At 41.3% G+C, this 143,262-nt stretch overlaps 2 protein-coding genes and 2 long non-coding RNA genes across 6 annotated transcripts; all 4 read right to left on the bottom strand.

Moving 5' to 3' along the window:
* Positions 1 to 6,306: 6,306 nt before the first annotated feature.
* LOC110970253 (uncharacterized) lies at positions 6,307 to 23,963 on the bottom strand. The gene is made up of 5 exons (XM_022220508.2): positions 23,676 to 23,963; positions 20,613 to 21,613; positions 18,584 to 18,739; positions 16,984 to 17,082; positions 6,307 to 7,570 (listed from the first exon to the last, which is right to left on the bottom strand). Exons 1-5 carry the CDS (start codon positions 23,938 to 23,940, stop codon positions 7,271 to 7,273), a joined length of 1,821 nt encoding a protein of 606 aa, XP_022076200.2. The 5' UTR covers positions 23,941 to 23,963; the 3' UTR covers positions 6,307 to 7,270.
* A 29,980-nt stretch (positions 23,964 to 53,943) lies between these two features.
* LOC110968626 (junctophilin-1-like) lies at positions 53,944 to 121,370 on the bottom strand. The gene is made up of 7 exons (XM_051953359.1): positions 120,784 to 121,370; positions 94,070 to 94,829; positions 83,608 to 83,726; positions 79,423 to 79,701; positions 59,757 to 60,184; positions 56,682 to 56,778; positions 53,944 to 55,083 (listed from the first exon to the last, which is right to left on the bottom strand). Exons 1-6 carry the CDS (start codon positions 121,160 to 121,162, stop codon positions 56,698 to 56,700), a joined length of 2,046 nt encoding a protein of 681 aa, XP_051809319.1. The 5' UTR covers positions 121,163 to 121,370; the 3' UTR covers positions 53,944 to 55,083; positions 56,682 to 56,697.
* An 11,400-nt stretch (positions 121,371 to 132,770) lies between these two features.
* LOC127535427 (uncharacterized) lies at positions 132,771 to 135,587 on the bottom strand. Its single transcript, XR_007944276.1, has 3 exons — positions 135,065 to 135,587; positions 134,695 to 134,850; positions 132,771 to 134,056 (listed from the first exon to the last, which is right to left on the bottom strand). It is a non-coding gene; the product is annotated as an uncharacterized LOC127535427 (long non-coding RNA).
* Positions 135,588 to 137,942: 2,355 nt separating this feature from the next.
* On the bottom strand, positions 137,943 to 141,933 carry LOC127535433 (uncharacterized). Of its 3 annotated transcripts, none has more exons than XR_007944287.1 (3): positions 141,841 to 141,933; positions 138,258 to 138,344; positions 137,943 to 138,095 (listed from the first exon to the last, which is right to left on the bottom strand). It is a non-coding gene; the product is annotated as an uncharacterized LOC127535433 (long non-coding RNA). The 3 variants fall into 3 exon arrangements; XR_007944286.1 differs by lacking the exon at positions 141,841 to 141,933 and adding an exon at positions 140,932 to 141,024; XR_007944285.1 differs by lacking the exon at positions 141,841 to 141,933 and adding an exon at positions 139,750 to 139,842.
* Positions 141,934 to 143,262: the final 1,329 nt, after the last annotated feature.

Raw genomic sequence — 143,262 nt, 5'->3', positions numbered from 1 at the left:
CACACATCAGAAACATCCAGCTCTGGGACCAGAGACACAGGGGGAAACAGAGTGAATGCAATGCAATATAGTAAATACATACATAATCAGAGAAAGGCCCAGTGCATCAGGACAGGTCCCCCAGCAGCCTAGGCATGAAGCAACATAACTTTTTTTCCACAACCGACTAACCAGGAGCTGCTGTCAACAACTCTACACTATATTAACAAACGTTTTCAGCTGACAGATTCCCTACGTCGTCTGACTTGTATGCTGTTCACAGTATCAAAGTCAGAAAAAGAGGAGGAGGTCTTTTAGGCAACCTCTCTCATTGAGCAGTGTATCACAAAGTGTATCTATTGTTTGCTGTACACCAAAAATACAAAGGTGGTCTTTTCACCAAATGCTCTTCCTTGTTTCTCCAAACATGCAGTTGTGAACATACACTATATTGCCAAAAGTATTCGTTCACCCATCCAAATAATCAGAATCCGGTGTTCCAATCAATTCCATGGCCAAAGGTGTACAAAATCAAGCACCTTGGCATGCAGACTGCTTTCACAAACATTTGTGAAAGAATGGGTTGCTCTCAGGAGCTCAGTGAATTCCAGCGTGGAACTGTGATAGGATGTCACCTGTGCAACAAATCCAGTTGTGACATTTCCTCGCTCCTAAATATTCCACAATATTCCATAATACAGCTGTTGAGCTGTATTATAAGAAAGTGGAAGTGTGCGGGAACGACAGCAAAAAGTGGCAGGCCACGTAAACTGATGGAGCGGGGTCAGCGGATGCTGAGGGGCATAGTGCGAAGAGGTCGCCAACTTTCTGCAAAGTCAATCGCTACAGATCTTCAAACTTCATGTGGCCTTCAGATTAGTTCAAGAACAGTGCGCAGAGAGCTTCATGGAATGTGTTTCCATGGTCGAGCAGCTGCATCCAAGACATACATCACCAAGTGCAATGCAAAGCGTTGGATGCAGTGGTGTAAAGCACACCGCCACTGGACTCTAGAGCAGTGGAGACGTATTCTCTGGAGTGACGAATCGCGCTTCTCCTCCTGGCAATCTGATGGACGAGTCTGGGGTTGGCAGTTGCCAGGAGAACGATACTGCATTGTGCCAAGTGTAGAGTTTGGTGGAGGGGGGATTATGGTGTGGGGTTGTTTTTCAGGAGCTGGGCTTGGCCCCTTAGTTCCAGTGAAAGGAATTTTTGGACAATTTTGGACAATTCCATGCTCCCAACTTTGTGGGAACAGTTTGGAGCTGGCCCCTTCCTCTTCCAACTTGACTGTGCACCAGTGCACAAACCAAGGTCCATAAAGACATGGATGACAGAGTCTGGTGTGGATGAACTTGACTGGCCTGCACAGCGTCCTGACCTCAACCCCATAGAACACCTTTGGGATGCATTAGAGTGGAGACTGAGAGCCAGGCCTTCTTGTCCAACATCAGTTGGACCTCACAAATGCGCTTCTGGAAGAATGGTCAAAAACTCCCATAAACACACTCCTAAACCTTGTGGACAGCTTTCCCAGAAGAGTTGAAGCTGTTATAGCTGCAAAGGATGGACCGACGTCATACTGAACCCTATGGATTAGGAATGGGATGTCACTTCCGTTCATATGAGTGTCAAGGCAGGTGAGTGAATACTTTTGGCAATATAGTGTATACACCGCTTAATCCTCATTAGGGTCGCAGGGGGCTGGAGCCTATCCCAGCTGACTCAGGCGAAGGCAGTGAACACCCTGGACAGGTCGCCAGTCTGTCGCAGGGCTGCATAGACAGACAAACAATCCCACTCGCATTCACACCTACGGGCAATTCAGAATAATCAATTAACCTCAGCACATTGTTTGGCTGTGGAAGGAAGCCGGAGTACCCGGAGAAAACCCATGTATGCACAGGGAGAACATGCACACTCCATGCAGAAAGATCCTGGGAAAGCCAGGACACGAACTGGGGATCTTCTCACTGCAAGGTCAAAGTGCTAATCACTACTCCACTGTACAGCCCATTGAAACATGTTTCGGTCACAAAAGGTAATCATGCAAATTGGTTATTTCATATATTTAACAGATATCTTCTGAAAATATGACATGTGCTGGGTCAAAAATATGTGTATAACAATGCTACAGATGCAAAGCTGTCAGGTGAGTAGTTAGCATGAAAGCTTTTCTCATGGGTCAAGTAATGTCTCTCCACATTGTGCTGCTTTGCCCTTGCAATAGTGACCCCACAAATGAGACACACACATTGTACTTTCACTGTTGTAAAAAAGAACTCTTCCTTCCAATTATCCTGAACATAATGTTTTCTCATTGGCTTTCTGTTTTACATACTGTGGAAGCTATTCAGTAATTTGTTATTTTGTATATAACGTTTATTTTTTATGTTAATTTGTTTAGAATACTTTATTTAGTATGAGTTATATTTGTTATATTGAGTTATAGTTATATACTCTTATTTTGAAGGTCATTGGTGATTTGGGCACACAGGTGAAGCTATTTAATGAATAGGCACTCACTCAGTGAGACAGAACGCACCGGGAGGACACACGGTTTTTTACCTGGAAGTTAGGCAGCAGCAGGCCAAGTTTTAACATCTTTTGTACCATCGTTTTAGCGCTGAAAATAAAACCTGCCTGAAAATGCACTTTTTCTGGCTGGACAATGGACTCAGTACCTGCACGCACTTTAACTTTCTGAGTAAGATTCGCTGCCCAGTGCCCTCAGTGGCTTTTTGATTTTATTGTTGTTGGTAGACATTTAGCCACTACACATACCGAGCAAATTTTCTCACGCCATTGCTATCACTGTTTACGTTCCTCCGCAAGTGCATGCGGACACTGCGTGTGACATCATTCACTCTGTAGTGTCCAGACTACAAACAGAGCACCCTGAGGCCTTCATCTTCATATCATCAATCATGTTTCACTGGACAATACACTGAAGGACTTTTATCAGTTTGTGGACTGCCCCACCAGGCTGAACAGGACAATAGATCTCCTCTATGCTAACTGTGAGGAAGCATACTCAGCCACCCCCCTCCCCCCACTGGGGAAGTCAGACCACAATCTGATCTTTCTCCAGCCCCAGTACACTCTCAGGATCCGGAGCCAACCCACCACCACCCACTCCTTCAGGAAATGGTCTCCTGAGGCAGAGGAGGCTCTGAGAGAGTGTTTTGAGTCCACTGACTGGAGTGTATTGCAGGAGCCACACAGTGAGGACATTGAGGGGGTCACAGACTGTATCACGGACTACCTGAACTTCTGTATTGACACTGTCCTCCCACTCCTGTGTGCTGTTGCCCCAATAATAAACCTTGGATTACAAGCGACATCAAGGACGTCCTCAACAGGAAGAAGAGGGCGTTCAGAGATGGAGACAGGGAGGAGATGAAGCAGGCACAGAGGGAACTTTGCCTCTCGTCTGCGAGAGACAAAGGCATCCTACAGTAGAAAGGTGGAGCAGAAACTCCAACAGAACAGCACAAGAGAGGTCTGGGAGGGGATGAAGACCGTTACAGGCTGCAAAAAGACCTGCAGCACAGCAGAGGGGGACACAGACAGAGCAAACTAATTTAACCAGTTCTTTAACAGGTTTGACTGTGATGCTAATGTGTCTCCTAAATGCCCTGCTCCCCTCTCAACCCCCTCAACACCCATCCCCAGCAGTCAGTGGGGGGTCATGGACAATGCCACAGACCCCGTCACCCCTACCATCACCAGACAGGACGTCAGCAGGGAGCTGAGGCAGCTCAGACCCAGCAAAGCAGTCGGACCGGACAGTGTGTGTCCCAGAATGTTAAAGGCCTGTGCTGCTGAGCTGGGGGAGCCTCTGCAGCACCTCTACAACATGAGCCTGCATCAGGGGAAGGTGTCTAGTTCCAGTTCCCAAGAAACCAGACACGAGCCAACCAGAGGACTTCAGATCGGTGGCCCTGACGTCACATGTCATGAAGACCCTGGAGTGGCTCCTGCTTCACCACCTCAGGCCCCAGGTCAAACACGCCCAGGACCCACTCCAGTTTGCCTACCAGGAAAAGGTGGGGGTGGAGGACGCCATCTTGTACCTGCTGCACAAGGCTCACTCCCACCTGGAGAGGGGGAGTGGCGCTGTGAGGATGACGTTTTTCGACTTCAGCAGCGCCTTCAACACTATCCAGCCCATCCTTCTGAGAAAGAAGCTGTGCAGCATGGGAGTGGACACACACCTGGTTTCCTGAATTGAGGACTACCTCACTGGCAGACTGCAGTTCGTCAGACTGGGTAGCTGCACATCAGACACTCTGGTCAGCAGCAAGGGGGCACCACAGGGCACTGTTCTCTCCCCTGTTCTGTTCACACTGTACACATGTGACTTCCAGTATGAGTCTGAGCTCTGCCACATACAGAAGTACTCACACGATACGGTGATTGTTGGATGTGTGGAGGGTGGACAGGAGGGGAAATACAGGAGCCTGGTGGAGGACTTTGTGGGATGGTGCAGCTCAAACCACCTGCAACTGAACACCTCCAAAACCAAGGCGATGGTGGTGGATTTCAGGAGCAATAGACCCCATCCCCAGCCTATTTCCATCGGGGGCAAGGATGTGGAGGTGGTCAGCACCTATAAGTACCTGGGACTGCAGCTGGACAATAAACTGGACTGGTCAGTCAACACAGACAGCATCTACAGGAAAGTACAGTCGTCTGTACTTTCTGAGGAGACTGGGGTTCTTTAACATTTGCAAGAAACTGCTGTCAATGTTCTACCAGTCTGTCGTGTCCAGTGTTCTCTTTTATGCTGTAGTTTGTTGGGGAGGGAGCATTAAAAAGAAGGATGCTGCACGACTGTACAGACTGGTGAGGAAAACTGGCTCTGTGGTGGCACACAGCTGGACTCTCTGGTCTCAGTAGTAGAGAGAAGGACCCCGGAGAAGATTCTCTCCATCCTGGACAACACACAGCATCCTCTTCACAGGACTGTGATCAGGCAGAGGAGTGTGATCAGCTCCAGGCTGCTTTCTCCAACCTGCTCCACCAACAGACTCAGAAACTCTTTTGTCCCCTGGGCCAGCAAACTGTACAACTCATCACTGAGTGGCCAGGGGGGCTACAGTCACAGTCATAGCCACATTAGGACCTATGTGAATATTATTGTAGAATGTTCATGCACCTTAGGTGGTTCGGTATAACTTTTATGTCAAGCCACTTTTAATCAGTACATTCACTTTAATTTTATACTTCTGTGCCTTGGAATGTGTAAGTGCTGTATATTGAATTTTAATTTCAGTTTTATATACTAACCTCGACTGTCAATGTTACTAACCTGCTTTTTGTTATTTTATGTAGTTGTATGTAAGGCTGCTGAACACTTAAATTTCCCTCAAGATTAATAAAGTATCTATCTATCTATCTATCTATCTATCTATCTATCTATCTATCTATCTTTTCTGTCATGTTTTGGGGGTAAAAAACACATATAGCTTCCCAATGTGTCTGTGCCCGCTTCAACAAAGAGTGAACTGGTGGTTTGACATGCACAGTGTACTTTGACTTCAGACAAGGTCAAAGTTCACTGCACAGAAGACAATTTTTTTTTATTTGTATTGAATATTGTCATTTAAAATCTGCATTAATGTAAGGATTTTTGATTCAAAAAGAACAGCAACTACATATTTTTTAGAAGGAATTCCATGGTGACTAGTGCTATTTTTAGAACATGTGTCGCAGACAACTCACATGGTTCCTGCAGGCATGGGCACCATGTTGGCCAACCTCTGCTTTAGCTACTTCATAATGCGAGACAGGTTCTATTTTATTAATGTTTAGATTAAACAAGCCTGGCAGTAATCACATGCAAGTGTGGCTGGTGAGAAAACTGAATCAAATGGGCAAATGAATTTGGTGATTTAGTAGATTGGTAGCTAAGGGGGGCAATTACTCTTTCACATCATAATTGTCTAGCCAAGGTGGGGGTGAACGGCACTTTTAATTCAATAAATGGAACTCTCTTTTCCTTGTTTAAAAAAAGGGGGGGGGGGGGGTATATTTGTCTGATCATCATCTTATGATCAGAAACTGTGAAGTGTGACAAATGTGCAAAAATTTAAGCTATCTACAGGGGGGCAAAAATTGGTTAAAACACCCGAATCCAGAGTGGGCTTTTGAATAGTGGTTTGATTATAGCAACCTTAAAAGCCTGCAGCAAGTACACAACTTGCAGTCAATATTTTTTTGTTTGGATTGTTCTGAGTTCAGTGATGTACCATGATCTCCTACAAAGTAATTAGGGTTCATACAACAGAAAATCAGACAGTAATTATTGAACAGTGAAAATAATAAACTTCTTCAAAACTGTTTTTAATCCATTCTGACAGTAATGAACTTTGTGTCTAGTAACACCTAAACTAAAATGTCAATTTACAAAATGTAAAAAAGCAGTCTCTTTAAAACATGAACATTTCTTTTAGTTTTTTTTTTTTGCACTCAGAAGATAATCATACATTATTTTAGCTACATGTAAATCTAAACTTTCATGTGAACTTGTTTCATTTGGAAAGAAAACACATCTTACTTAGAAACTATACATCACACTAAGCTTTACAGACCTGAGAGAATCCCGGTAAAATAAGCTTGTTTAGTACTTTTTTGAAGCATCCAAAACTGGGCAGACAAAAGCTTTTCTATCCCATTTTAGTTTTAGGATTTACCATCCACTCAGCACAACTGGCAAGTCTTAAAGCTGATACTGCACAGTCTCACCGAGACTTTACTAGGACCATCTCACATAATGTGACATGGAGGTGAGTGGAAAATTACAGGTATTTACTTTACTCACTTCCTTAGTACTGAGATAGAATTTCAACAAAAGGAAGGAAATACACCACCATGTTTTAACCATGTTCAAACTCTCATCTATGAACACAAACTAAAAACATTCAGTACAATCATGTATGATGGAAGCAAATTACTACCAATATAACGAATGCAGCTGTCTACACCTTAGGCAGGATAGCTTGCGTTTTACTTGTTACATATCCAGTAACTTGAACCGGAGTCCTATTTTTTGCTTTAAGTTTCTCTTCTGGCTTTTTATGCATGTAATTACTGCGACAGTGTATTAGGCTGTCAACGTGGCTAAAATTCAGGTATGCCTGAATGCCACTGGAACTGTTGCTGCTGCTCTTATGTGCTACTCACACTAGGCGTTGCATGTTGATACAGTGCTACATTTTCTAAATATAACATGAACCAAATAGACCCGTGGGTACATATAACTGCACCAGCAGCTCAAAGTGATTGTTTAGGTGAGGAGTCTGTTTTTCAGGTTGATATACTTTGAAGTTGGTTTTGGCTGCAGGGTATCAAGTCCTACAAGTAATCTTTGAAAAACCTCAAAGGTTTTAGCAAGCTTGGGCGGATAATCCAGATTCAGGGCGTAGGTCAGGCCAAGGAGCAGGCAGCAGGCTTCAGGCATGTTATCCAGACCCATCAGCACTGGAATTCCATCAATGATGATGCCGACTGCATGTGGCTGGTGACAGATGTAGATCCTCATACTCTCTGTTTGAAGGTCCTCAAGCACTTTATTCTCTGCTGTTTTCTAAAACACATGAAAAAATTGAAAAGGTCAAAGATTTTCATGCAATCCAGTTAAGATGATGTGTAATCACTCAATCTTACTGGAGCGAAACTTTAGAAAACTACATCAAATGTAATGAGAATGTATAGCAAAAATATTGAAGCTCAGATTGTTACACATGCACATTTGTTTTAGGGAAAGCATTAATTATTAATGGAGAGACTGTATTGGCTATTAGAGATGTGCAGACCACCCTTGAATAACATTTGTATCTGTATTTGTTAAGGCAGTAATATTTTTTGTAATTGAAAATACAGAGAGAAGCATACAGTTCTGTAGAGTAGTTTCACCAAAATGGTCGCATGTGTGACCTTTTTTTGGAGAGTGTATTAGTTAAAATTTCAAGTGGTCGTATTGAGGCGAGTTCAAGATGATCATTAAGCTGCATTAGTGTTGCTGTACCCGTAGGCAGCAACCGTGGTAACCACAGTGGCGGAGAGTAGTTATTTTAGAACTTCAGTGTACTGCAGTATCTACACTTAAAAATGTGGTCTTTTAATGAAATGCAGAGCACACCTGTAAATGTTATTTAAGGTCTAAGTTCATGTAATACATAATTTCATGGGTTATAATTTAACGAGCTAAATAAGGTAATAAATGATTTCTGGAATTGCACAATAAGTTTAAAACACTTACACTGACACTGACTTATGTTCAGATAAAGGATGATTTTGAGGCAGAATTTTACGTTAAATCTAATCTGACAAGGAGCCAGAGATCCCTGATTGCTCAGTTACGAACTGGAATTCTACCTCCGGCTTTAGAGACCGGAAGGTTCTCGCAAATGCCTGAGGATGAGAGACTCTGTGGACTATGTAAATTGGGAGAAGTTGAGAGTGAATCTAATTTTTGTTGTATTGTTCTTGTAATGAGGACCTCAGAAATGTGTTGTTCAGTGAAGTATTTGTTAAAAAGCCTGATTTGTTCTGGTTTAGTGACGATGACAAGATGAAATATTTGTGGACAGATAATGTTTATAACCTGGCTGCATTTTTTGTAAAGCCTGGAAGAGGCGGCAGACTTTTTTATTTAAATAATGAAATTCTAAAATGTGTTTATTGTGCCTACTGTTTGGCAACTGGCTTAGTGTTTATTTTGGTGTCTTATAAGCCCATGTTAGGGCTGGGCATACTGAATGTATGTAAGACACAATAATAAAAAATTCATTTATTCATTCATTCACAAGGGCAACAGGCTATGGAAGGAAAATGATAGTTAAACTACTATGTATAATTACAAATGTGTAAAAGAGCATGTTTAAAGTGAACCAGATTTCAAATACAAAATTGCACTGAACAATAGTTTAGTGTAAATACGCAGAACATACATACAAAGTTATTGACACATTATATACATGACAAAGGTTGACAAAGGTGTAATGGAACAGAGAGCAGCATTTCAAAAATTACATATTTACAAGTCTTTGATAAAGGGTTTCTGCAGTATATACAGTAGTTCAGGGTTGGGAATCAGACAAAGTTGTTTCTGATTGATTTAAATGTTCATCATATTGATAGCCAGTTGGAAAAACTGTTCTCGTCTCTGGCTGTTTTGTAGCTTGGAAAATCCAAACTGAATCTCCATGTAATCTCCTATCTCCATGTTAGGAGATACAGGAGAATCAGTTTGGCATTGGGCGAATTGAATCACGTTTCCCTCCTGGGAACGTTTGGTATGACCAATCATAGCACGGGAGGTGGGAGTTAATGCTGCGTCATTTTCAGCGCCTGGATTACCCATAAAACACCTGCGCACCTCCCGTAACCAAACACAAACATTAACAAAGTTATTCCTAACACCGCTATTCGTTCGGAAGGAGTCTTTTGTTGCGTAGCCTTTTCAAAAATAAGTGTTGTACTTGAGAGTACCCCATGTATTCGCAGATTTTTGTGACAAAAACGGCAGTAATCATTCACCATGACGCTTTCTCGGCTGCATGCCACTGTTGTTTGGACTACATGGACTTCAAGGTCGATTGGTTTGTGCGTCACATCCGTGTTACGCTGATTGGTTCTTTCTCGTTCAAGCTGCATTCGTTAGCCCCTCCTTTTTGAAACTGTCTCCTATCATCACAATGCCAAGACTACCTTTATTTGTATTTATATTAATACATAAATAAAGTCAGTCTGGATTTTCCAGGCAAGCTGTTTTGGGATTCAGTGTTACGAAGCCCCTACCAGAGCGGAGGAGTTGGAACAGATTATGTCCACTATATGATAAGTCTGCAATAATGTTACCTGCCCCTTTTCTCAGTCTGGACATGTCTGAAACCTGGATAAAAGGCAGGTTGGCCCCAATGTTTTTTGTGTTTCATTCCTGAGTGTCTATCATCATCTGTCCTTGTCCATTTTGATGGTCGAGCCAGACCAGACAGTAACTGAACTCCAGAGAGCAGACTGAGTTATCACAGTGTAGAACGGGATCAACAGCTCCTGGAGCAGGTTGAACTTCCTGAGCTGTCACAGACAGTACTTCCTCTGCTCGGCCTTTTTGTTAATTGTGTCTATGTTGAGTGTCCACTTCACATCCTGGAAGACTGTGGATCCCAGAAACCTGACGGTATCCACTGTGGACGCAGTGCTGTTGATTATGGTGAGGGGGCATAGTGTAGGTGGACTCTTCCTGAAATCTGCTGTCATTTCCACATTCTGATTGTATTCATATCTAACTTGTAAGGACACCAGGAGGCCAGCTGTTCAATGTCTTGTCTGAATGCAGACTCATCACTATCCCATACGAGGCCGATGACTGTTGTGGCATTTGCAAACTTGAGTAGTTGAACAGATGGATCCCTGAGCTGAAGTCAGTAGTATAGAGGGAAAAAGCAGAGCAGAGCAGACACATCCCTGTGGAATGCCAGTGCTTATTGTCTAGGTATGAGTATGATCATCCACAGCCTCACCTGTTGCTGCCACACTGTCAGAAATGTGATCCACTGACAGGTGGGGGCTGAAACCGTGAGGTGGGTGAGTTCTGTGTGCTGGTGCAGGGTCAGGTGGTAATGAGTGGAGTTGTGTCATGTGATTTGAGGGGAAACTGGGTGTGTGGGAGGATGGTCTCTTGTAGTTGGTGAGGCCCTGCAGGCCTCACCAACCCCATATTGACACAGAGTCAATATGGGGTTGGTGAGGCTGAAAGCTTTCTTTTTTCTTTTCCCCCAAAGTCCTTACAAATAATCATGTAGGATGTGACTGTGTCTGTAAGTTCGAACCGGGGATTACTATGAACATGATTCATGCATTTGTTTTTAAGTCAGAAATATAAAACTGAAATTAGCTGCCTCAAAGGGCATTTTTCTAATTGCATCCACCATTCACACCTTCTTCTTCTTCTGTGCAGAGGTGAGAGGAGCCAAACATTGCTCTCTTTTACATTTGTTACTCAAATGTTTGTGACTGTTTAAGTGCACGGAGCAATACAACAGTATCAGTGTCTCCCTGGATTGTTTACTAATGTTTATTCACAAAAGAAAAACAAACAAATAGAAACTGCAGCTGTATTACGAAGTGAGGTTAGTGAGTTGGGCTTAAAGTCAGAGTTTTCAGTTTTGCTCTTTTAACCTGCTAGATCACCACGGTAACTAATGCTGCTTATCTAACCTGGTCCAGGGCAGATTATGTTCAGAGCTTTAGATATAACTCGGCTGTAAGAAGCACCTCCCTTGAAACAAAGCATTTCCTGATGATTCTTCACGAGCCATACTTACACTGATTTTATTAACAGATACAGATTCTCAGCCGACAAGATATGTTTTATCTGCAAACCTGTTGAGCTGGACATTACTGAATGAAGCTGTGCAGTTACAGTATTGTATATTGTACGCAGGGCCGGAGTGGGATTCATTTTCAGCCCTGGAGTTTCATGTCTCACACTGGCCCACTTTAGATCATGACATATTATTGTTAAAATCATGTAATTATAACCTTTCATGTTAAGTCTACAATAGCACACTTTTCTGTACAACCTTGTAATTCAGCATATTTTTCTAAAATAGTTCCAATTCAGTGGAAGTAACAGTTGCTTCACAATGTGGATTTATTTCAACGTAAGTGCACATCTCAAACATTATTATTGACAGCACATACTTTTCGACAATATCAGAATCAATATTCTGTTCAAATAAGTGTTCACAGGGGGGCGCTCGTGAGCTTAACCGTGTAGGACGTGTCTCGTGGTAGCTCCTTTGGGGTTAACTAAATTTACCTTCTTTATTCCTCAAAACCCATTATACTGCAGTATCATAGTGCTTGTACTTGCATTTACAAGGTTCGTTATGTCGACATCCCGAACCAAGACCGACTCTGTCAAACCAGCTCGCCAAAAGCCCCGTCAATTGCCGGAGCCTGAATCACCTGAGATGATGGATGCTAATGGAGCGATGCTACAGAGCATTTAGGTGATGATGGAGGAGATGAGGACGGACATTGTCACAAAATTTGAGGCTATCATCTCAGAAACAGTGAAACGGGAGATTAGATCTCTGGAAACATCTGGTGTGAGGCTTTACGTAAGGTGCATAAATCCTCTATTTGTGCCAAACACTGTTTTATTCAATGTAAAATTTTACACCGTGCTCACTATACAAAGAACGTATGGCAAAGCTGTTTAAGAATGTGTCACCATCTTGTGATCGTTGCCATCATACCCCTGCTAATTATTTTCATATGTTCTGGCAATGCCCACTTCTTTCTAAATTTTGGCAAGAAATCTTCTCCACGTTATCTATATAGGTGTACTGATTCCACCATGTCCGTTCATAGCTATTTTTGGAGTTCCATTGCCCCCATTCAGCCTCTCCTCCTCACAGTAAGACACCTTGGCCTTTGCTACTCTTCTTGCCTGGAGGCTAATTCTATTAAGATGGAAATCTATTCCACCTCCCACACACATGTGGGGGCTCAGGGATGTCTTACACTTTGTAAAACTTGAAAAAATTAGGTTGCCGATTAATGGACAATCAGAAAAGTTTAGTAAGATCTGGAATCCATTTTTTGTCCTATTAACAGCACACAATTTACATTTATACCAGATTGAGCTGTTGATTGGAGTGATTTCTATAACTTGATTCATTAAGGTCACACCACAGAATATGCTAAGAAGAATTTTATTTTTTGTACTTAGGATTATTTTGTTTAACTCTTTATGTGCACTTGGGCTATGTATGCCTGGCTTGTCCCACGTCCTTTTTATGGTTTATTTGTTTTGTTTTGTGTAGGGGAAAGGTACCAAAGGGAAGGGTGGAATGGGGTTATTTTTGATTTATTTCATCATAATGTATTTAATTGTTCTATTTGCACAATAATGTTGTATTTCCTTTGTTAAAACAATAAAAAGAAGTTTAAAAAAACAAAAAAAACCAAATAAGTGTTCACAGATATCCAGACCTTAAAAAATGAATTAAAAGAATAAAATTTAAAAAATCAAAGTGTTGCAGTTTCTAATAACATTATCATCTCTTTTTGCTCTGCAAGGAAACAGTTCCATCACAACTTAGATTTCACAAATATGAGAACATCAGTTAAAGGGCAAATCTCCAACACTACTCTTTACAACATCACAATGCATGTATTTACATCCTGTGACTGAAGGTGAGCAAAGTAATCAAAACTATGAACCGACTCATCTTCATCTGTCTCATCCCTAACTTGTGGTTCAGGGTTCTGCTCCTGTGATCAGTCCCTGAGAAAACTCTGCTCTCCTTTCACACTTCCTCTAGTTTCCCTAGACTCGCCTGCACCTGTATCACAATAAAAAAAAGAATCTGTACAGACATTTTGAATCAACCAATTAAGGTATTTTTAATGGCAAAATATGCAGGCTTATTTCATATTACTTTCACTCTATTCACGCTCATTTGTGGGCTTCCTGTATTTACTATCTTAGTTTTAATGATTAAAAAATAAAACGGGTCTCTGCTATTTTGTGGGCATAGAAAGTAATTATACTGGAACTAATGCTTGCTTGTTCACACACTCTGTTACAACAGCTCACCTGTTCTTTCCACACTGACAGGAGTAATCTTCTCATCACTACTGGCTCGTGGCTCTGCTTCTGACACTAAATCACTTTTTAAAAATACTCATACTTCTAAACACAAATCTCCTCTTTTTACAAAGCCTTCTGATCAGTTCAGGTCAGTTCCATAGTGCTGAATCATCTAGCATCTCAAGGCACTTCTCCTATAGAGCAGGTCTACACCATACTCTTCATTATATTCACTCGAATAATCACTCAATGAACCACTCTGGACTTGTGGGCTCATGGCAGCTGCTTAGTGCTGGATTTCTTCAGACTCTGAGGGGCTACAAGACAAAGTTACCCAGATATGCGACGTCGCATCATACTATTATTTAAATTGTATAATGTTATGTGATGTGCCACAATGCCACACAATTCATTGACTTGATAATTAACTTGAAGGGTGGTTTGAAGGCAAAGTTAAATATCTTGTCGTACCGTTTCATCGTCCTCATTTGACGTTTCAAACCGGGAGCTCATTTTAGTGAAAAAGTCTACAATTTCAGCACATTTGACTGCATGTGTTTCCAGAGCTTTCCTCTTTTTAATTCTTGCTTTCTTCGTGCCAGCCTTGCTCATTCTATTTTCCATCTTTTAAACACCTCTGACTGTGTGGACGGACGTGTTATGTCAGGGTGCACCTGCACACACACAAAAAAAAAAGAGCTGCCAGTGGAGGCGGCCCAGGGGCCGCTGCAGTACTATACATGATCAGACCAGTGCCATGACTGAACACCCGCCCTAAAAAACAAAACAAACAAAAAGTGAAGGCCGGCCCTCGTGGCCCAAACATCAGACCGGCCCACCAAGAATTGTCCCGGTCCTCCTGATTAGCCACTCCGGGCCTGATTGTATGCATTGCATTGCCACAGAAACCAAACATGTATTCAGTTAGTGATGCCGACATCACATAAACACGATTTTATGTTTGGTCCAGATTTGCTGTCGAGTCCATTTACATTGCTGGTACTGCAGTTGATAGTTTATTAGTATTTATTACAGAGAATACTCAGTCAGTAATATTAGTTTCACTTTAATTTGGCCAAAAAAAGATGATATCCTGCACTATGGAACAGTGTCAGACCTAAATGCACTTCAATACAATATGTTTAAATAAATTAGGTTTGAAGTTTAACTTTATTGCGCAGCTGTCAGTTAGAAATAAGTGGCTTTATTGATCGGTAAAATAAATATATTAACAGATGTTTTCTACCAGCATTTCCATCTTGCATCATTTGCAGCAGTAGCACTTTTTATTGTCATAATTGTTTTAAAACTCTACATAGCTCTCCATTACAACAACGTCTTGACTCAAGCAGTGGAATACCATTGATACATTTAGTGCAGCATAAGAGTCACATGACGCGTTAAATGCCCACTTTTATGTGAACATGCACAGAGATTGAAGGATAAAGCCTGAGTTAACAAAGAAAGTTGGAAACAACCATAATCTCTGATTTGGGATTTAGTTTTTGTTGAGCTGACTAACACAAAAAAAGCCTGGCTATGTCAAGCCAGCTTCATACAGTGCCTATCATAAGTATTCACCCCCTTTGATGTTTTACCCTTTTATTGCTTTCATAAATCAATCATGGTCAATAAAATTTAACTTTCTTAACAAAAAAAAATATTGGAAAAAACTCTTTAATGTCAAAGTGAAAACAGATTTCTATAAAGTAATGTTAATGAAAGAAAATTATATAAATGAAAATAATTGCATAATTATTCACCCCCTTTTTAATTTAATGGTCTAATTCAATAGAGGTCCATCAAATTGTTGTCAATAGTCTCACAATTAGTGAAATGAAGATCACCTGAGTGGTGTGGGTGTGTTTCAAGTGATTGAGTTGTAAAACACCTGTGTCTGAAGGGTCCAGAGAGTGGTTGATCAGTATTCCTGGCTACCATTACACCATGAAGACAGAAGAACACTCTAAGCAACTCAGGGAAAGGGTTATTGAGAAGTACAATTCAGGGGATGGTTACAAAAAAATTTCCAAGGCACTGAACATGCCCCGGAGTTCAGTGAAATCAATTATCAAGAAATGGAAGGAATATGGCACTTGTGTGAATCTCCCTAGATCAGGCCGCCCTCGTAAACTGAGTGACTGTGCAAGTAGGAGACTAGTGAGAGAAGCCACCAAGACCCCTACAACTACTCTGAAGGAGTTACAAGCTTCAGCTGCTGAGATGGGAGAGACTGTGCATGGAGCAACTGCTGCCTGGGTTCTTCACCGGTCAAAGCTTTATGGGAGAGGGGCAATGAGAAAGCCACTGTTGAAGAAAAGTCATATTAGATCTCGACTAGAGTTTGCCAAAAAGCACGTGGAAGACTCCATGGTCAAGTGGAAGAAGATTCTTTGGTCTGATGAGACCAAAATTGAGCTTTTTGGCCATCAGACAAGACGTCATGTTTGGCGGAAACCAAACACTGCACATCACCAAAAACACACCATCTCCACTGTGAAGCATGGTGGTGGCAGCATCATGCTGTGGGGATATTTCTCAGCAACTGGACGTGGAAGGCTTGTAAAGACAGAGGGCAGAATGAATGCTGCAAAATACACTGAAATCCTGGGGGACAATCTTTTTCAGTCTGCAAGAGAACATTTATTTTCCAGCAAGACAATGATCCAAAACATACTGCAAAAGCTACACAGGAATGGTTAAAAAAGAACCAGGTAAATGTTCTGAAGTGGCCGAGTCAAAGCCCAGACCTCAATCCTATAGAGAATTTGTGGCTGGACTTGAAAAGGGCTGTTCATGCCCGATACCCGCGCAACCTGACAGAGCTTGAGCAGTTTTGCAAAGAAGAATGGAGCAAAATTGCAGTGGGCAGATGTGCAAGACTGATTGAGACCTATCCATACAGACTCACTGGTGTGATTGCAGCCAAAGGTGCATCTACTAAATACTGACTTGAAGGGGGTGAATAATTATGCAAACAATTATTTTTATTTATATAATTTTCTTTCATTAACATTACTTTATAGAAATCTGTTTTCACTTTGACATTAAAGAGTTTTTTCCAACATTTTTTTGTTAAGAAAGCAAAATTTTATTGACCATGATTGATTTATGAAAGCAATAAAAGGGTAAAACATCAAAGGGGGTGAATACTTATGATAGGCACTGTAGTACAGCCCCCTGGTGTGTGCATGTTTTACAGCAAACCACTGAAGTGCTCCACTTTGCCCTCACAGGTAAGTTGTAAATTATTTTTATTATCATTATAGCACTACTAATTGTGTGCCTACAAACATGCTTTTGTGAATATCTGAACTGATCTGAAATACTAGATCAGAATCAAAGCATGAAGATTTTCTTTCTCACCCATATCCAGTAAAAATACTTACATAGTAGTCGGAGATGAGATCCTGCACACTCTCCCCCATGTACTCGATGAGACATCTCAGAGTCACATCCCTCTTCTTCACAACTGAGGCATGGGGGTCCTATAATTGGATCAAAAATTAAAACTCAAGCAATTTTATTTCTCTTGTGTCATTTCTTAAAGCTTGTGTCCAGAGTTTCCGTTTGTTTTCAATTTATGTATCATTTTTTAACAAAGCTTAAATGTGTTAGTCTAGTTCGATACTATAATATAATGTTAGTATGACGCGATATGAACATTTATTCATGAGCTCCACCTTCCTCTCATAGACCCCCATGTTATTCCAAAAAGCGCCGGTTGCTGCCGACCAATCAAGTTCGAGCTTCAGCTTTGTCATGCTGTCAATCAACGGTTACGCGCACAGCAAGCAAGCCCATGCAGAGGTGGGCGAGCTACGCACTACGCAACCGCGCGCACATTTGTTTTGCTTGTGGAGGAGAGAGCATCAGGGCTCAGCAACTTCCAGAAAAGTTACCAATCCCACGGCTTGTCAGGCCAAGAGACTGCAGGACGTTTTTTGGCTCGGGGTGCTCGCGTCGCTCCCCGACCACGGCCTCCATAGCCCGCCTGGCGGCTTCGTTTAGATGCCCGACCTCTGGAGGAAGATGTTGGGGCGTCTGGGACATACTCTTCGTCAGAGGAGTCATGCAATTCTGAACTCTAGATAGAAATAAATAAACAATGTAACACATATACACGCGTAAATGCAGTTTGATAAACAACGTCATCGAGAGGGATACACGAGTGTAATCACATATTGAAACTTTACTCGTTCGTCCTAGCAGATTCATGTTATTTTGGTATTAGGACAAGTTAGACTCAATACAGAATTCTAACACAATTCCTTTATTATTTACTAAATGTACTAAATGTAGAAGAGTGGAAAACAGCAAAACAGGCAAGATGCTGCAGCACTCCGGGCACTCCTGTCAGGTACTGCGCGCGTGCACAAATAAAGGGGCGAAATCAGAGGGAGGGTGGGACCAACAGTGTTTTGGGAGACGCTGCGATTCAAACTCCGGACACGATCTTTAAGGGCGCGTTTCATTTTCTCAGTTCATAATTACCTAAATGACAATTCATGACCAGTAGTATGTCTAAATGCAAGGCACACATGATTACACATAACATTAAAACCACCTGCATCAGAAAGATATTGATTTCAGCTCAGTATTCAATATAAACTCCCCTATGACACTGACTGGCAAATTTGGCATTTTGCCCTTGAATCTCTGAATTTTGATCTTCCACAGACTCTGGACAATCTGGATTAGCAGATTTTTGTAGTGTGGCATGGTGCATTGTTCTGCTGAGAGAGGATAATGCCATGTGGGCCACAGGGGACCCACTTGGTCTCTTAGCAATGTTTATGTAAGTGATATATGCCAAAGTAACATCCACATGAATTTAGGCCCCTAGATTTGCCAGCAGAACAATGCAATGAATCAGTTAGTGTTACCCCGTTTACCTGTCACATGCTTTAATGTTGTGGTTGATATGTGCACACCCTGTTGCTCAAGCTCCAATTTGGCCTCATTCACTTTTTGTGATGTTGACCTCACCTGAATCAGGTCAGTCAGCACATTCTTCATGCGTTGTCCAACAGCTCCCCCTTTGGACCTGAATAATTCCAGGAACTTTGGCATATACCCGTCCAGCTGGGAGATGAATGTGGACTCCAGAGGAATGGTGTTGCACCTTCGGAACTCTTCCTTTATCTGAAAGATAGGATTTTTTTCGTGTATGACACTGAAGACAAACATTTACAGCAAGTAACACAGACATATTCCCACATCATGTAATAAAATACTTGCAGTTTGAGGCTGCTCTTTGGGTTGTAGGCTTTTTCTGAGTTTGAAACATATTGAAGGAAATACTGTCACTCTTAAGTTTTTCCACCACAGGGCACTGCTGTCATTTCTACTTTGCAACCATCCTGCACGCTGTATGTTTTTTGTGTATTCCATTCAAAGAAGGAGAATCTTTTAGAAAGATCATAAACATTTTAACATGCAGGTGTTATTACAAAAAGACAGTTTTGGATATAAAAACTAATCAGAAAACTTGTAAGGAAGTATAACTGGGTCCAAGCAACATCATACAGGTTTTGACTTGGCCCAAGAAAAAGAAGAACATTGCTAAATAGGCCTTTAACAGGTGCTTGAACACTTGTTACATGCTTGGTCAAATATAACTTAAGACTGTGCAAACTGCTAAAATATGATTGAGCCTTGGACAATATGGACTAACTATTGTCAGTCTGCAACAAAAGGCTCTCAATTCTTCATTCTTTCTTTTATTCATTTGGAAATGACAAAATGGTTAGGTAGCTTCTCTGACCTTTAGCTTCTCTGATGAGTTTTTTTATATGGGAGTTGTTACAATAGCTTTTCTTGGGTTGCCAATTAATTTTGTGTCACTAAGCTTACTGGCTAATCATTGCAGCTCTAGAACTAGCTGCTCAGTGATGCTAACATTCTTCATTCTTCCTTTTATTCATTTGGAAATGACAAAATGGTTAGGTAGCTTCTCTGACCTTTTCCACCAGTGCTGCTCAGGATGATATGGGATATTGCTCAGGATGATAAGATAAACTTTACTGATCCCTCAACAGGGAAATTTACATGTTACAGGAGCTAAACAAAAATGAGGAAGGATCAAGACATGAAATACAAAAGGGCTAAAATCAGACTAAATATTGCAATATCCCATATCATCCTGAGAAGCTCTACGCTCGGGCGTGCGCCGCACGTTCGTCCCGTCTGGGCTACCTGGCTGATCCTGCCAGTAGCATATGCTTGCCTCAAAGATTAAGCCATGCAAGTCTCAGTACACACGGCCGGTACAGTGAAACTGCGAATGGCTCATTAAATCAGTTACAACTCTGTAATCTTAATACCTGATGAGAACTGTATATTTTTATTGAAATGTCCAAAAACAAGTGAGTAACCAGACCTTGCTTTTTCCTTTCCAAGAAGTGCCAATTCCAGATTTCTTTCACAAGCATTCTCTGTACAACAAATTTACAACACGCAACCTCTCCCTTTTGTTTTTTGCCACATTGTAGCACTGGGATTATATGGGATATTGCAATATCCCATATAATCCTGAGCAGCACGGGTGGAAAAAGTCAGAGAAGGTACTTAACCATTTTGTCATTTCCAAATGAATAAAAGGAAGAATGAAGAATGTTAGCATCGCTGAGCAGCTAGTTCTAGAGCTGCAATGATTAGCCAGTAAGCTTAGTGACATAAAATTAACTGGCAACCCAAGAAAAGCTATTGTAACAACTCCCACATAAAAAAACTCATGTAACTCTGTTCTTCATTGCCTTTACTCAATATGAGACAATTTATTCAGTGTAAGTTTTGACTGCACTTCATTTTACTCACTCCACTGTACTCACTCCAAGACTTGATTGTCTTATTATATGAAGTCGTGTTTCTGCTATATCTTACAAACCAAAAGATGCTATGCAAAAAAAAAAAAAAAAAAAAGGATTTTATCTCCAAATAAGGATACATGCTACATTGAGTTGTAATACAGGTATTTTCTGGCATGACAGGATGATTGCTCGGTAACTTTATTTACCTGTAATGGCTCAAACAGGGCAGGCCATCTTTCTTTGAACTCTGCAATCTGCACAGATTGGCCTACCACTTCTCTCCTTCTACAGCTGTATGTTCTGGACATCATGTCATTTATCATCTGGCCATTGTCCTGTATCTTGCTCATTGCTATAAGCTCAAGTCTCACATTTTCCAGACTACTGTCTGTTTCACCCACTGGATGTGGGGGGAGGTAGTTCACCTCAGATTTCCTCGGTTTTTTGACATTTTTGGCAGGTTTTCTGTCGCCCTCCTGCTTGTGCTTAAGTGTATTTATAATCAGTTCAGGGTTTCCGTGTGCTTTTAATTTGCTTCTGTAGTTTGCACATTTGTATTTTAAACTTTGCTGCCACCCATAGCATCCATTAAAAGAGCCTGGCTCCCTCAAGCATGGATGCTTCTCTATTAGTGCCTGTGCAACTGCCGCCCTCTGTGGGTCATTGGGATATGCTGTATAGGAAAACATGGTCTCAGCCAGGCGCTCCAAAATGTCTGATTTGATGCTTGGTATTGTTAGGGGAGTTCCATCTTTTAGAAACTTCTCATTGCCTTGCCTCAAAGCCATCTCAGTATTGTAGGAGAAGATTGGAATGGGGAACAGGGCAGGCCACAAGTTTTGCCTCTCAGTGACAGGTGGACTGGGAATCAGATTGTCTTGTGAATCCACTGAGAGCAGATCATCCACAGAGGACACATCAGAGTTGTCTGGGTTGCGCTCATGAGGGACCGTGGTCATTATTATGCCCGGTGGCACATGCACTACTTTCAGCGTGTCTTTATCCTTCAGGTCACTTGTAGATGTTAGTGTGAAGAAGTCATCGAAGTCAACATCTTTGTACTGAAGGCTTATGTCTGTGGTGATGGAAAAAGCTTGTTTAAATACTTTAATGAAGTCCTCCACTGATGAGGGGATGCCATTTTGGAAAGTAATCTTCTTGATATCATGATCAATGATGACTCGAAATCTCATTGCTTGTTGCATATCTGCACATAAAAGAAACACAGAAATGGTCATAAATTCATAGAGTTAAATGCCTGTGGTTTTAAAAGGACAACCAGCAATACTCCTGTCTTTGCTCCAAAATCCAGGATTTCTCACCGTAACCCCAAGCTACATCATCCATTTATAGCCTTTAGAGAACATAAAAACATATCAACACAAGCCCAACAATCAATTGTACACTGACAATGAGTTTTTATAGCTTGTAGTTTGGGTACACTAGACAACGATATAGTATTATTGAACAAAAAGCCTTAAATATCTGATATTTACTACCACCAACAATTAAACTGCACTCTCAAACTCTGAACTGCAGGTAACATCTGACCACAGATTTCAGTGGGATGTAAAACTGAAGGGAACCGCAAACATCAAAAACCTTTTCAGTGCTATCAGGTTGAGTGATATTTGCAGACTGCAACATCTTAATTCAGTGCTAATACTAAAAAAAAATCACATTAATATATGTTGGATTTTACCTTTAAAACAGTGAACTGTGAAATAAAATGAAGGCAATTTAAAAAGCTGTTAACAGATTAGATTTTTTAAAATGTCAAAATGAAAAACACAAAGGAAAAGCTTTATCCTCTGATTTCATCCACTGGTCACTTTCATGCACCAGTCCAGAACATAGCAGAAATCTCTGAGGATACAATCATGTTGTTTCTGAAGTCTCAAATACAGGAGGACTGATTTAATGTCAGGGCAAACTGCTCTCAATTTATCCAGAAGGTCATTTATTTGTAAGTGAGCAGCTGCAAACTTTTTATTGTTAGTAATATAACATTTTTAACTGTTTCTATGTTTTCAATGGACATGAAGACATTCTCTTCAAAAAGTTTAAAAGAAATCAAAACAATCCTTCCTGAAAATAAATAGTTAAAATGTCCTAAAAAGTGTGTTTTCCATCTCTGAAGCTAATTTCAGGAACATCTGTGGCAGTCAATTTTTTACTAAACACAAAATGACATATTGGTATTACAAAATTAAACAGTTCTACACGCAACAAAAATTTGGTCAGAATTGACTTTTTCTTGAAGGTTGCTGATAATGCATGCTGATGTGACAATGTTTTAAAAGAGTTTTAGTCCAGAAGGTATTTGATATACCAAGTTCAAATTATAAAATATTTTATCCCGATTTTATGCTATATGAAATCAGGCAAATCAAGATGGTCAAGCTGACATTGTTGTAAAAATGTCATTTTGTGTTTGTAAAAAGAAAAAAAAATGTCTTGTGATCAAGATAAGGCAGTACAAAGAAAGTAAATAAACTCACTTTCTGTGCAAATTTGAGTTTAATATGATTTCTGTGTAACGAAACAAAATACATGTTCCCTTGGCAACACCATGAATACAATCTGTGACACTATAACTTCACAGATTCATTCAATGTGACTAGTAACGTACAGATCAACATGTTTGCAGATATAAAATATTCCCTCAGCTGAGAATCTGTATCGCTCATAAACAATCTTCAGGAAATTATTTGGTAAACGAGACATGATACTGAAAACTGACTTTCAGCTCAACATTGCTGCTGACCCACTAATGTCACTACGTAATTTAAAATAAAGATCATAATCTTTATTATACAGTCTATCAGTCCAGCCCTCAGCCCGACTCAACTTGTTTGTGTTCAGTGTTGCTTTTTGAAAAGTTCGGATATACTTCCGGTGTCATCCCTATCACAATAAATCAATGATACGAGCGTTAAAGCACACCAGTGACTGTCTCACAAATAAAGCCAAATTCAACCCGGAAAATTTTGTACATTTATCCATGAGGCCACTAATAATGTATGAAAACCACCCCGCTCTTTTTTTTAATTATTCTTACGCTGATACTATGAAAGCATTTACAAGCTCTACCGGCTTTAATCAGGTCTGGCTTGACGTAGCAGTGACTGGCTAGATGAGCTTATTTCCAACGCTACAGAACCACTGTTCAGTTGTTTGGTCACTGGGGCAAGCAGTAGCTTGTGGCATAAGAAAAGAGGGGGATATGACTGTAAAGAGAGCAGCATTCAAGAAAATTTTGAACAAACCTGTTTTTTTGATAAGGAACTCAGACCTCTCATCTTCTATCAGCCTGCGCTGGCGATTAATCTCCTCTTCATAGTTGGAAATTGTTGTTTCCAGCAGGCCGAATATCTCCTCTACAGCCACAGTGAGCCGCTGGTTGATAAACGTTTTCAGCGTTTGGAGTGTGGACATTTTCAGACGGAAAGTTGCACAAGAGGAAACGTGCTTCGTCTCCAACCTCGTTTTTTCGGTAGCTCTCCTCCCGCGCAATGACGTCACGAGTCTCATCCCCCTCAACAAAGCAGAAGCGCCCCCCACCATAGATATGAAGAGTCGATACGACACGCCCCTCAGAGCGGCGTGCCTACGGAGACACAAGCTTGTCCCTTTTCCACTTACGTTCAGCTTTCCTATATTGTTTCTTTAAGATCCGAAAATCTTCATTCAGCCATGGCAGAGAATACGTTTTTTGCTGTTTATATCTTACTGGAGTTATAGAGTCTAGAATACTTGTGCAAAAACTTTTGAAACTGCTGACAAGGTTCTCCACAGCAATTCCATGTTGCTCACTGGTATGGGTGTATGGAGTCACAGGAGTGCCAAATCAAAATATAAATAAATAAATAAATGTGGAAATATAAAGAGAAATAAATAAATAAATAAATAAATAAATGTGAAAATATAAAGAGAAATAAATAAATAAATGTGGAAATATAAAGAGAAATAAATAAATAAATAAAAAGGGAAAATTTGTCTTTGCTTTTACCTTTTCTGTTTTTTCCTTTTATTTATTTATTTATTTGTCTTTATATTTCCACATTTATTTATTTATTTCTCTTTATATTTCAACATTTATTTATTTATTGATTGATTTATTGATTTCCCTTTATATTTCCTTAGTCCACCAATAAAAGGAAAAATGCAAATCAGTTTGCTCTGGGCGGGGATTCTGAACACAGGACTCCTGCCTGACACCAGCTCCCAGCACGGCTGAAGTGAAGCCATGTCACTGTTGAGCTTCGGCTTATTCTGCCACTGATAAGAAAATAAACATTAATTTACTGAATGAGCAGCATCCTTTCAGTGTCTGATGGCAGAATCAGCGGAAGCTCCACGGTGACACGGCTTCACTTCAGCCGTGGTCGGAGTTGGCGTCAGGAAAGAAGCCTGTGTGCAGGTACGACTCCCCACCCTGAATTGAAGCCCCGCCCAGAGCAAACTGATTTGCATTTTTCTATTTCTTGGTGTCAGTGTCGCTACCCGATCCGTTCCGGAAACCCGATTTGTACTGCGCATGTGCGAAAAGTACGTCACTTCCGCTACTCGCCAGCGATTTGCGACAGACAGCTCTCAGCCCCGAGCGATTTGCGACAGCTTCGACTCTTGCTCGACAGCAGCTTTAGCACAAGCAAGTTCACTCTTTTGGACTATCTTTTGGAACACACACACACACACACACATATATACATATATATATTTATATATATATAACGGAAAGTGACATGGATGCTACAGTGTACAAGCAGCTACAAACTTTTCTCCTTAACGGAGTGCTTCCTCCGACAGAAGCAGATCGCCGTAGAGTGAGGAGAATGGCGCCCAGTTTCACTACTAAAGGTTCGTACTACTAGCTTAAAACCCGTTGCGCTTCAGTTGTGCTTCAGTGTCCCGCCCGCGGTACACTTTGAGATCTGCATAAGCAATTTGCTAAATGTCTGAAACTGCAAACGCGATTATACAAACACTATACGCCGATGGAAAGCTTAGATTCTCATGAATCCGCCGGTATAAACCACTTTCAGATGTGATTACCACAGCGGGTAATATAACCACATTTGTCCGACAAACAACGAATATCCATCCATCCGTTCTCTATACCCGGCTTCAACCTACACAGCGCGACTCGCATTTCCGGGTTCATTATTACACACAGATGAAAATATTCCACAAAAAACGGCCATAATCCAACCTTGGACATCCAGACGAAACAAGCCAGTAACATATTTTGTCCAAAACATGTCTTGAAGTCGGTATATAATCCACGAATAGGTCGTTTTCAAGGAACTGCACCTCGCGATGCGCGTCCAATATTCCCTGTATTTCTCGTCATATTTTTATTTACAAATAGAATATTAGCGATTTTTTTTGTACTGAAAATGGCTGGAATTGACTGCAGCTTAAAGGGTTATTCTTGAATCATTAAGTAATTGACAGAAAATTCTATTTTTTGAAATTGGAGCCATTGAATAAACATTTTTTAAATATCATTTTTAAATGTGAGTTTCAATTTGTATCATTTTTGATACACCAGGCATTAATGCTCTACATATCCCTGTTTTAACAAGGAAAATATAAGAAAATCTATAATAACTTGGTAATCCCATACATAAAAAATCTATATGTTTTCCATTATTGTTACTACTACTGTATCTGCTATGTGCAATCAAGTAGTTATGGGGAAAAAATCCACCAATGGAACTGACAGAGCAGAAGCGTAACTTTTCGGTTATTTTGGCTCATTTTGTGGCTCACAATCTTTTATTATGCATTGTGGTAGACTTGAAAATAGCTTCTGTCCTTGTTTGCAAGCTGTATTTCTTATAATGGATACTCAAACTGTTTTCTTTTCCACTGATACTGCTTCATTTTTTTTTTTTTTTAATTTGGCCTTTGCTGACTGCTTTGGTGTTCTGTTCTTTGGTTTTTGTCGTGTCTTCGACTGGGACTTTTACACTCGTCGTCTGGTTCATCATCACTAGTCAGTGTCGTCAGTCCTTGCAGAAAGAGTCCAGTCCTCATCCACACTATCATTACCATCACCATCACTATCATCATCTTTCCTGAGCTGCTCCCTGTCACTTACATTTTCATCAACAATCATCTTCAAAGCATCGTCAACACTTAATATTGTTTGCCACCTAAGAACACACATACACACACTCTAAACTGATTATTATTATTCTCTGAACGGGTCAGTTATTTGCAAAAAGCAGTAAGCAAAGGCTACCACCAAGGGAACAATAGCAGCACCTCACTAGTCATAAAACATCATCAAGTTGCATAATTTTTTTGTCCAAATGTAGTTAATTGTGCCATATTAGTTCATCTTTAAGTTCATCTTAAAAAAAACTCTGCTTGTCTAATCCCTATAAGATATGCGTATTTCATCATACTTCAGTCAGCAACACTCTTACCTTTTTCATTTTCATCCTATAACAGACAACAGACTCTTCTATACTGGCCCCAGCATGCAGTATATGCGCCTGGTCGTCTTGTCAGAGGAGGAGAAGAAGGCTGTGCTAATGGAGTGCCACAACAACCCTGGTACTGGGAATCATAATGGTGCCAGAGGTACCCGAAACAGAGTTGTTGCTGGCTACTACTGGCCAACCATGATTGAGGACACCAATGAATGGGTAAGGCCTTACTTGGGTTAAGCCTTAATCTGAACATTTATTTATAATTATGCATGAGCGCGTTTACTTACACACTAGTTTTGTTTTTATCTGTTTCACTGTTTTTTTCAGTTCACGTCAACCGTCTTTTCATTATCCTCGACATGTTGCTTGAAATATATCTTCATTTGTATTTTAGGTCAGATGTTGTCATCGCTGCCAGATGAATGACCCAATTAAGACAGTAGCGCCAGCCTTACATCCCATCAAGGTACATCTTAAAACCTCATGACTAATTTTAATTGTCATGCTAATAACGAGCTTGTGTGCTGCAGTTGGGGGCGCTAGCTTTAAATTTGTATTTGATAAATTCTCTGATCTGCAGGTTAAAGAACCTTGGGAGGTGCTAGGGATGGATTTAATTGGTCCGCTCCCGGAAACAGGTCGAGGGAACCAGTATATCCTGACCATGACTGACCTGTATACCAAGTGGGTAATTGCAGAACCTCTGAAGTCCAAGACTGCAGCTGAGGTCTCTGCAATCGTGATCTCCAAGTTGTACACGTTTGGCATGGTCAGGAAAATCATAACTGACCAAGGAAAGGAGTTTGTGAACAAGGTAAAGTTTTGCATTTTTTTTAATTTTTCATACATCGATATAAGATGTAATGTATTTAGGCTGAGTCTGTTCATGTCACTGCAGCTCAATGACAGCATTTTCAGCACCCTAAACATTAAACATGCTGTCTCCAGTGCCTACCACCCCCAGACCAATGGACAGGTAAGTATTTGAATATCTGCCCTTGAGCAACGCCGTTGATATCGGTCCTGATTATTTATCTATTTCTAAATACAGTCCAATTAAAAGGATGAAAGGACCAACCAGAACATCAAACGTACTCTAAGAAAGTACGTCAACCAGAACCATGATGACTGGGACGTCCACCTCCCTGCTGTGGTGTACGGCATCAACACTGCAAAGCAGGTTGTTCTTGCTTTCACATTTTATATATGACATTTTGTATTAGTTGTAAGATGCTTCTCAGTGTACCATCTTTTAAGAATGTATTTCAAACTAAGTTTTAAAAACAGTTATTGACAAGAAATTAATTAATGGAGAGTATCTCTGTTATCAGCACTCCACCCGCCACACTCCGTATTTCCTTCTCTTCCACCGGCATCCGCGTCTTCCTGCTGTGATGAATGCCTGTCCCATGAAAGATGACTTTGTGGTTGCCAACCCCGAAGAGGACATTGACACCAGAGTTCAGGAGATGACAGTTCTCAATGAAACGGTATGTACATTTGAAGGGAGGTTTGGTTTGGTTTCTCTAATGGAAGAAGCTGGAGAACCACATTCCCTTTGTCTTGTTTGGCAACATAGTGAATAATTTCGTCTTTCTCTGTCTTTGCTTATCATGTAATTTTTTATTAGGTTCGTCGCAACATTGAGAGGGCTCAGGACACTCAGAAGACCTTTGGAAAGCAGAAACGGAAACACATAAGAGAGTGTTTCATTCAGGCAGGTGATGAGGTTCTTCTGTCCGGAGATCCAAAACGGAGACGCACAGGGGACACGCTACACCAGCACCAAGGACCATACACTGTGGCCAGCATCACACCAAAGGGGATGGCCACTATTGTGAAGGGAGAAAATTTCCAGAGGGTAAACATGTCCAGGCTGAGGAACTACCACTGATCAAAGAGTAAGATGATTAGAAAAAATAAGTATTTAGAATGAAATATCAATTTTATATTAAAAAAGATGGATACAGGTTTGTAAGTCATGCCACATATTTGCATTTTATCAGATCCATCAACAGAGAGGAAGTTTCTCCTGGACCACGCATATGTGAGTTTTGAATGGCAAATTGATCATCTTTATGCCAGTCGTGGAGCAAAGTGGCACAAAGACTTGGACCCTCTTCAGTCCAGTCTGGTAAAGTGTCTTTCTTTGCAGTCATGTTAAACTTTAATAAGACAAAGTTAATGATGGTTTTAGAACTGCTAAGAGATGACAACTTTGTAGTTAACTTTGTAGTTACACTTTTCATCTGTGTCTTCATTTTTTTTTTAACCATCATGTCCATTTTATTTCACAACTAACTCAAGTATAATGACATGAAATGCTCCTTTCATTTAGCTGGAGTATGTCTTGGACCAAAACCGTCCTCCAGGGGAGCTCCTAGTGAAGGAGGGCAATACCTACCTCACTCGGGAGGACTTTTGGAGCCTAGGTTTGGAGCAATGCATGGAATCCACTGTGAGTGTGTCTTGTTGCTTAGTCTAATGCATTGCAAAGAAAACATCTTGTAATGCAGGATTTTGAAAATACCAATTTAAACCATATTCTATTGCTTTTTTCTATTTATTTCAGATCGGGAATGCTTGTCTCAAGATCGTGGGGGAAGCTGCACAAAGACATGTGATCTATATTACCAGTACACCTTTTTCTAACTTTTAGCCATAATAGTGGATGTGTATTGATTATCTTTGACCGTGTTATCTTTAGGGAAAAGATGTTCACATTGCTGACCTCTACGCTGTGGCCACCTGGAAGGATCAACAAGTCAACCTGCTGCGCTGCTTGCCAGTATGTTTCTTTTTTTGTTTTTGCTCCTGTGTATATGTATGTGTACTAATTTCTGCCAATACCTGTAGGATGACTTTAGGTCCAAAGACATCCTGCTGTTTCCAGCTTGGAGTAGGCAGGCGGGTAGACCTGACCACTATCTGCTCTGTGTGAGTGCACTTGATCTTTCTAACCCTGTTTTTTTTTTTTATATATATGATAGAAAATAGCTGAGATTGATGTGATGTGTTTTCATGGATGATGACAACAACTGTCTATTGCAGGCTATATTGGTAGCTGAGAGACAGATACTCTTTCTGGACTCACTTCTCCCTGATGGTTTTGGAGATGATCTCTACCGAATCATGTTTAGGTTGACACTAAAGAAATGAAAAATTGCTCTGGCCTTGTTCAATGGCCAAGTGGGTTCTTTGGCTAGATTGTCTAAAACGAGCCTCGTTCTCAGGCTAAAAGATCAGCAGGAAGCCTCGTTCTCAGGCTAAAAGATCAGCAGGGAGCCTTGTTCTTAGGCTCCTCCTTTTTCTTGCACACATTCGATTTTTGTCTAATGTGTATTATCTACAATGCCAGATCGGTAGCGGCCTTCATTGACCCTGGATCCTGGACAGAAAAAATGGGAAGAGACCTTGAGGTATGCTTTCAATCTAAAATTTTGCAAGCTCATCAAGTACATATAAATGCAAAAAAATTGCAAATTTATGTAAGCTGTCTTCATTAAAGACACCTTTCCTTTTTTAGTTGTTTCCCTATCAGTCCTCGGGAAATTGCTGTGGCATCTTCATGCTGATGGTGAGGATTTTTTTTTGCCCTTGCTTGAATATAATGTCTCAACATGTTAAAGGTTTGTTTTTATTTTACAGTATGCTCTCTGCATCTGCACCTCGTCTCCGCTGACATTCACAGAGGTAAGCTGTTTTAGAATGTACCACCAAAATACCAATGCCAGTGTCCAATTTTTGATTTAGGTTATATTGTATTTGTCTTAAGGGGGAAATGCCAGCAATTCGACTGTGGTGGTGCATTCAGCTGATGGAGAGATTCTGCACAGAAGGGTATGGTTGGTACTAAAGACAAACTAGCCCTACTGGCATCATAGTCACAGTTCCAAGTGAACGTTGCTTACTGTAGTCATCTATATATATAACCCTGTGACTGGACGGTCTGAACAGAGCGGTAGTATACAAGTAGAGTGCATTCACAATGATATTACTTTTTAAAGGCATGGACATAGATTTGCCTTCTGGACAGAAGAAGCATCCCTTCTCCTCCAGGGAACTCTCCAGCCTATCTTCAGGGTTCCGAAGGCAACCTCTTCCAAGCCTTTGCCAAGTCCAATGGAACAGGTGGAAGAGGACAACAATGAGGTAACCATTTGTAGAAATGTAACCACACAATGTTGATGGTGGGACTATTTATCGCTATATAGGTTTGGATGGATGGATGGATGCATGCATGGTGTCCATGGTGTCCATGTAATGTGATGTTCATGTTTTCCTTTAAAGGCTGATGCTGACGTGCTTCTTGTTGGAGGTAATGTTTTTAATTTCCTTTTTCTTTAAACACATAACTGAATTAGTAAGTACAGTCACAGGCAGCTCCATCAGGGCAGAAAGAGGCATTATTGTGTAGTGAGTGAAGTAATTGTTATGAAAGACATTATTCAGTATATTTTGCATTTTCAGTGTGTACATTTCTGCAACTTAATGTACAAATTTTGTATCATCATCGTCGGCTCATCTACATTTTACAGTTGCCAACATGTGTCCTTGTGGACATATTGCAAGAAGTTGTCCTCAATGAAGGTGATGCCGCAATCTGCAGACTGGCTCTGGTGTGCTCCACTTTCAGAGACCTTGTGTCTACTGAATATTTCAGGAGGCAAGCACACTTTAAGTGGCTTCACAGTAAGTACTGCAATTACTTTTTGATGTTGTCACATATTTTTCACTAGCTGCATGTATATGTTTGTTTTTTTTTAAACTTTTTTTTCCTTTCCACAGGTGTTTGCACATGGAGCAGATTCTCTGCAAACTACAGAAAGGAGTACTGGAGAATGTACACCATCGCGATCTGCCAAGAATGTGGAGAACAATATAAAGACATGCCACGAGGTATGCTAACTGTATAATCTTATATTTGTGTCATTACAGATACTGAAAATCTCACTGAAGAAATTAACGCTTAGAGGCCATTCTTCTGTTCTGTTCTGTTCTTTCTACAGGATATGTTGGCAGAGGGAAAAGAGGAGAAGTGCAAGCCTTTTATTCAGAGGAGAGGCACCCAGGCTACTGCAGCCACTTTTGCAGCCAAATGTGCTGAAATCAGTCAGTCAATTAGTTCTGTGCTATTTGTGGTTTACAGAAATTTTTTTTTTTGGATTTTTGGACTTGTGATTGTGTAAACCTGTATAAGGTTTACACTTTATGCAGGTGTTTAATGTGCTGAGAAAAGAATGACGACGTCGTCTCGTTTGTCTTCTGGAAACTTCAACAGTTCATTACTGACGTGTTCTGCAAAACACTTGACCAGCAGAGGGTGTGTCGGCCAGCGGTCGATGACGCTCCATCGCATCTTCGGCCTGTCGACTCTGCTGCTATAGTAACGGTAGATGGCGTTCAGGCTGCTAAATAGCTGAATGGCTGATATCAATCAGTGTTAACATGAGATAAAATAAACATATATTAAAAAGAGGCTGGTAACACACAATCACATACATGACAACACACACAAAAGAAGTCATACCAACCATTAGAAGTATAAAATTAAGCTCATGTCAGTGTGTACGTAACTAGTCGTAGAGACCTATTACAGAAAATCAGTCGTCGCAGCTCCAGTTGTACAAGCCCACCTCAGTGCTGTCCTTCACAATTGATCCCACTTGATCCACACGACAACTGATGTAACAATGCCTTTTCTTTTAGTTACCTTTCACCTGTGTTGCCTGTTTTAATGTATTTTCCATTTTATAAGGGGCTGCTTATCTTGTCATTTTTGCGTTATGTTTCACAGACAATGGAAGAATGTAGAGATGTAGATTCATGTTTTTAACATAGATGTAGATTCATGTATTTAAAAAAATTACTAAAACAAAAGAAATATTAACGTCTCTTTCCACTGACAGGGCCCTCTGGTGCCTGACCAGTGTGTGTGTGTGTGTGTGTGTGTGTGTGTGTGTGTGTGTGTGTGTGTGTGTGTTTTATTTATTTATGGCCCTAAAAAGCGACTCCTTCCCTGCTGCTTGGTTTCTTTCCTCAGTGCCATGGCACCAGCTCCTCGGATTTCAGCATCCATTGTTTATTTCTTTTCATGTTTTGTACATTAATAAATCCCCTTTTATTTTTGCAATCAATCCCATGTCATATCCTGAGAACATTACAACTTTGACCCATAACATTCTGCATGTATTGATGCATAGGTAGATAACACACAGACACTACATAACATGCTTTGGAGGTGTGTGGCTGCCCTTTGTGCACCCTCCCCAGGCCAGGTTTCATTTTCCCTGGCCCGCGGAGGGTGCACCATGAGCGGCCACACACCTCCAGAGCATCCCCCTTGGCACTTTGAAAAGTCAGAGAACCATGATTTTGACCGGGTGGCGGCGCACTCTGTGGCCGGGGAGGGTGCACCATGGGCGGCCACACACCTCCAGAGCATCCCCCCTTGACACTTTGAAAAGTCAGAGAACCATGATTTTGACCGGCTGGCGGCGTACTCTGTGGCCTGGGAGGATGCACCATGAGCGGCCACACACCTCCAGAGCATCCCCCCTTGACACTTTGAAAAGTCAGAGAACTATGATTTTGACCGGGTGGCGCCGCACTCTTGCCGGGAACGGTGGCCCAAAATGTCTTACCACACTGGGCAAGAGCTCTGGCGAATGCCTCGGCATTAGGCCTGATGCCTCCTGCTCGCTAGCCTGTCACATCGCCAACTGGTTACTGAAATTGAACGATAGTTTAAATAAAGTTTCTAAGGTGAAGTAAATGTGCACTTGCGCAGTACGGATCGTGTAGGGGTTTTGTTAAAATAATAAAAAAAAAAAAAATCAAAATGCCGTAAAGTGCATTGAAATAGAGTAGCGGAAGTGACGTACTTTTCGCACATGCGCAGTACAAATCAGGTTTCCGGGACGGATCGGGTAGCGACAGTCAGTCCCATAGATATATACAAACACTAGATGGCTCATGAGCGCTGTCAGCCTATGGGGAGCGACGTCGCCACATGGCGGCCATCTTGGGACAGGGCTGCTCGATCACTCATAACATTAAAGTCAATGGAGCATGGATTTTAAAATCACTGTAGACTGCTCAATTTTCAACCGATTTTACAACAGCTTGGTTTGTTATAAACGTCAGAGATGTACTTCTTTTACTGCTTACATAAGAATAATTAAAACCATTGAATTCATATAATAATGAACACAGATATCATCTTTTTTCAGCATAAATGGATGTAAATGTAATTTTATTATTTAGCATTGCACTTCTTTATTACTATCAGCTTTCTAATGCACAGATAAAAACAAAGCTCAACCAAAATCAATGCACAACAAACAGAGATGTTGTCTTTTCTTTTCATGAACCTAGTGCCTACATTACCCACAATGCATTTCGGCTGCAGGCTAACTAATCCAGGCATAGATGTATACAAACAATAAGTCTAAGGTCTCAATCAAAGTCTCTTAACCAGCAAATAAATGCAACCACAACCACAAAGAATGTAATTTCACCTAAAGATTCGGTTCTCAAAAAACGTTGGTCTCAGGAAAACCTAATAATTGAAAATCAGATTGTGAGTAACACCATCTTCAATGTGAGTAGCCAGGCAGAAAAGACACACAACTATGCCGCATTTTTCAAAACGAAAAGCTGCGATTTCGGAATTGAGCCTGAATCATAACCACGTTAGTAAGGCTTGCAATAAACTAAACCGTTTGTAAATCAATCAAGAATTGAGCGAGTTATGAGTGTTAAAGTGAGGAAATCATCCACCTTACCATTGACTACAGTACAGTGTGCCAGAGCAGTCCCCTGTCCTAAGATGGCCGCCAAGTGACGCCGCCGCCGACTCCGTCTTGAGACATCTAGCGTTTGTATATATCTATGGTCAGTCCATCCTGAAATAACCACCAAGAAATAAAATGCAAATCAGTTTGCTTTCACTTGGTGGACTGAGCTGTCAATCAAATGGCTCTAGGCGGGGCTTCCTGTCCAGGGTGGATAGTCGTTCCTGATCACAGGCATATGAAGAGTAGATACGACATGCCCCTCTGAGCGGCGTGTCTACGGAGACACTAAGCTAGTGGGGGTAAAGTTTCAGTGTTTTCCATTGATGTGTACGGCACGAAAATTAAAACAAGAAGAATGCCGGCTCATTGTGCGGCATACAGTTGCATACTACGTCGGACGATCAAGACAAGGAAACTTGGAATAACTTTCCACAGGTAAGAATAGTTTTGGACTCGTTTTTCATTATTAAATCTTGTTGAGGGTCTATGAGAGCTCACGAGTTAGCCATTAGCAAAACAATAACACGAGCTAACAGCTGGACAACCAAATACCAGACGATTAATAGTAGCTGTAGTATAGCTGTACAAGCAGTAGTAATAATACGAAAAGTACAAGCAGCAGTAGTAGTATAAGTAGCAGTTAGAGTCGTAGACATAGTATCAGCATGTGTAATAGTATTACAAGTTGCAGTAGCAGTGACAGTATCAGCAGCAGTAGTTGGTGTATTACCACTAGTAGTCGCATTACTGTTAATACCACCAATACTATCAATTGTAGTTATAAAGCCTAACTCATATATATTCAGATTAGCATCTATGTTATTCCTCCAAACCAGTGGTGTAGTCTACGTGATACGCAGGTATACGCCATATACTCACTAGAAAAGGTCCCGAATTTCCGTATACCCTCTTAAAAAAGTGCAAAGATACGTATACCCAGGGGTGTAAACACGCAGGTATATGCCTTATACCCACTAGAAAAGGTCCCGAATTTTCATATAACCACTTAAAAATGAGCAAACATATGTATCAGTATGTTTTTTTGATATAACGTTCGCTTTCCCGTTCATAAATTCGTATTCCCTGTGTCAGGAAGCAGTGAAGCTGTGTGGGGCGGGGGAAGGTGTCTGTCTGAGAACAGGGCTCACTAACAGGCAGACCGCGGTCCGGATCCGGACCCAGACTCCGTCTATACAGGTGTAAATTTGACAGGTCGCTTCTATTTTACCGGTGCAGCTTTCCAGTGTTTATCATTGGTCTATCAGCTCAGAAATGTACAGATCAATTATGTACGAGTTCAGGCATCCCACGTGACGCTACTCAGCTTGACGTCGCTACATTGGATCGCAGCTCTGCCTTCAAAAACCAGTTGAGAGGGGAGGGACAGAGAGGAGGACAGTAGTGATGGAAGTTCGGCTCTTTTCCGAGAGCTTTTGACACGTTTCCAAAGAAAAGCCGGCTCTTTCGGCTCCCAAACGGCTTCTAATTTATTATTGTTTGTAGCCTCATATTTAAGCCTAACCAGGCAAATATGAATCATTTGTGTTTTGACAAACTCTTTTTAATTCAGTGTTTTTATGAGAAGCCTTATAATTGATTCATTTTGCGCATTTGTTTTGTTACAAAAACAGGCATTCTTACTTTTGTTTAATATTTCAATAACATTTTTTTGCACAAAAATAAATGAACAAAACTCTGCACATGATGACGAGGAAATATCAGCTCTACCTGATGGCAGGAGGAGGAGATGCTGACGCTATAATGTCTATAAGTATCTAATTGGTAGTTTGAAATAAAGGAGCTGCTGTTGCTGTGTGTGTGTGTGTGTGTGTGTGTGTGTGTGTGTGTGTGTGTGTGTGTGTGTGTGTGTGTGTGTGTGTGTGTGTGTGTGTGTGTGTGTGTGTGTGTGTGCATGCGCACATATATGAGAATCTGACCTGGCTTTGGTTTATGAGGCCGGAGTATAACCACTAGAAAAAACTAGATTACACCACTGCTCCAAACCCATTTTATGATTGGGATTTCAGGCAATTCTTTAGGACTGCTCTCACATAATTGAAATGTTACTAAACAATGTCATACTGATCAATTTAAATAACTTTGGTCTCCAGTATATTGGCTACTTCTGTTCTTTGTCCTTAATTTAGTAGCATGATTTATTTTTAGATATGTTGTTGTGTACAGACTTATTTACTTTTTTGTCTATTGTTCTTACTCCATGTAGGTTTCCCAAAGACTTTCGGCTGAGGAGGAAGTTTACATTGCTGGATTTGTTGTTCGACGAATCCTGAGCAGGCTGTCCTGTGACGTGTGCCATGAAAGCCTAGTGTCTGAGGCTACAAAATCATCATTCAGTGAAAACTACCATCTTCTGACCCTGAAAAACCATGGTGGGTTGGTGGTTCCCTCGGACGGCACTGTTCAGGTGGTGAGAGCTGCTGAGTGGGCTATTCGCCATAGTCCTGGACGCATACCACGGGAGTCTGTAGTCACACACTTTGTCAGAGAAGAGATTGGCACAAAGGATGTGTTTTCACTCGGGGAGCACATTGAAGAAACCCAGTTTGGAATAGAGAACCACCTGTCTCTCTTGATCACTTATGTTGTGTCAGTGTTCTTTAAAATAAGGATGAACCACATAGCTAGACTCACTTCCCTTGATTTACAAGGTCAAAGTACAAGAAAGAAATCGTGCAAAACGGTCCTCTTTCAGGGTTTCTAGCCATGACTTTGTATGAAGGTGAAGTGTTACTTACTCAGGGACACACACAACAGTGTACCTGTGTATTGTAAATGTAAATAAACTGTATTCTGTTCCAGTCTGGCTCTATCTTGTTCTAGTCTATCTCCTTCTTAGATGTATATAACAGCATAGCGAGATAGAAAGAAATAATTAAATAATAACTAAGTTGTTTATTGTAAAAGTTAATAAACTATCCTGTTCTAGTCTCTCATTGTTATATGTATATATCATCCTAAAGAGAGGTATAAAAATAAATAGTTAATATTATTAAGAATTGTGTTTATTGTAAATGTAAATAAACTCTATCCTGTTCTAGTATAGCTCCTTGTTATATGTATATAGTAGCTTTTATATATATATATATATATGTATATATATATATATATATATATATATATATATATATATATATACATATATATATGATAAATTCATCTTAATAAGAAATAGATTATATTTACAATTAAATCTTTTGATCTCAAAACATTTTATATGTATCCAGGCATTTATATTTATATATGTAATGGCTGAACTGAAAAGAGTCCCTGGCCTCTGGACCTAAAAAATATGATAACTAAAATTGCAGGTTACATTTGTAGGAAGCCTTTTTCAGTGTTTTTTTTTTTCAGATCACGTATTTTCTATTAATAGCACCTGTTTTGATGTTGACAATAAAGGAAACCACACGAAAATCGGTTGAGAAATTAGCAAATTATGATATATTTTCAATGTACATGCATTGCTTTGAATGGGAACTTTGCCCCCTCCAAGATGGCCACCACGTAGGCACATTGATTAGCCGGCTGCTACAGTGAGCTGGCGTATCTACTCTTCATATCTATGCCCCCCAGCCCAACGTCTTACAGCAAAATAATGTCGTTCTCCAACTTATCTAATACAAGTAAGCAAGTGAATATTTTAAGCTGAATAAATATAATTGGATCATCTTGGGCTAATTGAGGTAGACACAAAAAGTCCCCACAGAAAATCATTTGATTATTAAGCACATGTTTAAACAAATCCATTTAACTCAAACATTTTGATATTATCCACAGAAAAGCTTACTTTACTGTGTAGTCTATGTTTTTGAGACTACCAATGTTACACTGCAGTTTCCAAGTGAGTCAGGGTACCCACTACTTAAAAACATGAACATGCTGACAAGGTACAAAACGTGATTTTCATCAGAGGCAGTCATTGTTATAGCTGATCTCAGGCGTGAGTAGAGTAGCCAAAAATTGTACTCAAGTACGAATAACGTTACTTCAAAATAATATCACTCAAGTAGAAGTAAAAAGTAGTCATCCAAAAAATTACTCAAGAGCAGGGGTGAAAGTAGTTTTAAATTCTTGCCGGTACTATTGCCAAAACCCTCGTCTCGCTCTAACTTCATGCATTATAAAATAGCAAAGTTAAAACACAAACAAATAAAAACATATTAATATTTTACTGTAGGCCAATGGAATAGGTAGGAATTAATAACACTTGAAAATATGGTAAACTTTTTGCTTTAATTGAAACACTGATAAACATCCAGAATACAAGGCTCAAAGAACAGACATGAGGTCATGAGCAAACACTGAAAATGGAACTAAACATCAAAACACATCACCTAAAATATTTTCCACAGAGGCCCAAAGTAGTTATAGTAGTAGTTCGTTTCTGATTTTCTGTGGTAACCCTTCTTCAGTGTCCTTGTCTTTTCCTTTATTCAAAGAGGCTATTTTCTTCTGCATTATTACTTTGACAAAATATTATTTGACTGTTTTGTAGTGCTTCTCTCCGTTTTTATTTAAAATATGTATCTGTCGATGATAACCGCTGTAAATCCAGTTGAAAGTTTTTCAGCCAATCACAAGAATGTGTGGAATTGCAGGTGGGTCATTCCGTGTGGTTTCACCAGATGGTGGTTGCCGCACCATTTTCAAATTAGTCCTACATTTGTATGCCATTAGACAGTCACAAAGTACTTTCTATGCAAAATTGTAGGCCTGTAGCTCAAATAGTTTCTGAGTTGTGGGGGTCTGAAATTTTCAGAATTTGGGCTATAAAAAGCCTCACCAGCGTTTTTTGCATCTTTAAGTGGTTATTTCTCAGCCTCTAGACATACCAGAGAGCTGTGAGTTGGTAAACAAGGCCTCTGCATGTAGCTAGTGCCCCACAAACATCCCCAGGTGTTTCCCTACACCCTGCAGGCCGTGGGGGCTTGCTAAAAATGCTAAAAATTAAGAGATACCTATTCACTAGTGGGGTTTGGGACCTTAAAAGTACTAGAAATACTGCACAGACGTGTTCCAACACCCCTGGGTTCCATTCTACACAAACTTGTGTGATAACTTAGCAAACTGGAGCTTTCTAGGTACCTCAGTTTGGAAAATATGAGCTCCCAAAGTTGGACGAGATTTTTAATTGGCTATTTTTGGTGGCAAAAATCTCAGTGTGGCCCATTTGCATCCTAGGCCCCCTCCTTCTCGACTCCCTTGTTCCCCATTCATCTACCAGCTGCCAGAGATCCTAATCCATCCAGCGCTGCACTCTGCTTCCCCTCACGGAACTACGATTATTGCCGATCCCCGGCTTGGACTCTGCCCACCCGGACTCATTCACTGGCCCCTCCAATAGAACCTCTGGCTCATCACCCGCCATCTCCACCTTCCCTTCCCACAATAAATCTATCTTTAAACTACATCTTGGCCTCGGTAGTGTGGTTCTCAGCTCGAGTCCTGCCTGGTTGTGTGACACAGACACAGAGTTCTTCACGAAGAAAAGCCAGCCTGGTCTAACTCTCCAGAGCGCTCAACACCTTGTTGATGGCCCTGACAGCAGAGGTTTATGAGTTGAGGACCAAGTTATGTTCAGTCGAAATACTCATTGGTGAGCTTTGCCGGTGGCAGACAGAGCTGTGTTCGGCAGGCGTGTCTGGAGCCTGCGGACAGACACCTGTCACCGGCTTCAGACCTGATTTCGCTTCACTCCAAATCCTGGTCATCTGCTGTCAAAAGTAATAAAATGGTCTCTCTTACCCCTTGTAGATCATTTGACTAAATGACTGTTAAGTTTGTTTGCAGCGAGCCACCGTACTTGTGTATCTGATGTTTGTTGTAGCTCAGCCAATCATCACACACTATGTTATGCGCGGTCCAAGGTTGTCATGTGACCAAGATGTCGTCTCTGGAAGCAATGCTGTAGCTTATGAGTTTAGCTAATAAAGCAGAACGTTTTGCAAGAATGTGTGATCCTTGACTCACACTAAGGAACAAGTTTCAACACCCCTTATGACCCGTTTAGCATAGGTGATAATGATATCCCACTCACCATCTTTTTCTCTCCTCTTGCTGAACTTTCACTGGAGCAGAAACACCCTCCTGTTCCAGAGATCCCTTGGCAACAAATCATTTATCTGTCAGGACTTTATTTTTAACAACAATGTGAACTTTTTTGTTGTCACAGAGTGTTGCTTAAATCTTAATGATTTGGCCATTTTTTATTGAAGCTTCTCCCCCAACTTATTTATTCTTTCATCAGCCTTGAATAACAGGCTGTGGTTAGGGGCTTGAGGTTTTTCACAGAAATGTTTTCACCTGGCTGTTTCTCCACCTTTGAGAACCCGAATATAGACCAATTTGCCTGTTTTATGTGCTGTAATTAAAAAAAACTTACTTCTTGCTTTATTCAGGAATTTTCGGACCTTCTGTCTGTTATTAAGATCACTTACAACAGAATTCTCATTCTTGGTGATTTTAATATCCATGTTTGTTGCCCCTTGTCCACTTCATTTGTTTCAGATTTTGTGAAACTTTTAGGTTCCTTCAATTTGATCTAACATATAAAGCAGCCCAGCCATGACAAGGGACACACAGTTGATCCTGTGATCTCCCACGGTCTCTTTGTGAATGATGTACACTTGTTTGAGTTTTTTTTTCAGATCACAATGCAGTGCTCTTCCAGCTTCCAGTTCTATCTCCTGAATCTAAACCCATAGCTCTGATTCGTTCTCGCCCCCTAAACTCCCTCTCTGCTCCTTACTTTTGTCATGCTTTTATTTACCTAAACACAGTCTCCCATACCAGTGAGCAACATGGAATTGCTGTGGAGAACCTTGTCAGCAGTTTCTAAAGTTCTTGCACAAGTATTCTAGACTCTATAACTCCAGTAAGATATAAACAGCAAAAAACATATTCTCTGCCATGGCTGAATGAAGATGTTCGGATCTTAAAGAAACAATATAGGACAGCTGAACGTAAGTGGAAAAAGGACAAGCTCACTGTGTCTATTGCTTCCCCACAGGAGTTGATGCACGCTTATCAACGTATGGCCAAAGATGCACAGAACACCTATTTTTCATTACTGAACACAGTCATAATTCCAGGATCCTTTTTAAAACTATATTCTGTCTCAGATTTTGTCTTGCCTTGCAGACATCAAGAATTGGATGTCAAAAAATATCCTACAGCTAAACAATTCCAACTCAGAGGTGTTAATAATCATCCCCTCTGGCCCCTTCACAAGCAGCATTAATAACCTCTCCTCTAGTCCGGGTCCACTCGCAGATGATGTTCATGAAGAAGATCTAGGAGTCATTTTTGATTGAGAGTTGTCTTTTGACACTCAGGTGACCAAAGTGTTGCAGTCATGCTTTGCTAAACTGAGACAGTTAACAAGGATCAGGTCCTTCCTTTCCTCAGCAAACCTAAAAAAGGTTATTTGTGTCTTCATCTTCTCCAGACTCGACTATTGTAATGCACTGTATTCTAGTATCAGCAAGTGTAACATCCAAAGGCTGCAGCTAGTACAAAATACTCCTGCCAGTCTTCTAACACACATTAAAAGATGTGACCATATTACTCCAGCTGAGCCTATCTCAGCTGACTCGGGCGAAGGCAGGGGACACCCTGGACAGGTCGCCAGTCTGTCACAGGGCTACATATACAGACACACTATCACACTCACATTCACACCTACGGGCAATTTAGAGTAATCAATTAACCTCAGCATATTTTTGGACTGTGGAAGGAAGCTGGAGTACGTGGAGAAAGCCCACGCATGCACAGGGAGAACATGCAGAAAGATCCCAGGCCCAGGCCGGGATTTGAACCGGGGATCTTCTTGCTGCAAGGCGAAAGTGCTAATCACTATCCACTGTGCAGCCCTATGGCACATTCACATTTTTCTAAACCAATCACAGTTGTCTCGGGCAGGGCTTCAGTCTTCCCTCTAAATAGCAACCGCTAGAACTGTTGTGGTGGAACATTTGCATTCACTGGGACTAGAACTGTGATTAAAATAGATAAGCCACTGCAAAAAAATTAGGAGAGCTGCCTGACTGCATGATCCAAATCCTCTGCCAAACATCCATCCATCCATTATCTACACACGTGGACAAAATTGTTGGTACCCCTCAGTTAAAGAAGGAAAAACCCACAATTCTCACTGAAATCACTTGAAACTCACAAAAGTAACAATAAATAAAAATTTATTGAAAATTAAATAATCAAAAACAGCCATTACTTTTGAATTGTTGATTAACATAATTATTTAAAAAAAACAAACTAATGAAACAGGCCTGGACAAAAATGATGGTACCTCTGTAAAAGATTGAAAACTATTTGACCAGAGTGACATGATTAACTCAGGTGTGTCATTTAATTGACATCACAGGTGTTTCCAAACTCATAATCAGTCAGTCTGCCTATTTAAAGGGAGACAAGTAGTCACCCTGCTGTTTGGTGAAAAGGTGTGTACCACACTGAACATGGACAACAGAAAGCGAAGGAGAGAATTGTCCCAGGACATCCGAAAAAAAAATGATAGACAAACATCTTAAAGGTAAAGGCTATAAGACCATCTCTAAACAGCTTGAAGTTCCTGTGACAACAGTGGCTCATATTATTCAGAAGTTCAAGACCCACGGGACAGTAGCCAACCTCCCTGGATGTGGCCGCAAGAGGAAAATTGATGACAAATTGAAGAGACGGATCGTTGGAATTGTATCCAAAGAGCCCAGAGCAACCTCCAAAGAAATTAAAGGTGAACTCCAAGGCCAAGGTACATCAGTGTCAGATCGCACCATTCGTCGTTGTTTGAGCCAAAGTGGACTTCATGGGAGACGACCAAGGAGGACACCACTGCTGAAAAAAACTCATAAAAAAGCGAGACTGGAATTTGCAAAAATGCATGTTGACAAGCCACAAAGCTTCTGGGAGAATGTCCTTTGGACAGATGAGACCAAACTGGAGCTTTTTGGTAAGGCACATCAACTCTATGTTCATAGACTCAAAAACCAAGCATACGAAGAAAAGAACACTGTCCCTACGGTGAAACATGGAGGAGGCTCAGTAATGTTTTGGGGCTGCTTTGCTGCATCTGGCACAGGGTGTCTTGAAAGTGTGCAAGGTGCGATGAAATCTGAAGACTATCAAGGCATTCTGGAGAGAAATGTGCTGCCTCGTGTCAGAAAGCTTGGTCTCAGTCGCAGGTCATGGGTCTTCCAACAGGACAACCATCCAAAACACACAGCCAAAAACACCCAAGAATGGCTGAGAGAAAAGCGTTGGACTATTCTAAAGTGGCCTTCTATGAGCCCAGATCTGAATCCCATTGAACATATGTGGAAGGAGCTGAAACATGCCATTTGGAGAAGACACCCATCAAACCTGAGACAACTGGAGCTGTTTGCTCATGAGGAGTGGGCCAAAATACCTGTTGACAGCTGCAGAACGCTCATTGACAAATACAGAAATCGTTTAATTGCAGTGATTGCCTCAAAAGGTTGTGCAACAAAATATTAAGTTATGGGTACCATCATTTTTGTCCAGCCCTATTTCATTAGTTTATTTTTTTAAATAATTATGTTAATCAACAATTCAAAAGTGATGGCTGATTTTGATTATTTAATTTTCAATAAATTTTTATTTATTGTTACTTTTGTGAGTTTCAAGTGATTTCAGTGAGAATTGTGGGTTTTTCCTTCTTTAACTGAGGGGTACCAACAAATTTGTCCACGTGTGTATATACCACGTAATCCTCATTAGGGTCATGGGGGGCTACAGTCTATCCCTGCTGACTTAGGGTGAATCCAGGGATGCCCTGGACAGGTCACCTGTCTATCACAGGGCTACACAGAGAGACAAACATTCACATTCACACCTACGGACAATTTAGAATCACCAATTAACCTCAGCATGTTTTTGGACTGTGGGAGGAAGCCGGAGTACCCAATGAAAACCCATGCAGACAGATCCCAGGTCCAGGCCGGGATGTGAACTGGAGATCTTCTGGCTGGAAGACAACAGTGCTAACATCAGCGAAACATTCAGTTTGAATGTAATTTTCAGTGTGGTAGGCATAGGCGTCAGTTTAGGGGGGGACGGTGGGGATGTGTCCCCCCTACTTTTTGTCAGGGGTCATTTTATCTCCAACACATTCAAATTCTTCACATGTAAGCCGTTGTAAATCCAGTTATTTTCAGCAGTATAGAAAATTCTGACGCTCCTGAACGCACCATCCGCACTCAGCCGAGAGTTGCACAGACATGCACCACCTTCGTGAGGTTAAAAAAAAACGTGCAGATGCTAAATTTGCGCCCGTGCCAAGTGGAAGCTCCGACCAGAGGCGTTCAGGGGCAAAATTTCGTCCCAGGAGAATTAGTACTATAGTGGCCCACAGACCCCTTTACTGGCAAATACCGATAGCTCAACAGGTTGAGTCTTTGCCTTTGGTGCGGTGGTTGTGAGTTCCAGCCCAGCATGCGGCATTTTGCCGCCGTTCTTCGACATTTTCTCAAAGTGCTGTGGTCTCCATCCCCTCCACTTTTAAAAACAAACTGACGCCCTTGGTGGTAGGTGACCTACCTGAACCTTGCTGTTATTGTTTCCTGTGATGAACAAAATTATAACACACTGATGTAGGAAGTGGAAGAATGCTGACCAGGGTTAATGGCCATTGGCAGACTTTTACCAGCAACCTACATCTGGTGAGTTAGGCTATTCGAAAATTTTCCCGCTGCAGGATCTGTCTGTCTGTCGAAGAGATGTTTGGGGCGTTAAAATACAGCAGAACCCTAACCCTTTACCTACTAAAATACATTAACCACTAAAGGAACAAAAACACGTATCTCACACAAATTGGAAAACTTGGCAAATGGACAGGCGCAGTCAAACATAAATCATCAAATTTATAACATACTGAAATGTTTTAATTGAATAATATTTAGAAACTGCCATTCATCTCATATTTCCCTCAAATACATTAGCAGTGTGCTCCACTGATTGTCTTTCACAAAAACTTGCTAAATTTGCTATGTCAGCATAAATTGGACTAAACAGTACTCTTAAATGGTCCAGCAATAACGAACAATGAACAATCTTATATAATTCTTCACCAGAATAATGCCATATAATCTTTCTGGGTGGACACCCTACCTTGTGAAATCTTTATTGTTGTGCCGCAGTCTCCAGGCAGGCCAGCAGCTGTCAGCCATCACGACTATTTTGGTCACAGAAGAGCCAAGCCAAGTTTCACACTTTTGAGTAAGAGCATCTCTAAAAGAACACTGTGTGCTGGGGGTTGATCAACTAAAGCAACTGAGAAAGCCCCTCTTTTCTTTCCAGTGATTGTCAAACTGCACTCGATGAGACTAGTGCAGTGAAGACACATTTATTACAGTATAAGAATAGAGATCACGATTTCTTGGTGGTCGTAAATGAGTTATAAAATTTGAAAACAAAGGCAAGAGTAGACAAACATATGATGTAAAATGCTAATTCATATTTTAATTGATCTCCTTTGAAACATATGAGGAAGAACACAAAGAAAAGAAAACTGTTTTGTAAAATAACCAATAGTATATACAGTGTATTCACCTGCAAGAGTCAAATATATAGTTATTTTTAGCAATCGAGTCTATTATTCAGTATGCACTCATGAACAATTTCAGATAAAGTCGATCAAAATGCCTTGAAACCCTTAGATAATAGATAGTGATGTTAAAATCCTACACACAGAGAAAATAGAGTTTTACATTACTGTTTCAGATATCAGTCACAACAGATTGTTCTGTTGGGGCAAAAACATTGATGGTATAGATAGAAATTATAGACATGATACTGTACAAATGATACTCTTTCCATATACAGACAAGGCTTTCATTTGTGACAAATATTATTGTCAACACCTGACAGGCTGAATCCTAACTTCCAACTAACTAGTCTTATGAAATTAATGACCTAACTTTAGTTTCAAATTTAGTGCCAATTATTTTGCCAACAAAACATTCTGATACATCCAAGATTCTCTTACTTTCTTTTCCCCACACCAAAAACAACATATCACAGAAAAATCAGCCCGGTGCTGCTCTAATCCCTCCCCTTCACTACTTCTATGACTGCTTTCCTTTAAAAACAAAAACTTGATTTCTTTTGATGATCAGATCTGAATAAAGCATTATTTCAATATTTTCTCTGCTTTGATCTGAACACACATACTCCAGTACATGAATGAAGCTCATCATCAAATCATCTTGTTTACAAGAAACAATTTTGTGTCTCCCATAAGCCTATGTCAGAAGAAGGTCCAGACATTTCCCCTAATAAGGTAGTATTCCAGCTTAAAATACCACTGCATTACCAAAGCAAATGGGTTTTTGTTGTGTTGGTGTGTTGTTACAATGAGGAGCTGAAGTAATGTATGTTATCAAAGCTATCATACACTCGTGCTGCACATCAGGTGCTCTGAGATAATAGACTGGAGAGTCTCCGATTAGTATTTCGGATTATTAACACCTATAACTAGAGCATACACCTGCTGCATTAAAAAAACACAATGTGGTGCAGTAAAATTCAACTTTGCACACTCCCTGACATATGGTTCTTGAAACTTGGTGATGTAAGAAAATGTTGAGAAACCAATCTAGCTGGTATAAGACACAGTAGCCATTCAAGAATTCATAAGACCGATCTTGCTTTTATCCAGCATATATAGTGTTACATAGTGTTTTAGACTCTTTGACTCTCCATTCCCTCAAAGCTCAGTACTGCCAATACGACCTACATGGTCCGCAAGGTGCAACAGTGCATGTGAAGTTAATTTGAATAATTAGAAATACCATTTCCCCTTTGTGTACAAACAGAAAGTTTCCTTACAATAACACGACTGTGGACACTTAAGTGGTGACCACAGCTTCTGTCCAAGTCTATATCTTATCTACTATCGCTGTAGCTTTATGGACCATTATCCTTTTCAAACATAAAAAAGAGTTGTCTGATGTGAATAACTATCTATAGATAGAGCTATAGGCTATTTACCTGTTTATGGCTTTTAGGAAGATTTATTCTTTGAAAAGTCAGTTCCTGGCGATATGTCACTGTCTGACCAGCATTGACTAAAAAAAGATGTTTATCCAAACTATGAAATCCTGAAACTGTGCAAAAAAGGAAATGCTTTCCAAACTCTGATTTATAACATCTAAGGCAATCCAGATTTGCTTGAAAGCTGCAGTGTACCACATTTTCAGTAATATCAAAATTACCTGTGTATTATGTGTCAGGCGTCATGTGATATCTAAAACCTCATGTAAAATATTCTTTCCTTTATCTAGCTCAGGGGTCTGCAACCTTTAACACTCAAAGAGCCATTTCGACCCGTTTCCCACAGAAAAGAAAACACCAGGAGCCGCAAAATCCTTTTGGCATTTAAAATGAAGACAACACTGCATATATCGTTTTTTACCTCTATGCCCTTGTTAATTTTGACTAATTAATTAATAAAAATATAATGCATTTAAAAAATACCGTATTTAAATGCACCTTTCTCAGTTCCCAAATTTCTGGCACACTGATAACACTGATGAACACTCCAGCCAGGTTGGTAGCGCTAATGAACCTAAAGTCTGTTTTCCAGCCGTGAAGAAGATTCACAGGATGCACTGTCACTGCACATCAAAGTTTGGTGAACAGTGATTGAAGACGAGAACACTGAGTGTGTTGGGCAGAAAGTTTCTTTTAAAAATCTTCCTGATGGCAGCTTGGATAAAAACGTGGTTATCTGGAAATTGTGCAACAAATAGTTTTCTGATCACCGCAGCACTTCAAGCCAGTGTATCCATCCCATAATAGACCACTTTTCGAGATGCTAAAGGTGCTTGAGTTTACAAAAAGCTTTAAAAAATTGAATATAATTGCTATAAATGAACTTTGAGTTTGCAGTAATCTGTAAATGTAGTAAACAGATGAAAAATGCAGATAAATATAAATGAAATATACTTGTTGTTTAACGTATATGTCTGTTCACCAATTCAGTCATCAACCAAAAATTATTTAAATTGAAAAACTTTGCTGATTATTTCAGATATTGTTATTTGATGCCATCAGTCGTGATTATAAAGCCTCTAATTAGGTAGATTAATTTTTTAATCGCGTCCTACCACTAATATTTATCTTACTTGGTTAATGTCATTTTTACTCCTGGACCTCATATGTTATGTAATGTTAGCTGGAAATCAATATTTTGCGAATGTCTATTTAACTTGTAAAATCTATTATGAGTTATCTTAAGCTTATAACTTTTCTCCGGTAAGTCGCTGACCTATTTTCCAAGACGACACTCCTCTCTCTGAGCTGCTGCCTGGATGCTGGACGTGACATCGAGCCGTGCTCTCGCAAGTACCGTCGTATTAACCTGACATATCAAAGAGTAGATACTGAGCAAGACAATTATCCGTAGTTTACCTTAGTACTCACGAGTACCCGACACAATGCAGGACTCTGCTGTGAAAGCGGAGACGTGCAGCGGTGGTGTATTTGCGACAATAAAAAAGAAAGAAATTGCTAGGATGTAGGAATGGTGGCCCGCTGCTGCTGAATGAATGTAGAGCAAACACTGGGATCAACAGGACTCCAAATGAATACACGCAGGTCGGCGAGTGTTGGTGATTGACGGCTTGGATGCATATTTTGACAGACAAAAAATTAAGACGTTTTATTTTGATGTTACAAGATCACCATAATCTTCAAATTTAGAATTACATTTTAAAAACTAACAAAATAAAATAAAAGATATTTTAATTAAATAGCCTGCTGATTATTTATTTTCCAAAGCAACAGGAAGCCGCAACAGAGGGATGAAAGAGCTGCATGCGGCTCCGGAGCAGCGGGTTGCCGACCCCTGATCTAGCTAAAGGGTTCACCCTGCATTGCACAACAATTTATTGTCCTGTTTAAGCTTGGGTGCACCCATATTTAAAATATGTACTCTACATCTTTCTGTGTTTAAACTTTCAACAATCCATGGGTATACCGTTATGAGGTGTAATTCTATGACGTTGTACCATTTGTTTTTGTCAAGCTACTGTTCAAGACTAAATGTCAGTAGAGGGTGTAAACCATTTACATCTGTTTCAAGTGCAGTAAAGATACAGAATATAGTACACTTATTTTAAATATCTATTAATATTTCTTCTAATCTTCAAAAACCCACTTCCCATGCCTTTGATGTTAATGTGTATACCCAAGATTATATTTTATGCTTTACATGGTGAGCTATTTCCTTTAGGTCTAGGATTTCGATAGGTTTTCTGTCATTTAACTCTGTTGTTCCTAAATTGTGACGATGTTACTGCGAGTAATTTGATTCTATCTGCTGAATGTGCTGTAAATCCTAGCAGATAGTGGAAAGCACCAAGCTCCTATGGAATGAAGAAAAGGCATGTCAGTGGTGTCTCTGCTGATGGAGTTTCAGTGGGATCCTATAAATAGGAATGTGGCTTTTTATCATGTTCCTGATCTAAAATGCATTGTAAGTACAATATTACACTCTTGTTGGGGCTGAAGCTGCAAATATTAATAGAAAATTAAAAGGTTCACTGTGACTTTTTTGACAGCTGCAGTTTAGTCCAAACTGTCAGCAAAACTAATGCAACTGCATACATACACTTTGTACAATATTTTACTCTGACATTCAGAGTAAGAAAACTAAACAACACAAAATGTGCATGCTAAACTACACACCAAAATCATGTCACAACAAAGACAAGTTACTTTAAATCCACCAATCAGGATGAAAATATTTAAGACTTTTTTATTTGCCCCAAACATGAGTTCACATATTCAACACACTGATATGTTGGGGATGGTATCATGCATGTTCATGATGATTAATTTCAAAGGGAAAGTACATTTTTATATTTTAAGTGACATTCATACATCTGAATTTTGAATGAAGAAAAACATAATAAATGCTCTTCACAATATAAATCACACATCTGAAAATGCTGAAAAAATTCAGGTATTCAATAAAGTGTATTTCCCCCATAAGATGTGCCAGAGGACAGCTGTTATTATATTTCCTTTGACAAAAATCAAATAATCTAAATTACTACACAATCATATGTTTGGACACACAATATTTAAAAGAAGCAGTTCTTGGCACAGTGAATTAAAAATAGAGAAGATGAATCAATGTCATGACTGCAGTTATCTGAATATAACGCATTAATGCATGTTCCTTCAGTGCTGCTCTCTATGCCTAACTGTACATTGCATGTATTTCAGTCAAACACATGTTAAGGAAATAAATACAAAACAAAACAAAACATCCAATCTGTCACAGGTTCTTGTGCATAAATATTTTCCAAAATCTTTCCGGCAAAAAAGGAAAATACTACGAGCAACACAAAAAAGTTGATCACCCATTACAAAGAGAAATGTCATCATTTTGTCTTAAATATAGAAAATTAAACCAAAATGAATAATAAAGCCATGGTTACACAGAACTGGTGTCATACCCTGTTTATCAACTATTAAAAATTGTCTCCTGTGGAAAACAAAAACAGTGTTTAAAATACATGAAATAGTGGACGAATCATTATTCAGCTTAACTTACAGACAAATTATTGTATTGGTTAAAGCTGCAAAAAGCATGTTTTCACATTAATAAATGAAGGAATGAATGAATGAATATTCTGGATCACAGCTCTGTTCTTAATATGTTGTAAAGGGAAGATACACAAATAATTTATGTTCAAACTTATAGTTTTTGATGAAGAATCCTTGAATGATCGTGTACACATCACAGGCCTTGGTATTAACTGAATTTTTTTGATGCATGGTAACCATTCTGTGTGACAAAGGCTCCAACTTAAACTCTGATGAAATAATGGGAGAAATCATCTGCAACTCAACAGCAACAAGAAAATACAAGCTTATTTTCAACAGCCATAAAAAGTAAAATTACGAACTTAGTGGCTTTAACAAAAGCATAGAATCACAACTGCAAGTAAAAAATATTTTTCTTGGACTGAAATTGTCAGCAGTTGTGCCTTTTTGTTACATATTGCAAAAGAGAGTAGCTATGTAGAATACAGTTGAAAGAAAAATGCGGTCAGCAAGCATTATGTTATCCATAGAACCCATTTTGTATACTAGTACATTTTACAGACACATTCAGTACTCCACATGAAGTTGCTATTTCTGAACGTAGTAAACCATGGTCGTACAGTTTAGGATATTGCTGTTAGCTTTAAGTTGAAAAATGGTATTAAGACCTCATACTGCAGTGTTGAAAGAGCAACTTAACGCTGTCTTTTAGTTCTGTCTCCAATTGTATGTGGTCATCAGGAAGAATTGAGGTAAACTCTTCACAATGCCATGATTTCACTTATATTTTTATGTATCTTGATAAGCAAAATAGTCCAACTCTTTAACAAGTATCGACGTGGCCTGGTACCATTAACTGTCATTTTTAGCTTCGTTCATTTTCTGTTGTGAGCTTCTCCTTGCTTGATGACCTACTGATGCCTTCTTATTTTTATAGACCTACAGAAGCAGCAACAACAGCCACTGCACTACTGATAAGTCTACTGTGTGTATCTACATCTACAGCACTGTAACTGAAATGCCTTCACAGTAGCTACTGTTACTCAGTATTCCTAGATGGAATCCATATCTTTGATGAAAATACAGTAATTGATTTTGCTACACAGCCCTTATTCCAAACACTTCCTCTCAGCCCACGGCTAATGTTTTGCTATAGGGTAGATACAATCACTTCAATAACTGATTATTTAGAATAACAATAATTCAACATAAAATCTTTAAAAAAAAACCTACCTTAATGCCTAATTTAACTATGAAACTGACAGTCTAATAAGTTTTGCAAATCTCTCTCTCTCCACATTCTTGCACCGTGTTATTACATAGCGACTCTGCATGATGAGAGCTAGACCAAAGAAAAGACGAGAAGAGCAAATATAGCAGACAAGCAAAAACCATTAAAGCAAGGTTTTGGCAGATTTTCTTGTGAACTAGCGGGCTAGCTGCTAAAATAACTGCTCTCACATGCTAGCTTTAACAGGCTAGCACTTAGCCACAGCTACCTCTGCTACATTGCAGTTGGTATTGTAGGATTAGCCTAAGCTAAGCTAGCTGTTTCTTATCTACTAGTAGAATCATTTTATAAGAGACATTACACTGTTCTTGTGGAACAGCAATGATATATATTTGTAACAACACTCAAATATGTTTGAGTGTTGTTACAAATTGTAACATTGTAACATTTAAGAAAACCACATATATGTAGGTTTGATTTTAGAATCTTCTTGTTATATAACAGCTATTCTTCAAACTAACAAGGATTATTCTAACACTAAATTATAAAAATAATAATTGATTGTGGCCCTACAATAAAAACCTGCAGCTGAGCTTCTGAATTTTTTGAAACAATGAGCAAAGGGGGATTTGACAGTGAAACAGAACAGGGTTTCTTAGAGAATTAGGGAGTGATCTAAATGTATTAAATCGGGCTTCGATTCATCTGTCAATTAAAAATTCTAATATAAACACTGTAATATACCACTTATTCTTTTCCAACATATTGGTGAACAAGATATGTCTTTAACAGTATAGCAATTTTAAATCAAGCTCAAGTAATGCAGACAGCATGAATATAAATATAGTTCATGTTTCAATTCTAAGTATTAGTTGAGGCAGACAGAAATTACCTTGTCAGTTAATCTTTCATTCATTCATCAAAACAGGAATTAAGTTACAAAATGAAATCTGTCTTACAAACTATTCAATTCAATTCAATTCAATTCAATTTTATTTATATAGGGTCAATTACAATCAAATTGTCTCAAGACACTTTACAGAACCCATATGCCTGACCCCCAGAGCAAGCCCAAAGGCGACAGTGGCAAGGAAAACACCCTTTTAACAGGGAAAAACCTCGAGCAGAACCCGGCTAGATAGCAAGTACCAAAGTTTTCCAAATATAACATCAATTGATTCTCAAACAAAATTTCTGTGGTTATCTAATTTGCACTTGATACAATATATAAAAACAGCCGGTGATGAGACCCAAGGAAACAGTTAAAAACAGATATGAACAGATCAATAAACAGACTGATAGAAATAGAGTCCCTCGCCCAGAACCTGGCACAGGGAGCATCAACTGAGTGCTTCACATTCCTGCTCAGACCCTTCTCACCCACACCACGTCACTCTGTAAAAGGGTAAGGCAGCTGTTGGCTTCTGTCAGACACACACACACACACACACACACACACACACACACACACACACACACACACACACACACACACACACACACACACACACAGAGAGAGAGAGAGAGAGAGAGAGACAGTGCAATGTGCACTGTGATATGCGCAAGCTTGAAATCCGTCCACATACTTTTTCTGAGGATTTTTATGCAAGAGAAAAGTAGCATTAAATTCTGACAAAAGATCCTTCACCATGGACAAAACCTTTCCCTGCTCACTTGAAACAGAAATGGTTTCTTAAAGAACCTATCATAGAGCAAGTAGCAGTGGAAAGGCATCGATTGAAAAAACTAAATTTTGGTGTTACTGACAATTCAGTTAAAGTGCACTACAGTTCACAATGGCTTTCATAAAGGTTTTGAGAAACATATGTTTACCATAATTTAAAAATGTGCTCCATATATTTTACCTCCAAAGTATAAGTAGTCTATCTCATGGTGGTTGTTTGATGAATGCATGGCATCTAACCAATATTAGTTAAACTAAAGTGCAATAGTTAATTTTTTAGAACTAATTACCACTGTGAAGGTGCTCTTTGTTCTTTTGGTGGATCAGTTAAGAAACAAATTAGCTTCAACTCAGCTGGACAAGGCACAAACTTTTTATTGTAGCATTTCAAAACTTCCAGATATACTTAACAGTTCGATGGAAATGGAGCTACAGACAGGCGAGCACACATTGCAGGCATTTATTGGCAGCATAGATGCCAGGCCTCACAATCACTCACATTTATTCAGCTCTCAAGGGCCCCTCTTATTTGTTATTTCTAACCTTGATATAGAATCCATAGCTGGAGTTAGCAGCCCATTTCCAAACAGCTATTGCCTGCTTTAGCTTTCACTGCACTCTGAGTGGAGTCACAAATCATCGCCAGTCCAATCAGGTTGGACTCAGGCACCAAAGACAGTCATTAAGTCCATCCAGGGTTGGTGGTGGTTTCATCTTTCCCTCTCTCTGCCTTATTCCCCCCTCTCGCTGCTCCATGTAATTTTTCTTCTCCTCCTCCTCCTTCACTTGGCTATTTTCAGTCCTCCGTTTTGCCTGTGTCTGCTCTTCTGTCTGGCACCCTTTTTTAAAAGGCCCCTTTGGTGGATTTAGAGTTAGTGGCTCCGGCAACTAATTTGGATGAGTCCACTGCAGGGTCAGAGAAATGGGGGATTAGGGATAGAATGTGCTCCCTTTATGCTGAATAGCATTCAGAGTCTGAGGCCATATTGTAACTATGCAGATATAATAAAGTAACCAACCTTTAAAATAAAATATTTAAATTGACATAAATAATTTGCATTTACACAGATATAGGTGAGAGTTAGGTGACATGACAACTCAAAAAAAATTGTAACCAAAACTTAAAAATTATGTGTTTTTAAAAAATATATATTTCAGAAGCTATTATGAAAAAATATTTTTTCCAACATTTATTGAAGTCAATATTAATGTTAGAGATGAAGTTAAAAGGCCCCCATTCACAACATTCATGATGTAGTATTTTTCCATTGAAGTTGCTGTTAGCGGCTGTCAAGTTTATGGTAACACTAGTGCCTCTGTCTGGTCCTTCACCGTATTTGGGATAGGCACCTGAGATAGTGTTACATTTGCTAAACACATCAGTAAGTCTTTACTCTAAAAATCCCTCATCTTTGCCTTCTCATTAAAAGTGAAACACAACCTGAAGACATGAACATCTGAGATAAACAGCTAGATATTACAATATACTTATCCTTAAAACATGCCAAGTAGTTCTGCAATACAAGAAAACACTTTTTGTCTATGGTGGGCTGTGAGGATAACTGTCTTAGTGAGAAGCTTTGTTGGTCTCTGGTTTGCCCTCCTTGTTTTAATTTGCTGTCGACACTAATAAATTTACAGTTTTCGTTCAGTCAGCAGTTGCTGTCATTTGTACTTTTTGATTTTTGTTTGCTATTAAGCAACCACAAGTCAATCTTGCATCATGGGCTATTCACAATAAAAGCCTTCCAGTAGTTCAGGGGCAAACAGTAAAAAGACCAATTTGTATGATTTACACAATATAATTACTAGTGTAGTTTGTCAGTTAAAAGTATTTACCACTTTCAGAACTGCAAATCATGAGGCTTTCACATATTTCCACCTCCCTGCACTGACAAACTGCTAAATGGAAATAGTTAGAAATAATCAATAAATTAAATTGTTGTTTAAGATTTGACAACTTCTGCACCGTATGCATGTTCATTACAGGAAAAAGCATAGATTGATTCTCTAGTAGAGACATACTCTGCTTTATCCCTTTTAGCTTTAAGTACAACTACTAACTCACATCCAGAGGAAGATAACGAAGCCAGTTTAGCTACTATACATTGATCCTTTAGGATGTAAGGACAGAGCAGGTTTAACCAATATCCCTGGGTCGGGGTTGGGTCTCAGTAAAGTATGAGTTAATACCTACTATGGGATTACAGACAAAGCTCTAGTCATACTTAATATGGGTTCATTGCCACAGCAGGAAGAGTCTCTAAGTGTAGAACCATACTGGTCTTTAAAACTAAAATGTCAGTATGATTGCAGCTCTGAATATATTAGATAGATTAATTACAAAAAAAAGGAATGTGCCTACATTCCAAATGTGCAGGTGTTTTGGATGTGAGTTAAATTACCCTACATAACCCTCTGTGAATAATAATGCAACAACAAAACTGCTCCAGTTATGACAGGCTGAAATTTTGACAAAGTGAGGGGTTAATAAAAATCCTTACCTGAGTTCAGATTTGGTCAAGTGAGGAAATGAACAAATATGATTGCTAGACCAACATTCAACAGCATCACAAGAGCAACCACGATTGAGTTAGGGCCCTGTGGAGAAACAAGAAAAGTTAAAAAAATATATAAAAGTTTATATATATATACAGGGTGGGAAATCAAAAATGTCCTACTGACAGATTTGAATGTCCTGCCCAAACGGCGAGGGTAATCAAAACCACCAAAATAGATACACCACCAAAATAGATTTGAAATGAAACAATTAAGATGTGTTTTAAGTGCAGATTTTCAGCTTTAATTCGAAGATTTTTACATCCAAATCAGGTGAACGGTGTAGGAAAAACAACACATTTTATATGTGCCCTCCACCTTTTAAAAGAACCAAAAGTAAAGTAACAATCATAAATCAAACTGTCACCTTTAATTTTTGGTTACAAATCCTTTGCAGTGAATGACAGCCTGAAGTCTGGAATGTATAGACATCACCAGATGCTGTCTTCACTTCCTGCTTGTTCTTGGGGTATTTTCCCTTCAGGGTTGTTTTCAACAAATTAAATGCAGTTCAATTGGATTCAGGTCAGGGGAGTAGCTTGGCCACTGCAGAACATTCCACTTCTTTGCCTTAAAAAACTCTTTGATTACTTTCGCATTATGCTTCGGGTCATTGTCCATCTGCACTGTGAAGCATCGTCCAGAGTTCTGAATCATTTGGCTGAATATGAGCAGAAAATATTCCCCGAAACACTTCAGAATTCATCCTGCTGCTTTTGTCAGCAGTCACATCTTCAATAAACAGAAAAGAACCAGTTTCATTGACAGCCATATATTCCCACACCATCATACTACCACCACTGCTTCACTAATGAGATGGCATGCTTTGGATCTTGAGCAGTTCCTTTGCCTCTACAGACTCTTGTCTTTTCATCATTCTACTGTAAGTTAATCTTTGTCTCATCTGTCTATAGGATGTTGTTCCAGAACCACATAGGCTCTTTGAAGTTTTTTTTTGTGACAAACTCTAATCTGACCTTCCCGGTTTTTGAGGCTCACCAATGATTTACACCTTGTGGTGAACTCTCTGTATTCACTCTGGTGAAGTCTTCTCTTAGTTGTTGATTTTGACACAGACACGCCTATCTCCTGGAGAGTGTTCTTTATCTCATCAATTGTTGTGAAGAGGTTTTGCTTGACCAGGGAAAGAATTCTTCTGACATCTACCACACTTGTTTTTTATGGTTTTCTGGGTTTGTTGGTGTTGTTGAGCTCACTAGTGCATTCTTTCTTTTTAAGAATGTACCAAACAGTTGATTTGGCCACACTTAATGTTTTTGCTATCTCTCTGGTGTATTTGTTTTGATTTTTCAGTCTAATGATGGCTTGCTTCATTGATAGTGATAGCTCTTTGGACTTCATATTGAGAGTTGACGTCACCAGATTCCAAACGCAAATACCACACTTGAAATGAATTCTAGAACTTTCATCTGCTCCTTGTAAATGAAATAATAAGGGCACAGCACACACCTGACCACACAGAACAGTTAAGCAACCAGTTGTCCAATTACTTTTGGTCCTTTAAATAGGTGGAAGGCACACATAAAATGTGTTGTAATTCCTACACCATTCACCTGATATGGATGTAAATACCATCAAATTAAAGCTGAAAGCTGACACTAAAAGCACATCTTGATTGTTTCATTTCACAAACATTGTGGTAATCTACTGAGCCGAAATGCAGAAAATTGTTTCAATCTCCAAATATTTATGGACCTGACTGTATGTAGTTGTTACAGATAATTACAGTGAAATAGTGGCAAGCCAGACATTTTCCTTCCAGCAACAATTTAACAGCAGTGACAGATCATGTGGGGTTAGCCACTGTATTGTGTGTTTTGAGAAGGAGAATATGTACAGCTATATATCTTTCATGGACAAGGATACTTTCTAAATACATGTTTGTGTTTTATGTTAGATTTGTATTGTATTGTAAATACACTGCTTTTTTTTTTGCTAAAGTGTGCACTGAAGTAACTTTAAAAATGATTAAATATTAAGTAAATGGATAAATTAACATATCTGTACTTCAGTGCAACTCTTCAAAACAATGACAATACTGACAAAGTTTTGGACTCCCAATCCAACTTGTTAACCATGAAATGTATAGGTTTTGCTTGTAGTCTTTTCTAAACATAGTATTAACAACAAAAACACACAAAATACACAATCAACTACAACATCAAAGCCATCGAGAAGTGACGTGAATAACAATTATCTCATTACAGTGGAATTGATGTTGATGATGATGTCGATGTGTTGGAAACAGGAGAAATGGAAATGTCTTCTATGGAAACATTAACATTGACATTCATTTACAGATGCCAGGAAAATTTGATTTGGTCAGTGTACACTGGTATATTTCCTCTTCATACTGTGTTGTTTTGCACAAAGCCCATTCTAACTTCTCAGAGAGACATACCAAATTCAAAGTAGTCAGCACAGTAATCATTAATGCGGTTATGCAGATATTGCAATATGGTTATTATTCAAAGAAGCAGTTGTTTTACTGTTTTGGTGCCATTGGCTTTTGGAAAACGTGGCACTTCTTTTCTTCATCAGTGGTTGGTGTTTTCCAGAAGCCGCACATTAGAAATTTGACCTGGAAAACTACTTATGTGCTCATTGCAGAAGGGTTTAGGAAGCTGAGATACAGATTTCCTTATTAATCCTTACTTCTCCGGGTCCACTAACTGGACAGTTCGGATCAATGTGCATTTCAGAATAACAGCATTTAGTTTATTAATAGTACAAAAACAAATTCCTCACCATCAGGCTCATCATTATGTGTAAGTTGTTGTCCTTCAAATACTGAGGAAAATGCAGCTCTGCACTGAACCTGTAACCCAGTAGCTACACAATCATATTATTGTAATAGACTCATACCCTTGCTGACCTAATCAAGCTTGAGACAGCTGGCATTAACATAGACATGATGTATGATGTGGGTTTTAGTCCTGCTAGGCACACCAAAATTACACATTAATACACTGAAAAATCAAATATGTGTGGTAACTCACCAACTCCTCCTCAATAATATCAGGAGCCATTTCTATACTAGCTTTCTTGGTGTCTAGGAGGCTCTTTGGTTTGGATGATTCCATTTTCTTTGGCTTCAGAGGATCTGGTGCTTTGGTGCTCTCTTTTGATGGAACTGGTGAAGGGCTACTAGCCATCAAGGATGGTGCTGGTGCTCGATTCGGTATGGCAGGTGGTGGCAAGCATGCCAGGCTTGATGGGGAAAGGTCTTCCTCCACACCAACTAGTTCTTCAGGTGGTGAAATCTTAAAATCTGCCTTGACATAGTAACCATGGTACTGGGAGTGAATCTGCCCATTGCTGGGGTAACCGCTGACTGTTGTAGTATTAGCTGATGTCACTGCTGGAGGAGTTTCTTGCTGCCTCATGTCCTGTCTGAGAGAAAGTTTTGATGCTGCTTTCGTTATGCCTGTTGAGCAGAAGAGAGAAAGGTAAGAGCTAACCAAAGAACCAGTGCAAAGTGTTTTCAGTATTTTGATTCAGGCAGCTGTGGCTCAGCAGGTAAAATGTTTCTATAGAGGTAATTTTGCTGCTGCCATCATGTGTCCCATCATCAATGAAGATTAATGAGCCTGTTGCAGAAGAAGCCATGCAAGCCCAAGCCATGACATTACCTCTACTGTGTTTTATAGATGAGCTTGTATGTTTGGGATCACGAGCAGAGCCTTTCTTTCTCCAAACTTTAGCCTTTCCATCACTTTGGTAAAGGCTAATCTTCATCTCATCAATCCATACAACTTTGTCCCAGAATTTCTGAGGATCATCTCTGTACTTTTTGGCATATTCCAGCCTGGACTTCCTATTCTTCTCGCTAATATGTGGTTTGCATCTTCTGTGTAGCCTCTGTACTTTTGTTCATGAAGTTTTCTGCCAACAATAGATTGTGATACCTTCACTCCCTGCCTACTGGAGGCTGTTGCTGATGCCACTAACAGTTGCTTTAGGGTCTTTCTGTATAGCTCTCACAATGTTTCTGTCATCAACTGCTGCTGTTTTCCTTGGTCTACCCGTTTGACATCTGTTACTTAGTACACCAGTGGTTTCTTTCTACTTCAAGACATTCCAGATGATTGTACGGGCTTTGGCCAGTGTTTGTGCAGTGGCTCTGGTTAATTTACCATTTTTTTTCTCAGCTTCACAGTTGCTTGTTTTTCACCCTTAGACAGCTCTCTGGTTTTCGTGTTGGTTCCAAATCTAGTTATAAATGCAGTCTGCACAGGCAAAACCCAAATCTGACGCTGAACATAGACATTGAGTGCTATTTATTGTTTGAATAATCAATGTAATAGGACACACCAGGGCAACAAAACATACCTGTCAGTCACATGTTCCAATAATTTTGCTCACATGAAAAATGGGTGGGTACAAGCAAAAGGTGCTATCTTGTAAATTGTGTATCAGATTCAGATGTAAATAGCTGGAAATAAAAGCTGAAATGTTGATCTCTTGTCTCATATTTATCATTTGTCAAACCCAAATGTTTTCAGTCTATACCAAAAATAAAAGAATAAAGGCCTCACAGTTATAATACTTTTGGAGGGGAGTGTAGACATTGTAAACATTGAAAAAATAGCTGTTAGCTAGTTCTGCTGTGCTTCATTTAAACACTACCATGTTTAATTTTATAAATTAAACTTGAATAACCAGATGTTTCACTTAATACCATGCCCACAAACAGGGTGATAGTGACAGAGAACCACTGATAAATAACTAATAATGAAGCTACTATTCTGTACAGTCATACTCAAGAAACCTTATATCTCAGCCACTCGCTGTCTTACAACTACACTGCTGGTTGCTGTGTTGTTGGAGTGCTCCTGTTTATCATGTTGTTGTTAGAGTTAGTGGCACTGCTAAACATGTTGCTAAAAAATCTGTTGCCACTTACTATGTCACTTCGACAACACTACTGCTGCTACAGGTGTAGCTGCTGCTCACCATTTGTTGCAAAAATAACTGATGATGTTACAGTAAGCTTAAACAAGTCATATAGTTAAAAACAAATTTATCAGTACAGAAAACAAAATAAATGCATAACAAAATATTTTTGTCATTTACGTTGCAAAATGTAACGACACTACAATTTCTGTTTGCATGTACACATATCAGCGCCCTCCATAATTATTGGCACCCCTGGTTAGGATTTGTTCTTTAGCTTTTAATAAATCCATTTTTAAAAAATAATTTAGGACCACAATGAAAAAAGAGGAAAATCCAACCTTTAATTCAAGTGCATTCAAGTGGGGGGAAAAAAATCACACATTAAGAAATAATTCTTTTACATCAAACATGTGTGCCACAATTATTAGCACTCCTGATGTTAAACAACCCCCTTTTGCCAACAATACAGCACCTAATCTCTCCTATAATACATTTTTCAACAATTTTCAGTGTGAGAGTATGCTTCTTGGCTGTATAGTGGGGTAGTGGTTAGCACTTTCGCCTTGCAGCAAGAAGATCCCTGGTTTGCGTCCAAGCTTTCCCAGGATCATTCTGCATGGAGTTTGCATGTTCTCCCTGTGCATGCATGGGTTTTCTCCAGGTACTCTGGCTTCCTCAACCAGTTCAAAAATATGCTGAGGTTAATTGATTACTCTAAACTGACTGTAGGTGTGAATGCAAGAGTGATTGTCTCTATATGTAGCCCTGTGACAGACTCGCGACCTGTCCCCTGCCTTTACCTTAGTCAGCTGGGATAGACTCCAGCCCCCCCATGACCCTAATTAAGATAAAGCGCTGTATAGAGGATGGATGGAGTATGCTTCTGCAATAAAAAATGAATTTATTTTAAGGCTTTCAATACATCTTAACCAGGGGTGCCAATAATTATGAAGGGTGCTGTAAATTAACTATTTGAATCAAACAGATTTCCTCCAGCCACAGTAGTGCTGTGTAGACACAATGCTCAGTCGCTGGTGTCTACGTTACAGATACAGCTAAAGTCATTGCTCCTCCTGAAATTGTTGTTGCCTGACTCAGTGCTGGTATTCATCATGCTGCTATCACAACTACTGGTGTTGCCAAACATTATTTATGCTTGCTAACAAACCGGCATTCTTCTCTGCACTCTGATTCTACAGAAGCACTCAGAATTCCTCGACTGACCAATCAGGAGTTGACTGAAAGTATTCCACAGATCAGGAATTGCTTGGAATTCAAAAATTTGATCTCATAAGTAAAGTTGGCTATTGTTAAGATGTTAATGGTACTCCTACTCCGATACTGCTTATCAATCTGGTACTTTACCAGTAGTCTTACCAGTACTTTTAAAAATATATTTTTCTTCTTCTTTAAAAAAAACTGAACAAATCAAGTAGAGGCTTAAGATTTCTTTGTTTTCTCATCCATGCTATATGTACTACCAGTCAAAAGTTTGGACACACCTTCTCATGTAATGTTTTTTTTCCCTCTATTTTCATGACTATTTATATTGTAGATTGTCACTGAAGGCATTAAAAATATGAATGAAGATATATGGAATTATGTAGTAAACAAAAAAAGTGTGAAATAAGTTAAGTTAAAGCATGCATTATATTTCAGATTCTTCAAAGTAGCCACCTTTTGCTTTGATGACTGCTTTGCACACTCTTGGCATTCTCTTGATGAGCTTTCTGAGGTAGTCACCTGAAATGTTTTTAACTTCACTTCATAGTTTTGTCTTCCGGGGGAGGGTGGGTCGGAGAACCCAGGCACAGACACACAGGAGCAAGCAAGGAGTTCTATTAAAGCAAACAATAAGGCTGAGCAGAACAGAAAGTGGTAATGGGAGAAGTCAGGAGACTGGAGAACCAAACAACTTAAGATCTAGGGATTACTGTCAGGGTAAACTCAACACCCTAATAGACCTGGCAATTCGCCTGGATAACTGTCTCTGAGAGCGCCGCCGGGAGAAGAGGGTCCAGGCTAGCCAGCCCTTCCGGCCTTGCCTTTCAGTCCAGCTCCATCCCTACCCCGGCGTCCATGGACCCAGCCCTGGAACCAGTCCTCCCAACCGTCCACCCTCTGCTCCCACCCAACCGTCATCGGGGAGGAACCCATGCAGCTTGGCCGGGCCCACCTCACCGATGAGGAGAAGGCGGCTCGCCACCAACAGGACGCCTGTCTCTAATGCGGTGAGGTGGGACATTATGCGGCCACCTGCCCGACCAAGCTGGGAAAGCCGCGGCTCACCGGTGACCGGGGGGTGGGGGGGTCCTGTTGAGCCGAATCATTGTTTCCTCCCCCTCGACGCACCTCCGGGTGATGACCACGCTCCAATGGGGAGACCATCAGTACACGGTCGCCGCCCTGGTGGATTCGGGAGCAGAGGGCAACTTTATTGACGAGGCCCTTGTTAAGCAACTCCAGATCCCTACTGAACCAATCCAACCCCCACTGTATGCCCCAGCCCTGAACGGCCGACGGTTAGCCCATGTCCGAGTCCAAACCACCCCCGTCACCATCCGCATTGCTGGCAACCACACTGAAACCATCTCCTTCTGCTCCCTCCAAAACCTGCACACCCCTTTGGTCCTCGGCTACCCCTGGCTCCAACTACACAACCCCCATATTGACTGGACTCTGGGAAAGATCCTCACTTGGAACCCCTCCTGTCATGCAACCTGTCTGATTTCTGCCCTGGCCCTTGGTAGTTCTGCACCTCCTGCCCACCCTGAGCCCCCTGATCTGTCTAACGTTCCCCCGGAATACCACAACCTTGCCCAAACCTTTGATAAGGACCAGGGGCTTCATTTATAAAACATTGCGTAGGATCCATACTAAAAGTTTGCATACGCCGAAAATCTGAAATGGGCGTACGCCAAAAATATTCTGATTTATAAAACTGTGCATACGCACAGCTGCATGCAATTTCCCCTTTATAAATCATACACCAGCTGGAAGATTGCGCAGGTGGATCCACCTCACATTCCGCCCACAACACACCCACATTTTACCATGAATGGTCAATGCAAAGTAACTCATAAATGTATCTGCATGTAAATAAGCTGCTAATCCACGGCATTTTACGCAGCGCCAGCCTGCAGTCTTTTCCCTACACTGCTGTGCATTAGGATGAATGAATCATGTGTTGACCCAAACCACGGTGCCACTAAATTTGTTATGATCATGTCCGATGTACAAATAATTTGTACATTGATTGAATGTACATTTTTTCGGTTCACATAGACAAATTCATTTTCACTCTGAGCCCTTATAGCAACATGAGTGCAGTCAATTGCGCCAATTACATTTGGGAAACCGGACATTGCTGCAAATTGCCGTTTAATGTTGGCCTGTTCACCCACAGTGTAAGGAAACCTGATGTATCGACTGGTCATGTTTATAATTCCATCCAAAACAGCTGGCATTATTGCACTGAGGAATGGTTGTGATATCCCAGACTTAAAGGACATAATTTAACTGTATATCAGACCCAAACGGGATTTAGACAAAAAAAAAAAGCGGGGAAAAATGTAATCTGATATATTCTTCATATAAAACACATACCTGTCGGCAAATTTCTGCTGGAAGGAGCGGGTCGCCAGAAACCCCAGAGTGGTCAGCACCTGTGTCTGTCCTGGGATGGTGTGGTTTCGGCAGGTGGGTCGGTCTAAGACAGGGCCCAGTTCAGCACATACATCCAAGAGCACTGCTCAAGGGAATCTGAATCGGCTTATTAGCCAGTCATCATCATGGGCCAAGAAATCTCTGTGGTCCCTAAAAACTCTCTCCATTCTGAGCCTACCATTAACATGATCTTCCAGCAATGCCAACGCATCCATTGTGCCACATTACGCACGGCTGTCACCCGCTATTTATCCGCTTGATCAGCTATTGGACTGATTGTCACATGCCTTTTCCAAATTATTAATCAATCAGTGCCACTCACCGCTCTATATCATTTGAAGATGGAAGTTTGATATATGAACATAGTTCTGCAAATACAGTCGTAGGCCGAATGGCGCACTATAGGAACATCTACAACAATGAGGGTTTATGATTATCCGGCTCTACAAGTCTAATATGTGATGACAATAAAGGTTTGAGGTCAATCTGGTTTCAATTCACCACTTCACCCTCCAGCACTGCCGTTCCCTCTGTCTCCAAAATGTGCGTAAGCAAGCATCAAAGTTGGCACACTGGTGTGCATATTCTCACGCCAAGTTTGTTTTTATAAATCACAACCTTTGCTTAGACAGTGGCATACGCTACTTTCTAGCCCTGTTTTGTGCATACGCAAGCTTTATAAATGAGGCCCCAGGCCCTTTCCCTTCCTCCGCACCGTCCATACGATTGCACTATTGAACTTCAAAAAGATGCTTCCCTGCTGAGCGGGTGATTGTATAACTTATGACCATGGAAGAGTACATCCGGGAATCCCTGGCTGCCGGATTAATCCGCCCCTCTACTTCCCCGGTTGGGGCAGTATTCTTCTTTGTGGGGAAAAAGGACGGAGGACTGCGGCCTTGTATGGACTACTGGGGGATGAACAAAATCACCATCCAAAATAAGTACCCACTTCCCCTCATTGACTCTGCCTTCACCCTGCTGCACGGAGCCACCATTTTCACTAAACTGGACCTCCAGAATGCATATCACCTGGTCCGGATGCAGGAGGGGGATGAATGGAAGACAAGATTTAACACCCCCTCTTGGCCACTACGAGTATTTGGTGATGCCCTTCGGCTTAACCAACGCCCCCGCTGTCTTCCAGCACCTTGTAAATGAAGTTCTCCGGGACTTCCTGAACCGGTTTGTTTTCGTGTACTTAGACGACATCCTGATCTTCTCCTGCAGTCTGGAGGAGCACCGTCGGCACGTTCGACAGGTCCTGGGGTGCCTTCTGGGAAACCGCCACTTTGTGAAGGCGGAGAAGTGTGCCTTCTATGTGTCGACGGTGGCCTTCCTGGGCTACATCATTGCTGCGGGGAAGATCAGGATGGACCCGGCCAAGATTGCAGCGGTGGAGGATTGGCAGGAGCCCGGGGATCGCAAACAACTGCAGCGATTCCTAGGCTTCGCCGCTTCATCCAGAATTACAGTCAAATCGCAGCCCCCCCTTCCCGCTCTCACATCCATCTCCCGTGAATTCATCTGGTCCCCCGAAGCACGCTCCGCTTTCCACACCCTAAAGTCCCACTTCACCTCTGCCCCCATACTAGTTCAGCCAGATCCACGCCGGCAATTCATCGTCGAGGTCGATGCCTCAGATACCGGAGTGGGAAAAAAAAACTATGACGTGGGGAATCGGGAGCTGCTGGCAGTAAAACTGGCGCTGGAGGAATGGAGGCACTGGCTGGAGAGGGCCGAACAGCCGTTCCTGGTATGGACCGACCACAAAAATCTTCAGTACCTCCAGACGACCAAACGGTTAAACCCCCGGCAAGCCAGGTGGGCTCTATTCTCCGACCACTTCCACTTCACCCTGTCGTACCGCCCCGGAACCCGAAATGGCAAACCTGATGCTCTGTCCCGCATCTATTCAAAGGAAAGCTCCCCAGAAAACCCTGAAACCATTCTGTCTTCCTGCCACCTGGGTTGCCTCACCTGGGACATTGAGACCACGGTCCGCCAGGCCCAACCGCACCAGCCCGTCCCTAAAGGGGGTCTTCCAGGAATGCTGTTCATACCGGACACCGTTCGAGCTAACATTCTCCGGTGGGCCCACTCCACCCAGCTCTCCTGCCACCCAGGGGTGTCCAGGACGCTAAGCGTTCCTCTGCCGGAGGTTTTGGTGGCCTTCCATGTCCCTGGATTGCCGAGAATACATTGCAGCCTGCTCCGTCTGTGCCCAAAACAAGACCTCCAACCAGCCTAGTGCCAGCCTCCTCCATCCTCTGCCCATCCCCAGATGACCTTGGTCCCACATCGCCCTAGATTTTGTTACCGGTCTGCCTCCTTCCCAGGGGAAAACGATCATCCTGTCCATCGTAAATTGTTTTTCCAAGTCCGCTCACTTCGTTCCGCTTCCAAAGCTCCCCTCTGCCCATGAGACCGCCGATCTGTTGGTGGCCCACATTTTCCACGCCCATGCCATCCCAGTGGACATTGTCTATAACCGTGGGCCCCAGTTCACCTCACAGGTCTGGCGGGCGTTCTGCTCGGCGCTTGGGTCCAAGGTCAGTCTCTCCTCCGGTTTCCATCCGCAGAGTAACGGCCAGACGGAGCGGCTCAATCAGGAGATGGAGGCCACCCTCTGGTGCGTAACATCTAGGAACCCTAGCTCCTGGAGCTCCCAACTTCCCTGGGTGGAATATGCACACAACACCATCCCCAGTGCCGCCACCGGCATGTCCCCTTTCCACTGTCTCTACGGGTACCAGCCCCCTCTGTTTACAGACCAGGAAGAGGGAATCGCAGTTCCATCTGTGGCCGCTCACCTCCGCCGATGCGCTTGGACCTGGCGACAGGCCCGTGCCGCCCTCCTCCGGGCATCCTGTCGCACGCAGGACCAGGCCAACCAGCACAGATCCGAGGCGCAGATCTACGCGCCCGGTCAGCGGGTCTGGCAGCCAAAAAATTAGCCCCCCGTTTCATTGGTCCTTTCGAGATCGAGAAAATCAACCCCTCTGCTGTTCGCCTCAAACTCCCCCAGTCTATGCAGATCCATCCCACCTTCCACGTATCCCAGGTCAAACCGGTTCAGGAAAGCCTGTTGACCCCTCCCGTTCCGGCCCCTCCACCGCCCCGACTATTGAATGTTGAACCCATTTACACCGTCTCCTGCCTTCTGCATGTTCGCCGCCGGGGTAGGGGACTGCAATATCTGGTGGACTGGGAGGGCTATGGCCCGGAAGAGAGGACCTGGGTGCCCCGGAGCCGGATCCTGGACCCTTCCCTCACCCGTGACTTTCACCGTGACCATCCGGACCGGCCCCGTGGGGCGCCAGGAGGCGCCCGTTGAGAGGGGGTACTGTCAGGGCCTCCTCCTTCCCCTGTCCTTCCTGACATCCAAATCTCCTTTCCCTACCTCTCTCACTATCTCTCTTCCTCTCTCTCCCTCTTCTCTCTCTCTCCCGCTGCACCAGGTGGAGCGCAGCCTTCATGCCTGCCTCCACTTGGTGATTAGCATTTCCCTGCAGAATCTGGGCAGCTCATGATTACACCTTCCTCCATAAAAGACCGGTTCCTGCACCCACAGTCCGCCAGATCGTAAACTCTGCTACGCAGTCAGTTTCCTTCTCGCCTCTCGTAGCTTCCTTAGAAGTGAATTGCACTAACGTTTGTTATCCTCTCCTTCACCTAGAACGATCCAGCTGCCCTGATCTTCTCCCGACCTGCCTGCCCCCTCCTCGGATTCCCCCCTCGGCTCCCTTCCTGCTCCACACCCCGCTTTGGACTCCCTCCTCGGCTCCCTTCCTGCATCGTTACCCTCTCCGGACTCCCTCCTTGGCTCCCCTCCTGCGCCCCCGGATCCACCTGTTGCCTCCTCGCTATCAGACCACCTGCGCCTGGCTTCTTCCCTCCTCCGGCATCCAAATCATCAGTCATCCTGCCGCTGCCAGGCGTCTGCCTGCTCTCCGTCCACCGTGCTCTGGTCCCCCTGGGACCTCCTCTGACCGCTGGTCCCCGGCTCCGTCGTTCCAACCCGGACTCCTCATCACCACACCCTCCTGGACACACTCCTGGCTCCCCTCTCCTTCACTATCTCCTATCTTCCCTCAACAAACCTTCATTCAGCCTGTCTCTGCCTTGGTAGTGTGGTCTCTGCTTGGGTTCCCCACCTGGTTCCGTGACATAGATTACAAAGGGAGGGAGAAAAGGATAAGAGACCAAGACAGAATGGGAGAGACACATCATCATCATCAAACTTTTATTACAGACATAAGGTCCAAATTAAAAAAACAGACAGCACACATAAGAAATGTCTGGAGCAGACAACTGTACCAGTGACACCACAGTTCAGAATGATAGCGTGTGGCACTCATTTTGACATTAGTCAGACTCTTTATGATCGTATTCTCACAGTGATTGAGCCGACAAATAAACCTGTACATAGCGTTTCTCAAAACTGCATTAAATGTTGGAATTCCAGTAGAAACAAATAGGTGACTGGCACTCTCCCATCAAGGCTTCTTCAATATTATTCTTAAACAGTCATTGTATGCCACATTAAGTTTCCTTATGCTTGATTGTTTATAGTTACACCACAAATGAGCCGTATATAACGATGTACAGTATGCTTTAAAAAATGTCTTTTTTACCTCAGTTGTACACATCCCAAACCTGCGAACAAGCATATTGGCCTGAGCATACATCCTGCGGCACTACCGTTGCACATCTTCATCATCTGACAGTTCATCCGTGATAAAATGTCCCAGATATTTGTATTTGCTGCACAAAGTCAAAATGTTGCCACATAATTTAAACTGTGGAAAACTCAAGGCCTTATCGTCTCTTGTTCTACAGATCATTATGACACTTTTACTTGTGTTATACTTGATGTCATACTCCAAGCCATACATAGAACAGACATTTAAAAGTTCTTGGATGCCAGCACTGCTTGGGCTCAATACAACACGATTATCAGCGTACATCAGATGATTTACAAGAGTAGAACCAGTCATACAGCCAGTCCTGCATACATTTAACCGCTGCGACAATTCATCCATATACAAATTAAACAGTATAGGAGAAAGAATTCCACCTTGCCTCACACCATTGGTCACACCAAACGGAGCTGAGACACTACTGCCCCACCTCACCTGCATCACCTGATGGGCATACCAGTACGATAAAATTCTCAAAATGTACTTAGGAACTCCTTGCTGATGCAGTTTTATGAACAACTTCAGGTGATTAACACGGTCAAATGCTTTAGATGCATCAATGAAGCATATAAACACAGACGAGTTTTTACTTTTATACTTCCTGATGATTTCCTTAAGAGCAAATATGCATAGGTCCGTGCCATGCTTTGACTTGAACCTGAATTGATTGTCCACAGAATAAATGATGTCTTGAATTCTGCACAATAGAACCTTTTCCAAGACTTTAGAAGCGATGCTAGCTAGTGCAATGGGCCTATAATTGTCCGGGCTTCCCACGCGACCTGTTTTGTCCTTTATGACAGGGACTAGAGTGATTGAGAGAAGTGCATCAGGCAGAATACCATGAGTCATACAGCAGGTGAAGCAAAGGGCCAGAAGGGGAGATAATCTGATGCTGGCATGTTTTAAATGCTCAGCATATATACCATCAGCACCACAGGTTTTATTGTCTGGCAGTTGTTTTATAGCTTGGTACACATCGTGTGCCGTGATACTCACACACTCATTCTTGCCAATAGCTTCACATTTAAATTGTTCAGTGTGAATACAGTTAAAGAGACTTGAGTAATGCTGCTTCCAGTGCTCCACTATATCATCTGGACCAGAAATGCCGTCCACAGAACAGGGCAAAGTTGTCTTGTTGCTATTCAAAACGCGCACCTCTTTCCAGAAATTCCAAAAATTGTTAACCAAGAGCTTTCCAGCCAATGAATCTGATCTCATACTTTGCTCATTTTTTGAAATAAATCTAATAGCATACTTATATCTAGCATTAGTGAGCTTTTTGTTTTCAAAAACAGGTCCTTGTCTGGGTCTTCCAGCCTGAGCCCACTCTCGTGTAGCTTCACGGGCCTGTTCATAGTACCCAGCTACATACCTATTCCAACCAGGACGCTTGGTGATGTTCTTATTCATCAGCTTATTATATGGTTTCCCACTTTCAACAAGAGCAGTTATTAGTTCATCATAAAACACACATATGTCTTTCCTGTGATCCGCATCAACACAGTTCGGATCATTACATCTGACAACATCATAAGGAATATTTACATTACTCAGCAGTTTGTCAGTTTGAATAAAATAAGCCATAAGGTCTGCCTTAGTAAGGGCCGACCAGTCCAGCTTCCCACTATGCACAGTGCTGTTACTTTTACTTTCAGACAGCATAGGCAACTGCTCAACTTTAACTGAGAATGAAATTGGTATATGATCACCTGTAGCCAGATTGTACAATATTTCCATTGAACCAAGAGAGGCATGTGCATCTGATGTACTTATACAGTGGTCAAGCCACGATGTAGTATGCCATGCTTCACTGATATACACACGTGGACAAAATTGTTGGTACCCCTCAGTTAAAGAAGGAAAAACCCACAATTCTCACTGAAATCACTTGAAACTCACAAAAGTAACAATAAATAAAAATTTATTGAAAATTAAATAATCAAAAACAGCCATTACTTTTGAATTGTTGATTAACATAATTATTTAAAAAAACAAACTAATGAAACAGGCCTGGACAAAAATGATGGTACCTCTATAAAAGATTGAAAACTATTTGACCAGAGTGACATGATTAACTCAGGTGTGTCGTTTAATTGACATCACAGGTGTTTCCAAACTCATAATCAGTCAGTCTGCCTATTTAAAGGGAGACAAGTAGTCACCCTGCTGTTTGGTGAAAAGGTGTGTACCACACTGAACATGGACAACAGAAAGCGAAGGAGAGAATTGTCCCAGGACATCCGAAAAAAAATGATAGACAAACATCTTAAAGGTAAAGGCTATAAGACCATCTCTAAACAGCTTGAAGTTCCTGTGACAACAGTGGCTCATATTATTCAGAAGTTCAAGACCCACGGGACAGTAGCCAACCTCCCTGGACGTGGCCGCAAGAGGAAAATTGATGACAAATTGAAGAGACGGATCGTTGGAATTGTATCCAAAGAGCCCAGAGCAACCTCCAAAGAAATTAAAGGTGAACTCCAAGGCCAAGGTACATCAGTGTCAGATCGCACCATTCGTCGTTGTTTGAGCCAAAGTGGACTTCATGGGAGACGACCAAGGAGGACACCACTGCTGAAAAAAACTCATAAAAAAGCCAGACTGGAATTTGCAAAAATGCATGTTGACAAGCCACAAAGCTTCTGGGAGAATGTCCTTTGGACAGATGAGACCAAACTGGAGCTTTTTGGTAAGGCGCATCAACTCTATGTTCATAGACTCAAAAACCAAGCATACGAAGAAAAGAACACTGTCCCTACGGTGAAACATGGAGGAGGCTCAGTAATGTTTTGGGGCTGCTTTGCTGCATCTGGCACAGGGTGTCTTGAAAGTGTGCAAGGTACGATGAAATCTGAAGACTATCAAGGCATTCTGGAGAGAAATGTGCTGCCTCGTGTCAGAAAGCTTGGTCTCAGTCGCAGGTCATGGGTCTTCCAACAGGACAACGATCCAAAACACACAGCCAAAAACACCCAAGAATGGCTGAGAGAAAAGCGTTGGACTATTCTAAAGTGGCCTTCTATGAGCCCAGATCTGAATCCCATTGAACATATGTGGAAGGAGCTGAAACATGCCATTTGGAGAAGACACCCATCAAACCTGAGACAACTGGAGCTGTTTGCTCATGAGGAGTGGGCCAAAATACCTGTTGACAGCTGCAGAACGCTCACTGACAAATACAGAAATTGTTTAATTGCAGTGATTGCCTCAAAAGGTTGTGCAACAAAATATTAAGTTATGGGTACCATCATTTTTGTCCAGCCCTATTTCATTAGTTTGTTTTTTAAATAATTATGTTAATCAACAATTCAAAAGTGATGGCTGATTTTGATTATTTAATTTTCAATACATTTTTATTTATTGTTACTTTTGTGAGTTTCAAGTGATTTCAGTGAGAATTGTGGGTTTTTCCTTCTTTAACTGAGGGGTACCAACAATTTTGTCCACGTGTGTAAGTATAACTGTCAGTCGGCAACAACAGCTTGCTTGACAAAACATAGTTATGGTCATCACAAAACTGAACCATGTGTCTACCAAATACAGAATTCCCATCTGTTATGTCAGCATTCATATCACCCACCACATAGATACTTGATGAAGGACAACTCTCAACAAAAGAATTTAAAAAGGCAAGCTTATTTAAATATTCATCCTCATTCTGTCTACATTCATAGGGAGTATATACATTTAAAATTACAAAATCCTTATTATCACATGTAAACTGTATTCCAAAACACCAGTCAACACCCAGTCGAACAACATTCACGTATTGATCAAGTGTTTTTCTCCAGAGTATTGCCACACCTCCTGATATCCTCCCTCTGACAATACCCCGGTCATAGTCAGTTGTGGATTCTCCACCTCCGTGAAAATTGTCATTAAAAGAGTTCAACTTCTGTAAATCTTGCCGAGCTAAAAAAGTCTCTTGCAAACATAATATATCACAGTTTACTAAGAGATTGTCAACCACCAAACGACGAGCTTTATCCCCAGCGCTGTTTCCAAGCCGTAATCCACGACAATTATAGGACAAAACTCGTATATCCATAGTTTGGAACTATTGTGCCACCACAACGGAACCATTACACGCACGCTCAACTATGGTGCCAGATATGGCTCTGCTGTTTGCAATCCGACGGGGCTCGTAAAATCACCGAAGAAGGGCACCCTCTGGCCAGAGATCTGGATCATACATCTCATTCACGTCATTGCGGTTCCGGTGGCGCTGCACTGTGGCGACTCGGGCTTTCACGCTGAGGTTTTAATTTTTTTTAATCTTTTAATCTTTTAATTTTCTATACTACTTTTACTTCTTTTTCCTTCTGATGTTCCCTGAATGATCTGTGTGATTGTGATAAGGACAATTGGTCGCTTCGTTGGCCCTTTTCGATTCGGATCATAACATCCGCCGCTCCAGGCAGCTATGTGGTTCGGATCAACCTCTCTCCTGTGGCAGTTGCTGCTGCTGTTTTGGGCCGTCAGTGAAGCCTTGTGCAAGGGGCTGCTTCACTCATCGCCTCTCCCAGCGGGTGATAGGTTGTGTATTGCCTACTCGAGGGAACTGCTGCTTTCGCTGCAGGGGAAAGGCGACGCGCTACCTAGCGGTTTGCCCCCCGAGTTAATATGGAGGACACCGGCTCCCTCTTCGGGCACCGCTGCCACGAGGAAGAGGCGAAGGAGAGGAAGACGTGGCGGGGCGCGACAGAGACTTCGGAGAAGAGGTAACAAACCACCGCTTCCCTCTATCATTTTGAGCAATGCCCGCTCACTACCTAGTAAAATTGATGAACTGCGCTCCAATTGCCGCTATTGTCATGAGCACAGGGAGTCGTGTCTCATGGTTTTTACTGAATCCTGGCTCCGGCAGGACATTCCGGACAGTTTAATTGGAATTGAGGGTTTTTCGTGTGTACGCGCCGACAGGACTATGGTCTCCGGGAAGACTAAAGGAGGGGGAATCTGTGTGTACATCAAGGAGGCGTGGTGCAAACAGTACACTGTCAGAGAACAATCATGTGACCCGGACCTCGAACTTTTGTGTCTGTCTATGCGCCCGTTCTATCTTCCCCGTGAGTTCGGGAATGTCATTATTATGGCCGCATATGTTCCCCCAAGTGGAAATGCGCACAGAGCTTCCAGCCATTTGATTAGATGTGTTCATGATCAACTGCATCGTACTCCGGGGGCAGCTGTGTTTATACTTGGGGACTTAAACCACTGCCGTTTGGAGGGGTCCCTTCCTGGGTTCTACCAGTACATAAAATGCAGCACTAGGAACGGGAACACGCTGGACAAATGCTTTGGGAACATAAAGGATGCATTTAAGGCCAGAGCACTCCCTTCCCTGGCCAACTCTGACCACGTCACGGTTCATCTTATGCCCACTTACAAGACTGCGCTGAAATCATCCAAACCGGTTCATAAAACTGTGTTACAGTGGTCTGAGGATAGTGTAGAAATACTCAGAGGGTGCTTTGCTTGTACCGACTGGAGCATCTTTCACAATTTGGAAATCAACGAAGCCACAGAGACTATCACAGACTATATAAACTTTTGTGTGGACTCTATTGTCCCTAAAAAGAACATTGTTCACTTTCCTAATAATAAGGGGTACATTACTAGAGAGGTGAAGGCTAGTATCAATAAAAAACGACTAGCCTTTAAGGAAAAGGATAGAGTTGCTTCAGCCTTGGCTCAGAAAGAGCTGAATGTAGTCCTTAGCAAAGCAAGGAGAAGGGAGAAGGAGCGCTTGGAAGGAAGCTTTGATTCTAGGGATAATAAAAAACTTTGGGACTCTATGAAAAAGATTACCGGCATCCACACTAAGAAACAGCATATTACAACAACAAATGATGTGGAATGTGCTAATAATTTGAATAATTTTTTTCTAAGGTTCGAGCAGCAAAATAATCAAAAAAGTAGTTTTAATCAAATAATATGTTCTGGGACGGACTGTGATTTTCCAGAAATCGACCAAAAAAGTGTTCAGTCCGTCTTTAGCAAAGTGTCTTTGAAAACAGCAGCTGGCCCGGATGGCCTATCAGCCTTTGTGTTAAGAAACTGTTCAGAGGAATTATCTGAGGCATGGTTTCCAATTTTTCAGAGCTCAGCCTTGTGTTGTGTTGTCCCACAGTTCTGGAAAATGTCTACTATTATTCCCATTGCAAAAACTGCTGTCCCGGCGTCTTACAAAGATTATAGACCGGTGGCTTTAACGAGCTTGGTCATGAAATGTTTTGAGAAAATAATGGTTGCTAGGCTTAAGGCAGAGGTGTTCACGTCCTTAGATCCATTACAGTTCGCTTACAGGCAGGGATTAAGTACAACTGATGCAATTGTTAGTTTAACACATCTTGTAAGTAAGCACTTGGAGAATACTCATGGCTATGCACGCGTCTTGTTTGCAGACTTCACCTCTGCTTTTGATACGGTCTGTCCATACTTACTTGTGCAAAAGTTGAAAGATCTAAACATAAGTCCATCCTTGATAAAGTGGTTCTTTTCTTTTGTAACTGAGAGGTCACAGCAAGTCAGATTCAACGGCTCCCGGTCTGCTGTTAGGTCCAGCAGCACAGGGGTGCCCCAAGGAGCTGTAAGCTCTCCCATTCTTTTTACACTATATACAAATGATTGCAGGAGTATCCACCCGAACAACAAGATTATGAAGTTCTCCGATGATACAATAATATTAAGCTTACTTACAGTGGACATGTGTCCATCTGCATATTTCAAGGAGGTGGCTTCTTTCCACTCCTGGTGTGAGGATAATCACCTCATTCTAAACTCAGTAAAAACAAAAGAGCTCATTTTTGACCCAAAACGCTTGCTAGATCATGACTCGGTCGTCATTGGTGACAGTGTGATTGAACAAGTGGAGTCTGTGAAGTATCTCGGGGTGCACATCGACCACCTCTTAAAATGGAATGTGCATGTAGTTGAACTTTGTAAAAAACTGTCTCAAAGACTTCACTTTCTTAGAAGGCTCCGGTTGTTTGGCGTGAGCCCTAAAATAATGTCTTGCTTCTACAATGCTGTACTGCAGAGCTTAGTCAGATACTGTATTGTTGCCTGGTTCGGCTCCCTTACTGTTCAGTGTAAAAACAAAATTGAGAGGCTTGTAAAAAGTGCAATGAAAACCATAGGCCTAAGGGATTACCCTTCCCTTCAATCTATCTTTGAATCTTCAGTTCTGGCACAGGCAAAAAGCATCATCAGTCAGCCTTTTCATTTGTTGCATAAAGAATATGAACTCTTGCCTTCAGGGAGGCGCTATCGAGCTGTTAGGCACAAAAGCAACAAATTTAAGTTTTCATTTATTCCAACTTCTGTCGCCTTGCTCAACAATAACAGGTGAGGGGCATTTTTTGGTTGCTCGGGGGTGATGGGTGAGTCACCGTGTTAGAGCAGATATTTATTTGATTCATGTTCTTATGTGTGGCTTGCAATTATCTTGTTAACTACCTCAGCACATGCACTTTGAATGGGCAGCGCAACATAACCTATTATCCAATACTGGCACTTCGAAGGGACATATATAATATAAGTCTCAAACTCTTGTGCAAGCACTTTAATTTGGGAGGTGCAATATTCAGTCTGTCGGGTACTGTTCTGTATTTATAAACTGTTCTTAGAATCTGCACTTGTACTTTAGGGACGGTGCAATACTCTGGACATTTGTTTCTGTTGTAATAAGGTAGACGAGCTGCTGTTGTCCTTTGCGAATGTATGTGTTTTTCTCTTCTTTTCATCAGATGTGAGCCCAAGACAAATTTCCCCAAGGGGACAATAAAGTTGATCCTTATCCTTATCCTTATCCTTATTACATTCAGCACATACCTTAAATGAGCTAAATCGGTTGTGCATAGAGTCTATCTTGTTACAAGTAACGTCACGACCAAATTTTTCTTTTAAGTACAGAGCTAGGGTTACTTCATCCAAATCCGGAGAAAATCTTGAAGCAAACACACTCACAAGCTTGGTCCAGACAGTTCTGATCTTGCTAACAGCTCCAGTGCCAACGATGGGGTTGGTGATCCTTGGTCTCTTCACCTGTCCAGGCACAGCAGTGTACTGGCGAGTTGTAGTATCATCCGCTGTTGCGCGTCTGCTTTTCACCACTCACCACTCACCACTTCGGTCCACTTTGGCGACTGTGGTCCACATGAACTCCGCTCCGCCACACTTTTCACCTGGTCCATATCACCATTCAGGATCGATGCCGCAGTAGTGGCTGCATTATCCAGGCTTTTCACATTTGGACCCATATGAGCCCTCACATAGGTCTCCGCCGCCGACGCTGCTGCTACATCCGCATTAGCATCTATAGCAGGCCTTCGCTCCAAAACGCCCACTCGGTCACAAATACCCTTCATGACCATCCGTAGGTCGCTGCAGACATCCGACTGTAGTTTCACTGTGTTTTTCATTGTGGCAACCTCTGCGCTCAGTTGCTCCATTCTTGATAGTAGACATGATACATCCAAGCTATTGAACGTGACAGGCGGCAAGTCATCCAGATAGTAGGATACAAATCTGGGGACATTCTCACCGCACTCGTTCAGGACACGCAAACAGCTTTTGATGTTATTTGCGTCTTTCTGTGTCCCTTTATGTGAGACATTCCTCTGTGTTGTAGGGCAAAGTTCAAAGAGTGCTTTCTTAGATGACTCAATCCACTCAGAGTCAAACGTATTAGAAGCCAAAATTACTACCTCATCCTGGCTCATAGTCTTCATTTTCATGTAGAGGAAACTCAATAGTTCATCTTCTACTACCACTTTTCCATCAACAGTGTGATATATCTCAGGTTTCAAACGTGAGCGTTTAAAAACAGGAGCAGCTCTCACATCAGACGCAGTGTCTGCCATCTTGTCAGCCATTATTGTTCACCCACTGGGTGGGTGTTGTGCCTTTCCGGTAGAAGATCAGATCAGAGACAGACAGAGATGAAGCCAAGGGGGAGAGAGAGGGACAGAAGGAGGGAGAGAGGGAGGAAGAGAAGGAAAGAGGAAGAGAGAAACAGACAGAACTGGGGGCCAAGCAGTAATCCTGACATTTTGATTGCTTTCAGTGAGAATCTACAATGTAAATTGTCATGAAAACAAAGTTAAACCATTACATAAGAAGGTGTGTCTAAACTTTTGATTGGTAGTGTACATTCTTCAGTAGCATACTGCAGGGATGTTGTTTTTAATCAATTTAGTCACTAGTATATACTTTAATGTGACAACTGAAAGTTAAAACAACTACAATGAGAAGTAATCATTTCTGAACGTAGTCACAAGTATTTTATACTTCAACCACTAATCAATTTATGACATTAGTTGCTAATGCAGGAAGTTTTTATGAGAAAGACATGTTAGTTTGGTTAACAAAAGCTCAAGTTGCTTACCTGCTGTCAAGGATTCAGCTGTTATGGCTTTGTTCTCTATCCCAGCAGGCTTTGCAGAAACAACAGCTGCAGGAGTTTTACTGCTGAAAAAGGTCTTTTTAACAGCAGTGGGCGAAGCAGTAGGGCTAGGACCTGGGCTCTGAGATGGAGACTGGGTGGGTGTTGTGCCTTTCCGGTAGAAGTGAGGGCTCCCTGATGGAGATTTCTCCTTTATTTCCTCTACTGGAACTTCCTTCAATTCTAGTGGCTCATTATACTTCTGCCTTAGGTAGTCAGGGCCTGAAATAACATCAAACATAATAAAGTTACACACCTACAGAAAAAAGACAAAAGCAAGTTATAGTCTAGTCACACATTCTTTGTTTTGCTTCAGCACTTTCGGTTACAAATAAAATAAAATAAAAATGTAACTCCATCTTAACTTAAATCCCAACTTGCAACTGAAATTATTCTATGCTGCTCATCATGCAAGTATTCTGATGTACGTAACACTGATTTAAAAAAAAAATTGCATAATCTTTGACTTTATAGTTGTCTTTATAGTTGACTTTATAATGGTCATAGTCTTGTGTGTTTCCTTGTGTGGGAGAGGGGAGACAGGCAGCCTGTATGCTAATGTTAAGGAACCATACAGTTCCATAGCTCTTTCTCCCATGGGCAGATCAGATGACAGTCTGGTCCATTTCAAGCCCATTTACATTCCTGCAACACAGCAGCAACCACTGATCAACAAACCTATCCAGAAGTGATCACAGGATGCTGTGGAGACTGTCGGGATATTTTGAGGTGTCAGACTGGGATATTCTCTTGCAATGCTCACAGTGAGGACATAAATGGATGAATGGACTACATTACAGACTATGTAAATTTCAGCATGGACAGGGGATCCCAACCAGGACAGCTTGCTGTTTCCCCAACAAGAAATCCTGGATGAGTAAAATCATCAAAGCAACACTGAACAGAAAGAATGAAGCCTGTATGAGCACAGATAGGGAGGAGATGAAGAAGATGCAGAAGGAGCTGAAAGACAAGATTACTAAGGGCAAGGAGAGCTACAGAAGGAAACTGGAGATGAAATTCCAGCAGAAAACAATAAGGGAGGTGTGGAGTGGCCTGAAACTCATCATTGGCCACTAGGGATGTAACGATACACTCAACTCACAATTCAGTTGTTTCAATTGTTTGTTTTTCCTGTAAAGCGACCTTGGGTGTCAAGAAAGGCACTTAGCAAAAATAAATTATTATTAATAATAATAATAATAATAATTATTATTATTATTATTAGTAGTAGTAGTAGTAGTAGTAGTAGTAGTAGTCGTAGTATTTTAAACCACTTAAATCACGTTGCCTTGAAATCAGTAAATACTGTATTTTGACTTTTATTAAAATTAGATTTTAACATTAAAAGTGCTTTGTTTATAGTTTTTTCAGCAAAGTTTTTTTAATAGTATATACAAACCTTTAATGTTAATGTTATCTCATCTAGCATCTCATGATAGATTGTTTTGACACGAGTTCCATTTAAGGTTGTTGGGGTTATTGAACCTACTGATTTTACTCTATTTTTGCAAATGTATTGATTGTTGTTTTGAGTTAGGGGACAGCCTTTATATACAGTCATGGAAAAATGTATTAGACCACTCTTGTTTTCTTCAATGTCTTGTTCATTTTAATGCCTGGTGCAACTAAAGGTACATTTGTTTGGACAAATATAATGACAACACAAAACAGCTCATAAGAATTTAATTTAAGAGCTGATATCTAGCCATTTTCCATGGTTTTCTTGAAAATAACCAAAATCACTTAAGTTCTTACCTCAGTAGCTATGGCATTGGAATCACAAAAATAGTGCTTTTAGGCATTCCATCTTTTCTTCTCTGTCTATTTTAGGTACATTATACACACAGGAGATAGTACTTGATTGCAGAACCATTGTTTTTGATGACTGCAGTCATGTCTTGGCATGCTCTCCACCAGCTTTTGACATTGTTCTGCTGTCACAGCAGCCCATTCCTGTCGCACAAAATCATACAAACTTGATTTGTTTTGGGGCTTGTGGTTCTCCATTTTGTGTTTGATGACTTTCTACAGGTTTACAATTGGATTTAGATCTGGTGATTGAGAAGGGATTGTTCCAATGTTCTGGTTCTCCATCTAGGCTTTAACAGACCTTGTTGTGTGGCAAGGGGCAGTGTCTTGTTGGAAAATCCAGTCAATCGAGGCAGGAAAGAGTTTTCCAGCTGATGGAAGAAGACTGTTTTCAAGAGTAGCCCTGTACATGACCTGGTTCATTCGTCCTTCACACAATTGCATTTGCCCTGTTCCACCCATACTGAAACAACCCCAGATCGTCATCCACCACAATGTTTTACAGTAGGGACAAGACAGTCTGGTTTGTAGGCTTTTCCAGACTTTATCCTAACCAGTAAGTTGGCTGGAGTGGACATCAACTGAAAATTGGATTCTTCACTGAAGAGAACATTAGGCCAATCATCAACAGTCCTATCATTGTGATCCCCAAAGAGTGACTGGACTTTCCTCTGCCTTTCATTGATGAAGGGCTTCTTCCATGCCCTGTGTCACTTCAGACCAGCTTCAAGAAGTCGGTTTCCAACTGTCCTTGCTGAACAAGTCACATTTCTCGACAGTATCCACTCATTTCTAAAGTCCCTAGAGGTCTGATGACGATTCCTGACACAGGAACAGAGGAGTGTACGGTCATCTTGTGGGGTAGAGAGACGTTTCCTGCCACAACCAGCTAGCAATTTGGTAGTACCATGTTCAATTTGTATTTTCTTGGTGTAATGAGTGGCTGTCTTGGAGATCTTCAATTTTTTCGCTGCGTGTCTCTCACTCATGTCGATTTCTAGCTGTGTCAAGATGGCTGCCTTTGTGATTTCATATAATTCTTCTGTTTTAAGCATTATGTGAGAGCTGCCAACTTCTGAGTTGTGCTACAGCTTGAATTTAAGTAGGAAACCACTCTAGGCCTTTGCATATGCAGTGCTGCTTATGACGTGAAATGGTCTCTTATATGCCCTAGGAATACAATTAAGCATGAGCGTGTCAAATAGGATATGAAGTTTTAAGTAATCAGCTGCATTTTTGTTGTGTTTATTGTATTCTTCAGGTAATATACCTTTAGTGGTACAAGGCACTGAAATGAACAAGAAATTGAAGAAAACAAGGGTGGTCTAATGTTTTTTTCCATGACTGTATGTTGAATGTTGTCATTACAAATTTCTTTTGGTTAATACCAAGCCTTTTTAATTGACTCCTATATATTTCACTTTGAAGGCCAAAGTGTTAAAGTCCATTGAACTGTACTATTTACCTGTACCTTCCCCTCAGATGAACTGAGGAGCTTCAATGTCAGCTGCTTTAACAGAACCATGGTTATTGCCATGTGTTATTTTGGAACATCTGACCATTCAAATCAGTACATATACACCCTAGCACTAGCCTATGTCGACTTATTGGCCCTTGAAAGGTGAGGGGTTCTTTAGTGAACTGCTATATTAGTTAGTAAACTGCCAGTCTGGTCGTTGATTTGCCCAGCTGACTTGTAGTTTCGATGCTGAATGCAGTCTTTGCTGTGCAATGTTAGGACAAACCACTTGCTCCTTTGTTCTCCTTCCAAAGTTAGTATCTCTATCCCTTAATTATTTGCTCCTGTTATTATAGTTAGTGGTCAGATTTTGTGCTGTAGCTGCAGGCATAAGATAAAATTGCTTTCTTTTTGGTAGCGGTGCGTACTCAGCTAACGAGAAATCTTAAGGAGGCTCTCCAGTAAGAAGATAGGTCAGTGTGTATCTGAAATCTGCATCCATGATTTCACAGCGATGCTGTTTTTTTGGCTTCAGTGTTTTTTAAGCCAGCCCTCAACCTCTTCTTTACCAAACCAGCTAAGGCTTCCCAGCATGCTGAACATCACTGATTAAGAACTCATAATAGAACTTGTCACAGCTGACAACAGTACATCTTCACAGGTATTATACTCTACACATAGAAGGTTCAAGATGGAATTTTTACTGTGTGATAAGTGATTTTGTACTACACTGTATCCTTTACTTGTACTTGACTACTTGGGAGCTAACACAGATTATTACCTTTTTTTAAGCATTTGATTAATCTTATTTTATTTGACTTGATTGTATGTACACTGTACTGCTGCTGGTACAATACCTGGTTGATAGAAGCTTGGGGAGAGTTCTCTGGCCACAGCCCTAGCAATATCTGAATCCTGACTAGCTGACTGGCCAGCCTGATCTGCAGCCTCTGCTTTGGCCCGAGCATGGGACGTCCTGCAAAAATATATACAAATAGCACACAGACACAGTGGTTACTCACACAGTGTTGTCACCAGTTTTCCTGAGATTGCTCAAACAGTTTAAAAGTACTCTACACTACAAAAGGGCAAGTTGTAATGAGTAATTCAGCTACAAATCTCCATCCATCCATCCATCCATCCATCTGGAGGTTTCATTTGGTATAACGAACCTTTTTTTTGTTTTTAACCAACCCTGACGAATGTCAGCGGGGTTACTGCATTCGGTGCGGTATCTGGCTGGGTATGTATGTATGTATGTATGTATGTATGTATGTATGTATGTATGTATGTATGTATGTATGTATGTATGTATGTATGTATGTATGTATGTATGTATGTATGTATGTATGTATGATGGATGGATGGATGGATGGATGGATGGATGGATGGATGGATGGATGGATGGATGGATGGATGGATGGATGTGGCTATGTCCATTCCAATATCTCTGCAAGTGCTGAAGTCAGGATAATCAAACTTAGCACTGAAGATCAGTCTAAGGTACCCTGCTCAGTTGTGGAATTACAGGTCAACAGATCAAGTAAGAAGGGAGATACGTACGATGATCAAAATTGATACATATTGCATCATTTGTCGACAGACTGGCGACCTGTCCTGGGTGTCCCCTGCCTTCGCCCGAGTCAGCTGGGATAGGCTCCAGCACCCCCCGCGACCCTAATGAGGATAAAGCGGTGTATGGAGAATGGATGGATGGATGCATCATTTGTAAAGGGAGGACAGGGTTTTTGCCAGTAGAGGGCGTGGTTCTGCCCTCTACTGAGGGCTTGTCTAGTTAGTTTTTTCATTTTACCCTCTGCTATCCCTACCCGGATCCCAAATGTCCTTTTTTCCCCCCCTTTTCCTCAAGAAAGACAGCACGCTCCTTGGCACAGCAGTCAGAGCTGCCATTGGCAGGGCTGCTCGAATGAAATTTAATTGTGTATGAAAGTGTGCAATGACAGATAAAGTATCTGTGATCTGTGATCCATCCATCCAGCCAGCCAGCCAGCCTGCCAGCCAGCCAGCCAGCCAGCCAGCCGGCCAGCGTGGGGTGGCGGTGGCAGCAGTCTAAGAAGTTCTTTTCAGACATCCGAAATTTCCTTCCGGGGATTAATAAATTGATTCTATTCTATTCTATTTTATTCTATTCTATTCCTCCTCAGCAACACTTTCCAGTTCTTCCTGGGGGATCACAAGGCATTCTAAGGCTAGATGAGATATGTAACCCCTCCACCAAGTTCTGGGTCTGTGATGGGGTCGCCTCCCAGTTGAACATGCCCGTAAAACACCCAGAAAAACAAGAGGGTCACTTCCATGTGACTGTGTGTTGCTGAGGAGGAAACTCTAACTGTTACCTGTGCATATGCATCAAAAACATTTTTGGAGTTTTTGAGTGGTTCCTGGAAGGAATTCCACCTGGCACTTCATAGTTCTCCTCAGAGGCTTCAAAGTGTACTTGGGCAGTGATGGAGAAACCTGTAGTGCGGTGATTAGGAGGATTCGCTTGTCTGATCTGAACCAGAGGGGTGTTTTGTTGTTGGACTGTTGTGTTCCATATGGACTGACTATAACAAGCACCATTTTTGAGCATAAGGTTGCTTATAACTGTACTTGGCACCACAACATAATATGAGTGTGGATGTTCAACTACACAAAATCATAGACACTGTTGCAAGTACATTAAACAGAGCTTTTTTTTACATCATGCAAACATGAAAGGATCTAGATTCACTTGTTGCAACCATCTGAAAATTCCCATGGAGTGTCTAAAGTCGTTCTATTCTGTGGCACGCTTGTCCTTCCCCCACATGCACATCTGACTCCCCTATTTTTTTGCAATTTGCTTAACAGAATAAGATAGAACTACCAAACCATTCTGGAGGAAAGCCAAGTCGTTGCAGTATCCATGTATCCCACATTCCTAACCAAACACCAGACAGCTACAATGACCAAAATATAAAGCTAAGCATGGATAGGTTAGCTCTGATCATGCACAATACGGTCCCTCAGCAAATACTCCAGACGCTGGTCTATTACTGCAGCAGTCCCCAACTACCAGGCCATGGATTGGTACTGGGTTGTTTGTCATTTGCTAACACAGAAAGAATGAAAAGTGTTATTTTTTAATTGTATTTCTGGTGGATTCTGCCGGGTGTTTTATTTTGAAAAGTAACTAGATTGTCCCCTCATCACTTCTGTCTCTGCTTGTTTCCCACACTTGCCTGTCATTTGTCACGTCCAGTCATTTAATGACGCTGTCAATTCGACCCCTGCCAAAATGAAAAAGAAGAAATGTCTCTGGGATTTCTTTGAAAAGACGGAGATACTTGAGACTGAGACAGAAGAAGACTCCACAAGTGCCATTTTAAATGCAGCTTGAATTGCAGTGAGAAATAATTACTGAAGGTGAATATGTCAGCAAATACAGTACCACAAAAAAGCATCATATTTAGTGGCTAGTCGTATCACGAAAGCTGAGAAGCCTTTTACTATTTTCAAGGAAATAATCCCGCTTGTCACCGAGGACATTTGCCATGTCGTTTTATGAGAAGATGCATATCCGGAGAGCACAGCTTCCTGTTTTGGCTAGCACCACAACTAGAGGAACTGATAAAACATCAGAGGACACTGAGAAACAAGCATTGAATATGATTAATTAGTCCTGTTGGTATGCAATCCAGGTTTATGATCTTTGATTTTGAGAGAGTTTAAGTATTATTGTCTGATCCCAAAGGACCCATTGACTGGGCAGGAATGGATCCGTGACCCATTTGTGAGCATGTCGGGTCACTCAACCTTGTCCATGCTGAAAGAAATTCAGCTGCTTGAGATTGCAATTGACTGTGGCCTTCAAAGTATGTCTGAGACAACTTCAAATCTCCCAACGTTCCAGATTAAAATCAAGGCGGAATATCCTGAGATCGCTACAAAAGCAAGGCAAACCCTCCCTAGGTTTGGGAGTGCTGCAATACTGTCTTTCACCCTCCAATGGAATAAATGACTTAAGATGTCTGCTGGAGTGCAGTAGTTGTCACCGAACTCCAAGGCTGTTGTCTGCACTGTGCAAGCAGAGTGCTAACATACTCAAAAGGTTGACATAAGATATGTAAAATTGTGTATTTATCTGTAAAATGCCAGTCATTTCACTTGATGCCGTTTAAAAGGCAGTATAGCATGAAGTACTTGACTACTTGGTTCAGATCAGACAGGCGGTTCCTTGACTACATTGACTACTTACAAAATTAGGAAGTCATTACAAAAACACTACAACCAGAACAAAATTCCCACCAAATGTAATGCTTATATACTGTATGTAATCACACCTGCTCCATCTGTACTGAATACTCCTGTAACCCATATTTATGACAAGTACTGTTCTTAGAAGGGTTTTTTTTGTCTTGTGACGGCCCCATCCTGCTGCCAGTGTGGTGGTACTAATATGTGCTTTGTCTTTAAGGAGCTGACAGCAGGAGGCGACCGAGGACGGCTTGGGGTCCTGCTTGACTTCTGGTTCTTGGGGATAAAAGCTGGCTTCCGCTGTTGAGCTGGGGTTCGCTTTGGGAGCGCGCATTGAGGCGCGCACCGGAGCTGACTCCTGGAAGAAAGTTGGACTGTCTGGCGTTGGGGCTGCCTCGGGTCTCTCTCTCTCCTTACACTGACTCTGTGATTGTTAGGGGCGCAGCCCAAGTGGCTGGGCTGTCATTGCCATCTGCTTGTTTTTACTTATAAATAAACACTCTGATTTTGGGCTTTAAAACGTTCTCCCTGGTTGTTTCACTGCATCGTTTACGGCCTTTGGAGCCGGGGTCGTAACATGGGGGCTCGTCCATGCGTTTTTCGCATGGTTTGGGTAGATGACATCTCTTAGATGTGTTGATCTAGTGACCTACTTTTGGGAGCGCTTGAGTAGCAAGCGTTCTCAGGTGTGTGGTGTGCAATCAGTGGAGCAGTTTGGTAATTTTGGTCGGGAAATACAGGTGATTAGAGTGGCTGTTTTTGTATCTAGTGCAGTGGGTGCTGGGTGGATTTGCATCCATGTCCCTTGTTAGGCGGAGAGGTGTCGCCGCTTTCGGCTTCACCTGTTTATTGTTTTGGCAGTGCCGTGGGGAGCGGTTGGCGTTCATTGCGCAAGCAATGTTCTCAGGGGCAGAGCGTGGATTTCCACGGTAACATGCTTAATCAACCCGCCGCCGAACCACATGAAGAGTTAGGAGTAGTTACGCAGGTGAGCTTGTGTTAGGTAGGTGAAGAGCAGAGGGGACACTGGGTGTTTGAACCCGTTGCATTGCGCTGGATGCACAGTGGCACTTTATTTCACAGTGTGTTTTTCTGTACTGTACTGTTTGCGTGTTTGGTCAAGGATGGAGTTCAGTGTAGAGGATTTTGTGGCTAATCCCACTGTGGAGAAACTTAATGATTGTACTAAAAGTAATCTGTTGTCTATTTCTGCGCGTTTGGAAATACCTGTGGTGAAGCAGGACAAAAAGGCAAATATCAAACTGCAAATTCATTCTGCTTTGGCTGAGAAAAGCATTTTACCTCCTGTTGTGGCGGTGAATGCCGAGGCCGGGGCTGGAGCACCCGATGCTGAGGTGCGTAAGATGGAGTTGAAGCTGGCTATACACCGTTTGGAGATTGATTTTGAACTGCGTAAATTAGACATGGAAGCAGCAACGAGATGCGAGGCAACACAGGTGGTCAGTCAGCCGAGCAGCAGTCCAGTAGAGTCAGATTTTGATGTTAGTAAGTGTATTCGTTTAATTCCACCGTTTACAGAGAGAGACATGGATAAATATTTTGTGTTATTTGAGCGTGTGGCTACGACGCTGAGTTGGCCGAAGAATGTGTGGCCGTTGCTTTTGCAGTGTGTGTTGACAGACAGGGCGCAAGAAGCTTATGCCTCGCTTTCACCTGAGGATAGTTTAAACTATGACAAAGTCAAAAGTGCAGTGGAAAGGGCGTATGAGCTTGTGCCAGAGGCATACCGGCAAAAATTTCGCCATGGTAGGAAAACTGAGAGTCAGAATTATGTGGAATTTGGACGAGATAAAGCTGCATTGTTTGACCGGTGGTGCGCTGCACAGAATATTAAAACATTTGACCAGTTACAGGAATTGATTTTGATGGAGGAATTCAAAAACTGTTTGCCAGAGAAGATTGCAACTCATATTAATGAACAAAAAGCGAAGAAGGTGTCGGCTGCAGCGGTATTGGCAGACGAGTATGTGTTGACTCATAAAGAGTATTTTCACAGTATGGGTTCTGGCCAGTATTATGGTTCTGGTAGGTAAAGAGATTTGCGGAGTGAGGGTTTTGATCGGTCTAATGCTACAAGACAGCTGGAGTTTAAAGGTGCTGCTGCACGTGATGGTGATCGGATTTGTCACTATTGTCAGAGATGTGGACACATTAAAGCAGACTGTCAGGTGTGGAAAGCAAAATCCAGGATGTTGCAGGGTAATCCGAAGGGGGCTGGTTTAGCTGCACCTGTGCGTAATGTGGTAAAATGCAATGGTTCTGAGGCTCTTGGTGCATATCTTCCTTTCATTCGTGAGGGGCAGGTGTCTTTGTTAGGTAGTGACAAAAAGGTGGGTGTCAAAATACTGAGAGACACCGGGGCGTTTGACTCATTCATTAGAGCTGATGTGTTGCCGCTGTCCAAGGAGTCTGACACGGGCACGTGTGTTCCGGTTCGTGGTATGGGGCTGGGCGTGCTTTTTGTTCCTTTACATAAAGTGTCTCTGGAGTGTGAACTGTTTAGTGGTGAAGCTGCGTTGGCTGTGCGTCCTGCGTTACCAATTGAAGGTGTTTCTGTGATTTTAGGTAACGATTTGGTGGGTGCGCGTATGTGGGCAGACACTGTGCCTTTAACGAGGCCAGGTGAGACTGTGCCGGTGCCGCGCATGTTTCCTCAATTTGATGACAGTAGAAAGCAGTTTCCACATGTGTTTACGGCATGTGCATTGACTCGAGCCATGCCGCACTCTCAGGATGTAAAAGAGGAAAATGTCAGGACTGTTCATTTACCTTTGTCTGATTTTCCTGTGTCCCTGTCTCGTAGTGAACTGGCGGTGGAGCAGCAAGCTGATGACTCATTAAAAGGTTGTTTTGAACAGGTGCGTCCAATAAGCGAAGTGGTGGACTGTGCTCGTGGGTACTTCATTCAGGATTCACTGTTGGTAAGAAAATGGTTGCCCCATGTTGGCGTGGTCGGTGATCCTGTTTTTCAAGTCGTTGTTCCCATTAAATTTCGATCTGCTATATTAAAGGTGGTGCATGTTGAGTCCGGACATTCTGGCATGAGAAAAACGTATGATCGGGTTCTGAGGCATTTTTTCTGGCCGCGCCTTAAAGAAGATGTTTCCTCGTATATTAAAACATGCCGTGTTTGTCAGTTGACCACTAAGCCTAATCAAGTTTTGAGGCCAATCCCGTTAAATCCAATTGTGGTGGCATTCCAGCATTTAATTATCGACTGTGTAGGCCCGTTACCTCGTTCAAAGGCTGGTTCTGTTTATCTGCTCACAGTAATGTGTCAGCTAATGCGATATCCTGCTGCCTATCCATTACGTTCAGTAACTGCCAAGTCTGTGGTTCGCGCACTTTCTCAGTTTTTTTCTGTGTTTGGAATTCCTAAAGTGGTACAGTCAGATCAGGGTACTAACTTTTCATCGCATTTATTTGCCCAGGTACGGCACAGTAAAGCGACGGCGTACCATCCCGAGAGTCAGGGGGCTTTAGAACGTTTCCATTAGTCACTGAAGTCTCTCCTGTGTGCTTATTGTACAGAGTTGGGTGCCTTGGGTTTGCCTTGATTAATGTTGGGAGCTAGAGAAGTCACTCAGGAAAGCACAGGATTTAGTCCAAATGAGTTGGTGTTTGCACACACAGTAAAAGGTCCATTGGAAGCTGTAGCAGAGGATTTTAAACAGTTAGAGCCACCTAAGAGTCTTCTGGATTATGTTAATAGTTTTAGGAGATGCCTTTATGTAGCGAGGGAGCTGGTTAAGGAAAAAATGACTGCAGCGCAAGAAAAAATAAAAAGATTGACAGACGCACGGAGGTGCGGTTGTTTTTGCCTGGTGATCAGGTTTTGGCATTATGTCCTGTTGTAACTTCTCCCTTTCAGGCAAAATTTGCTGGTCCATATACAGTTCTGGAACAAACAGCTGATCAAAGTCACTTGGTTTCGATGCCTGAGCGATGGAAGAAAACACAGGTGTGTCATGGGAATTTACTGAAACCGTATTATGCGCAGGATGTTGACGCTGTGCAGGCGGACTCCGGCGGGGTGGGTGCTGCTTGTACAGTAGCGACTGTGACTGACAGCTTCAGCACCGGGGACAGCGCCACGTCATTGGAGGGAGATGATCGAACATGACGTGGACGTGGGAGATGCAAAACCAATCAAAAAGCGTTTTTATAGGGTTAATTTGGAAAAGCAGAAGTGTTTGGATGCAAAAGTTAAGTACATGTTGGAGAATGGGATCGCAGAGCATAGTTCATCCAGTTGGGCATCTCCATGCATTCTTGTGCCTAAATCAGATAAGACACCATGTTTCTGTTCGGATTTTCGAAAGGTGAATGCTGTCACAAAGCCAGATTGTTTTCCATTACCAAGAATGGATGACTGTGTCGACCAGGTGGGCTCTGCTAAATTTGTGAGCAAATTCGATCTTTTGAAGGGGTACTGGCAGGTACCATTAACTAAACATGCGCACGAGGTGTCTGCTTTTATAACTCCGACCGGCTTGTATTCCTATACGGTCTTCGGAATGCGACGTTCCAGCGTCTAATGAATAGAGTTGTTGATGGTATGTCTGGTTGTGCAGTGTATTTGGACGACGTTGTAGTGTACTCTGACACGTGGGAGGAGCATGTGGAGCGCATCACGGAGCTTTTCACTCGTTTGGCGGGGGCGAGGCTGACGGTGAACCTTGCAAAGTGTGAGTTTGCAAGGGCGACTGTCACCTATCTGGGTCATGTAGTAGGCCAGGGGGAGGTCCGTCCCGTTGTTGCAAAAGTGCAAGCGGTGGAACAGTTTCCTGTTCCTGTCACTAAAAAGGACCTTATGCGTTTCCTTGGGCTTGTCAGTTATTACCGATGCTTCTGTCGAGACTTTTCATCTGTGGTAGCCCCATTAACCAACTTGCTGCGTAAAGATGTTAAATTTGTGTGGTCTCCCATCTGTCAGCAGGCATTTGTGCAGGTGAAAAGGCTCCTCTGTGCTGCTCCTGTATTGGCTGCGCCACGTCTTCACCAGCCCTTCCAGCTCTATGTGGATGCCAGTCACGTGGGGGCTGGGGCGGTCCTTACACAGCAGGATGACCTAGGCCAGACAGTTATTTTTCCAAGAAGTTTAATAAACATCAACTTAATTACTCGGTGATTGAAAAAGAAAAGTTAGCTTTGATCTTGGCGTTAAAGCATTTTGAGGTGTACCAAAGTGGTAGTGCGAGCATCGTGGTCCATACCGATCATAATCTGCTCACGTTTTTGTCGTTGTTAAAATCTGTAAATCAGCGTCTGGTTCACTAGTCCTTGTACCTCCAGTCACTTAATCTGGATATACGCTACATTAAAGGAAAGGACAACATTGTAGCTGACGCTTTGTCTCGTGCACCAGCTCTGTGATTATTTTGTCACACATGGCCGGTAACATGGTGGCTGGGTAAAGTAAACACTGGTAAAGCAGCGCAGGGTTCCAGGGGGAACCTGCTTTTTTATGGGTGGAGGTGTGACGGCCCCATCCTGCTGCCAGTGTGGTGGTACTAATGTGTCTTTTTAAAGAAAATTTACAGCAGTGGCACATGCACAGTGTGTGTGCGTGTGTGTCTGTGTGTGTGTGTGTGGGGGGGGTCTCTCCCTAATAAGATAGAAGAGCTAAGAAGAGCTAGCAGGACTAAGAGGGAGTACTGACTTCAGATTTGCTTGTGAGGTTGGGCAGTTTTCAACTTGTGCAAATGGACAGAGCAAAATACAGTGGTAAGAAGAATGGAGGGGGAGTAGTGATGTTTGTCAATGACAAATGGTACTACGCTGGGCACATTAGTGCTAAAAAGCAGTGTTGCATGAAAGATAACAAACTTTTAGTTGTTACCATTCGGCTGTACTACCTGCCGAGGGAGTTCTGGCATGTTATAGCAATGACTGTGTACATCCCCCTGGGTGGATGCTGCTGCAGCCTGTGAGCTTTTTCACACTGTCATAGCTACAGACTTCACACCCACAGTCCCTCCTTATTTTCTCAGGGGACTTCAGTCATGCATCTTTGTCTTCCACTCTCCATACCTTTACATAGTATGTAAGTGCCACACTAGGGACAATAAAACTGGATCTGTTGTATGCAAATGCCAGGGATGCATACATCTCTTCGACCTCCCCCTCAGTTTGGTTGCTCAGACAGCAACTTGGTACATGTGCTCCCTGTCTACACATCTATGGTGAATAAACAGCCCCCCCCCCCCCCCCCCCCCCACACACACACACACACACACACACATACACACACATGCACACACACCACCACCACCATCTTTTTGACTGTAAGGAAATGGTCAGAGGAAGCCAATGAGAGACTGAGACTGTTTGGAATCAAAGGACTGGGAGGGACTGTGTAGACCTCATGGGGAGAACATTGACAGTCTGACCCACTCCATCACAGACTATATGGACCTCTGTTTGAAGAACGCAGTGTTTCTCTAATACCAAGCCATGCATGACCCCGACCCAAAGGACCCGCTAAACAAGAAGAACAGGGCTTTTGGATCCAGAGACAGAGAGTAGCTGATTAGGGTCCGGAGGGAGCTCAAGAGTAAGATCAGGGAAGGCAAGGTAGCTACATGAGGAAATTGGAACACCACCTGAAACAATGCCAGACAGCTGAGGACAAGTCTGAAAACCATCTCAGGCCACAGCAATGGGGGATGGGGGCTGAAATCAGGTGACTTGAAATGGGCAAATGACCTGAATCTGTTTTTAAAGTTTTGATATCAGATTTGATATGGGCTTCACTTTCTCTCCCACCAACTCTACACCCTCTTTCATCACTACGCCCTATCCCTCACTGCCCTAAGGAGACTCTCACCATTTCTGTCTCACTTTCAGTCAGTGTACAGTGTACAATACTATAAGTATCAAAAGACATGACAGTAAAGAACTGACCTGATGACTTAAAATTAGGCTGAAGGATTAAAGCAGTTACTGCAACATTTGCTGTCCAAAAAAAATTGATCTTATCTCATTAAAAGATCAATGACACCCACCACAATATGCAAGATATATTCATTGACTTTCATGATACACAAAACATTTTACCTTGAGATGGCAATCTCAACTTTGGTTCTGGCAATAGCTGCTGCTCTTACTGCTCCCTCAATGGCACGATCGACTTTCTGTTTGGTCTTGGTGTTCCTCAGTGGAATTAACTGCTTCCTGATGCCCCGAGCCAGAACATTGTTCTTGTACTTCCCTTCTTCTTTGGTGCCATCAGGAAAGATGGTGCAGCCATAGCCATGGCGCTTATTGTTCAACCACTCACCTTCATATTTCATGCCATTAGACCTTTCAGAGACACCAAAGCCACTGCGCTTGTCATTCTTCCACTCGCCCATGTAAGACTCGGTGGTGGTAGCGTCCACATTGTCCTCTAGAGGCAGGTAGTCATCACCTGGGTCGCCATCTCCAAAGCTGATGGTAGAGTTGGCATCACTTGAACTGATACGGCTCATGGTGGTGTCACTGTGTGCTGAGCTGCGCTTACTGGAAATTGAAGATCTTGAGTCTGATTTGCGCAGTCGCTGAAGACTGCCGAAGAGGGATCCACGCCGGAAAAGACCTTTCTTCTTTTCTGAACTATCCCCTTCTGAGTGGAAGTTCAGCACAAATCCACCACGTGTGCCAGCAGGGCTGTCAGACAGGCTATCACGTAGTACTGTACCATTACTCTGCTCACTGCGGAGAGATGCAAGTGAGGTTCGTAGAGGTGAGCGGATGACAGAAGCCATACCATATGGAACACTTTGACGTACACCATAACCATGGCGCATCCCACCTGTCCACTGACCCTGATATGTACCTAGAGCAAGAACAGAGAGGGGAGAAAAGAAACAGACTGAGTAAGGTGTAAAATACAGGGGGAAAAATTAATGATGTGATAACAGAATCACTAACAGGTTATAGTTAATAATTTCACCAGTTGCTCTTCTCTTCTTTAGCTTATGTCACTTTGTCTGTTTTAAGATGACACATGTCAATTTTCTATAAAACTGGAGAGACTGATATTAAGCAGATATTGTGGCTGACTGGTATACAGTGGTGGAAAAACATTTTTGGACACCCCATGCATTTGTGAAATATTGCATTTAGAATCACTTTCAGGTCTATCCATCCATCCATTCTCACGCAGAGCCCTGTGTTTTCCAGTCATATTGAGAAAGTTTCAGATGTCTCTGAATTTGTGAGATATCTTGCTCCTCGCAAGATTGTAGCGACAGGACTTCTTCAGTTCACTGATAAGCCACAACATTATAGAGCCTGGAAGCGCTCTTTCCAGAATGCAGTAAAGGGACAAGACTTATCCGCAAGTGAAGAGATGGATCTGTTATTCAAGTGGCTAGGCAAGGAATCAGCTGATCACGTTGAACAACTCAGAGCCATTCACATTAACCATTCAGATGTGGGATTAAAAATGATCTGGGATAGGCTTGAACAATGTTATGGTTCAGTTGAAGTAATCGAAGATGCTGTGTTTAAAAGAATAGACAGTTTTCCAAGGATCTCAAATAAAGATTACTTAAGGCTGAGGAAATTCAGTGACATACTGATGGAGCTTCAGAGTGCCAAGGAAGAAGGAGATCTTCCTGGTCTTTCTCACCTGGACACTGCTAGGGGTGTGGGTCCCCTTGTTCAAAAACTCCCTTTTTACATGCAGGAAAAGTGGGCATCTGTTGGTGCAAATTACAAACTTGAGAAACATGTCCACTTTCCACCATTTAGTTTCTTTGTTGATTTTGTCAGTAAAGAAGCTAATGCTAAAAATGATCCCAGCTTTCACTTCGCACCTTCCCACTGTGATGTCACCTCTAGACCGGAACAACCCCCCTGGAGACTGAACAGACAAAAGGAGGTGTCAGTGCACAAAACAGAGATATCCACACAATCTAGCTCTGTGTCACACTGGAAAATAAAACAGTCAGAAGAATGCGACAAACTCTGTCCAGTTCACAAAAAACCACATTCACTCTTGAAATGTCGTGCCTTCCATGAAATGCCTTTAGAAAAACGCAAAGAAATTCTAAAAGAAAACAACATATGTTTCAGATGCTGTGCCACATCAACACATATGGCAAAACACTGCAAGACCAAAGTGCAATGTTCTGAGTGTGGCGACGAGAGACACAATACGACCTTTCACCCAGGTCCAGCTCCTTGGAAAAAAGAAACTGAGCCTACAGCAGAGTATGGCAGGGAGCAGGACCCCACAGCACCTAAGGAGATCACGTCCACGTGCACCCAAGTTTGTGGTGAAAATCCAGTAGGAAAATCCTGTTCTAAAATAAGCCTTGTTACAGTTTATCTATCAGGTCATCCAGAACAGGCTGTGAAAATGTACGCCGTTCTTGATGAACAGAGCAACAGGTCTCTTGTCCGCTCAGAGTTTCTTGAACTGTTCAGTGACAAAGGTCCGAGTTCTCCCTACTCATTAAGAACATGCACAGGGTTGAAGGAGACAATGGGTAGGAGAGCCACTGGTTACACCATAGAAGCCTTAGATAAGACTATCCAAATTCCACTGCCCAGTCTCATCGAATGCAATGATATCCCAAATGACAGGCGCGAGATACCGACACCCAGTGCAGCGCTCCATCACCCCCACTTAAGGACTGTGGCACACCTTGTCCCAAGAATTGATCCAAATGCCCACATATTGATGCTGCTTGGATGAGACGTTACACGAGTACACAAGGTGCGTAAACAAATAAGTGGCGCCCATAATGCACCATATGCTCAAAAGTTGGACTTGGGGTGGGTCATTGTGGGAAATGTGTGTTTAGGGGATATCCACAACGAACCCACAGTGAGAGCCTTCTGCACAAACATAACAGAGAGAGGATGCCCAACATTTTTTAAACTATGTCCCAATGTGTTTAACTTAAAAGAGACACACTGTGACGTCCAAGTTCCCCACCATCTCTTAGACAAATCTGATTGTGAACCAGATCACCTTGGATGTCAAGTCTTTAAGGAAACAAAGCATGACAACCTTCTCTCATTCTCTGTCCAAGACAATGTCTTCTTGAGTATAATGAAGGATGGGATGAAAAAGGATGCAAATAATGTGTGGACAGCTCCATTACCATTCAAGTCACCACGTCAAAGACTCCCAAACAACAGGCCACAGGCTCTGAACCGACTAATGGCTGTACTCCACAACTTTAACAGAAACCCACAAATGAAAGACCATTTCATCTCCTTCATGGAAAAGATTTTTCAGAAAGGTCATGCAGAGTTAGCCCCCCCTTTGAAAGAACATGAAGAAAGACGGTACTTGCCCCTGTTTGGGGTTTACCACCCCAAGAAACAAGACCAAATCAGAGTTGTGTTTGACAGTAGTGCACGATACGATGGTGTGTCCCTTAATGATGTGTTGTTGTCAGGTCCAGACCTCAATAACTCACTACTTGCGTCCTGCTACGCTTCAGGAGAGAAGCTGTGGCATTCACTGTTGACATTGAACAGATGTTTTATAGTTTCCATGTGTGAAAAAAAGACAGAAACTTCCTACGTTTCCTATGGTTTCGCAACAACAATCTTTCCAGTGATATCATTGGGTACAGGATGAAGGTGCAAGTTTTTGGCAACAGCCCCTCTCCTGCGGTCGCAATCTACGGCCTCCATCAATTTGTCAACTGCAGTGAGACAAATGTCGACCCTGATGTGAAGCAATTCGTGACACAGGACTTCTTACGTTGATGATGGACTCAAGTCAGTTCCTACCATCGAAATGGCTGTGAAGCTACTCCAAAACGCTCGTGATGTTCTTACTAAGTCGAATCTGAGACTGCACAAAATCGCAGCAAACAGGAGGCAAATTCTGGAAGCCTTCCTGTCCCAAGATCATGCAAAAGATCTAAAAGACCTTGATCTAGATGCTGAAACTCTGCCTGTGCAGCGTAGCCTTGGCCTCCTTTGGGACCTGGACAAAGACTGTTTTACCTTCAAAGCATCTGAAGAGACAAAGGCCTTTACTCACCGTGGTGTTTTATCCACTGTAAACAGTCTTTATGACCCCTTAGGCTTCGTGACACCAGTCACCATTGAAGGCAAGTCCATTCTCAGAGAGCTCACCACAGAAAATGGTGATTGGGATGCCCCACTATCCCAGGAAATGGAAGAGCCCTGGATTCTCTGGAAAGACTTGCTAAAGGATCTGTCTAGCCTCTTCATCACCAGAGCATATACAAACATTTCACCTTCAATAAAGAACTCAACATCTTCTGTGATGCATCAACAAAGGCCATTGCAGCGGTGGCTTACTTGAAGGTAGCTGATGTAAGTGGAAACTGTGAAGTTGGCTTCGTCATGAGTAAAGCAAAGTTAACTCCACGTCCAGAACAAACTATTCCTAGACTGGAACTCTGCGCTGCTGTGTTAGCTGTGGAGCTTGTAGAGCTGATCTCCACAAATATGGATATTCAGCTTGATGGCATCAACTTCTATACGGACAGTAAGGTTGTCCTAGGTTACATTCACAATGAGACCAGACGTTTTTATGTCTATGTGAGTAACCGCTTGACACAGATACGGAGGACCTCACAGTCAGACCAGTGGCATTATGTGCCCACTGGTCAGAACCCAGCAGATCATGCGATGCGAGGTCGTCCTGTGCATCAACTTGTGCTGACAAACTGGTTCTCTGGTCCAGAATTCTTGCTCCGCTCTACATGGAGTCCCCCCCCTGTGTCGCTATGACCTTGACAACCCCTGTGCAGACACTGACATCAGATCCCAAGTCTCCACACTGAAAACCACTGTCCACTCAGAACAACTCGGTTCTCATCGATTCAGCAAGTTTTCATCTTGGAGGTCACTACTTCGAGCCATTTCTTGTCTTCGTCACATTGTCCATGCCGTCAGCCATGTTTCCAGTGGCCCATGCAAAGGCTGGCACCACTGCCATGCTGTTACTGTGGAGGAAGCCGAACAAGCCAAAAACATCATCGTCAAATCTGTGCAAGAGGATGTTTATGGTGAAGAAATAAGGTGCATTCAAGAACAACAGGAGGTTCCTAAGAGTAGTCCAATAAGAAATCTGAACAAATTCTTGGATCAGCATGGCCTCCTGAGAGTCGGAGGATGTATATCGGAGGCAAATCTTGATCAAGTGGAAAAGAATCCGCTCATCATTTCCAGCCAGCACCATATTGCAACTCTGGTTGTGAAGCATTATCATGAACAAACTCACCATCAGGGACGTCTCTTTACGGAGGGAACTATTCGGGCAGCTGGTTGGTGGATTGTTGGTGGGAAAAGGAAAGTGAGTCACATTATCAGTGTGTCACTTGCAAGAGACTGAGAGCTCCACTGAGTGTACAAAAAATGGCTGACTTGCCAGCAGGACGTCTCTCAACTGAGCCCCCATTCACAAATGTGGGGATGGATGTGTTTGGGCCTTGGATCATCTCCTCACGACGCACAAGGGGAAGTGTCATTCAAAACAAATGGTGGGCTGTGATCTTTACTTGCATGAGCATAAGGGCAGTCCATATTGAGGTCATCGAATCACTGGAGACCTCGAGCTTTATAAATGCCTGAGCTAAACCTCAGAATACAACGGGCCCACCGGACTCCTGGACCAAAACCAAAACCAGACGCTACACCCAGGGTTCTCGTCGTTAATTTTTAAGAGTTCAAGACGAAGGAACTGGTACTCAGAGAAGCTTGGAAAAAAGGCAGAGTGCAGTTGAAAAACAGAGTGGTTTATTTCGACCACGATTACGCCTCCGAAGTGATTAAAAAATGGAAGGAATATAACAAGGTGAAGAAAGCCCTAAAAGAGAGGGGGGTCCATTTACAGACACCCATGACAAGCATCCGGATCCACTGGGAATCAGGGGTCCGCACCTACTCCAACTCAAGGGAGGCCTGGAAGGAGCTTAAGAGGCGAGGTATCCCAGTGGATGGCCCGGAGCCGACAGAGGGAGAGAATGATCCGGTGAAGCTACTACACGTAAAGATGGGCTCATGGCAGAGAGCGGCCGGCCGAGAGGCAGCAACAAGGGCTCCGAGTGTGAAGGAGAGGCTCCAGGAGTTTCGTAGAGAGCCAGCTGTCATGACATGAGGGATTCTACCACAATTCACAGTTTGACTGCGAGAAAAATTATACATATGTATATTGGAAGTTTAACTAGTACTACATAGTACACAGTACAGTTTATGGCGTTCAACTCCTTGCTTTCTCCTCCAGCTGCTCAGCCGTCCACTGAGCTGACTCCAGACATGTTTGCCTCCTTTTTTCACTGAAAAGGTGGCTGCAGTCAGCAACCAGTTCTCTGAGCCTGACCAGTCCAGTCAGCTCAAACCCACTACTGCTCCTTCACTCTGCTCTTTTGCTCCTCTGAGCAAGGATGAGGTCTCCAGGCTTCTTCTGAGCTCAAAACCTACAACATGTCCTCTTGATCCAATACCCACTAGCATCCTGCAGACCATCTTGCCCACAATCAAACCTGCAGTCACGCACATTGTCAACTCCTCCCTGGAAACTGGCATTTTTCCTGCTACTTTTAAACAAGCCCGCGTCACCCCACTGCTCAAAAAGCCTCATCTCAACCCAGACCAGGTTGAAAACTACAAACCAGTCTCACTTCTACCATTCCTGTCGAAAATACTGGAGCGCTCAGTATTTAACCAAGTCTCTGAACATCTGCGGAACAACAACCAACTTGACGCTTTTCAGTCAAGCTTCAGGTGCGACCACTCCACTGAGACTGCACTCCTATCAGTCACAGAATCTCTGCGGCTGGCGAGAGCTGCTGGTCAGTCCTCTGTCCTACTGCTGCTGGACTTGTCTGCTGCCTTTGACACCGTGAACCATCAAATCCTCCTCTCCACACTCTCTGAGCTCAGCATCTCAGGTTCTGTCCTGTTGTGGTTCAAGTCCTACCTCACAGGCAGATACTTCAGAGTATCATGGGGAGGTGTCAAGGTCACACGACCTATCAACTGGGGTTCCTCAGGGGTCAGTGCTTGGTCCCTTACTCTTCTCTCTGTACACCACCTCACTTGGTGCAGTTATCCGCTCCCATGGCTTCTCCTACTACTGTTATGCTGACGACACTCAGCTTTTCCTCTCTTTTCCACCTGACGACACAACAGTTTCAGCTCGAATATCAGCATGTCTGGCTGATATCTCCACATGGATGAAGGAACGGCACCTTCAGCTGAATCTGTCGAAGACTGAACTCATGGTCTTTCCAGCTTGTCCATCTGTTCAGCCTCAGAACAGTGTCCAACTTCCCTTGAGCCTACTTGTGCCCACAAACTCAGCCAGAAACCTGGGTGTCATGATTGACGACCAGCTGACCTTTAAGGTTCACGTGGCCTCAGTTTCTCGATCTTGTCGTTATGCCCTTTATAACATCAGGAAGATCAGATCCTTCCTGACCCAACAGGCCACACAACTTCTGGTTCAGGCTCTTGTGATGTCACGCATTGACTACTGCAACTCTCTTCTGGCAGGTCTCCCTGCATGTACAGTCAAACCTCTACAGATGATCCAGAATGCAGCAGCACGTCTGGTCTTCAACCAGTCCAAAAGAGCTCATGTCACTCCCTTGTTCATCTCCCTTCACTGGCTTCCAGTTGTAGCCAGAATCAAATTCAAAACTCTCCTCCTGGCTTACAAAACAATTACAAGAACGGCCCCAGCCAACCTGGATTCCCTGATCCAGGTCTACTCCCCTTCACACCCACTTCGCTCCGCATGTGAGAGACGCCTGGTGCTTCCAGCCCAGCACGGCTCGATATCTCTAGCCAGACTCTTTTCCTCTGTTGTTCCCAAATGGTGGAACAAACTACCAAACTCTGTGCGTTCTGCTGAGTCCCTTTCTACTTTTAAGAGACAATTGAAGACTCAGTTGTTCACAGAACACCTAGGCACTTAATCTGACTCCACCTTAAGGGTAGAATAAGTCAGGTGGTCCAAAACCCAGTACTTATTTAGCGCTGACAAAGTTAAAAAAAAAAAGGGGGGGGGGGGGGTGGCAATTGTTCTGCAACTTGATGGCAACACCTTTGACCAATCGCACTTGAAGCACTTTTTGCACTTACTACAGGTTTTTCCTTATGTCTGAATTCTTGCTTGTGTTGTACGTCGCTTTGGACAAAAGCGTCTGCTAAATGAAATTGTAGAATTGTAGAATTGTAAAAACTCTGCCCCCTGGTTTATGTTTGATTGTTTGAAAACAAAGGGAGCTTCCTCTAAGTTAAGATCATATATTTGTTGGACTAGAAATATGGTTGAGTTAGTTGTATACTCTTTAGCCTTATTTACTTATGGACCCTCTCTTAAAGAGGTAAGTTTCCCATGGCCCGCCAACAGGGCCTTAGCCGGGAGGGACAAGGGGCGCCCTCTTCTCCTCATTTGGGGATCTGTTTTTGTTCATGTCTCTGCTTATGTTCTGACGTTACCCTTATAGCTTATGCTAAGTTTTCATTTTGGAGGACTGTTAACTCACAATGTGTCTACTTTAAGTCTGATGGGATCCCATAACTTAAAAATTACATTTTTAAATGTAAATGGCCTGAATAATCCGATTAAGAGAAGTAAAGGTTTGGCTAAAATGAAAAGGGAAAAATCACATGTAACATTTTTACAAGAAACACATTTGTCAAAACATGCACATGAAAAATTAAAAAAGTTTGGCTGCTCTAATTCATACTTTAGTACTTGTAGAAATAGCTGTAAAAGAGGAGTGGCTACCTTGATCTCTAAGTCTGTTAACTTTGAATTGATCAGAGAAAGGAGTGATAACAAAGGCCAATACATAATTGTAGTAGGAAGGATTGATAATATTTTGATTACATTTGCAAATATTTATATACCTCCAGAAAGTGATAAAAAAAACTTCTTCAATCTGTATTTGATGTGATTAATTCTGAAAGTGAGGGGATTTTGATCTGTGGTGGTGACTGGAACACAATCTTAAATTATCAAATGGACACAACTAGTGCTAATAAGAAAAACACCATCGATCAAAAGATCTTAAGCTACTAATAAGAGAGTCAGGCCTGCTTGATATATGGAGAGCTCTACATCTACTTGACAAGGATTTCACCCACTACTCAGCTACACGCAAGGTACATTCCTGAATAGACATCCTTTTCGTGAATATTTCAGATAGATACAGAGTGAGAGACTACTCAATTGGAATAGCAGATATATCAGACCACAATGCAGGTTATATGACCATATATTTAAATAACAAACCAAAAAATATGCTATGGAGGCTTAATGTGAGCATCTTAAATAATGAATCAATGGTCAAGGAGATTAAAAAAGAAATCAATGAAAGCATAAAGGAGAACAAGAATAATGAGGCTGAACCAACAATCATCTGGGATACAATAAAGGCAGTTATGAGAGGGAACTTAATCTCCAGAACAGCATATCTAAATAAAATGAAAAAGGAAAAATATGATGAACTAGGGGAATCATTAAGGATTTTGGAGAAATTGCAACAGAGAGATAAATCCAAAAGAATAGTAAATCAGCTGAAGAATGTCAACGATCAATTAGACAATTTGGCAAAAGAAGAAATGGAAAAGAAGCTAAGATTCACTAAGCAAACATTTTTTGAGTCAGGCCCTAAAGCAGCAAGAATTTTGGCTAAACGCCTTAGGGCATAAAAAATCAAGAATTCAATCCATAAAATTAGAGACCCAGAAACAAACAAACTAACCCTTGAGCCAAGAGAAATTAATAAAGCTTTCAAAAGATACTATGAAAAATTATACTCGCAGCCTGGAAATAATGTAGAAGCAACTCAACAGTACTTGCCTGGACTGGACCTCCCCTCTATAGGACGGATACAAAATGATACACTAAATGCCCCATAACTAAAAAAGAGTTAGAATCTGTAATAAATAGATTGAAAACTAACAAAAGCCCTGGCAGCGATGGGTACCCTAACGAATGGTACAAGGTCTTTAAAGACACACACTCCACCTAAACTGGGACACAGAATCAATGAAATATTTGGGGGTAATAATTTCCAGGGATCTGGATGCAATCTTTAAGATTAATTATAGTAAGATTAATGACCAAATTCAAAAAGACATGATAAAATGGTCAAAGCTGGTCTTAGATTTTGGCGCAAGAATTGACACGGTAAAAAGGAATTTCTTGCCAAGACGACTGTACTTATTTTTATCATTACCAGTTAGAATACCTGAAACTCAATTTAGATCATGGGATAAACAAATTTCAAGATTTATTTGGGCTGGAGCAAGACCCCGAGTTAAATTTAAAACACTTCAGCTGAGTAAGGAAAATGGAGGCCTAGCTCTGCCTAATTTAAAAAATTATTATTATGCAGCCCAAATCAGATACCTGGTTTACTGGTGCTCAACAAATTACACACGTGGACAAAATTGTTGGTACCCCTCAGTTAAAGAAGGAAAAACCCACAATTCTCACTGAAATCACTTGAAACTCACAAAAGTAACAATAAATAAAAATTTATTGAAAATTTAATATTCAAAAACAGCCATTACTTTTGAATTGTTGATTAACATAATTATTTAAAAAAACAAACTAATGAAACAGTTCCAGCCATAAGCTGCAGAGGCTGCGTGTGATGTCATCCACAACGCTGAAGCTAAACTTCAAACACAGCATCCTGAAGCCCTTGTGCTAATCTCTGGAGACTTCAACCATGTCACCTTGGACAATACACTGGCTGCTTTCCACCAGTATGTGGAATGTAACACCAGAGGGAGGAGGACTTTAGACCTGATGTATGCAAACGTGAAGAATGCATACAGAGTCACCCCCTTGCCTGCACTGTGGAAAGCAGACCACAATCTGGTCCTGCTTAAACCTCACTACACACTAAGAGTGAGGAAACTACCTACAACCACACGCTCATTCAGGAAGTGGTCTCCTGAAGCCGAGCAGGCCCTGAAAGACTGCTTCGAGACCACGGACTGGGAAACACTGCAGGGGTCTCACAGCAAGGACATGGAGGAGATGGTTGACTGCACCACGAGCTATATTAACTTCTGTATGGACACTGTGGTCCCAGTTAGATCTGTACGCTGCTTTGCTAACAACAAGCCCTGGATAACGAGTGACATAAAGGGCCTTCTGAACCAGAAGAAGAAGGCCTTTAAAGATGGCAACACGTCAGAGCTCAAGCGGATACAGAGGGAACTCAGAGTCCAGCTCAGGGAGGCAAAGGAGCAGTACAGAAGGAAAATAGAAGAAAGGATGCAGACCAACAACATGAGGGAGGTGTAGGAGGGGATGAAGACCATCACTGGCTGCAGCTCCAAGAGAAGTGCCCCCACTGAGGGGGGTATGGGAAGGGCAAACCAGCTTAACCACTTCTTCAACAGGTTTGACCACCCCAACCCATCCACACCTATAAACACAGCAGCCCCCACTCCCCCACAAGCCAACACCAACACAGATGAGGACACCACCCCTCCCCCCATAACACCTCCCATGACAATCACAGCAGCTCAGGTCTGTGGAGAGCTGAAGAGGCTGCGCCCCAACAAAGCTGCAGGACCTGATGGAGTATCCCCGAGACTACTGAAGGCCTGCGTGAGGGAGCTGGGACACCCCCTCCAACGCATATTCAACCTGAGCTTGGGACAGGGGTGGGTTCCCCAGCTGTGGAAGACATCCTGCATCATTCCAGTACCAAAGAAACCACATCCTGGTGAGCTGAACGACTTCAGGCCGGTCACCCTGACGGCCCACGTGATGAAGACCATGGAACGGTTGCTGCTACACCACCTGAGGCCACAGACCCACCACGCCCTGGACCCTCTGCAGTTTGCTTATCAGGAGAAGACCAGAGTGGAGGATGCAAAACCTTTCTGCTCCACCGATCTCTCTCTCACCTGGATAGAGGCAGTGGTGCTGTGAGGATTGCATTTTTGGACTTCTCCAGTGCCTTTAATACAATCCAGCCACTGCTCCTCAGGGACAAACTGACAGATATGGGAGTTGAAACACACCTGGTGGCGTGGATTACTGACTACCTGACCAACAGACCTCAGTACGTGAGGCTGGGGGACAGCAGGTCCGACACTGTGGCCAGCAGCACAGGAGCACCGCAGGGAACTGTACTCTCTCCGGTCCTGTTCACCCTGTACACGTCCGACTTTCAGTCCAACACGGAGCTCTGCCATGTGCAGAAGTTCGCAGATGACACAGCCATCGTAGGGTGTATCAGGGGTGGACAGGAGGATGAGTACAGGAAACTGATCCAGGACTTCGTCACATGGTGTGACTCCAACCACCTGCTACTCAATACCACCAAGACCAGGGAGATGGTGGTGGACTTTAGGAGACCCAGGCCGCATCCAGAACCGGTCATGATCAAAGGGGACCGCGTGGATGTGGTCCACACCTACAAATACCTGGGAGTGCAGCTGGATGACAAACTGGACTGAACTGCCAACACTGATGCTCTGTGTAGAAAGGGAGAGAGCTGCATGTACTTCCTCAGAAGGCTGGCATCCTTCAACATCTGCAAGAAGCTGCTACAGATCTTTTATCAGTCTGTAGTAGCGAGCGCCCTCATGTACGCAGTAGTGTGCTGGGGAAGCAGCTTGAAAAAGAAGGATGCTGCACGCCTGGAAAAACTGGTGAGGAAGGCTGGCTCTGTTGTTGGCACAGAGCTGGACAGTCTAACATCAGTGGCAGAGCAACGGACATTGAACAGGCTCCAGTCCATCATAGACAATCCAAGTCATCCTCTGCACAGCAGCATCTCCAGACAAAGGAGCAACTTTAGTGACAGACAACTGTCATTGTCCTGCTCCACAGACAGACTGAAGAAATCGTTCCTCCCCCATGCCATCCGGCTCTTCAACACCAACCGGGGAGGGTGATAAAATGGACAAAATAAATAAAAAAACTCCGGACTCACTACACACTAACACCACACACACACACGCACCTTACCACACACACACACACACACACTCACATCTACATGCTGGACTAAAGTGTGAAAAAACAGACTGAAACACACGGTCTTTTGCACAACTGCATTACTGCACTGTTGAACTGCCAGATGTTTAGATGTTTATATATATATATATATATATTTTTATAGTCTTATTTGTATATAGTCTTATTTGTAACTTACATGCTCTCATGTTCTCTGCCTTTCATGCTGCTGGTATTGTGAATTTCTCCTTGGAGATTAATAAAGTATCTATCTATCTATCTACACACGTGGACAAAATTGTTGGTACCCCTCAGTTAAAGAAGGAAAAACCCACAATTCTCACTGAAATCACTTGAAACTCACAAAAGTAACAATAAATAAAAATTTATTGAAAATTAAATAATCAAAATCAGCCATCACTTTTGAATTGTTGATTAACATAATTATTTAAAAAAACAAACTAATGAAATAGGGCTGGACAAAAATGATGGTACCCATAACTTAATATTTTGTTGCACAACCTTTTGAGGCAATCACTGCAATTAAACGATTTCTGTATTTGTCAATGAGCGTTCTGCAGCTGTCAACAGGTATTTTGGCCCACTCCTCATGAGCAAACAGCTCCAGTTGTCTCAGGTTTGATGGGTGTCTTCTCCAAATGGCATGTTTCAGCTCCTTCCACATATGTTCAATGGGATTCAGATCTGGGCTCATAGAAGGCCACTTTAGAATAGTCCAACGCTTTTCTCTCAGCCATTCTTGGGTGTTTTTGGCTGTGTGTTTTGGATCGTTGTCCTGTTGGAAGACCCATGACCTGCGACTGAGACCAAGCTTTCTGACACTAGGCAGCACATTTCTCTCCAGAATGCCTTGATAGTCTTCAGATTTCATCGTATCTTGCACACTTTCAAGACACCCTGTGCCAGATGTAGCAAAGCAGCCCCAAAACATTACTGAGCCTCCTCCATGTTTCACCGTAGGGACAGTGTTCTTTTCTTCGTATGCTTGGTTTTTGAGTCTACGAACATAGAGTTGATGTGTCTTACCAAAAAGCTCCAGTTTGGTCTCATCTGTCCAAAGGACATTCTCCCAGAAGCTTTGTGGCTTGTCAAAATGCATTTTTGCAAATTCCAGTCTCGCTTTTTTATGAGTTTTTTTCAGCAGTGGTGTCCTCCTTGGTCGTCTCCCATGAAGTCCACTTTGGCTCAAACAACGACGAATGGTGCGATCTGACACTGATGTACCTTGGCCTTGGAGTTCACCTTTAATTTCTTTGGAGGTTGCTCTGGGCTCTTTGGATACAATTCCAACGATCCGTCTCTTCAATTTGTCATCAATTTTCCTCTTGCGGCCACGTCCAGGGAGGTTGGCTACTGTCCGTGGGTCTTGAACTTCTGAATAATATGAGCCACTGTTGTCATAGGAACTTCAAGCTGTTTAGAGATGGTCTTATAGCCTTTACCTTTAAGATGTTTGTCTATAATTTTTTTTTCGGATGTCCTGGGACAATTCTCTCCTTCGCTTTCTGTTGTCCATGTTCAGTGTGGTACACACCTTTTCACCAAACAGCAGGGTGACTACTTGTCTCCCTTTAAATAGGCAGACTGACTGATTATGAGTTTGGAAACACCTGTGATGTCAATTAAATGACACACCTGAGTTAATCATGTCACTCTGGTCAAATAGTTTTCAATCTTTTATAGAGGTACCATCATTTTTGTCCAGGCCTGTTTCATTAGTTTGTTTTTTTAAATAATTATGTTAATCAACAATTCAAAAGTAATGGCTGTTTTTGATTATTTAATTTTCAATAAATTTTTATTTATTGTTACTTTTGTGAGTTTCAAGTGATTTCAGTGAGAATTGTGGGTTTTTCCTTCTTTAACTGAGGGGTACCAACAATTTTGTACACGTGTGTATCTATCTATCATCTGACTGTCAAAATGCTGAGCCAGGCATCGAGGACAGCACAGTTGTTATCTAAATATGATTCCATGGTTACCCAGTCCGGAGGGTCTGGGCGGTCATGAAAAAAAGACCAGAAAGACAAGCATCTTATGTTTGCGGCCCAATAATAAAAGCAAAAATTGGGGAGTGCCAGGCTGCCATCGGTCTTATTCTTTTGAAGGTGGGTTTTGTTAAGTCTGGGGCATTTACCGCGCCAGATGTAAGAGGAGATAAGAGAATCAAGTTGATTGAAAAAGGACTTCAAGATAAAGAGCGGGAGAGCCTGAAAAAGATATAAAAATTTGAGTAGAATCATCATTTTAATTGAATTAATGCACCCCACAAGAGAGGTCGACAAAGGGGACCATTTTGTTAGTGTTTGTTTTACCTGGTCCAGCATTGCCCCCAAATTTTCTTTATATAGGTCTTTGAAATTACGAGTAATTGTGATCCCCAAATATGAAAATTTATAGCCCCTGATTGTAAAAGGAACACTGGTGAGTGTAGTTGTTTGTAATTTGCTATTAATTGGAAAAATCTCACTCTTGTTAAGATTTAATTTATATCCTGAAAGTTGACCAAGTTGATGAAGCAGGGACAAGACTGGAGGCAGAGAAGTGGTTGGATTTGACACAAAAAGTAAAAGGTCATCAGCATAGATCGCAATCTTGTGTTCCCGTTTGATCCTAATAATTCCTGAGAAGTGCTCACATTCACGTAAAGCAGTAGCGAGAGGTTCAATGGCTAAATAAAAAAGTAAGGGACTAAGTGGGCACCCCTGACGAGTGCCACAGTGCAAGCTGAACGACTTTGACAGCTGTGAGTTGGTATGGATGGAAGCTAAGGGATTAGAATATAGCAATTTGATCCAGTTAATGAATTTTGGTCCAAACCCAAATGAGTCCAGGACAGCAAAAAGGTATCTCCACTCTACGTGGTCGAACGCCTTCTCAGCGTCGAGAGAGACCACACATTCAGGGACTTCATCAGAGGCAGAGTACACCACATCCAAGAGCCTGCGGATGTTAAAATAGGCATATCTGTTTTTTATAAACCCAGTTTGATCTGCAGATATCGAGGGAAGAGGGGTTTCGAGTCTATGTGCTAGGAGTTTAGCTAGTATTTTAGCATCTGTATTTAAAAGGGAGATAGGCCTGTAGGAGGCACAATGAGTTGGATCTTTCTCTTTTTTAGCTATTAACCCTTGCCACCTGAAAACGCTCTGGAGCATTTTCTTGTTGCGCCACTGTAATCAAAACAAAGCAGGAAAATGAAGCGTCGGCGAGTCTCCCTTTAAATGTGTGCTGAAAGTGCAGATTTTAAACTTTCTACCAGTTTTTGAATCATTTTGATCGGCCAAGTACAACCAGAGATATGATCAATAATTAACGCCACATTTTTTACCGAACTTCACCAGAGCTATTTCCAGCGTCTTTTATGCACGGCGAAACTTTGAACTTTGGACTCAGCGGAGAGTACTCTCTGCTGAAAGCATCTGGCGAGAAACACAGACCTTTGGAGTTATGCTTGGTGTAGGAAGGAAAATGTAGACCAGATTTTCACAAACCTGGCGTTCTCTGGAGTAAAAACGTGAACTAGATTTCCCCAAAGGTGACTGAGAAACTTGGAGCTGAGTGACAGAGACGCTCTGACGGGGAGCGGCCGCACAGACACGCCCCCAGTCTCTGTGTTCATAGTAAGAGAGTGGAATATTCTAGAAATACAAAGAGGAAAGATGGCCAAAGTGCAGATTTGGAACTTTCTATCATTTTTTTTTTAGTCAGGTGATAGTTATCACTCTTTGGGAGAGCAGCACGTCCTTCACTGGCTTTGGCCACAGATCACTCTCTCTGCTGACACCAAAGATGCACAGAAAATGAAGATTTTGTTTCAGATGTAGTATATTACTACTACTACTAATAATAATAATAACAATAATAATAATTATTATTATAATAAAATAAAATAATAATAATAAAACAACAACAACAATAATAATATTCATAATAAACATATTCTAGCAATGGAGAACACCAGGACTCTGGATTCTCCCTGTGGTCCTAAAGCCTGTTTCCATTATTTTTGTCATTGTATAGATTGTAGCGGACAGAAAAAGCTTTTTGGAATGGTACAAATTCATTTATGTAAAATTTTATTGTGACTCCTTATGATTTTGTAAATAGTTGTGCAAAAACGCCTAAAAAGAGTCCTGCATTTTAGTGCAAATAGTGGTATACAACTGTGTTTACTGCTAAATTTGTACATTATTTTATGACAAACAATTTATATTTACATTATAAGTTCTGAAAAAGATTCATTACACATGTTTATGGTGTCCACAGCAAAAAAATCTAACTTTTTTCTACTCGGACTTTGTATTTTTTCTGCTATTTTAGGTCAAGTGTGTTCATACATTATATCAAAATGTCTAAATAATTATAGAATCACACAGGTGAGGTTGTGCTGAAAAAAAAGATACCAAGCAAAGCAAGATCAACAGCTTTTAAGATGAAATATAAAGGTAAAATCAGAATTTGTCAAAAACGGACCTCAACCCCCCCCAGGGCCCTAAGGGTTAAAGTGATACATGCTTCAGAGAGGGAACTGGGAAGTAGGCCTAGCTTACAAGAGTCTGAAAAGACCAAGCATAAGTACGGGGATAAAAGTGGAGAGAATTTCTTAAAGAATTCTGTAGGAAGACCGTCAGGTCCAGGGCATTTACCAGACTTCATTGAAGAAATAGCCAAGCTAATTTCATGCTCAGAGATGGGCTCCTCCAAATTTTGCATGGCATTAGGTTAAAGTTTGGGGATGTTAAGATTGTTTAAAAAGTCTGAAATTTCTTTGTCATCAGCTTGGGACTCTGAAGAGTAAACTTGGTAATAGAAGTCTCTAAAAGCTTTGTTGATTTCCAAGTGATCAGAGGTAATGTGGCCATTTGGCAACTGAATGTTAGAAATGCTTTGTCTGGCACTGGAGCCTTTAAGGAGGTTTGCCATCATCTTGTCAGATTTATCCCTGTGAACATAAAACCTGGTCTTCTGCTTTAAAAGTAAGTATTCAGCAGAGTAAGTAGTTAGCAGGTCAAATCTGGTCTTAAATTCCAATCGTTTTTTATGTAACTCTGGATCTTTGGTTTGTGCGCACAGATGCGTACTTAAATTCTCAGCAAGAAGCTTTAATGACATGTGGGGCCCATTTCTAAACGTGTTTCATTCCATTTGAAACAACCACTATAATTGTTTACTTACTTACCTTTCATTTCCTTAGTATGGACTGCAGTTCTCAACTCATTTACTCAAGTATACTCGACAAATCTGTGCTCATTTGCTAGAGTCACTGGCAGTGGTGGGGGGAGGGTGGGGGATTGTGTTCTTTTTTTTCTTTCTTTCTTCTCTTTCTTGTTTGTTTGTGATCTTGCCTTGTAATCTGCACAAATGAAGTTTTTTTTTTTAATGTACTATATTTTTTTCTACTATTCCTGTGCGGTGCAAATAATTTGTTTGGTAAAAACTTCAATAAAAATATTTTGACTTAAAAACACCCAAAATATGTTTTTGAACTAGAGGCTAAATTCTGTGGTTTATTTTAGTATGACAGTGAAGAAAACATTTTCATTTATATTTCTCTCCATAAGTCTGGATGGGATCTGTAGTGACTTTGCGCATGCGCAATTCATCTGTCGTCTGGCCGCGGAGTGATGTGGGTCTCCCTTAATCAGACACTGGAACTGCTGCGGAACTGGACTGACAGCCTGTGGTTTGGGACAGGGAGGAGCTTACAGCAGCACCTGCTGCTTGTTGAGGACAGTAACTGTAGAATGATCCGAGTTTTCCTGTCAGAGTCTCCAAAACGACAGAAAAAGTCGCTAGATTTGTTGCTAGTCACTTTTGACAAAAAAGGTCGCTAGGACTCTTTGGAAAGTCGCTAGATTTAGCGAGAAAGTCGCTAAGTTGGCAACACTGCCGCGTGCCTGGGCTTGCCGTAAGGCACGTCGGTGACGTAAAATACTGCTGTAAAACGTGTTTTGCGACACTGCGATATAAACGATAGGATCTTCACATAAAACGATAGACATTTTCTATCGTCCAGACGATATCTATAGTCATATCGCCCAGCCCTAAGTGGGCAAAATTAATTTTGCATATTGCAGTGCACCTAGTGGTTTAATGCAAATACATTTGCACTTCAAAATAGGGTACTGAGCTTGATCCAAGGAATTGAATGCAAAGCCAATTCTGAAAACTGGGTATGTGGTTCAAAAAAAGACATGCATAAACACACCTCTAACTGCTATCCACTGGTGGCACTAAAGTGCTCAAATAACAGACATGAAACTTGCTGAAAAGAATTTGGGAATGTCCCAATAAGTGTGCCAAAGTTCAAGCCTTTCTGTCACATTTCTTGATGATGCTCCATTAGCAGAAGAAGGAAGAAGAAATAGGTGCTACATAAGAAAAGGGTAGAAATACAGTGGGAGCCTGAGGAGTTTTGCTGCTTGGCACTCAAATAAACCCTCTACATTTACAAAAGCATCCAATAGACTTTTGCTATTGCCAGATAAGCAAAAGAGTATAAAAAAATTAATTAGGGCTTCACTCCAAGTCCAAGTGTCCCTGTAAGCCAAGTCTGTCCAAATTTTTTTCAAAGAGGGCCAGATTTGAAGAGTCAGCATGCATGAGGGCCAACCATTCTGCCTGACATTCTTTGAACCATTGAAATCAAATGCACATTTGATGGAAATTTTATTGCAAATGACACATTTTTCATTTTGAACATGTACAAAATGAAAAGTTTCCATCAACTTTAAAAGGAGTGATCAGAGAGTACAGTGGACAGATCAGCACTTCTCTCTGTATAAAGGGACATCCCTCCATTAAGGGTGACCAAAGCACCGGGAGTGTAAGGTCAGCATAAACCAAAGCATGTTGATGAAGAGCGGAGTTTTTTTCAGAAAAGTTTTTGTCTTATTAATAAATGCAGTTTTTTTTAATGTATGGCAAGTCTAAATAGATCTTACCAAGCTCACTCTGTTTTTTAATATCCAAAGGCCAAATAAAATGAAATGAGCTGAACTGAGGAAAAAAATCTGGATTCAGGTTCATTTTTAACATTAAATGTTATTGGAAATTAACATTGCCTAAGACATGAACAGGAACAAAAAAACACCAACATTCAACTTTTAATGAAGTGCAAATTCCATGTGTTCAGATATATTCATGATTTTGACCAACACAAAACAAATTAAATTAACTGCAATTTTACAATATATTCTTCTCAGATAACCAAACAAATAATTTTCTTGCAAAAATGTTTTGCCAGTGGAAAAAAATGTAATTCATTCACGAGAACAGGGAGTGCAGAAAGGTGCAGAATTACATCACAAGCAAAGAGAAAAGGAGCAAAAGGCGAACAGAGGAACAACTTTACATCATCCCCATACACAGAAAACATATGACTGCTCCATACAACACCATCCAGACTACCCAGCTCTGAAGTGGCACATAAACACAATCAAAACAATGAGTTAGATGGAGGGCTTTACTCAGCTGGGATAGAAATAGGAGAGGAGAGGAGAGATTTAGAACCAAATCCCTTTGTTGTGAGGGATGATACTGAGCTCTGGAGTGCATCACATGGGCCAGGTCTGGTTCAAAGGCTGTGATGTTGATGCGCAAAATGTCACGCAAGTGAGAGTCAGTTAGTCTTGTCCTAACACGGTTCTTATTAAAGTTCATCACAGAAAATATTTTCTCACGTAGATATGTCGAGTCAAATAAACGTAGCAAACATTTGAATAACTTGAAACCGGCCTTTTTCAAGTTGACGGTAAAAGTTAACAAGCGAGAGCTGTTGGTGACGACTGCATAACTCACTGTCACACCGCAGGTCAATAAGCTCCAGCTGCAGGTGATCCGGAGCATCATTGGGGTCGGTGGAGAATGGAGAGAAGAAGAGCCTGATGTCCTTTTCAATACTTGCAAAATCTTGAAAGCACAGTTGAAATTCCCCAGCCAGAGATGCGATGTCTGCTGCATACCTCCTCGTTTGCGCACTGATACTCAGGGCTCCAGATAAACTTTTTTTCCTAGGAGCACAGTGGCCCCTAACTTAAAATTTTAAGAGCGCAAGCAGGAAATTTAGGGGCGCACACCAAAATCGACTTGCAAAGTAAATATTCACATTTCCTCTCATTTTCACTATATTACTGAAAAATACTTGCACAATAAATGCAGAAATTATGTTTTCAATTTACATTTTACTGTGCAGCAGTTGACACAACATAACAAGAAAAGCACTCAGAGTGCGCAGTACTCCACCAAGGCTGCTCAGTTGATGTATAATTTCAGACGGATGAAATCTGTAATAAAAATGACCTTGTGCTGAGCACAGGTATGTGTTATGTCTGTGCACGTTATGTATTTATACCGAATCACGTGTAAATTACTCTTATAAAGGTCTGTTGATCAGTTCATCAATTTTGATAAGACTTTGTTTTGCTAGTGTTAAAATAACCGTTTCCTCCAGGCTTTTATTTTGAAGACGTATTTTTAATGCTACGGGCTTTTATTTTGTAACCATTCCAGCGGCACAGGAAATGTTTCTCTAAGATGAGGTTTCTTGACATGACAAAGACGCTGCTGAAAAGTCCGAAAATCCACGTAAAGATCAAAGAAAACGGTTCAACGCTGTTGCTGTCTAGCAAAGGATGTGTCTAAACTTAGAAGCAGCTGGAATGAGGACAAGAAAGGAGGGAAGGACAGGAAGGTGAATTTGTGTTCAAAAGGCTGAACGTAAATGAAGGCTTTGTGAAACATCAAGAGCTTCACCCATAGATATGAAGCCATAGATATTTATGGCTTCACCGTCATTCGCCCCCTGCTCTCACACACATTGGCCCGCCTTCTTCTTCTTTGGTGTTCGTCTCCTTTCTTCTTCTTCTGGAGATTGTCAGTTGACCAGCTCATTTGCGCATTACTGTCTACTGGGCTGAAGTGTGGAGCACAAGTTTGTCGGCAACAAAAAATATTCAATAGTAATTTTTTAAAAAATTGGCAAATTTACTGGTCGCACATGAGTGAGTAGATGAAAAATTTACTCGCAATCGCTCAAATTTTGGTCGCAAAATGCGACCATTTAGTCGCAGTCTGGAGCCCTGATACTGTCACGAGATTTGACAGTATCAGTAATGAACAGTTGTCCTGAGGAAAACTGTTCATTATTTCCCGCAGCGCTGAAAAATGTACGGCTGTGTTTGTGACAAGTGCCATTGGAAAAGCTGCAGCTTTGTTTCAGATGCTTTGATGTGTGAATACAGCTGGTTCACCTGCATCTTGGCCCTGAAGACTCGTGCTCAACACATTCAGATGCTTTGTTTATCAACTAAAAATCCCAAATCAGCCAAACACAATCAGATAGTTCTGACATCGGTTGTCCCTTATCTGCCAAAAATTGTCCAGTTTCCCTCCTGTGAGAGAAGAGACACCGCAGCGCACACCCCCGACTCAGCCACCTTATATTAGTGTGATATAAAACATCACCATACTCGGCCTGGATGTCCAGTAGAAACAGTTTAAACTGGCGGTGGGACAGGGCTTTCGAGCAAATGAAATTAAGTCTTGACCACTGGCTTCATGGCATGGTCATATTTGAAATGTTTAGCACAGAGAGCTTGTTGATGAATGATACAATGAAGCTTAATGGCTTTGCCTCCTTGTTCACTCACCTTGTTGCAGATTAGAGTTGATGGCCACTTCATTCGTCAGCCATGGCAGGTGTGCCATCAGTAATAATCCCAGTGACTTTTCCAGGGCAGTTTCATATCACCCACAGCATAACTAACAGAAACAAAAAAATCTGTTCCTCTTGCTCTGTCCATAATAAGGCTCTGGAGGTCAAGAAGCTAATCAGTCACATTAATCTCATCATCCACCCCTCTCAAAATAATAAGCAACTGAGCAGTATCAATGCCTCTGTGCTGTCATTATGTGCTATTGAAAAGAAGCCAGAATTTGCTCCTTTGCCCACCAACTGTCTTTTCATGTCTGCTGAAACATCTTCAATTTGCAGCGCTACAGTGTTTCGTGCCAGGCTAACTTTGGCAAACTCTTGCTTCTTCTCAGGGCAAATATTCTCAAGTATTTTCATAATACGGTCTTTTCTAAATTCACCATTGGAAAAAGATTTGCAGTGCAGGGGTTGTGCGGCAGGTGATTTTTAGGATAGTTTCGTATAGTACCACCCAACAGGAGGACACGTTGTGCGAATTCGTGAGACGAATACCGTTCACTCTCCCTCCAGTGTTGGGGGAGGCGAATATTCGGATCTCAAAATTAATATCCAGATACCACTGTTGGGACCGAATATTCGGATATTCGGGTCCAGCCCTAGAGATTCAAACACCGAAATGGAATGCATTATTCGCTTTATTCGCCCTGTGTTTTTTGCTAAACCACATCAGACAACCCACATTAGAAAATGTGTACTGTGTGAAACATCAGTGGTGCCAAAACCCTATTTTTTTTACGATGAACATTATTACTAAGATAAATTCTTTAACTGCATGGATCCTGAAGTTTTCTGGTGGCAAGGTTGACAAGACTAACAATTAGTCACTTGAATCCAGAAAACAAGACACCATATAAAGCACAATATGGACAAACACGGAAAAGAAAAACTCATCAAATCCAAGATATGAAGAGCTATACTTACGAACAACAACAATAAATATTTTAGTGAGGCCATTATGCTTTAACTTTTGCTGTAAAATTATATTTTAAAAAAACTAATTGTATTTCTATGATGTACTTCTGTAAAAAAAAAAAAAAAAGAAATATTTCTGAGTCAAAACTAAAATGGTGTCTAACAGTACAGCTCACTTAGGGACTGATATGTCAACTTTTGTGTGTGCTAGAATCTAGGTATTTTGACAGCATGGATATTCAACAGTTTTGATTTTAAGACCACCCCCAGTGCCTGTCATTAGGTCACAAAACAGTTAGCTTTGTGGCCTGGTTAGGAGAGCTCAGGCTCTGTCCATTTTGGCTTCAGCTGGAGAATGTGAGAATGTGCTATTTTAAAAGATGGAAGTAACTTGAGACACTGGGAAGTCTGTGGGATGGTCTAAACATAACTCCATGCTGCTATCTTGCTATGTGGAATGAGCCTTCTCCACAAACTCATGTGGAAGAAACTGGGCTAACCTCTGGAAAAAAAAAATCAAAGAAGAAAATAAAACACCTGAGTGTCTTGTATTCCATAGATTTGTTCATTTAAAAACAGAGCCAATATGGGAATTCATTTTGCACATTGTGAAAGTCTAAAGGTTAAAGCACAAGTCACAGTACCAGAGGTAAAACATATCCCATTTTATATACTGTAGGACAATATAGCTGATGTTTCAAAAATTCTGAGCATAATACTTAACATGATGAAAGTAATTAAGAGTCCTCAGACACCAGAAATCATTATAATGTTCAAGCAATTTCAATATGTAAAAATATAATATATAGTGGACAACTGATTTAATGCAATTCCACTTTTGCAAGTTCAAAAAATAAAATACAGTTGTAATAAGATAATTTTCTTACAGTTTTTGTTGTGTGGAAGTGCATTCTAGCATCGATTGCAGTTAGAGCTTTGACTTGTTAAATTAATTTGCATTTTATTGTGCCGTATTCAACAATTTGATGTCAATACAATTCATTTCAAGATACATATTTTGATACTATTGAATCATCAATGCCTAATCATCTGCGGATTTTGTTAAAAATTAAGTTGTAATATTTGCATACACTAAGAGCGGCTATTGCAATTTTGTCTTTGCAGTAGTGTTTTGACATATGATGAATTCTGGTAGCAGTCTGTTAGAATTTGGTTATATTTTGAACATGGCATCGCAATTTTGACAGTTTTGACACCATATAAAAGGTATTCTGTATGTTTAACTGGAAATTATAGTCACACTGACCACAAATCACAAGACATGGTTTGTCTTTTTTTTAAAACTTCAATAGAATTTAACTTTGAAATTGTTTGTCAAATTTTCACAATTTTATTGTCCCGTCCTGCTTACAGATAATCTTGTTACCATAGCAACGAAATCTTTCTCAGTCTCATGTTTGTTATAGTATTTTTCTGTGCTGTAAATTTATTATTCAGGTCATGTGTAGCATGTGGCATTTCATATTTTTTTCGCAATGAAGAAAAATCCCATCAAATTGTCCTGCCGTGTTGGTAGGACTTTTGGCTCAGACTCCATGCATTTCATTGTGGGTCATGTCCATTAAATGAGTGATAACATATATTTAGCTGTGAGTATGCAAGGGCTATCATATCAAAATGCGAACTAGAGACATATAGCAAGTTAAAAATACCAAAAAGAACTGGTCACCTCAGGTGGTACCAATATCTGAAATTTTGGGTCCTGACCCAAGGACTATGTAGTCTTTAGGCCCAAGTTGATGGTGTCATCAGGGGGACTTTCTCAGACTGGACAAATGCCACAGACCACTTTATACAGAAGTTTTCCCACTCTGAGCAGTACTCTGTATGATTAACTAACTGGAATTTGTGTTCCATTGACTTTGTCAGTTGAATATACATTATTATCTTTGTATACATGCTTATGCTGATGACAAGTGCTCCCAAATATAATAGAAAATCAGAAAATTCTTCAGAGGGAAAGACAAAGTTGAGCATTTCCACCACATCTCAAAGTTTTCATCAGTTATATCCAAGTATGAAACACTGGTCATGCAATGCTAGCTAAGCTAACTCCATCACAAGCTAAAACAAGTTAGTCTGTATTCCTTAAACTATAATGAACTTAACAAAACAAACTTTTTCTAGAAGTTTAAAGGTCTTATTAAATCTTTAATAAATAGTTAAATGAAATGGCAGAATATCATTAATTGAATAACAGAAAAAGAAATGTCAGGTAAATATAGATAGTTTGTGTCACAAATGCAAAAAGTTATTTTAAAATGCATTGTGATCATGCAGCAGTCATGAGTTGATGATTAACATGGCAAGATTATCTAATCAAGTTTGCTGTACTGTGAACACATTTTCTAGATTTGGCTCAATAAAAAAATGGACTGAAAACCAGAAACAAAAATCAGTTGCATGTGTAACGGTGGTGAACAGCTAGGTCAGTGCTAGGTTGTCAGTAAGTTATTACACTGGCATTTTTCAATTATGCACTTTGTATTTTCCTACATGACTCAAAACAACATTAATTGTACTATTATTCAAACTACTGCTGCCAATCTGGGTTGTTACAACAAATAATAACAAAAGCAGAGAGCGGGAAAGAGTGGGAGAAGAGGATTTTTTTAAAAGAAAAAAAAAAGGTCAGGATCCCATTTTTTAAAAATATTACCATTAGTATGTTGTACTTCCTAAATGACTGGTTCCAGGTCAATGTAACTGCTACTCAACAGCAATCAGGAAAGTATGATGGATTAGAAGAGTGACATTGTTTTGGTGTTTTACTGGAGTCAGTCACACAAAATCAAACTCTCCTCACAGACAACTGATAGGGAGCCTGAAACATTGGAAGCTAACTGCCTCAGATTTGCATTCCGTTGATAATTCTTTATAGGCTGTTCAGACTTAGTCCAAGCAAAACTCACTGTATACGTATTGCTGTCTCGATGTCTGCTAAGAACTATGATGCTGGATGGTGTTCTAGAATGCCCCAATAAAACACTCAAAAACTACAAGTCTCCGCAAAATGTCAACTTTCCAAACTGAAACAGAAATGCTTCTTACAATTCATTCATGATTTCGCATAACCATGCTGGATCAAAATTACCTCCACAGCTACTCCCAAATTTATGACAGTAGGAACAGGTGTTCCTAGGTCATAAATTTCACGACGCCCCCTCTCACCTCCATCACCATACGTCTCTACGCCATAACCGTCTTGCAGTCCGTTACTCCAGGTCCCCTCGTACCTGGCCGGCGTGTTCAGACTCTGCCGGACACCATACCGGCCTTTAAACCCGTGAGTCCACTCTCCCCGGTAAATCCACCTCCCTTTGGTTTCTACACCGAGTCCGTGTCGTTTGCCCTGTGCCCAGTAGCCCTGGTACACGTTGCCGCTGGGCCAGGTGTAGACCCCAACCACCTCGAAACCGTTGGACCATGAGCCAGAGTATTCGCCCTGGCCCTTGGGTCCGGTGCACACACCGTGGCCGTGGGCTTTGCCGTCCTCCCAGCCTCCACAGTAGGTGCCACCATCATCAAAGTCGAACCGACCGCCCGTCATTCAGAAACAGAGAGTAGCGTATTGCTTGGAGGCTTATGTTTAAGTCCAGAGTGTGCGAATTGTTCTCAGAAGCGATGTTATGATGGCAGGGAAACCTCTGTGAGAGTACCAGTTGAGGGAACAGGTAGTGATGGCGGCTGGACTCATCGGCAGGTCTGTGTCAGTGACTAAAAGCGAGGCGTGGGAGGGTGAGAGGCGGCCGCCACGGCTGCAGGCGTTCCACTGCCGAGTATTAGGAGACTCCCCCACTCTATTTCTGAAGTGAAGACTGCCTAAGCTACGGGTGATGAAATGATACGGTGCTTCCTGTTTGACTTTTAAGAATAATAGCCAGCAATTCAAACTATGTTTTTGAGTAGCCTATTGCAAATCCATCTGTCCACTAATGCCTCCTCTGTTTCTGAGTGTAAGCTGGCAATTACACAGACTGCTCCTGAGGCAGTCAAGGCCTCTGGACAATTGATGCTGAAATGTCCTGATGTGCTGAAATTAAATAAATGGCTGTCTTCACTATACAATGAACTTTATTTCAGCCAAAAAGACAAATATGAAACATGAAAAATCACAAACCGAGTGACAGACTTAGTTATACATTCTGTATAATTTTCAGCATATTGTAGGGTGACCATATTCTGTTTCTCTGAAAAGAGGACACACTTCCAGCTCGCGCGCAAAAAAATTTCAGTCCCCCCCTCCCAATTTTTAGGGGTTTTCCATGGGTCTGGGGGCTTTCTGTGCTTCAAACTCAGTTAAACAGATATTCTGAATTCCTCAGAAAAGAACACTTTACCTGGATATACAGAAAAATAGCCCAAAACACTCACAAACAGTTGCTTTATAAATAATATATTTATTAATTTAAAGCAATTCTCCTAAACAATATAATCAGTCACATACAAATATGGCATGCTCTAGTCTTTAATAGTTATTGACTCAAGTTGTGTAGGAACACATGTATTCAGATGTTTAACAAAATAAGAAATAATCATCTCTCTTAAGTCTGACACACCTTAGTTAGGAAAAGTGAGGTTGAGTACTATTCTTCAAAATAACCTCCCAATTATCAATTATGTAAAAATAGAAACAATGCCTCAAAATATTAAACAAAAAGAAAAAAGAGAGGTAGCCTATTCTTCAATGTTCAGTTAGCCCATTCTTCAAAATAATGTGTCTAATGGCAAATGAAAAAAATATAGAAATAATGCCTCAAGTCAGCAGTCCTTTTTCCTTCTTTTTCCTTCTCTTATTAGCTACAGAGACATAAGTCCCAGCTTTGCAGACTGTATATTCTGCCTCCCATTTGACACGACCTGGAAGAAAACAGGGGTACTTTTTTCGCATTTCATCAGTGAAATGACATTTGCTTTTCGGCATTTTCTTTCGGTTCGAGTGTTCTCTCGCAGTGTGCTTACCTGCCTGTCAGCCTGCGAGGAGTGAGTGAGTGTGGAGCGTTCTGGGGTTCGGCTCAAACTCCGCCTCTCAGAGCGTGTTTCCAAAGGAACCATTCAACGTGAATGATAAATACACTGGTCTGTGACGCGCTCAAGCTAGGCAAGATCAAAAACCCGGACATTTGAAGGACTTTATAAACGCCGGCCGGACAGGCCGGACAGGCCGGACAGCCTCTCAAAAGAGGACATGTCCGGGCAAAAGAGGACATATGGTCACCCTAGCATATTGACTCTATGCATATTATTGTGTCTACTTTAATATGTTTTCAGTGTATGTGTTCACATATGGTATACGTTGACAGATTTAGCGTATAACACAGATCATCTCGTTACAATGCAATGTTCTGCTTGAGCATATATATATATACATACATGCATACATATATATAGGCTCAAGAATGGTGAAGATCTTTCAGGTCTTTACCATTCTTGAGCCTCTCCGCGACTCTGTGGACGGTCATCCGGCTGATGTTCAGCTGTTTGGCTCTGTCAGACGTGTTGTGGCCAGCACGAAGGAGAGCAGATATCTCAACTCTTTTGACTTCAATCTTGATACAACTTCACCAGAGAACACATTTGTATTAATGACACCTGCCTATAAGGTAGAACTTTCAATTTGTTTAATGGAATTTTTCACTCCGACATGTAAACGTCTCTAAAGATCATGAAACCGAGTGTAACAGAATTTTTGCGAAGCCCGGTATATATATATATGTGTATGTATATATATATATATATATATATATATATATGCAGTCCTTGACAAAAGTCTTGTCGCATAAGGATATAGTAACCTTAAATGGCGTATAACTTTATTTCTAATTAATCAGTTCTCACTGATTAGACACTGACCTGAAACGCACAGTTACACACTGAAGAATGGCTAAAAACAACACACTGAACTGTTCTGAAGTGACCTCCAATGAGCCCTGACCTGAATTCTACTGAACATCTGTGGAAGGAACTGAAACATGCAGTCTGGAGAAGGACAGCCTTCACACCTGAGACAGTTGGAGCAGTTTGCTCACCAGGACTCGACACATGCAGAAGTCTCACTGAGAGTTATAGAAATCACCTGACTGCAGTGACTGGTTTAAAAGGTTGTGGAACAAAATATTAAGTTAAGGGTTACCATCATTTTTGTCCAGGCCTGTTTCATATCCATACAAAGTAATCTTCAACAGAAGAGTTTTGTCTGTCTGTATACACACACATTTATTCCCTTGACCAGATTTTTCTTTGTATAAAGTTGACTTTAGCACAAGACATCATCCAAGAATGTATTGCACTTCGTAATTTTTTGATATTTTGTCTAAATAGTATGTGTTTGCATATATTATTGTATATGTAATCTGCTCATCATTTTCTGGCTTGTTCACTGAAATGTTGAAATCATCAAAATTGTTGCAGATTGTATTTTTCTTTGTCTGCTCATTGAAAAATCACATAATTGTTGCAGTTCTGATCAGTTAGCTTTATCATAAATTACTGTACAGTATTTTTCTATTCTTGTATTAATTTCTTACTATACTTAACACTTAACATAATACTTGAGTCGTCATTTCAACACTAATGCACTGTTTCATGTGCTCAGCTGTATATATAATTTATTGCCAAAATTGTGGTTACGCAATATGTTGTTCATGTTTTGGGCAAAAATGCCTCAAGTTATTAACATTGGCATTAAATTATTATTATTTCACAGAGCACTGATATCCTGCCATTTCTGTCCAATTGTATCGGAATGGTTACTGAAACTGACTTGATATGGCACAGCCAAACCTAGAATATTTTTCACCAGTTGCAACTGTGTGTGTATATATATATATATATGTATATATATATATATATATATATATATATATATATATATATATATATATATATATATATATATATATATATATATATATATACAGTGCCTTGTGAAAGTATTCGCCCCCCCCCAGCAATTTTTTTGAGCAGTGTGTATATTTGGGATGTCTCAATCCTATCTCAAAGATCGGGATCAGGAGACAATAGTCCAGCAGCCAACAGGTGTGACCTCCTAATTCTCTGAAATAGCTTTTTTCTATGCTTATTACTTGTATGTAATAAGATCTAGTTTGATGTGGATGTATCTCCAGTGAGAAATTTTGTTTATTCAAGATAGCATCCAAGATGGCTAATGCAAAGGACTAAAATTCAGAACTTCCTATTATTACAGAGTTTTGTGTCATGAGACAATATCAATAATGAGCAACAATGTTTTAGTCGAAGTGCATGTTTTTGTGTACAATAAATTTAACAGAAATGTTTTAAAATAACAGGTGTTGAGCTGCTGTAGTAATTATAACAATATTGCAGCTATTGTTACATAGCTGGGAAAAATAGAACCCAAAGTGAGAGCGGCAGAGCAAACGACAGGCAGATTTAAACCAAACAATTCTTTATTCACAAAAATGTCTATTAACTAATAAATATGTCAACTTAGGCCAGAACTCATTAACAGAGAGGGAGGGGGGAGAGGCAGGCTCCGAGGGAGCGGCAGTCTGGCGATTCTCCAGGGGAGACTGCAAGTCCTCCTCGGTGAGCAGGTAAACTGGAGCAGGGGGCAGTCGGGCTCCTGGAGATCCGGTGTTCCGGAGGGTGCGTGCTGCATGTGTCTGCTCCTGGGGAGGACTGGGTACAGAGCTGGTCCGAAGAGGAGGGGAGTCCTTGTCCTCTATCTGGAGGACGGCTAGTCAAAACCTCAACCGGAGGTTTGCTGGGGGGTCCAGGTTCTCTATCTGGAGGATCTCTGGCAGGGAGGGCAGGTTGCTCCGGTGTCTGCCATAGCCACTGCCACTGTCTCTGTCTGAAGACAACCACAATGAGCCAACATCACATGCCATGTGGCGCCAGTTTATATAGGAGGGGATGGGTGATGAGCTGCAGCTGAGCAGCTGCTCCACATTCTCATCAGGGAACTGTGACAGCTATTAAGCTTTACTATACTAAAGTCATATGTGGTCAATGTGTTTGTGCACATGTGAAATTTACATATACAGTACATATACATTTACATAAATGGGAAATATACATATACATAACAAATAAAAACACCAATTACTACAATACTAGATACAGTATGTGCAACGAAAAAATGCTTTCAAGAAGTACTTTAAATAAAGTGTATTCTCTGTCAACTTTTTACCTTTTAGCATACTGTCACATCACATCAAAGGCCATGTGAGGCTTTTACAGTGCTAAAATATCATACATAGCACCTTGTTAGTGTTAGGGGCCCACATGAAGTTGATATGTTTTTACATGTTTAAGTCCTTTTCTGATTTTGTGAAGATCAGAATCAAATGTTTTGACCTTTACAGCAGCACTCATAAGTGGAATCTGTTGTAGTTGTAACACTAGATGGCAGCAACAAGCCATCTGGATTTAAACAAAACAAGAACACAGGGAGGGCACCAACTGGGTGAAATAGACTTTGAAGTCTGAAAATGAGCTGGAAAAAGAATATGTCAGGAATTCTGTTTTCTTTTGAAAAGAGGAATTTATAAGGAGAAATATGTTTGTTCCCTCAGTCTACATTCAGTTCAGTTCATCCAACCATCCCTGAATCTATACATGACTTAATAGTCATTAGGGTCGCAGAGCGGCTGGAGCCTATCCCTGCTGACTTAGGGTGAAGGCATGGGACTCTCTGGACAGGTCACCAGTATATCACAGGGCTACATATAGAGACAAACAAGCACACACACATTCACACCCATGGACAATTTATGATCACCAATAGTAAGGTACAGACTTCAAGAATTTTTTTTTTTTTTTTTTATTAAGAAAAGCAAGCCCACCAATCCAAACTTGTCTTTGAATTCCCTCTGAGCAGGTAGTTGGCAAAGTGGGAAGGAATCAGCATACTTGTAACCATCAAGTATGCTACTAATGCCATGCCCACAAACTTGGTTGATTTCGAACACCAGTGTCATTTCCTGCTCACAGCCGAAACACAGGCTGGACTCAGTGTGAATAGGTCATAAGTTGCTGATCAGCCACAAGCCACATAAGGTCAACAAAGGTGAATAATTTCTTTTGCAGTTAAGCATGGTTATTGAAAATGGAACAGCCCAAAAAGAGGTGATGAACATGTTTATTCCCTCTGTGTCATAAATGCACCTTCAGTTGCTTTGAAGAGAAAAAGTAGGTCAACAATTGACCAGAGGCTTGCAGGGGGGAAAAAAAACAAACAAATTGAATGTGGTATTTGCAGCACTTATGGACAATTCACTGTAAATGGACTGCATTCTAAATCTTAAAGCTGTCAGTCAATCAGTGAGTATCAGAGGTTCACATCTATTTTGAGCTCCTGCAAGAGAAGAGTTTTAGAAGGAATCTGGGGCAACCAAATTAAAATTTTATCTAATTGTATTCTTCATTTATTTATTTATTTTGTTACAAATTTCCTTGCTGCGGGATCAATAAAGATTTAAGACTTTGAGATTCTGGGAAATGCACTTATTTGCTTTCTAAACGAGTCAGATAGAGTGGTTAAAAAGAAAAATACCACTCTTAGGACCAAACTACAAGAATGAACAGTCAACAGTCAGAAGCTGGCCAACTTATCATTTCTGAATTTGGAGATATTCATCCTGTCATGATGCTATGTCATTACTCAGCAACTGAACAATCAACAAGGCTTTCATACTTGTCTTGTTTTCTGTACAAAAATTTTGGATGCACTTCCCAACAGACCATTTGTAAAGCCCTTTTCATGATCCCTGCTCCAGCTCCTGTTTCTGTCCTTCATTCTCCCTCTTGGTCTCTCCTTTTTCCTCCTGCTCTTTGTGTATCTGTCTATTCGGTTTTGATCTGTCACCCTTTGGCTCTCTCTGTCTGTCATCTCTCTCCCTCTTGTCTCTCTTGTCCCTGTGTCTTGCTCTCCCTGATCACCTGTCTACACTGCAGATGACTCACATTGCAGTAATCAGCTCACCTGCCCACAATATCTCCTGTTCACTATTTAAACCCTGGTCATTGACTCAGTTCCCCACCTCTGGACTGCTTCAGCCTCATTGACTCTTCTGCTTTCCCCACTCCTGGATTTCCCCCCTCTTGGACTCTGTTGTGCTCCTGTTGTCTGTTCATGGATTTTCCCCCTAGCCTGTTTTAGCCTGTTGTCAGCTGTCAGTTCCCCCATATTGTGAGTACCCCTCTTGAGCTTAGTTTTGTTAATTCAGTTCAGTTTTGTAGACTTCTGTTTTTGTGTTCTTAAAGTTTTGCTTGTAGAGTTTTAGTAGTTTTGGTTTGGTTCTTTCCTCCTAGTTCAGTTCTCTATTTATGTATTGGTTTAGTTATTTGTTTTAATAAATCTCTTTCAATCATTCACTTGTCTGCCAGTTTCAGTGAGTCTATGCTTGGGTTTTCCAGCCTTTTCCCCATAATAGCCTTGTTGCTACAGTTTCTAAACTACCTGGGGTCTGTTTCACGAAGCAGGTTTAACGAACGCTGAGTTTAATCCTCAACTCAGAGTTGAGATAGGAAACTCTGAGTTTTTGGTTTCACAGCGGGTGATTTGAGTTGGTTTATTCAACTCTGAGTTAAGCACGTGCACCACAACTCTGAAAAGACGGCATCAATTGAGCTCCAATTTGATGAGTCACCATGGCAACGGGGAAGCGAAAGGCTGCGTTTTTGAACTGGAAATTTTAACACGCTCATATGGCGAGTTTAAACACGTTTTTAGAAAGAAGTGCAACAACGCTGTAGCTGCAAAAAAGAGGGAGATGGCATGGAGAACATTGCTGCCCAGGTCAATGCGTAAGTTTAAATGTAGTCCTGTGCAATCATAATAATATTACAGGGAAAAACCATCTGAATGGTAGCCTATTAAGTTATTTCATTTAGGTGAAATTCCAAGGAGGAGAAGCATACGGGGCAGGAACTTAAGATGAAATATAAAGACATTGTTCAAACAGGTAAGACCTCGACATTATCTCATGGAGGTACTTAATGTTGATATGTTTGACATTGTGAAGTAGCCTAAATATTAAGTTTCTGTTTGACTGAGCAGTTGTTTTATCCCACACAGCCTAACTGTCTGCATCCATATCATGTTCTGTTAAATAATTATGCCTGTTTAAACTAACACAGACTTCTGCTCAGCCAACAGAAAGAAAGCAGATGCTTGTAAAACAGATGGTATAAAAGATGGTGTGTGTGTGTATATGTATGGAGATATATATATACAGTGCCTTGTGAAAGTATTCGGCCCCCTTGAACTTTTCAACCTTTTGCCACATTTCAGGCTTCAAACATAAAGATATAAAATTTTAATTTTTTGTCAAGAATCAACAACAAGTGGGACACAATCGTGAAGTGGAACGAAATTTATTGGATATTTTAAACTTTTTTAACAAATGAAAACCTGAAAAGTGGGGTGTGCAATATTATTTGGCCCCCTTGCATTAATACTTTGTAGCGCCACCTTTTGCTGCAATTACAGCTGCAAGTCACTTGGGGTATGTCTCTATCAGTTTTGCACATCGAGAGACTGAAATTCTTGCCCATTCTTCCTTGCAAAACAACTCGCGCTCAGTGAGGTTGGATGGAGAGCGTTTGTGAACAGCAGTCTTCAGCTCTGCCCACAGATTCTCGATTGGATTCAGGTCTGGACTTTGACTTGGCCATTCTAACACCTGGATACGTTTGTGAACCATTCCATTGTAGATTTGGCTTTATGTTTTGGATCATTGTCCTGTTGGAAGATAAATCTCCGTCCCAGTCTCAGGTCTTTTGCAGACTCCAACAGGTTTTCTTCCAGAATAGTCCTGTATTTGGCTCCATTCATCTTCCCATCAATTTTAACCATCTTCCCTGTCCCTGCTGAAGAAAAGCAGGCCCAAACCGTGAGGCTGCCACCACCATGTTTGACAGTGGGGATGGTGTGTTCAGGGTGATGAGCTGTGTTGCTTTTACGCCAAATATATCGTTTTGCATTGTGGCCAAAAAGTTCCATTTTGGTTTCATCTGACCAGAGCACCTTCTTCCGCATGTTTGGTGTGTCTCCCAGGTGGCTTGTGGCAAAGTTCAAACAAGACTTTTTATGGATATCATTGAGAAATGGCTTTCTTCTTGCCACTCTTCCATAAAGGCCAGATTTGTGCAGTGTACGACTGATTGTTGTCCTATGGACAGACTCTCCCACCTCAGCTGTAGATCTCTGCAGTTCATCCAGAGTGATCATGGGCCTCTTGGCTGCATCTCTGATCAGTCTTCTCCTTGTTCCAGGTGAAAGTTTAGAGGGACGGCCGGGTCTTGGTAGATTTGCAGTGGTCTGATACTCCTTCCATTTCAATATGATTGCTTGCACAGTGCTCCTTGAGATGTTTAGAGCTTGGGAAATCTTTTTGTATCCAAATCCGGCTTTAAACTTCTCTACAACAGTATCTCGGACCTGCCTGGTGTGTTCCTTGGTCTTCATGATGCTCTCTGCACTTTAAACAGAACCCTGAGACTATCACAGAGCAGGTGCATTTATACGGAGACTTGATTACACACAGGTGGATTCTATTTATCATCATCAGTCATTAAGGACAACATTGGATCATTCAGAGATCCTCACTGAACTTCTGGAGTGAGTTTGCTGCACTGAAAGTAAAGGGGCCGAATAATATTGCACACTCCACTTTTCAGTTTTTTATTTGTTAAAAAAGTATAAAATATCCAATAAATTTCATTCCACTTCACGATTGTGTCCCAATTGTTGTTGATTCTTGACAAAAAAATAAAATTTTATATCTTTATGTTTGAAGCCTGAAATGTAGCGAAAGGTTGAAAAGTTCAAGGGGGCCGAATACTTTCACAAGGCACTGTATGTATATGTGTGTGTGTGTGTATGGATATATATATATATATATATATGTATATATATATATATACACACACACACACACAAACACACACACATATGGCATGCCATTTAGGAAATTAAATATATAATGAAAGTACGAATATATTAACTGAAAGTTGATATATATATATATATGTCAGGGTAGAGACTGCGATTTGGTAGAATTGGAGTTTCTACCAGTAGAGATTGCGATCGCAATCTCTACCAGTAGAAACTCCAATCCTACCAGTAGAGATTTGTCAGGGCTAAGGTTAGACTTTTAAGGTAAGGGTCAGGGGTCAGGGCAGGGGTTAGATTAAAAGGTCAGGGTTAGTTAAGGTTAGGGTCAGGGGTCAGATTTAAAGTTCCATCTCTACTGGTAGAGATTACAATCGCAAACTCTACTGGTAGAGACTCCAATCGTAATCTCTACTGGTAGAAACTCCAATTCTACCAAATCGCAGTCTCTACTCTGACATATATATACTGTGTGTGTGTATATACTGTATATATATATATATATATATATATATATATATATATACATACATAATTGAACTACGAATAGTTGATACATATTGAATGAAAGTTGATATATATTGAATGAAATTCAATATATATATATATATATATATATATATATATATATAATGAAAGTACGAATATATTAAATGAAAGTGTGACTACTCTACTCTGCTGTCCTGGATAGCTGGGATGGGGTCATCATCTGGGTCTTCAGTTTGTAGGGCAGGGTGTTGCTTTCCTCTAATAGTGGCAATATTATGAAGAACAACACATGCCACAGTAATATCACAGGCCCTCTCAGGGGTCACCTTGAGGTGACATAGGCACTGGAAACGGGCTTTCAGCAGGCCTATGGTCATCTCCACCTGGGCTCTTATCCTGTAATAAGCCCAGTTGAAGTTCTGTTGGGGGTCTGGGTTAGGGTATGAGGTCATCAGCCTGGGTTGGCATGGTAACCCCTGTCACCCAGCAGAAGGCCATCAAACTCTCCTGTAATGTATAGTGGATACATTAGAGTATATTAAAGGAGGGAGACGAGTGAATTATATTGTGAAAATCTTTAGGCTGCTGACCACGTTGCAGTCTGTTGCTCAGGTTAGACTCTCCATAAATCCTTGAGTCATGAACAGTCCCAGGCCACTTGGCCTCCACATTAGAAATGATGTATGCAGCATCACATATGATCTGGACAGTGCAGAGAATGACAGATGTTGAACTATGAAGCAGTCTTTAACATGCTGAAACCGTAGTCAATCTACAATCTACAATGTCATTAACAGAATATGATTTCAAATTCATTTAACAGATCTCTACATCATTCACCTGCAGTTCTGTGGAACTCCTCCTTGATGACTCTGACAGGTTTATGTCCAGGAAAAACACAATGATGGTAAAAGCCGTTTCAGGACCAGGAACACTTTTCTGACTGTCCTGCATACAGTTGTCTTACTGAAGTGCTCTGCATCTCCAACATTATATCAAAAACTTCCATTTGCAAAGAACCGCAGCGCAACATACAATATCTCCTGGGATGTGAGAGCATGACTGCGGTTGGTAATGTAAATATAAGGACGGTTTAGGTTGTTTGTGTAGATTATGGACTTGAAACGATACCGCTCAAAAAGATAATTGTCAGGAAATGCGAAAACATTTATGCGCGGTCTGATAATCTCTTGACCAATATTTAATTCTCTGCACAGTAATGCTGCTCCTTCATCCACTGGATCGTTAATAGAAGCTGTTCTACGCCAAAACTCGCCAGCTGACTGACTGAATGAATGAGGAAATCAAACAGCGTGTAGCTGACAGAGGGAGGAGACCTAGAGAAACTCGAGGTTTCCTGAGATAAACCTGCTCCCGACCAAGTTGGATTCATAGAGTCTGTTACTGCGGTAACTGACCGGGAGTTTACGTTACCTCTCTTTGTGAAACAGGCTTGAGTTACCCCGTTTTCTCTGGTTTGAGTTACTTCCCTTTGTGAAACGGAGAACTCTGAGTTTTCCTCATTTCAGGGTTAACAAACTCACAGGCCCCTGAAGTCAAGGAAAAACACACACCAAAACTTCAAATAATTTTTTTCTTTGTTTCCCAATTTATTTACATAAAACTAAAACTAGACAATAAAGTGTGTTACACAAAACCAATGTCATGATGAACATAAAATAAAAGTCTATATAAAGACCCATTGTACAACCTCAAGAAGAAATGTGCAATAAAACAATGAAGGAAACATACTTAAAGAAGTGCAAAAAACAAGTACTTCACAGAACTTTTATTGACATGAATGACAAATATTATAACATGAGAGAGAGACTCTCCAGCTCTCAAACTTGAACCAGTGTCTGAGGACTCGTACCATATACTTTATTATAGATACAGAAATGTTTATGTATGTGTACGATATTATTTATTATATACTTTTAAACCTTGTTTCTGTTTAAACACTTTGAATTTCTTAATAATCATAAAATTATTTTCTGTTTGTCCACTTTTAAAATTGTTTCTGTGCAACTACTTCTAAATCTTGTTTCTATTTAACCAATTTAAATATTTCCTAAACATCTTGAAACCTTGTTGCCATTTAACCACAGATAAACCTTGTTATTGTTTAACCACTTTAAACATCCGTTTCTATTAAACCACTTATTTCTTAAGAACTATTAAACTTGCTTCTGCTTTACCTCTTTTAAACCTTGCATTTTAACCACTCTTAAACCTTGTTCCTGTTTAAACACTTCTTTACCTCTTTTTAACCACTCTTAAACGTTGTTCATGTTTAACCACTCTTAAACCTTGTTCTGTTTAAACACTTCCTAACCTGTTTGACCACTTCTAAATCTCTTTAACTATTTTCAAACCTAGTTTAACCACTTTTTTACCTTTTTTGCTTTACCTCTTTTAAACCTTATCTCTATGAAACCACTTCTAAACATTTGCTTTTATCCTCTTCAAAACCTTGTTTCTGTTTAATCACTCTTAAACCTTGTTCTATTTAGCCACTTTTAAACCTTGTTTCTTTTTAACCTCTTTCAAACCTTGTTTCTGGAAACCACTTTCAAATCCTGTTTCTCATTAGCTATATTTAAACCTTCAGTCTGTTCAGCCATTTTCTTCTTGTTTCTTTTAGCCAGTTCTTAACCTCTTTTGGTTTTCACCACTTTTAAACCTTGTTCTTTTTAACTGCTTTTTAACCCTGTTTTTAACCTTAACTGCTTGATGTAAAATGGAACATTACTCATCTTACCTTTATGATGCCCTCTTGGATTGGCCTACCTTGAACTGTATCTCTGTATGGGCAACAGTATGGGCAAGGCACAGAAGAGATACATATTTTTTAAGTGCTCGTCTGTCTCTTTAGGGCAGTGATTCTGTTTCTCACATAGTTTTTCACATCAGTCCACGTGCGGTCCTTCAGTGTCTGTGTTTCACTTTGAAGACAAACCATGCAGTCGTGCTTGCCAGGAACAGTCAAAGTTCTTATGAATTTCATCAGGTGTTTCTCAACAGCATTTACTTCTCCTGCATCCCATTTGCGTCTCCGTTTTTCAGCTTGTTCTGTGAAGAGATGAATAAATGCAGCTTGATATGGTTATAATTGTATGTCACATGCAGATAAAGCCATCAACATCCACATCATTAACCTGTTTCAGTACCAGCATTTTCATGACATTCTACCAGGTTTCTATCACTTTTGTCTGAGTTTTTCAAACCTATGACCAAAACTTTTTGTGTGATTGCTTTTTTTGGGAGAAATTTGACCAATGTTTTCCTGATATTTTCCTGAGCTTTCATGAGTTTTCTGCATGGGTGGCTCTCGTGTGTAACTGGTCAAGACTCAATACTGCTTGATGTCAAAAGTGAACCTTTAAAAGAAAAAAACTGTCTTGTGCAAAAAAACCCTGACTACAGGGGGCTTTATGACACAATGGGTTGTGATTTGCAAATACTGTAACTGGAAGAAGGTTAAAACCATCATAATGCTGTTATGAGCTTTATAATATTTCGAAGTCTGGGATATAATTTTTTTATTCTGGCCTCCAGTTTGATTGCATGCACACACTTAATGGGAACTACTGTATGGAGATTAGCTTTATAGCATTGTTTGTGACCTTGTCTTTTATGTCTAAGGGGGTAAGGGTATAGGATCCTTGATAATCATCATTTTTTGAGGGCTACATAGTGCAAGTTTCAACCTTGTACTGGAGGAGTAGCAGCAGGAGGTGGTTCGGAAGATGCAGTCCTGTCTGTGCTGGGAGGTGTGTGGTCCATGTCAGTGCTGGTACACTCCTCTTCCTCACTTGAAGCGTCACTTGAAGCATCCCCCTCTTCAATGGAGTGTGGTACTTTCTCTGGGAAAGAAAAAGACAAGCAGAACATTAGCTAATTAAAATGATCATAAGAACTCTGAGCCTGAAATGCAGGACCCACTAAAGCTCTTGTAAATATGAGTCTTAGTTTTCATAAGCGTTTTACTTTTCAGAGATCAAGTATCTTTAATCAGACTGCAGTAAACTTCTGTTGTGCTTATTGCACACAGACTAAAATATCAAAACGTGCCCAAACCTTCAGGGTCGACTTCAATGTCATCCAGTGTCATCCCTTTGTATTGTGACACAGTCCCCCTCTCCATAGCAAGAAGAACTTTGCTCATTCTAGCTAGTTGCAGAGTTCCTTGGGGCAGTCGGTAGTACTGTCTGTGGACTCGAATATCGTGGCCTAAGAAGTCAGCGAGTTGGTCAGACTCATTTTCCTCCAGGTTCAAGACCTGTGACATTGTTGCAATATGTTTCCGCAGCTTTGTTGAGGTCAATGCTTCCGGATGTTTAGCACCACAGAGTTTGGCATATTTCTGGAGGCACCCCCCCCCTCTGTAGGATGACAAAGCCTCTGGTCTGGCAAACATGAATAAATTTTCACTGGGTACACCACAGCTCTCACGTGTGTCAGCCAGCAGCTCCATAGCAGTCACCATGGATGGTTTTAACAGGACAGGGACCATTCTCCCACGTTTCCCTCGGATCTCCACTCTTGTGAAAAACTCACACATCTTCCTCTCAAATGGAGTCAGGCAGATAGTCAAGTCTTCATGCAACATCGACTTGTTCCGGGACCTAAAGGCGGTAAGTAAATCCGTGAAACCTCTCCTGCTCTTCTCCTGTTGAATGTAATGGCTAAAGCAAGCGTCACCTTAGCCAGGGCAGCATAGTTTTCTGGAGTTGGAGAAATTCTTAGCATTCTCTCCAGCACAGTTTGTTGGTTCTCCATATGAAAGTTCAACAGCTTCACATCTTGGGTAAATGGTAACACCTGTGGCATATTCCATTTGGCCTCCTTCAGAGTGTTTAATGCCCCTGAGGAGATGAACTCTTCCCATCTGCTGTCATGTATAGCCCTGTACCTTTTGGCATATTCTGCTGTGACATGATCTCCAAACATCATAGCATTGCTCTCAACAATACTGGACATTTTCTTAAGGCTGTGGCCAAGCTTGAGTGCTAAAGATGGGGTTTGATATGTGTTGGTATTGGGGTCATATCCTGCAGCTCTCTTCACTGCAGATATAACATGTGGGAAGTTTTTAGGAATAAAGAATTCCTCCACCTTCTTCAGCGGTGTAACCTTTTGAGCTTCAAGGACCATTCTTCCCACCTCTCTCATCTTTTGTCGTATGTAGTCGTCATTATTGTTCCCTTTGCTTTTCAGTTTGTTGAACATATATTGTCCAAGTTGCAGAATGCATTTGTCACTCTGAACGACACGCGAGACTTCATCATAGTTTGCGTGGGTAAGAATCTTCTGTAGGCCCTCACTAATCTCGAGACCAACTGGTGTGGTAAGAGCACACAGGGATCGAACTCTTTTTCGTCCAGCTTGAGGTGTGTCCTCTCTTGTATTCTCTGGACAGATTTTGATATGTTTCCACAAAGTTTTTTTAGAGTAAAGACCCTGACAGTGAACACAGTGAATAAAATCTTGACCGTGTCTGCTCTCTCTTGTTCGGTAACGTGCAACAAGATGTCCAGTTCCATTTCTAGCCACATCTGTATTGTGGGCAAAGTTGCCTCTGTTCCTTAGAATGGCCAGCCGAACTCGACGCTCTTTGGAATCTTTCGGATAGTAGAATGCTTTTGCAACCTCTGCTTTGTTACGATGAACAGTCTGAAGATGTCGTGCGAGTTTTGATGTTGGCTTTGAACAATAAATGCAATAGTTTCTCTTGTCATACACTCGACGTACTTGAGTATTTGCAGTACACAGCACTTGAATCAATTTTTCTTCTTTCTCTGAGCTGACTGTGGAGCTGCTTTCATTCACTGGGTGCAGTGGTCTTCTCTGACTTTTCCCTGGGCTGAATGGCAGTCTCCTCTTTGCCCTCACTGCACTGTCTTCTTCTCTGCTGTTCTTTGTCTGTGGGCTGACTGTGGAGCTGCTTTCATTCACCGGGTAGAGTGGTCTTCTCTGACTTTTCCCTGGGCTGAATGGCAGTCTCCTCTTTGCCCTCACTGCACTGTCTTCTTCTCTGCTGTTCTTTGTCTGTGGGCTGACTGTGGAGCTGCTTTCATTCACTGGGTAGAGTGGTCTTCTCTGACTTTTCCCTGGGCTGAATGGCAGTCTCCTCTTCTTCCTCTCTGCATACTCTTCTTCTCTGCTGTTCTCTGTCTGTGGGCTGACTGTGGAGCTGTTTTCATTCACTGGGCTGAATGGTCTTCTCTGTCTGTTACCTGGGCTAAATGGGAGTCTCCTCTTTTTCCCTGGTCTGACTTTCCATCCTTTCTTTTTTCTAGGGCTAAATGGCAGTCTCTTCTTCCTCACTGGATAGTCTTCTTCTGTGCTGCTTTCTTCCTCTGAGCTGACTTGGCATTGTTTATTGGCTGGACTTAATTTGGGAAATCTTGCCCTCTGTAGTGTGTTATTAGGAGATAAAGAGATGCTGTCATCAGAGTCACTTCCCTGAGTGTCAGGTATGTATTCAACATCACTGTAGTTTGTATGAATGCTCTCATCTGTTGAGTGAGTTGAAGTATCTTCTTTGTTCTAAAGACAGAACAAAATAATGGTGTTAATCAATTATTTGAAACCCTTGATTGTCCTACAGAGTAAAAGATACCCTTCTGAAACGCCATGTCCAAATGCTATCAAATGAATATTAACATGACTCAAGCACTGAAGTCACATTAAGGTTCAAACAAAATGAACATAGAGAAAGAGTTCTTACACAAAACAGGATCAAGAATAAAAGAAGGATCAAATCCAAAATTTCAAACCTGTATATCTCTATTTCATAACACTTATTGGAGCCAATTAAACAACAACAGTAAATGTGCATATGCATACGATGTCAACAGTTTTGGATACATTTTTATCAAAAAAATAAAACCTATAATTATGATGTAAAAGTCAACCAATAAAGATCTGCCTGCAAAGTTTTACTCACATTATCCTGCTGTGCTAACTGTTGATCAAGAAGCACACGCTGATGCAACATGAGAGTCTGCTGTCTGTCAGCTGCATTGCGGTCATCCTCTGAGGCCTCAAAACGTTCAGAGCATCTGTCATGGTGCTGTTTCAGCTTAGCAATCCTGGATTGAAATGACTAATGAACCCAATGGACAGACAAAAAAGAAATTTTAAAAAAGATACTTCCATCGTATTACAAGAGCGAGCTTAAAATCATGTGAGCCTACATTAATATTATTGTACCACACTGTAAAATCAGAGAAATTTTGTTAGTATTTGTTGTTGATCAGTCACATACCTTATTTAAATCAGAGTAAAATGTTTTCACATCTTCCTCAGGACCCTGAAATTGGTGTCTTCTGTTTGGGTCGCCATCCACTGATGTCTATCAACATCACACATCATGATGAGAATAATCCATTAAAGGCTGAACACTGTAAGACCTTCTGAGCCAGACATTATAAATGGATGACATGTTCATCAAAAGTAAAACCTGGTGAGATGCATATAAATAAGCCTATCAAATGAACTGGGAATAATTAACACACACAATGTTATCCTAACCAAACGAAGGATATCTTGGAATTATAAACTATTTGCCACAAATCTATAAGCCTATCTAAACAACAGGGGACATTTAACACACTCACACATGTTCTGTTACACCAAATTGCAGGGTTCTCGCCAGCTCATTTCAGCGTAACGGCCCATTACGCTGTCTAACAGACAGTTACGTAGTCGTAATGGCCCGTTACGCTATCAGTTTAAAATATTGTTATGAGAGTGTGTGGCTCCGTCATGAGAGAGGGAGAGAGAGCAGCGTGTGTGAGTGTGAGAGAGGAGAGCGAGATGTCCGAGCGACCCTGAATGCAGCGCGAGCGAGAGAGACGGCAGTTCTGTAGAGGAGGAGAGACGGTGTGTAGTTGCTGGGTTGGCGGGACTGTGCGGTTCAGCCACTGTTTATAGAGAATAAAGGCTGCAGTGTTCTTCGATACGTCTGGGCTCCTGTGTCTTTGCCTATACGGCTGCTGAGGAAGTGAAGGGGGTTAACCCCGAGCTTCCTGACCACGGTCAGGGGCCGACCAGGAAGGGTTAACACTGTGATTAGGGTCGCTGCGCTGTTATTTTGACAGATAACGCCATGTGCGTTTGTTTTTATCGACTGAGTGCCTATCTAGGTTAATTTATGTCTCCCCACCTCAGCCGTACTTTCCTGTCGATTGACCCGTTCCCGTCTATTGCGCGCAAGCGTGAGGGAGGTCCTGCCGTTACGCTGAAAAAAAATTCTGGCGAGAACCCTGAACTGGGGACATCTATTCACTTAATACTATTTACCCCTGATCTATTGGCCTATCTAAACAATGGAGACATTTAACACACACACACATGTCCTGTTACACCAAAATGGGGACATCTATTCACTGACAACTGTTGACCCCTGATCTATTGGCCGATCTAAACAACTGGGGACATGTAACACACTCACACATATTGTGTTTACACCAAATTGGGGACATCTATGCATTTCAACACTGTTTCCACAATATATAAAATATATCTATATAATATATAATAAAAAGTCTAACTTAACAATTATCACATCAATCACACAAACTGTTTGAACCACTGTGACAAGCCATCCTGAATTTTTTATTTTTTTTAGGCAGGAGAGACATACTTGCTACAATGTGGACTCACACAGCTGATCACAGATCAGGTGGTGACCTCAGAATAAACCAAGGAACAAAACTGATTGATCTCTAGCCATCAACAGAGAAACAGTCACATACCTTATTTATATCAGAGGACAGTGGCTCCACATGTTCCTCAGGACCCGGCACCTGATGGCTGCTGTTTGGATCCTCATCCACTGATGTGGCCACAGGAGAGGTGGAAATCTGCTGTTCGATAAATGGAGAGAAAAGACATATTCTTGACACAAAGCAGCATGGATATTCCATTATTCAGTGAACATGGTATGAGTTTCTGAGACATACATCAGTGATGGATGATATGTTCACAATAGTAAAGCCTGGTGAGATGCAGTTATACAAGCTAATGATTTGAGCTGAGAATAATTAACATACAAAAATGTTATCCTAACCAACCTGAGGAATATCTATGTATTTAAAACTTTTCACCACCAATCTATAGGTCTATTCAAACAACAGGGGACATTAAACACACTCACACTTATTTTGTTTACACCCAATTGGGGACATTTATGTATTTAAAACTATTGAGCCCTGTATATTGGCATATCCAAACAACTGGGGACATTTAACACACTCACACATATTCTTTTACACCAAATTGGAGACATCTATTCACTTAAAACTATAAACCCCTGATGTATTGGCCTATCCAAACAACTGGGGACATATAACACACTCACACATGTTCTGTTACACCAAATTGGGGACATTTGTGCACTATTGGCCTAGCCAAACAACTGGGGACATTTAACACACTCACACATATTCTTTTTACACCAAATTGGGGACATCTATTCACTTAAAACTATAAACCCCTGATGTATTGGACTGTCTGAACAACTGGGGACATATAACACACTCACACTTATTCTGTTTACACCCAATTGGGGACATTTATGTATTTAAAACTATTGAGCCCTGTATATTGGCATATCCAAACAACTGGGGACATTTAACACACTCACACATATTCTGTTTACACCAAATTGGGGACATCCATGCATTTCAACACTGTTTCCACAATATATAAAATATATCTATTTAATAAAAAGTCTAACTTAACAATTATCACATCAATCACACAAACTGTTTGAACCACTGTGACAAGCCATCCCGAATATTTTTTTTAGGCAGCAGAGACATACTTGCTACAATGTAGACTCACACAGCTGATCACAGATCAGGTGGTGACCTCAGAATAAACCAAGGAACAAAACTGATTGATCTCTAGCCATCAACAGAGAAACAGTCACATACCTTATTTATATCAGAGGACAGTGGCTCCACATGTTCCTCAGGACCCGGCACCTGATGGCTGCTGTTTGGATCCTCATCCACTGATGTGGCCACAGGAGAGGTGGAAATCTGCTGTTCGATAAATGGAGAGAAAAGACATATTCTTGACACAAAGCAGCATGGATATTCCATTATTCAGCGAACATGGTATGAGTTTCTGAGACATACATCAGTGATGGATGATATGTTCACAATAGTAAAGCCTGGTGAGATGCAGTTATACAAGCTAATGATTTGAGCTGAGAATAATTAACATACAAAAATGTTATCCTAACCAACCTGAGGAATATCTATGTATTTAAAACTTTTCACCACCAATCTATAGGTCTATCCAAACAACAGGGGACATTAAACACACTCACACTTATTTTGTTTACACCAAATTGGGGACATTTATGTATTTAAAACTATTGAGCCCTGTATATTGGCATATCCAAACAACTGGGGACATTTAACACACTCACACATATTCTTTTTACACCAAATTGGGGACATCTATTCACTTAAAACTATAAACCCCTGATGTATTGGACTGTCTGAACAACTGGGGACATTAAACACACTCACACTTATTCTGTTTACACCAAATTGGGGACATCTATGTATTTCAACACTGTTTCCACAATATATAAAATATATTTATAATATATATAATAAAAAAAGTCTAACTTAACAATTATCACATCAATCACACAAGCTGTTTGAACCACTGTGACAAGCCATCCCGAATATTTTTTTTTTAGGCAGCAGAGACATACTTGCTACAATGTGGACTCACACAGCTGATCACAGATCAGGTGGTGACCTCAGAATAAACCAAGGAACAAAACTGATTGATCTCTAGCCATCAACAGAGAAACAGTCACATACCTTATTTATATCAGAGGACAGTGGCTCCACATGTTCCTCAGGACCCGGCACCTGATGGCTGCTGTTTGGATCCTCATCCACTGATGTGGCCACAGGAGAGGTGGAAATCTGCTGTTCGATAAATGGAGAGAAAAGACATATTCTTGACACAAAGCAGCATGGATAAACAGATCACTAAGTCACACTGATCATTTTTCTCTGGATGTGACGTTAGGTATCTGAAGTGAAGTCATCACAGCCTATCATCCTATCTACAATTTACATTGGAACAGATGCGTCATGAGTTGTCATACCTGTTTGCGCCAAGGCCAATCACAATGCCCATAATCGTATGTGACTTCATCTCCTGGGACAATGTCTTGAACTGCAAAGAGACAGAGGTGTGGCATCCCGTCCAGTTGAACTGTTCGCATTTTGCAGTTTGGGTTTTTGTGCTCATCATTGACCAGTCTTCCAAGTGACTGGTCCTCCAGAGATGCATCAAGGCTAGTAAGGAAGAAACAGTATTATTGGCCAGGAGAAGGTTCTCCTGCCTAACTTACGAGCACATTTGTGTAGGGGATGCCTGCGAACAATGACACTCCTATGCTTTTCCTTTGCTTTTAAAAGTGACAATGTCAGCGGTAAAAGAAGCAAAGTAATGACAGAGAAAAAAGGGAAAAAGTAAGCAGATAAAGCAATGACAATGTGGCGTTTAATGTGGGTGGTAAAAGCAACAATAAAGTGCATCTCAAAAGCAATGGCAATGCACTAATCATAACAAATTAATGTGCTTTATGAAAGCAACAGTATTCGATTATTTTTTTCATTTGTCTTAATATCCCTGCTTTGATTAGCCTTTTCTTTTAGATTTTTTTTATTCATATTGCTTTATACAGCTACATAATTTAGTTTTAATATTGTTTTTAACCACAAGTAATGCTATTGTTAAAATTAATTTGTATTTCTACGTTAATTAACCTGGTCTTTTTGTTATCATTTTTAAGTAATATTGCATTATATAGCCACAATATTTAACTAATTTGTTTATAAGCACTTTTCCTCTTATTTTTTAATTAATTATTTTGTATATATATTCTCTGCTTTTATTATCATTTTTATGGATTAATTTTCTGATTAATATTGCTGTATGTGGCAGCATTATTTTTTTATTTATATAATAATCTTTATATTTCCAGTTTTATTTGTTTTTTTCCTTTATAAATTTGTTTTTGTAATTATACACTCTCAATACTCCATAGCTAACAGCAGAGAAAAAGGCATATCTAGTATTACTTACCACCAAGATTTCCCTTTCCATTGAAAATCAAAGAGATATGCTGCAGCACGTTCACTGTAGGTCTCGGCAACAGGACGACTGTCTGGAATAAAAAGTTTCCCCCTGTACTCTACAACAAAATCTCCTTTGCTGAAAGGTATGGA

This window comes from Acanthochromis polyacanthus, chromosome 9 (genome assembly GCF_021347895.1).
Source record: "Acanthochromis polyacanthus isolate Apoly-LR-REF ecotype Palm Island chromosome 9, KAUST_Apoly_ChrSc, whole genome shotgun sequence".
Lineage (NCBI taxonomy): Eukaryota > Metazoa > Chordata > Actinopteri > Pomacentridae > Acanthochromis > Acanthochromis polyacanthus.
The sequence above is the reverse complement of the archived record's forward strand: the minus strand, read 5'-3'. Positions and strand labels throughout refer to the sequence as shown.

Bases quoted from the DNA above. Each gene is read 5' to 3' on its own strand.
- LOC110970253 (XM_022220508.2), bottom strand. From the start codon at position 23,940: ATGAGACTCGTGACGTCATTGCGCGGGAGGAGAGCTACCGAAAAAACG. The intron at 17,083-18,583 runs GTGAGGTCAACA...ATCCAATTATAG, and splicing joins TGCTGACTGACCTGATTCAG to GACCCCCATGCCTCAGTTGT. The intron at 7,571-16,983 runs GTAAGTATTTTT...CATGTGTTTTAG, and splicing joins ATCTCATCTCCGACTACTAT to AAAACAGCAGAGAATAAAGT.
- LOC110968626 (XM_051953359.1), bottom strand. From the start codon at position 121,162: ATGACGGGCGGTCGGTTCGACTTTGATGATGGTGGCACCTACTGTGGA. The intron at 94,830-120,783 runs GTGAGAGGGGGC...TTCTTGCTCTAG, and splicing joins AGAGACGTATGGTGATGGAG to GTACATATCAGGGTCAGTGG. The intron at 79,702-83,607 runs GTATTGTACCAG...ATGTTATTTCAG, and splicing joins CCCAAGCTTCTATCAACCAG to GCCCTGACTACCTAAGGCAG.